Source organism: Choloepus didactylus, chromosome 1, assembly GCF_015220235.1.
Source record: "Choloepus didactylus isolate mChoDid1 chromosome 1, mChoDid1.pri, whole genome shotgun sequence".
NCBI classification, from domain to species: Eukaryota; Metazoa; Chordata; class Mammalia; order Pilosa; family Megalonychidae; genus Choloepus; species Choloepus didactylus.
The window spans coordinates 92,641,269-92,760,612 of record NC_051307.1 but is presented as its reverse complement, the minus strand read 5'-3'; the positions used below and the strand labels follow the sequence as shown (position 1 = coordinate 92,760,612).

Genomic DNA, 119,344 nt, shown 5'->3' with positions numbered 1-119,344 from the left:
TTGAGTGTAATTGCTCAAAATAGCTAAGTATTTGGGCAGAAAAATCAGTTTCTGTCCTTGAAAAATTGATGAACAGACTGACAGGAGTCGCCTCAAGGTAGCACAATCCTGTACACCAGTCAGCTTGTCCCCTAGGGTTACCATGGTAAATGTTTGCCAAGGAAACAGTGTGGCAACCCATGGCCTGAGCAAAACAGGCCTGCAGATCTTTGGTGCACAGCAGTCTGCATGACCTAGGCAGCTAAATATTTAACCTATTGTCTCTCCAAGCCAGTAAAGAGAAAAAGGGTAAATTGACCTTAAAATGTAACTTTATGCAAGCAGGCAGGAAGTGAGAGACTCTTAGTCTCACAAACAGAGCAAAATGTTATTGTTCAAGTGTTATTCTAGTCCTTCCTGCACCACCCCCCAGGTCAGAATGACCTATTCCTGCATCTATGCTCCCCCCACCCTTAGGAAGGCCTGTCTTAAACCCTTATAAAAGGCTTTCTGTCGTTTTCGCATGGCTTGGTTGTCTTTCTTGTGAATGTGATGCCTGCTTGGCCTGAGAGAGCCATCATGATCTCTCCAAGACTTCTTACCCTGTAAGTAAGCCCTGAATAAAGGTTCATGTATTAGAAAATGCTTATTGTCTTCTTTGGCCTTTGGACTGGCATGGCCCTCTTGGGCTGAGATAAACAGGTTCTGAAAATTCAACAAGTTACAGTTTGCAGAAAAATAATCAGAGATCTTCAGGGCTTCCTGAAACACTACACTAGCATTCAAGCCCTGCTTCAGCTTTAAATGCTTCACTTCCCTCAAAAACTTGGAAGTATTATCTTTTGCTCAAAGTTGTCAACCTGCTGAAAGTTAATAATTTATGCCTCTCAGACCTTTCTGGGAGAAATGGAACAAGTAATGGCAGACATGCCAAAGTCCGAGAGGGAAATGGTCAGCCAGGGCTTTCAATTACTTTTGATTTTCAAATGATTCCAAACTTGCCAACACCTACTTCTGGTCTTGTACCTTTCCTTGCCCTTCTGTCTTCCTCTCCCTCCACCAGGTCTCCCAGATTTCTGGGTCTCCTGGTTTGGTTCCTGACCAGTTCATTTGCAGGTCCTCCTTCCTCCCTTGGCCCCCGGCCCCCAGCCTGGAGCCCTGCTGGACTCAGCAGCCCGGAGCGGGGCGGGACCGGACCGCGCCGGCTGACTGCAGGCGGAGGGGCGGCGCAGGCGCACTGGGTCCGCGGCGGCGTACTGTAGCTATGGAGCAGGCAGCTTCTGATCCCGAGCGGCAGCTGCAGCCGGCGCCCTTGGAGCCGCTGGGCTTCTCCGACCCTGGGCTGGAGGCTGCGGTCGGTGAGGAAGCGGAGCGATCCCGGGAAGAAGGCACCGGGGACGGCATGGTGAGGGGAAGAGGCGGCAGAGGCCGCGGGGCCTGCTTCGGGGCCTAGCGGGCTGGGCAGGGCAGCGGCTGGTCTGGGCTGGCGTGGGCAGGTGTGCTCCGCCAGGGCGGTCCCGGGACCAGGGGGAAGCGGAATGGAAAGACGAGCCACAGGCGCAAAGGGGGAGTTCAGTGGGAGAATGGGGTCCCGGGTCGGGGGCGACGGCCAGGCCCTGGGGAGACCGAGGGAAGGGCCATCAGGACGGCGGCGAGGGCAGCGGAGGGGATTGATGGGTGCGGTTCCGCGGTCGCGGAGGTCTGAGCCGCAGCAGAGGCGAAGCTGAATGAGGTGCGGGTTTTCAGTGGTCGCGTGAACCGGACATTTGGACCTGAAGGGGAATGCTGATGTTTCAGGGAGTCTGGTGAGGCGTTGTGTAGGGGCGAGGATTATATGGGGGTTCCTTGGGGAAGTGGACAAGCAGCATGAGATGATTTATATGGGGGATTTGAGTGAAGGAGGTTGGAAGAAAGTGTTAGTTTCAAGGAAAGGTACAAATGCAAAAAATATTTTTTTACTACATGTATCTCTAAACAATACGTTGTTTAGTTTTGTTCGATTTTGAAATTTATATAAATGGAATAATTTTTCTGTGACTTGCTTTCTTTGCTCAACACTAAGCTTTGGGAATTCATCCAAAATATGGCTTAGTTCTTTCATTTTCATGGCTGTGTAGTATACCATTTTATGAAAATTCTGGAGTTGGTTTGTCTTCTTTTCTATTTCTTAACATCACTACTACCAAGAACTTTCTTCTACATATTGCTTGGTGCAAATGTCCAAGAGTCTAGTATAAACTTAGTGAAATTGCTGGATTGTGGGGTAGTAGCAAGTTCAATTCTAGTAGGAAGTTCCAAACTGTTTTCCAAAGTGATTATATCAGTTTATACTTCATCAGCAGTGCCTTATGCTCTGCATCTTTACAAACACTTAATATTTTCTGATTTTAACATATTTGCCAATCTTGTTAATATGCCTCTCTTTTTGTCTTAAGCTGTTTGTTTTAGATTATTTCAGAGGGTAGGAGTTATATCTTTTGTTGGCTGCATCATGAGTTTAATTTAATTATAATAAAATTTTGGTAATTATTTTGTGAGAGCCTTAGATATTTAATTAACTGCTATGAAATTGCAATCAGAGTATAAAAACCATTTATATTAATTTAAAAGTGATTATAAATGTTTCTTACAAATTAAAAAAAAACCTGTGTATTCGATTTGCCACTGTATATTCGATTTGCCACTTGGAAACCTAGAGGTACCATCATAGAAGTTGTAGTTAAATAGTGTTAAATCGTGTTTCCTAGTGTTTTAGGAAAATGTTTGTAAATACATATTACAAGAAGCTATCTGTTAGTGATCAAACTTACGGAGTTCCCTGAAACAACTCCCAATTTTGTAATTCATAAAGAGGAACAAGCCGTTTCAGAATCAACAGGAGTTTAAAAAAAGCACCCAAAGCCTTAGAGGGTAATCTGCTCCCTTTTCCCTCTTTCCTGTCCCCTCTCCAGCCCATCCACAGTTGAGAATTACTACAGTAGCCTTATTGCTACTCTTACTGTTGGGAATGTGGTCTGGGCAGAAAGGTAAGTTAGATTTGTTTGTGTGTGCTATGCACGGTGGAGCTCTACTTTTCGTTTAATTCTCAAACTTACCCCAAGATATAGGTCGTGGTGTTGTCATTTTATTATTTTTTTCTTCATTTTATTGAGATATATTCACATACCACGCAGTCATACAAAACAAATCGTACTTTCGATTGTTTACAGTACCATTACATAGTTGTACATTCATCACCTAAATCAATCCCTGACACCTTCATTAGCACACACACAAAAATAACAAGAATAATAATTAGAGTGAAAAAGAGCAATTGAAGTAAAAAAGAACACTGGGTACCTTTGTCTGTTTGTTTCCTTCCCCTATTTTTCTACTCATCCATCCATAAACTAGACAAAGTGGAGTGTGGTCCTTATGGCTTTCCCAATCCCATTGACACCCCTCATAAGCTACATTTTTATACAACTGTCTTCGAGATTCATGGGTTCTGGGTTGCAGTTTGATAGTTTCAGGTATCCACCACCAGCTACCCCAATTCTTTAGAACGTAAAAAGGGTTGTCTAAAGTGTGCGTAAGAATGCCCACCAGAGTGACCTCTCGGCTCGTTTTGGAATCTCTCTGCCACTGAAGCTTATTTCATTTCCTTTCACATCCCCCTTTTGGTCAAGAAGATGTTCTCCGTCCCACGATGCCGGGTCTACATTCCTCCCCGGGAGTCATATTCCACGTTGCCAGGGAGATTCACTCCCCTGGGTGTCTGATCCCACGTAGGGGGGAGGGCAGTGATTTCACCTTTCAAGTTGGTTTAGCCAGAGAGAGAGGGCCACATCTGAGCAACAAAGAGGCATTCGGGAGGAGGCTCTTAGGCACAACCATAGGGAGGCCTAGCGTCTCCTTTGCAGCAACCGTCTTCCCAAGGGTAAAACTTATGGTAGAGGGCTCAACCCATCAAACCACCAGTCCCCTATGTCTGTGGTCATGTTAGCAACCATGGAGGTGGGGTAGGCCAATACCCCTGTATTCTCCACAGGCTCCTCAAGGGGGCACTACATCTTTTTTTTCCTTGTTTTTCTTTCTTTTTTTTTAACTTTCCCTTTTTTTTTTTTTGTTAGCATATGTTTCCTTGAATAATGAACTTTGGTCCAGTAATACCAGAAGGAGAAAAGAAAATGTAAATACATTCAATTGGATTGTTCTTTTGTGCCTTGTGACTCTTATTTTGTAATGTAGTTTCTTTTGGAAAAATTATTTTTCTTGCGTTAGAGTTTCCTTAAGAGAAATGATTATGAGGATTCCATTCTTTCACTTATTTCTAGAACTCTTTCTTTGGTCTCCCTTAATAAATCTCAAAGATATGTTTTGACAGCTCTTTGCTGCTGTGTTCACACATGTTAACCAATGCTTTAGATATGAGTTTTTAAGTGAAAAAAGGTCAGATTTAGACCATTTGAATATTAGAGCTGGAAAGGATCTTTGTGATCATCATGTTCATGTCTTTATTTAATAGGCACAAAAACTAGATTTAGAGGAATGTAAGTTTGCATGACTTCTTTGGTAAAACTGGAAATAGAACTTGGGTTTCTTAGTTGTAGCTTTTTCTACTTTTGGAAGATGATTCTCAGGTCCAAATGGGTAGGTCAGAGAGGAATGATAGATAAGGATGGTTGACTATGGAGGAGATTGTTCAGGTTTTCTTCTTCAAATTACTGTCCAACTGGAATTACGCAGGCAGCAGAGTTTTCAAAAGAGGTAGCCACGTGGAACCAAATCAGCAAAGGGATTGCTTGGAGACCTGACTTGTCCTTCCTTTCTCCCGTCTCCATCATTCTCCCCTTAATTCTTTTTTTTTTTTTTTAAACAATCGCATAAGGAAGCATTTATTTGAGGTTTAACGTGAAATTATACAAATAAAATTTGTATAAACACAAATCCACACCAAGGCATAACACAGATAGCAAAGGACAAAGTAAAAACAAAACTAACTGGCAGCTTTATACAGTTGGACAGTTGTGTCTTATACACTAGAAAGTCTTACAAAATAATCATCATAGATCAACAGAAGACCAGTCTTCAACATCGTCCTGCAAGATGGGTTACTTTAGCATTTTCTCCTTTCTCCAAGGTCCTCTTTTTAGTATGGCTGTAATTGTTTTGGTGATTGCCACCCCCTTGAGATGCCTTGCCATACGTGCTCTTTTGGCCACTGTAGTCTGCATATCCCTGTCCATATCCATAGTTCCCATAGTTATACCAAGTATAATCATATCCGCCATAGCCAATATAGTTCTGATCACCACCATAGGCACTATTGTAATTTCTGTATCCTTGATCATAAAAGTTATTAAATCCTTGGTTCTAGTTTTGGCTCTGACCTCGTCCTCGACCCCTTGTACCACCTCGTCCAGCAGCTGCAGCTCCTCTTCCTCTTTTCTGTTGTTGCTGTGGCTGCCTATATACCTCTTTGGGTTGTGCAACTTTGATTTCACACTTCCCAGAACCAATTTGATGGTATCTGCTTTCTAATAATTTCTTCACTGGCTCTTCATCTGTCTATGTGATAAAACAAAATCCTCTTCTTTCATTTTTTTTTTAATCATCATTTTATTGAGATATATTCACATACCACGCAGTCATACAAAACAAATTGTACTTTCGATTGTTTACAGTACCATTACATAGTTGTACATTCATCACCTAAATCAATCCCTGACACCTTCATTAGCACACACACAAAAATAACAAGAATAATAATTAGAGTGAAAAAGAGCAATTGAAGTAAAAAAGAACACTGGGTACCTTTGTCTGTTTGTTTCCTTCCCCTACTTTTCTACACATCCATCCATAAACTAGACAAAGTGGAGTTTGGTCCTTATGGCTTTCCCAATCCCATTGTCACCCCTCATAAGCTACATTTTTATACAACTGTCTTCGAGATTCATGGGTTCTGGGTTGTAGTTTAATAGTTTCAGGTATCCACCACCAGCTACCCCAATTCTTTAGAACCTAAAAAGGTTGTATAAAGTGTGCGTAAGAGTGCCCACCAGAGTGATCTCTCGGCTCGTTTTGGAATCTCTCTGCCACTGAAGCTTATTTCATTTCCTTTCACATCCCCCTTTTGGTCAAGAAGATGTTCTCCATCCCACGATGCCGGGTCTACATTCCTCCCCGGGAGTCATATTCCACGTTGCCAGGGAGATTCACTTCCCTGGGTGTCTGATCCCACGTAGGGGGGAGGGCAGTGATTTCACCTTTCAAGTTGGCTTAGCCAGAGAGAGAGGGCCACATCTGAGCAACAAAGAGGCATTCAGGAGGAGACTCTTAGGCACAAATACAGGGAGGCCTAGCCTCTCCTTTGCAGCAACCGTCTTCCCAAGGGTAAAACTTATGGTAGAGGGCTCAACCCATCAAACCACCAGTCCCCTATGTCTGTGGTCATGTTAGCAACCATGGAGGTGGGGTAGGCCAATACCCCTGTATTCTCCACAGGCTCCTCAAGGGGGCACTACATCTTTTTTTTCCTTGTTTTTCTTTCTTTTTTTTTAACTTTCCCTTCTTTTTTAAATGGTGTTGTCATTTTAAAGATGAAGAAGCAGAGGTTCAGCAATAATTTAGCCAAGCTAAATTGAGCTAATCAGTGTTGTGGCTGGGATTGGAGCCATGGTTCTTTACATCAAGCCATGTTGCTACAATCAAAAAAAAAAAAAAAAAAAAGGAGGAAAAGAAAAAGTTGAAAACAGTCTTGCTCCAATACTGTATTTTGAAGTTTTTAGTGTAGTTAGGATTAGTTGTAATTTAAGAAAATAATCTATTTTTAGTTGCAAAATATGCATAACATAAAAATCTTTTTAAGTGCACAATTCTTTGCCATTAAATATGTTGTATAATGTTCAGCACTATTTCCATACTATTTTCATCACCCCAAAACAAACAAACTTGTTTAGCAATAACTTCCCAGTCCCTCCTGCCCCCATCCCTGGTATTTTGTTTTTGTCTCTGAATTTGCTTATTCTAAATATTTCACATAAGAGGAATCATACACTATTTGTCCTTTTGTGTCTGACTTATTTCACTCAGCGTGGTGTCTCTGAGGTCCATTCATGTTGTGGCATATACCTGCACTTTTTATGGCTGAATAATATTCCACTCTATGGAATATTTTGCTTAACCATTCATCTGTCAAATGTTGGGTTGCTTCTACCTTTTGGCTGTTGTGAATAATGCACTGATGAAAATTGATGTACAGATACCTGTACGAGTTCTGCTTTTAGTTCTTTTTGGTGTATGCCCAGGAGTAGAGTTTCCGGATCATGTGATAACTCTGTGTCTAACTTTCTGAGGAACCACCAAACAGTTTTTTTACAATGGCTGCTGCATTTTACATTGCTACCAACAACGTGTGAAGGTTCTCATTTCTCCACATCCAAGCCAATACTAGTTATTTTCTGTTTTTGAATAATAGCCATCCTAGTGGGTGTAAAGTGGTATCTAACTGTAGTTTTAAATAGCATTTCTCTAATGGCTGAGGATGCTGAACATCTTTTCATATATTTCCCAGCCATTTGAATATCTTCTTTGGGGAAATGTTTATTCAAATCCTTGGCCTAGTTTTTAATTGGGTTGTTTGTCTTTTTGTTTTTGAGTTGTAGGAGTTCTTATATTCTGGATATTAAATCTTTATCAGATCCATGGCTTTCAAAATTTTTCTCCCATTCTGTAGGTTGTTGTTTCACTTGCCTGATAATGTCCTTGTCTTATCAGCCTTATTTTTTTTCTTTTTTTAATGCATTTTTTTATTGTGAACTTTAACGTATACGTAACAGTGATAACTTTCAAAGTACGATTTAACAAGTAGTTAGCAAATTTCAAAGAATATCATGGGTCACAGTTCCACAACTTCAGCTGTTTCCGTTATTGTAAAATATAACATGCATATAGAAAGGTGTTAACTTTTGATGTACAGCTAACAAGCAGTTATATAGGTAATTGCAAAAATTGTTGTGGGTTGCAGTTCCACAGTTTCAGTTCTTTCCTTATTATGCAATATAGGGTATATGCAGAAAGGTGAAGACTTTCAAAGCACAATTCAACAAATATCTATAGAGCAAATTTCAAAGGATGTTATAGGTTACAGTTCCACCATGTCATTTATCTCCTTTCAGCTATTCCAACACCCCAGCATCTAAAAGTATATAATTATATGAAGTTTCAGTATTTGTAGACCTTTGTTAGATCTTATTTTGTTTGTTGCTACCCCTTCCTCTCAATCTGCTTCTCCATCTTCAGGAGTGTTTAGACAGTGAGCATATTGTGCTTGTTCATATTGAAAGGAAGTGTCAACAACATTGTGGGGAAGGGGGCTACATCTGATTGTTGTTCTTAAAGAGGATGTTGCCTCTTGGTTTTAGGACTTGTCTGGCATAGGAACACTCTGGTGGATTTAATTAAAGTTTCTGAGAGAGAAAATTTAGCGAGTGAATATTTTATAGAGTCTCAGGTAGGGACCTAGGTATTTGGGGATTACTTTTGATAAGGGCATGGTATACTGTGGCCATTTGGGATGTCTAGCTGGAGCTTGCATAAGAGAAACCTCAAGGATAGCATCTCGACTCTATTTGGGATCTCTCAGCCACTGTGACCTCAGCTTGTTACCTTTCTTCCCCATCCCCCCCATCACCCCATTTTGGTCAAGTAGGCATTTTCAATCCCTTGTTGCCAGGGCCTAGCTGATTCCTGGATCAGCCTTGTTTTTGACTTTTGCAGATTTGGGATGGTATTGACGGGGTGCAGGTAGTATAATTTATACCACTTCCCACAGGGGCAGTGGAAATAAGTACTGCCTAGGAGTCACAAGAACCGCAGTTTTAAACATTGCTAATCAGGAGGCATCTTAACCTTTAAACTATTTTGTAAGGGCTTAACATTCTGTAGTCTCTTGTTTTCCTTTTGATAGTTTTTGATCTTCCTTTTCCTTTCCATTGTCTAATTAGAATAGTCTCCTTTCTATTCCTTTTGTACATTTTCCCTGGGATGAAGAGTGCATTTTTTAAAAAAGAAATTCTAGTTAGTTCTATTTAAAGTAGTTCAGAAAATAGAAAAATGGGATGAGAATCCAATCTCCAAGAAAGTAGTAATTACTCCTGAAAGAAGGGAAGGAAATAGTAAGAGAATGGAGAAAAGAATATTTCTTTTTTAGCTGGAAGATTTTGTCAGTTTGAGTTGGCAGTTAACAGGCAGGTCTAGGGCTTACATTATCTGTCAGGGAGAAAGCATTGCTTGGGGAATTCGGAAGTGGTTTTTTAGAGAGAGTGCCCAGGCCCTGGGAGTTTTTAGAGTGCTTGAGCAACTGCAGCTTGTGGATTCCTATGCATAATTAGCACCTTCACTGATTGGCAGCAGAGAACTGTGGAGTAGGCCAGAAGTTTGAGTAATGTTTGACATCGTGCAGGTGGGGATAACATTAAAAAAAAAATGTGTTGGCATAGTTACAGCATTGGGTTAGCAGCAGATAATTAAATCATGCTAAATGTTTTTATCATTTTTTTCCTCAGTGGTGCTCAGATTTTTTTGAAGGTCCAAAAATTACATTTTAAAACATAATCAGTTTCAGTACAAAATACATTTTTAAAACATAGTCAGCGTATATATACTTACAAATGCAGGTGTTGTTTCAGGAAACAATACTTAACCATTCCTTCTGATATTTTTCTGTTCTTTTCTTTTTTATGAGCCATGAATATGTTGTGACTCAGTTTGGAAAACTCTGTTCAAACTTATATACTGCTTTGTTTCAAATAAAAATTCGTGTTTACTGAATAGATGTGCTGTTGTTTTTAACATGTACGTTTTTTAAAAGCACAGAACAGGTCATGTATTATAACCCTATTTTTCTTTTTCTTTTTTTTTTTTTTTTTATGTGCATTAATCTTGTATCCCGCTACTTTGCTAAATTTGTTTATTAGCTCTAGTAGGTGTATCGTTGATTTCTCAGGGTTTTCTAGATATAAGATCATATCATCTGCAAACAATGACAGTTTTACTTCTTCTTTTCCAATTTGGATGCCTTTTATTTCTTTGTCTTGCCGGATTGCCCTGGCTAGCACTTCCAGCACAATGTTGAATAACAGTGGTGACAGCGGGCATCCTTGTCTTGTTCCTGATCTTAGAGGGAAGGCTCTCAGTCTCTCACCATTGAGTACTATGCTGGCTGTGGGTTTTTCATATATGCTCTTTATCATGTTGAGGAAGTTTCCTTCAATTCCTACCTTTTGAAGTGTTTTTATCAAAAAGGGATGTTGGATTTTGTCAAATGCTTTTTCAGCATCTATTGAGATGATCAATTGATTTTTCCCTTTCGAGTTTTTAATGTGTTGTAATACATTGATTGTTTTTCTTATGTTGAACCATCCTTGCATGCCTGGAATGAACCCCACTTGGTCATGGTGTATGATTTTTTTAATGTGTCTTTGGATTCGATTTGCAAGTATTTTGTTGAGGATTTTTGCATCTATATTCATTAGGGAGATTGGCCGGTAGTTTTCCTTTTTTGTAGCATGTTTGCCTGGTTTTGGTATTAGATTGATGTTAGCTTCATAAAATGAGTTAGGTAGTGTTCCATTTTTTTCAATGTTTTGAAAGAGTTTGAGTAAGATTGGTGTCAGTTCTTTCTGGAAAGTTTGGTAGAATTCCCCTGTGAAGCCATCTGGCCCTGGGCATTTATTTGTGGGAAGATTTTTGATGACTGATTGGATCTCTTTGCTTGTGATGGGTTGGTTGAGGTCTTCTATTTCTTCTCTGGTCAGTCTAGGTTGTTCATATGTTTCCAGGAAATTGTCCATTTCTTCTACATTATCCAGTTTGTTGCCATACAGTTGTTCATAATATCCTCTTATAATTTTTTTAATTTCTTCAGGATCTGCAGTTATGTCACCTTTTTCATTCATTATTTTGTTTATATGGGTCTTCTCTCTTTTTGATTTTGTCAGTCTAGCTAGGGGCTTGTCAATCTTGTTGATCTTCTCAAAGAACCAACTTTTGGTGATATTTATCCTTTCTATTGTTTTTTTGTTCTCTATGTCATTTATTTCTGCTTTAATCCTTGTTATTTCTTTTCTTGTACTTGGTTTAGGATTGGTTTGCTGTTCATTTTCTAGCTTCTTCAGTTGATCCATTAGTTCTTTGATTTTGGCTCTTTCTTCCTTTTTAATAAATGCGTTTAGTGCTATAAATTTCCCCCTTAGCACTGCTTTTGCTGCATCCCATAGGTTTTGGTATGTTGTGTTCTCATTTTCATTCGTCTCTATATATTTAGCAATTTCTCTTGCTATTTCTTCTTTAACCCACTGATTGTTTAGGAGTGTGTTGTTTAACCTCCAGGTATTTGTGAATTTTCTAAGTCTCTGATGGTTATTGACTTCTAATTGTATTCCATTGTGGTCAGAGAATGTGCTTTGAATAATTTCAATCTTTTTAAATTTATTGAGGCTTGTTTTATGTCCCAGCATATGATCTATTCTGGAGAAAGTTCCGTGAGCACTAGAAAAGTATGTGTATCCTGGTGATTTGGGATGTAATGTCCTGTATATGTCTGTTAAATCTAATTCATTTATCAGATTGTTTAGGTTTTCAATTTCCTTATTGGTCTTCTGTCTGGTTGATCTATCTATAGGAGAGAGTGATGTGTTGAAGTCTCCCACAATTATTGTGGAAACATCAATTGCTTCCTTTAGTTTTGCCAGTGTTTCTTTCATGTATTTTGTGGCACCTTGATTGGGTGCATAGACATTTACGATTGTTATTTCTTCTTGCTGAATTGCCCCTTTTATTAGTATGTAGTGGCCTTCTTTGTCTCTCAAAACATCCCTGCATTTGAAGTCTATTTTATCTGAGATTAATATTGCTACACCTGCTTTCTTTTGGCTGTAGCTTGCATGAAATATTTTTTTCCATCCTTTCACTTTCAGTTTCTTTGTGTCCCTGTGTCTAAGATGAGTCTCTTGTATGCAACATATTGATGGTTCATTCTTTTTGATCCATTCTGCGAATCTATATCTTTTAATTGGGGAGTTTAATCCATTTACATTCAACGTTAAAACCGTGAAGGCATTTCTTGAATCGGCCATCTTATCCTTTGGATTATGTTTGCCATATTTTTCCCTCTCTCTATTAATATCCTTTATTGTACCCATACCGAATCTCTTTAGTACTGAACCTTTCTCCAAGTCTCTCTGTCCTGTCTTTGTTTCTCTGTCTGTAGGGCTCCCTTGAGTATCTCCAGTAGGGCAGGTCTCTTGTTAGCAAATTCTCTCAGCATTTCTTTGTCTGTGAAAAATTTAAGCTCTCCCTCAAATTTGAAGGAGAGCTTTGCTGGATAAAGTATTCTTGGCTGGAAATTTTTCTCACTCAGAATTTTAAATATATCGTGCCACTGCCTTCTTGCCTCCATGGTGGCTGCTGAGTAGTCACTACTTAGTCTTATGCTGTTTCCTTTGTATGTGGTGAATTGCTTTTCTCTTGCTGCTTTCAGAACTTGCTCCTTCTCTTCTATGTTTGACAGTGTGATCAGTATATGTCTCGGAGTGGGTTTTTTTGGATTTATTCTATTTGGAGTTCGCTGAGCATTTATGATTTGTGTATTTATGTTGTTTAGAAGATTTGGGAAGTTTTCCCCAACAATTTCTTTGAATACTCTTCCTAGACCTTTACCCTTTTCTTCCCCTTCTGGGACACCAATGAGTCTTATATTTGGACGTTTCATATTATCTATCATATCCCTGAGGTCCATTTCGATTTTTTCAATTTTTTTCCCCATTCTTTCTTTTATGCTTTCATTTTCCATTCTGTCATCTTCCAGGTCACTGATTCGTTGTTCAACTTCCTCTAGTCTTGTACTATGAGTGTCCAGAATCTTTTTAATTTGGTCAACAGTTTCTTTAATTTCCATAAGATCATCCATTTTTTTATTTAGTCTTACAATGTCTTCTTTATGCTCTTCTAGGGTCTTCTTGATTTCCTTCATATCCCGTACTATGGTCTCATTGTTCATCTTTAGTTCTTTGAGTAGCTGCTCTAGATGCTGTGTCTCTTCTGGTCTTTTGATTTGGGTGCTTGGGCTTGGGTTATCCATATCGTCTGGTTTTTTCATATGCTTTATAATTTTCTGTTGTTTTTGGCCTCGTGGCATTTGCTGAACTTGATAGGGTTCTTTTAGGGTTTGTAGACCAGTTGAAGTCCTTATCTCTAATTTATCAGATCTAGAGCTTCGTGGAGTACACTTTCTCTAACTAACCAGCAGGTGGCGTCCACGAGCCACCTGTTCTCCAGAAGCCAGATCTCCCCTGCTTAGCCTTTTTGGTGAGTGGGGGAGTGAGTCTTGTGGGGCCCAATTGGTGTACCAAGCTTGCGTGTGTAGTTGGTGTTGCCTGCCCTGTATGTGGGGCGTGTTTCTGGGCAGTCGGGGAGGGGGGGTGGCCCTAACAATCAAATCTCCCTGATGATCCTAGAGTTTTAAAGCTGCTGCAATAGTCTAATCCTTCAGTTCAGTCCTGCCACAGTTTGTCTCTGCCACTGACCCACAAGTCTTTGGTATTGGCGTATGGCTCCTGAGACTTGCAAGTGGGCCCCTCTTCCAGGCCGTGCACCCCGGGTCCTCTGTTGAGGGATGACTGTGCTATGTCACAGGTGAGTGCCGTCCCCCCAGGGCAGTTCTGGGCTTTTGGGCTGTGTAGGGAGGCTCCCAGTCTGCTCAAATGATGGCTGAATGGGGCTTTGTTAATTCACACTGCTCCACCTTCCCAGCTCTGGGACATTCAGCTGAGGTTGCAGGGAAGGCTAATGTCCACGCCCAGTTTTGTGGTGTGTGCCTGTTATTTGAAGCACTTCCGTCACACTGGGTTGTCTGGGGCAGCTCTGGGCTATGGGGCTGGCGATGGGTAGGAGTGTTTCCTGTCCACCAGGATGGTGGCTGTGAGCGGACACCCCCCTTTTCTTGGGAAGTTGTGTTGTTTAGTGAATTTTCTCAGCCACTGGATTATTGCCTTTTGTCTCAGAGCTCTCTTAGTTCTGCTCTTGACTTGCCGTGCCCAAATTGCAATTCTTTGAAGCTTTCTGTATTGAGCTTCTTAGAGTAATTGTTTTAGAAAAAGCAAAAAGGATTTAAAAAAAAAAAAAAAAAAATGGCCCTCCTCAGAGATCTAATGGGTTATTGAAATGCTAATAGACAAAGCAACCAGGGCCATTAAGGAAAGGTGCACAGGGCAGAGAGATCAGCTTTGCTTCGGGATTTGCATATGCGCCTCAAGGCCTGAGCTCCGCCCTTCCCCCCTCTGCGTTCACCAGAACTCCAAAAATCCTCCGCTTTTATTTTGGAGTTTTTCGTGTTGTTTTTTTTCTATGCCTGTCTCCTCTCTGCTGGGCTGGCTGCTCTCAGAGTCTCTGGTGTCTGGTCTCAGTCTATCTATGGTTGGAGTTTGAATCAGTAGAATGAGTTTCCGATAAGAGCAGCCACTGCAATTCTCCCTTCTCCTTCCCGGAGCTGACAGCCCCTCCTCCCCCGGGACTGAGCCTGGCAGGGAGGGGCGCGGGTCCCCTGGCCGCAAAAACTTACAGATTTCGCTGATCTCAGCAGTTCCAGGTTTTCATGAGTGTTGTATGAAGTATGCCCAAAGTCAGATTGCTCTGTGGTGTCCAGTCCACGCAGTTCCTGGTTTTTTACCTACTTTCCTGGAGGAGTAGCTAAAACTTACAGCTCACCAGTCTGCCATCTTGCCCCGCCTCCCGGATTGGCTTTTATAAAAAGGGGGTTTATTTGGCTATACAGTTACAGTCTTAAGGCCATAAAGTGTCCAAGGTAACACATCAATAATCGGGTACCTTCACTGGAGGATGGCAAATAGCGTCCGGAAAACCTCTGTTAGCTGGGAAGGCACATGGCTGGCGTCTGCTCCAAAGTTCTGGTTTCAAAATGGCTTCTCCCAGGACATTCCTCTCTAGCAAGCTTGCTCCTCTTCAAATAACATCACTCACACCTGCACTGCGTCAACCCTATTTTTCTTAATCTATAGTAAACCTAAGCTTCACTATTAGGCCTAAGTAAATACATCATTTTCACCTAGTGCCAGCTACCTCTGACCTACAGAGAGAGACATAGCCTCTAAGGGAAGTAAATTTAGTGAATAGTTCTTAACCTTCAACCTCTTGACCTTTTTCAGAAACATAGAGCATCATACCTAGAAAAACATTATAAGAAAGTACATCAGTATATCAACAGTGGTTATCTCTGGATTGTGGGATACAGTTGATTGTTATCTAATTTAATTTTTTTCTATACATTTCAGTTGTGAATTAAGCATGTATTAATTTTCATAATCAAAAAAACCTAAAGTTATAAATAATAGAGATAGGTAATACTTGAGCTCTTGTGTACCAGATACTTTTTAAACTCTTTACATGCATTACCTCATTGTGTTCACAACATTCTGAGTTAGGTACTGTTGTCTCCATTTTACAGATGAGGAAACTGAGGCACAGAGTGGTTAAATAACTTGTCCAGAGTTGCACAGCTAATCTATGACAGAGATGGGATATTGACCTAGAGTATTGGTGTGGTACATTTGTTACTGTTGATGAAAGACAATTAAAATATTACTGTTAATTATAGCCCATAGTTGCAATAGGTACATTTTCCCCATATACCCTCTATTATTATTTGTAATAGTGTTGTACATCTGTTCTAGTTCATGAAAGAACTTTTTAATATTTGTACAGTTAATCTCGGGCATTGTCCACCACAAGATTCATTGTATTATACATTCCTATGTTTTACCCTCCAACTTTCCTTCTGGTGACATACATGACTAAACTTTCCACCACATTCACACACCTTTCAGTACTGTTAATTATTCTCACAACAATGTGCTATCGTCACCTCTGTCCATTTCCAAACGTTTAAGTTCAACCTAGTTAAACATTCTGCACAAATTAAGCAACCACTCCCCATTCTTAAGCCTCATTCTATATCCTGGTAGCCTATATTCTATATTTTATTTCCATGAGTTTACATATTATAATTAGTTTATATCAATGAGGTCATACAATATTTGTCCTTTTGTGCCTGCCTATTTCACTCCACATAATGTCCTCAAGGTTCATCCATGTTGTTACATGCTTCAGATCTTCATTCCTTCTTACTCTGAATAATATTCCATTGTATGTATATACCACATTTTGTTTATCCATTCATCTATTGATGGACACGGGTTGTTTCCATCTTTTGGCAATTGTGAACAATGCTGCTGTGAACATCCATGTGAAAACGTCTGCTCTTGTTCCTGCTTTCAGGTCTTCTGGGTATATACTGAGTAGTGGGATTGCCAGGTCATAAGGCAACTCTCTGCTTAGCTTCCAAGGAACTGCCAAACCATCCTCCACAGTGGCTGTACCATTTTACATTCCTACCAGCAGTGAATAAGTGCTCCCTTTTCTCCACATCCTCTCCTACACTTGTATTTTCCTGTTTTTTTTTAATAGCAGCCATTTTAGTAGTTGTTCTAGTTTGCTAATGCTGCCGGAATGCGAAACACCAGAGATGGATTGGCTTTTATAAAAGGGGGTTGGGGAGGTGGGGCAAGATGGCAGACTGGTGAGCTGTATGTTTTAGTTACTCTCCAGGAAAGTAGGTAGAAAGCCAAGAACTGCGTGGACTGGACACCACAGAGCAATCTGACTTTGGGCATACTTCATACAACACTGATGAAAACGTGGAACTGCTGAGATCAGCAAAATCTGTAAGTTTTTGCGGCCAGGGGACCCGCGCCCCTCCCTGCCAGGCTCAGTCCTGGGGGAGGAGGGGCTGTCAGCTCCGGGAAGGAGAAGGGAGAACTGCAGTGGCAGCCCTTATCGGAAACTCATTCTACTGATTCAAACTCCAACCATAGATAGACTGAGACCAGACACCAGAGAATCTGAGAGCAGCCAGCCCAGCAGAGAGGAGACAGGCATAGAAAAAAAACAACACGAAAAACTCCAAAATAAAAGCGGAGGATTTTTGGAGTTCTGGTGAACATAGAAAGGGGAAGGGCCCTGAGGCGCATATGCAAATCCTGAAGAAAAGCTGATCTCTCTGCCCTGTGGACCTTTCCTTAATGGCCCTGGTTGCTTTGTCTCTTAGCATTTCAATAACCCATTAGATCTCTGAGGAGGGCCCATTTTGTTTTTTTTTTTTTGTTTTTTTTTTAATCCTTTTTTCTTTTTCTAAAACAATTACTCTAAGAAGCCCAATACAAAAAGCTTCAAAGACTTGCAATTTGGGCAGGTCAAGTCAAGAGCAGAACTAGGAGAGCTCTGAGACAAAACGCAATAATCCAGTGGCTGAGAAAATTCACTAAACACCACAGCTTCCCAAGAAAAGGGGGGTGTCCGCTCACAGCAATCATCCTGGTGGACAGGAAACACTACTGCCCATTGCCAGCCCCATAGCCCAGAACTGCCCCAGACAACCCAGTGTGATGGAAGTGCTTCAGATAACAGGCACACACCATAAAACTGGGCATGGACATTAGCATTCCCTGCAACCTCAGCTGATTGTCCCAGAGTTGGGAAGGTAGAGCAGTGTGAATTAACAAAGCCCCATTCAGCCATCATTTCAGCAGACTGGGAGCCTCCCTACACAGCCCAGCAGCCAGGAACTGCCCTGGGGGGACGGCACTCACCTGTGACATAGCACAGTCATCCCTCAACAGAGGACCCGGGGTGCACAGCCTGGAAGAGGGGCCCACTTGCAAGTCTCAGGAGCCATACGCCAATACCAAGGACTTGTGGGTCAGTGGCAGAGACAAACTGTGGCAGGACTGAACTGAAGGATTAGACTATTGCAGCAGCTTTAAAACTCTAGGATCACCATGGAGATTTGGTTGTTAGAGCCACCCCCCCCTCCCTGACTGCCCAGAAACACGCCCCATATACAGGACAGGCAACACCAACTACACACGCAAGCTTGGTACACCAATTGGACCCCACAAGACTCACTCCCCCACTCACCAAAAAGGCTAAGCAGGGGAGAACTGGCTTGTGGAGAACAGGTGGCTCGTGGACGCCACCTGCTGGTTAGTTAGAGAAAGTGTACTCCACGAAGCTGTAGATCTGATAAATTAGAGATAAGGACTTCAATTGGTCTACAAATCCTAAAAGAACCCTATCAAGTTCAGCAAATGCCACGAGGCCAAAAACAACAGAAAATTATAAAGCATATGAAAAAAACAGACGATATGGATAACCCAAGCCCAAGCACCAAATCAAAAGACCAGAAGAGACACAGCACCTAGAGCAGCTACTCAAAGAACTAAAGATGAACAATGAGACCATAGTACGGGATATGAAGGAAATCAAGAAGACCCTAGAAGAGCATAAAGAAGACATTGCAAGACTAAATAAAAAAATGGATGATCTTATGGAAATTAAAGAAACTGTTGACCAAATTAAAAAGATTCTGGACACTCATAGTACAAGACTAGAGAAAGTTGAACAATGAATCAGTGACCTCGAAGATGACAGAATGGAAAATGAAAGCATAAAAGAAAGAATGGGGAAAAAAATTGAAAAAATCGAAATGGACCTCAGGGATATGATAGATAATATGAAACGTCCAAATATAAGACTCATTGGTGTCCCAGAAGGGGAAGAAAAGGGTAAAGGTCTAGGAAGAGTATTCAAAGAAATTGTTGGGGAAAACTTCCCAAATCTTCTAAACAACATAAATACACAAATCATAAATGCTCAGCGAACTCCAAATAGAATAAATCCAAATAAACCCACTCCGAGACATATACTGATCACACTATCAAACACAGAAGAGAAGGAACAAGTTCTGAAAGCAGCAAGAGAAAAGCAATTCACCACATACAAAGGAAACAGCATAAGACTAAGTAGTGACTACTCAGCAGCCACCATGGAGGCGAGAAGGCAGTGGCACGATATATTTAAAATTCTGAGTGAGAAAAATTTCCAGCCAAGAATACTTTATCCAGCAAAGCTTTCCTTCAAATTTGAGGGAGAGCTTAAATTTTTCTCAGACAAACAAATGCTGTGAGAATTTGCTAACAAGAGACCTGCCCTACTGGAGATACTCAAGGGAGCCCTACAGACAGAGAAACAAAGAAAGGACAGAGAAACTTGGAGAAAGGTTCAGTACTAAAGAGACTCGGTATGGGTACAATAAAGCATATTAATAGACAGAGGGGAAAAATATGACAAACATAAACCAAAGGATAAGATGGCTGATTCAAGAAATGCCTTCACGGTTATAACGTTGAATGTAAATGGATTAAACTCCCCAATTAAAAGATATAGATTCGCAGAATGGATCAAAAAAAATGAACCATCAATATGTTGCATACAAGAGACTCATCTTAGACACAGGGACACAAAGAAACTGAAAGTGAAAGGATGGAAAAAAATATTTCATGCAAGCTAGAGCCAAAAGAAAGCAGGTGTAGCAATATTAATCTCAGATAAAATAGACTTCAAATGCAGGGATGTTTTGAGAGACAAAGAAGGCCACTACGTACTAATAAAAGGGGCAATTCAGCAAGAAGAAATAACAATCGTAAATGTCTATGCACCCAACCAAGGTGCCACAAAATACATGAGAGAAACACTGGCAAAACTAAAGGAAGCAATTGATGTTTCCACAATAATTGTGGGAGACTTCAACACATCACTCTCTCCTATAGATAGATCAACCAGACAGAAGACCAATAAGGAAATTGAAAACCTAAACAATCTGATAAATGAATTAGATTTAACAGACATATACAGGACATTACATCCCAAATCACCAGGATACACATACTTTTCTAGTGCTCACGGAACTTTCTCCAGAATAGATCATATGCTGGGACATAAAACAAGCCTCAATAAATTTAAAAAGATTGAAATTATTCAAAGCACATTCTCTGACCACAATGGAATACAATTAGAAGTCAATAACCAGCAGAGACTTAGAAAATTCACAAATACCTGGAGGTTAAACAACACACTCCTAAACAATCAGTGGGTTAAAGAAGAAATAGCAAGAGAAATTGCTAAATATATAGAGACGAATGAAAATGAGAACACAACATACCAAAACCTATGGGATGCAGCAAAAGCAGTGCTAAGGGGGAAATTTATAGCACTAAACGCATTTATTAAAAAGGAAGAAAGAGCCAAAATCAAAGAACTAATGGATCAACTGAAGAAGCTAGAAAATGAACAGCAAACCAATCCTAAACCAAGTAGAAGAAAAGAAATAACAAGGATTAAAGCAGAAATAAATGCCATAGAGAACAAAAAAACAATAGAGAGGATAAATATCACCAAAAGTTGGTTCTTTGAGAAGATCAACAAGGTTGACAAGCCCCTAGCTAGACTGACAAAATCAAAAAGAGAGAAGACCCATATAAACAAAATAATGAATGAAAAAGGTGACATAACTGCAGATCCTGAAGAAATTAAAAAAATTATAAGAGGATACTATGAACAACTGTATGGCAACAAACTGGATAATGTAGAAGAAATGGGCAATTTCCTGGAAATATATGAACAACCTAGACTGACCAGAGAAGAAATAGAAGACCTCAACCAACCCATCACAAGCAAAGAGATCCAATCAGTCATCAAAAATCTTCCCACAAATAAATGCCCAGGGCCAGATGGCTTCACAGGGGAATTCTACCAAACTTTCCAGAAAGAACTGACACCAGTCTTACTCAAACTCTTTCAAAACATTGAAGAAAATGGAACACTACCTAACTCATTTTATGAAGCTAACATCAATCTAATACCAAAACCAGGCAAAGATGTTACAAAAAAGGAAAACTACCGGCCAATCTCCCTAATGAATATAGATGCAAAAATCCTCAACAAAATACTTGCAAACCGAATCCAAAGACACATTAAGAAAATCATACACCATGACCAAGTGGGGTTTATTCCAGGCATGCAAGGATGGTTCAACGTAAGAAAATCAATCAATGTATTACAACACATTAACAAGTCAAAAGGGAAAAATCAATTGATCATCTCAATAGATGCTGAAAAAGCATTTGACAAAATCCAACATCCCTTTTTGATAAAAACACTTCAAAAGGTAGGAATTGAAGGAAACTTCCTCAACATGATAAAGAGCATATATGAAAAACCCACAGCCAGCATAGTACTCAATGGTGAGAGACTGAAAGCCTTCCCTCTAAGATCAGGAACAAGACAAGGATGCCCGCTGTCACCACTGTTATTCAACATTGTGCTGGAAGTGCTAGCCAGGGCAATCCGGCAAGACAAAGAAATAAAAGGCATCCAAATTGGAAAAGAAGAAGTAAAACTGTCATTGTTTGCAGATGATATGATCTTATATCTAGAAAACCCTGAGAAATCGACGATACAGCTACTAGAGCTAATAAACAAATATAGCAAAGTAGCGGGATACAAGGTTAATGCACATAAGTCAGTAATGTTTCTATATGCTAGAAATGAACAAACTGAAGAGACACTCAAGAAAAAGATACCATTTTCAATAGCAACTAAAAAAATCAAGTACCTAGGAATAAACTTAACCAAAGATGTAAAAGACCTATACAAAGAAAACTACATAACTCTACTAAAAGAAATAGAAGGGGACCTTAAAAGATGGAAAAATATTCGGTGTTCATGGATAGGAAGACTAAATGTCATTAAGATGTCAATTCTACCCAAACTCATCTACAGATTCAATGCAATCGCAATCAAAATTCCAACAACCTACTTTGCAGACTTGGAAAAGCTAGTTATCAAATTTATTTGGAAAGGGAAGATGCCTCGAATTGCTAAAGACACTCTAAAAAAGAAAAACGAAGTGGGAGGACTTACACTCCCTGACTTTGAAGCTTATTATAAAGCCACAGTTGCCAAAACAGCATGGTACTGGCACAAAGATAGACATATAGATCAATGGAATCGAATTGATTATTCGGAGACAGACCCTCAAATCTATGGCCGACTAATCTTTGATAAGGCCCCCAAAGTCACTGAACTGAGTCATAATGGTCTTTTCAACAAATGGGGCTGGGAGAGTTGGATATCCATATCCAAAAGAATGAAAGAGGACCCCTACCTCACCCCCTACACAAAAATTAACTCAAAATGGACCAAAGATCTCAATATAAAAGAAAGTACCATAAAACTCCTAGAAGATAATGTAGGAAAACATTTTCAAGACCTTGTATTAGGCAGCCACTTCCTAGACTTTACACCCAAAGCACAAGCAACAAAAGAGAAAATAGATAAATGGGAACTCCTCAAGCTTAGAAGTTTCTGCATCTCAAAGGAATTTCTCAAAAAGGTAAAGAGGCAGCCAACTCAATGGGAAAAAATTTTTGGAAACCATGTATCTGACAAAAGACTGATATCTTGTATATATAAAGAAATCCTACAACTCAATGACAATAGTACAGTCGGCCCAATTATAAAATGGGCAAAAGATATGAAAAGACGGTTCTCTGAAGAGGAAATACAAATGGCCAAGAAACACATGAAAAAATGTTCAGCTTCACTAGCTATTAGAGAGATGCAAATTAAGACCACAATGTGATACCATCTAACACCGATTAGAATGGCTGCCATTAAACAAACAGGAAACTATAAATGCTGGAGGGGATGTGGAGAAATTGGAACTCTTATTCACTGTTGGTGGGACTGTATAATGGTTCAGCCACTCTGGAAGTCAGTCTGGAAGTTCCTTAGAAAACTAGATATAGAGTTACCATTCGATCCAGCGATTGCACTTCTCGGTATATACCCGGAAGATCGGAAAGCAGTGACACGAACAGATATCTGCACGCCAATGTTCATAGCAGCATTATTCACAATTGCCAAAAGATGGAAACAACCCAAATGTCCTTCAACAGATGAGTGGATAAATAAAATGTGGTATATACACACAATGGAATACTACGCGGCAGTAAGAAGGAACGATCTCGTGAAACATATGACAACATGGATGAACCTTGAGGACATAATGCTAAGCGAAATAAGCCAGGCACAAAAAGAGAAATATTATATGCTATCACTAATGTGAACTTTGAAAAATGTAAAACAAATGGCTTATAATGTAGAATGTAGGGGAACTAGCAATAGAGAGCAGTTAAGGAAGGGGGAACAATAATCCAAGAAGAACAGATAAGCTATTTAACGTTCTGGGGATGCCCAGGAATGACTATGGTCTGTTAATTTCTGATGGATATAGTAGGAGCAAGTTCACAGAAATGTTGCTATATTAGGTAACTTTCTTGGGGTAAAGTAGGAACATGTTGGAAGTTAAGCAGTTATCTTAGGTTAGTTGTCTTTTTCTTACTCCCTTGTTATGGTCTCTTTGAAATGTTCTTTTATTGTATGTTTGTTTTCTTTTTAACTTTTTTTTCATACAGTTGATTTAAAAAAGAAGGGAAAGTTAAAAAAAAAAAACAAAAAAAAGCAAACAAGGAAAAAAAAAAGATGTAGTGCCCCCTTGAGGAGCCTGTGGAGAATGCAGGGGTATTCGCCTACCCCACCTCGATGGTTGCTAACATGACCACAGACATAGGGGACTGGTGGTTTGATGGGTTGGGCCCTCTACCACAGGTTTTACCCTTGGGAAGACGGTTGCTGCAAAGGAGAGGCTAGGCCTCCCTTTGGTTGTGCCTAAGAGCCTCCTCCCGAATGCCTCTTTGTTGCTCAGATGTGGCCCTGTCTGTCTAGCTAAGCCAACTTGAAAGGTGAAATCACTGCCCTCCCCCCTACGTGGGATCAGACACCCAGGGGAGTGAATCTCCCTGGCAACGTGGAATATGACTCCCGGGGAGGAATGTAGACCTGGCATCGTGGGACGGAGAACATCTTCTTGACCAAAAGGGGGATGTGAAAGGAAATGAAATAAGCTTCAGTGGCAGAGAGAATCCAAAAGGAGCCGAGAGGTCACTCTGGTGGGCACTCTTACGCACACTTTAGACAACCCTTTTTAGGTTCTAAAGAATTGGGGTAGCTGGTGGTGGATACCTGAAACTATCAAACTACAACCCAGAACCCATGAATCTCGAAGACAGTTGTATAAAAATGTAGTTTATGAGGGGTGACAAGGGGATTGGGAAAGCCATAAGGACCACACTCCACTTCGTCTAGTTTATGGATGGATGAGTAGAAAAATAGGGGAAGGAACAAACAGACAAAGGTACCCAGTGTTCTTTTTTACTCCAATTGCTCTTTTTCACTCTAATTATTATTCTTGTTATTCTTGTGTGTGTGCTAATGAAGGTGTCAGGGATTGATTTGGGTGATGAATGTACAACTATGTAATGGTACTGTGAACAATCGAAAGTACGATTTGTTTTGTATGACTGCGTGGTATATGAATATATCTCAATAAAAAAAGGGGGGGGGGTTATTTGGTTACACAGTTACAGTCTTAAGGCCATAAAGTGTCCAAGGTAACACATCAGCAATCAGGTACCTTCACTGGAGGATGGCCAATGGTGTCCGGAAAACCTCTGTTAGCTGGGAAGGCATGTGGCTGGCGTCTGCTCTAAAGTTCTGGTTTCAAAATATCCTTCTCCCAGGATGTTCCTCTCTAGGCTGCAGTTCCTCAGAAATGTCATTCTTAGTTGCACTTGGGATATTTGTCCTCTCTAAGCTTCTCCAGAGCAAGAGTTGGCTTTCAACGGCTGTTTTCAAACTGTCTCTCATATGCAGCTCCTGTGCTTTCTTCCAAGTGTCCCTCTTGGCTGTAGCTCCTCTTCAAAATGTCACTCTCGGCTGCACTGAGTTCCCTCAGCTCATTTATATGGCTCCACTGATCAAGGCCCACCCTGAATGGGTGGGGCCACGCCTCCATGGAAATTATCTCATCAGTGTTATCACCTACAGTCAGGTGGGGCGCATTTCCATGCAAATCTAATCAGCACCAAAATGTCTGCCCCACAAGACTGCATCAAAGAATATGACTTTTTCTGGGGGACATAACACATTCAAACCAGCACAGTAGGTGCTTGGTAAAATTTGCCTGTGAAGCCAGATCTGGTCCTGGGCTTTTCTTTGTTGGTAGATTTTTGATGATTGATTCAATCTCTTTATTGAGATTGGTTTGTTGAGGTCTTCTATTTCTTCTTGAGTCAGGGTAGGTTGTTCGTGTGTTTCCAGGAAGTTGTCCATTTCATTCTAAGTTGTCTAGTTTGTTGGCATACAGTTATTCATAGTAACCTCTTACGATCTTTTTTTAATTTCTTCAGGATCCATGGTAATATCCATCCCTCCTACCACCCACCCATCCCCACAATTCCTGATTTTATTTATTTGCATCTTGTCTCTTTTTTCTTTGTCTAGCTAAGGGTTTGTCAGTTTTATTGATCTTCTCAAAGATATTCTTGGTTTTGTTAATGCTCTCTTTTTTTTTTTGTTTTCAATTTCATTTATTTCTGCTCTAGTTATTGTTATTTCTTTCCTTCTTGCTTTCAGGTCAGTTTGCTGTTCTTTTTCTAGTTTCTTCAGGTGTGCAGTTAGGTCTTTGATTTTACCTCTTCTTTTTTAAGGTAGGTATTTATGGGTATAAATTTCCCTGTCAGTACTGCCTTTGCTGCATCCCAAATGTTTTGAAATGTTATGTTCTTATTTTCATTCATCTCAAGACATTTACTGATTTATCTTGCAATTTCTTCTTTGGCACACTGATTGTTTAAGAGCATTTTGTTTAACCTCCATTTATTTGTGAATTTTCCAGTTCTCTGCCTGATACTGATTTCCAGCTTCATTCCATTATGATCAGAGAAAGTGCTCTATATAATTGCAGTCTTTTAAAATTTATTTAGACTCGTTTTGTGACACAACATGTGGTCTATCCTGGAGAATGATCCATGAGCACTTGAGAAGAATGTATATCCTGCTGTTTGGGGTTGCAGTGTTCTGTATATGTCTGTTAGGTCTAGTTCATTATCATTTTATTTAAGTTCTCTGTTTCCTTATTGATCCTCTGTTTAGATGTTCTGTCTGTTGATGAGAGTGGTGTATTGACGTCCCCAACTATTATTGTAGAGACATCTACTTTTCCCTTCAGTTTTGCCAGTGTTTGCCTCATGTATTTTGGGGCACTGTGATTAGGTGCATACATATTTATGATTGCTGTGTTTCCTTGATGGATTACCCCTTTTATTAATATATAGTGTCCTTTTTTGTCTCTCACAACAGTTTTGCGTTTCAAGTCTTTTTTATTCGATGTTAGTATAGCCTCTGTTTTGGTTACTGTTTGCATGGGGAATATCTTTTTCCAAACTTTTACTTCCAACCTGTTTGTGTCCATGGGTCTAAGGTGAGTCTTTTTGTAGACAGCATATAGGTGAATCATACTTTTTTGTGCATTCTGCCAGTCTGTGTCTTTTGATTGGGGAATTAATCCATTAACATTCAGTGTTATTACTATAAAGGCTGTATTTACTTTGGGTATTTTATCTTTTGGTTTTTATATGTCATATCTTATTTTTGTCTCCTTTTTTACTCTTTTGGTTACCCTTACTGAGAATCTTCATTTTTACAGTCTCCTCCCCTATCTCTGTTGTCTTTTCCCTTCAGCCTGCAGAACTCCCTTGAGTATTTCTTGTAGGACAGGTCTCGTTGATGAACTCTCTGTTTCTGTTTTATCTGTGAATATTTTAAGCTCTCCCTTAATTTTGAATTACAGTTTTGTCAGATAAAGAATTCTTTTTTCTTTCAATACCTTAAATATATCAGACCACTGCTTTCTCATCTCCATGGTTTCTGATGAGAAATCGACCCTTAATTTTATTACAACTCCCTTGTATGTGATGAATCACTTTTCTCTTGCCTCCTTCAGAATTTTCTCTTTATCTTTGGCATTTGGCATTCTGATTAGTGTGTGTCTTGCAGTATGTCTTTTGGATTTATTCTGTTGGGAGTATGTTGTGCTTTCTGAACCTGTATATTTAGATCTTTCATAAGAGTTGCGATATATTCAGCCATTATTTCCTTAGATATTCTTTCAGCCCCTTTTCCTTTCTCTTCCCCCTCTGGGACACCCATGACATGCATATTTGTGTGCTTCATGCTGTCATTCAATTCCCTGAGACACTGCTCAGTTTTTTCCGTTGTTTTCTCTATCTGTTCTTTCATATGTGAGATTTTTTTTTTTTAATTTTATTCGGATTGTTCACATACCATACAATTATCCAAAGATCCAAAGTACACAATCAGTTGCCCATGGTACCATCATACAGCTGTGCATCCATCACCACAATTAATTTTTTTTCCAATTTTTAGAATATTTTCATTACTCCAGAAAAGAAAAAAAGGCAAAAAAGAAAACTCATTTCCTCCCCTACCCCTAACCAACCCCCCTCCATAATTGACTCATAGTATTGGTATAGTACTTTTGTTACTGTTGATGAAAGAATGTTAAAATACTGCTAACTGTAGTGCATAGTTTGCAATATGTACATTTTCCCCCTGTATACCCCTTTAATATTAGCTTCTAGTTATAGTGTCATACATTTGTTCTAGTTCATGAAAGAGATTTCTAATATTTGTACAGTTAATCACGGACACTGTCTACCATAAGATTCACTATTTTATACATTCCTGTCTTCTAACCTCCAACTTTACTTCTGGTGACATGCATGACTCTAAGCTTCCTCTTTCTACCACATTCACACCTCATTCAGCACTGTTAGTTATTCTCACCTCTGTCGACTCACCTCTGTCCATTTCCAAACACTTGGGTTCAACATCATTGAACATTCTGCTCCTAATAAGCAGCTGTTCCCCATTCTTTAGCCTCATTATATATCCTGTTAACTTATATTTCATGTCTATTAGTTTACATATTATAATTAGTTTATATCAGTGAGACCCTACAATATTTGTCCTTATGTGTCTGACTTATTTCACTCAGTGTAGTGCCCTCAAGGTTTCTTCATCAACCTGTTTTTTTTTTTAAGACGGTTTTGTTCACCCACCATACTTTCCATCCTAAGGAAACAATCAATGGTTCACTGTATAGTTAAATATTTTTGTATTCACCACAATACAAAATTTGTTTCTTCCACAAAGGAGGAAGAGTCAAGGAAGGTAGAGAGAAGAAAGAAAAAGAAAGAAAGAAAAAAAGAACAAAAAAAAATGACAGCTAAAAAACAATGAAAGGAAAGATGGAGTTAAGCTAAAGTAGAATAAAAGAGTCAGACAACGTCACCAATGCCAAGAGTCCCATACCCCTCCCTTATGTCCCCCTCTTAAAGGCATTTAGCTTTGGTATATTGCCTTCATTCCATCAAAGGAAACATAGTACAAAGTTTCTGTTAACTATAGTCTCTAGTTTGCATTGATTGTACTTTATTCCCCAATACCACCCTATTTTTAACACCTTGTAAGGTTGGCATTCACTTGTTCTCCCTCATGTAAAAATGTGTTTGTACATTTTATCACAGTTGTTGAGCACTCTAGGTTTCATTGAGTTATACAGTCCCCAGTCTTTATCTTTCTTCTTTCCTTCTGGTGTCCCACATGCTCCTAACCTTCCTCTTTCAACCATACTCACAGTCATCTTTGTTCAGTGTACTTACGTTGCTGTGCTACCATCACCCAAAACTGTGTTCCAAACCTCTCTCTCCTGTCTTTTCCTGTCTGTCTGTAGTGCTCCCTTTAGTATTACCTGTAGCACAGGTATCTTGTTCACAAACTCTGTCATTGTCTGTAAGAGAATATTTTAAACTCTCCCTCAAATTTAAAGGACAGTTTTGCCAGATACAGGATTCTTGGTTGGCATTTTTTTCTTTCAATATCTTACATATATCACCCCACTTCCTTCTTGCCCCCATGGTTTCCACTGAGAAATCCACATATAGTCTTATTAAGCTTCCTCTGTATGTGATGGATCACTTTTCTCGCTGCTTTCAGGATTCTCTCTTTGTCTTTGACATTTGATAATCTTGTTATTAAGTGTCTTGTTGTAGGTCTATTCAGATCTATTCTGCTAGGGATATGCTGCACTTCTCGGATCTATAATTTTAGGTCTTTTATAAGAGATGGGAAATTTTCATTGATTATTTCCTCTAATGTTGCCTCTGTCCCTTTTCTCTTCTCTTCTCCTGGCATTCCCATGACATGTATATTCATGCATTTCATGTCATTCAGTTCCCTGAGATGTTGCTCATATTTTTCCATTCTTTTCCCTATCTGTTCTTCTGTGTGAAGGATTTCAGGTGTCTTGTTCTCCAGTTCCTGAGTGTTTTCTTCTTTCTCTTGAGATCTGCTGTTGTATGTCTCCATTGTGTCTCTCATCTCTCGTGTTGTGCCTTTTATTTCCATAGATTCTGCCAGTTTTTTCGAACTTTCGATTTCTACATATGTTCGCCTAGTGTTTTCTTTATAGCCTTCATCTCTTTTATATCTTCCCTGAACGTGTTGATTTGGTTTAGTGCATTTCTTTGAATATCTTTAATAGATTGTTTCATTAAAGTGAAGTAATATCTCAATTGTATCTTGATTGAGGTGTAAATTTGTTCCTTTGGGCCAATTCTTTGTTTTTCTTAGTGTAGGTTGTAGTTTTCTGTTGTTCAGGCATCTGGTTTCCTTGGTTACTCCAGTCACATTTTCCCAGACCAGAACGGGTTCCAGTCTCGGAATGGGGTTATATTCAGGGTGTATCTTAGAGGAATGACAGACTTTCCTGTGAAGTTTCCAGTCACTGCTTTTCCTAACCTGCCCAGCAGGTGGCGCCTGTCATTCTTTCGCTCCCGACTGGTGTAAGGAGGTGTGGTGCCTTCAGTTTCTGTATTGGCAGTTTTCCCCCAGGCTCTGGGATCTGCTTCTGAAGGGAAAGCTGGTCCCCAACTCTTTACCCTTAGGGAAGATACACCTCCTAGAGATTTGTCATCTGCATTTGAATACTCTCTGTCTCTGTTATCTCCACCCCTGTCTGGGTCAGAGTGCTGGGAACTGAAAATGGCTGAGGCTCTCTCTACTGAAAACGGCTGTGACTCTCTCCTCTGAGCCCCTCAGGTTGAGAGAGAGAGTGAGGGACAGAAAGCCCCCTTTTGGAGCCAGTACACAGCCCCGAAGTTTCACTCGTCAGCCAGAGGTAACACCTGGTCTCTGGGCTCCCCCTCCCGGTACAGATGAGTCTTTTGGTTCTTTAAGGTCAGTGGACACTAAAAGCCTCTGTCTGCTTGATGGGGGTTTGTAGCTTGTATTCAGCAGTCTACATTTGTTAATTAAAATCCCAGTTGGAGCTCAGCTGAGCTATATTCGCTTGCTGGGCTCTGGGAGAGTGCTGCTAGTTTCTAGCACAGTGAGGCTTTGCAGCAAATCCTGCCATGGGGGGAGGAGGCTCTTGGCATGGGTCCACAGCTTTTACTTACAGATTCTATGCTGTGGTCTCAGGCATTCCTCCCCATCCAGGTTGGTGTATGAGGTGTGGACAGTCAACATTGTCGCCCAGCAGTTATTCCAGAATATTTATTAGTTGTTCCTGGTTGTAGAGTAGTTGTTCCAGGGGAATGACTAAATTCCACTCTTCTCTATACAGCCATCTTGCCCCTCCTCCCATATGTGAGATTTTGATTGTCTCTCTTCTAGTTTCATGATTGTTTCTTCTTCCTGTTCATATTTGCTATTGTATGCCTTTTGTGTATTTTTAATTTCTTCTATTATGCCTTTCCTTCCTGTAAGTTCTGTTATGTTTCTTTTCATACTTTCAAATTATTCTTTATGCTCACCCAGTATCTTCTTAATATCCTTTAGCTCTTTAGCCATATTTTCCTTCATCTCCTTGAATTGACTTAGGATATTTGTTTGAACAGCTTTGATTAAGTGTTCCAAATTCTGTGTCTCTTCTGAAGTTTTAATTTGTTCTTTTGACTGGGCAGTATCATCCTTTTTCTTAGTATGTCTTGTACTTTTTGGAGATGTCTAGGTATCTGATTATCTTGATGAGTTTACCCTGAAGGTCAGTTTCTCTCTCTTGCTTGGGGTTTTATTGTTGATTGGCTTTCTGTTAAGACTCTTCTTTGACATTTGGTTCAACTTTTTGTAGATCTTTAGAATTGCCTGTATTTAACTGACAAGAATTTTTCAGCTCTTCTTTATCTGATTCTTGCCCTGGTTATGCTGTATGATTTTTATGGTTGTACAATTTGTATAATTGTTTACTCCTCAAGGGAAAGCTTCCTTTCTTCTGTTCCTTCTCTGGGAATCTTCAGCTGTTCTGTTTGTTTTTGTTTCACTGGTTTATATATATGTTTTTACTCTCCTATCATTGCTTCTAGCTGCATTTGTCTGGAGAGCAAATTCTGGGAGAAGGGTCACCTCACAGTCATTTCCCAAGTCCTTATTTCAAGCCAAAACAAAGCCAGGGACCCTGGAAGGGGATACAGACCAACTCAAAAGAGCCCGGAGGAGAGGTTCGGGAAAAGGCACTGAAAAGTGTTTTTGATGGCTCTCCAGTGCGGCACTTTACTGGCCTGCCCAGCTGGTGGCACTCTTCAGTGAACTCTTCCCTGCAGCCCTAAAAGCCCTGCTTCTTTGAATCTCCACTGCCTTTGCCCCTTTTGGGTCACAAGGGTTCCTGTCCAAGGTGGGCCAAAATTGTGGTTCAGAGACAGAACTGAGCATTCCCAGTTTGCCAATCAAAATCATGATCAGTGCTTGTCCGTGCTCCACCCTGTTTTGGGGGAAGAGGGCTTCCACATCCCTTTCCATCTGAGGCAGCCAGCCAGGAACTGACCAAAGGTGGGTAGTCTCAAGAGTCAGGGATGGGCACTAGCAGTCGCTGCTGAGCCATTTACTCAGTTTTTACCACAGTCTCTTTGTCCTGCTCTTCCCTGGATGCTCCTCTTGTCCCCAGAGCCCCACAACAGTTGTTCCAGACAGTTTCTGCCCATTCACTAGCTGTTTTGAGAGGAGGAATGAGCACTGAAGTGCCGTACTCCTCCACCTTCCCCAGAAATTATCCTAGGGTGATGAGAACTTTTAATAAATTTTGAAGTCCTTCAACTTGTTCTGTTTTTAAATTGTTTTGACTGTTTTGGCTGTATGTCCATTACACTTCCACATAAGTTGTAGGAATGGCTTATCAAAAAAATCTTACCTACACAAAAATCCTGCTGGGTATTTTTTTTCCTTCATCTTATTTTTTGGAAATAATTTTTAATTTACAGAAAAAGTTGGAAAAACAGTATAGAAACAACACATTATCTGTCTTCTAGATGTTTGAGAGTAGTTTGCATACATAATGCTCCTCTAATTAATACTTCCATGTACATTTCCTGAGATTAAGTGTTTTTGAGGGAAATATTTTGGTATGTTTTATAATATTTTAAATAAGTCCTATGCATGATGTTCCTTTGTCATTTGGGATTTGTTGTGAAGTCTTAGGCAAATTTGATCTTTATTCTTTTGTAGTCTTATTATTTTCTGCCTGAATCTTACTAGAATTTTTTTTGCTTTATGCTTAAAAGGTTCAGTTTTTCCACCTCTTTACATATAGGCCATGTGCCTTTCAATTTGAAGCCTTTAGAATGCTGTTTTTCTATCCAGCAGTTTTTTGTTTTTCTTTTTTTGTTTTGTTTTGTATTTGTTTGCTCTTTATTGTGATAACATATATGTCTCCGTCTCTCTATATATACACACATACACGTATAAAACAATTTCTCACTATAACCATTTTTAAGCGTTTCATTCAGTAGTATTAATTGCATTCATAATACTGTGCTACCATCACTACCATCCTTTACCAAACCTTCATCTCTCAGAGCTGGAACCCTGCACCCATTAAGCAATAACTGCCCATTTCTACCTCCCCTCCATCCCTGGTAGCCTCCAGTCTTCTTTCTGTCTCTGCTTATTCTAGATATTTCATATAAGTGGAATCATTCACTATTTGTTCTTTTGTGTCTGGCCTATTTTGTATATTTTTTAATTATGCTGATGATTATTGCTTCTGTTGTTTTTTCTGATTTCAAGAACTTCTCTTATTTAAAGGTTGGTTCTTAGTTCTCTGTTGTCCTTTTTTATCTAGTTGTTCTCACTGTTTTTTTGTTTTGTTTTTTTTTAATCTTTTTCTTCAGCATTCTGGGAGAGCTTCCCAAGTAAGTCATCTTCGTACTGATTTTATTTCTTGAAATGTCAGTTTACTGCCTAGCATGTATTTCACTTCTGCTATTTCATGTTTTGTTTCTTTGCAATCTTTCTTTTCTCAATCTCTGTTTTATCTTTTCCGTATAATTTTCAACATAACAATAAATGATATTTTCTTTAATATATAATTTAAATATTGTAAAATTACCTAAATATATTAAATACTATAAGTAAACATTCTAGCTGTTTTTATCTACAATCCTAAAATTTGACATACTCGGGTTAGCATCCATTTTGTTTTTAATCTTCTGAAAGAGTGCCATAGATAGACAGTAGTGTGCTGCCAGGGTTGAGAACTGCTCACGTAAAAAGCACATTGCCTCACTTATCTTTCTGTTCCTAAAGATTGGCATTGCAGAACTCAATACATAGTTACTGAATTTGTAGTTGCTTATTGTTTGTTGTATCACGATTATCTTGCTTCATTCTTATATTCACTGCCTTCACTGTTTTGCAACAATTTTTTTTACATAATTAATTTTTATCAAGTTATTCTATAAGTTTAAGTCTTAGATATAGGAGTTGCAAAGATCTAAGCATTTTGACAAGTCCAAACCCAATTGTAGAAACTTGAGTCCAAGTTGTTTTACAAATGAGGAAAACGATCACACAGCTAGATGGTAGCCAAGAAGAGGGGAACCTAAACCAAGTGTCTTTTCCTTTATGGTGTTTGCAACATTTTAAAACTTAAAACATATCTTATTAATTTTCATTCATTGAATTGAAAATTAATATTTCATCAGCCTTTTAAATATGGCTATCTTCAACATTTATTTAGTCTTAGAATGAAAGCAGTGATTTATGGCAAGTCACTTAATTTCTGTAAGCTGCAGTTCCCTCATCTATTCAAAATGAAAATAACAAATAAAAAAAGAATCTGAAAGTATTTTGTAAAACTTAAATGCTATATGATTATAAAATAATATTTTCCCTGGAGGTGTGAAGCATGATTTCAAACTAAGGGCCATACTAATACCTCAAATTGTATATAGAAAGAAAGTTTTACACTATTGCATCAAGCATCTACATTTGGGATATTATTCCTTCAAATATGAGGTTGTGTCTCTCTTTTTAAAATATATTCCTGATCTCATCTTTTAATTGTCAAGCCAGTCTATCTCTAAATGTATTATTGATAGGTGTCTTTCTAACAAGTAAGCTGGTATTATTGTTGTGTGCCTATTTTCATTCTTTAGTTTTTAAGATAGCTGATTTTATGCTCTGTTTTTAATATCTGCATAATTGGATGGCATGTCAGGGTAAATCTGTGACTTGTGCATTATCTTCTTTACTGAGCATATAATTTGCTTAGAATTCAGGAGGTTTTTCACTAGATTAGATGATGATAAATCTTAGTGCTTGGCTGTGGACTAAAATTGTATTTTATTTGTATATCTCAACCAATGATGACTTTGTAATGCTGATACATAGTGGTTTGTGCTTGTATAATTTCTTGAGCTTTCTTTTGGTTGAATGATTTCCTACCATTATCTCTTAATACATAAACATTCAACAGCTTGTTCTTTTAAAAAATGTCTTTTGGACCACTGAGTGATTTTTGTTTTTGTTGACTAATAATTCTGTTCCATTGACTTGGCTCTTAGGTCTCTGACCTTTTTCTTTATCTTCTTTTAGCGTTTTTACCTTCTTTGACATTTTTCCTCAGCATTTTAGGAGATCTTCCTGAGTTTGACATGTTTATTCATTACTTTATTTTTTTGCACTGTCACTTAGCTCTTTCTGGCCTTATAGCTCATAAGTTTGATTTTCCACATGAAGGTACCACAACCTTTTTTTTTTGTTTGTTTGTTTGTTTTAAATTTTATTTTGAAATAAATTCAAACTTACAGGAACAGTTGCAAAAACAATACAAAACCCATACACAGAACTCCAGCATGCCCTGACCCCCCTCCCCTGATACCCTGATCCACCAACTTTAAAATCCTGTCACACCACCATTTCTGTCTTTCCCTCCCTCCCTCCTTCCCTATCTATCATCCATCATCTATTGCTCTGTCCTCTGAACATGAGAGCAAGCTGCACACATCCTTGAACAAACAATTTAATTCACATATACAATTCCCATGGACAAGAACATTCTTTTATGCAATCCCATTAAGTGCAGCTAAGAAGTTCAAGAAATTCAGCATTGATACAAAGCTTACATTGTATATTTCCTTTTTCTTTTTTCCTTATGTCCCAACTGTGTCCCTTTGAGTCTCCTCTCCTCCATCCTCAGATCCCATCCAGGATCATCCTTGCAATTTAATTGTCATTATCTATTTAGACTGTCTTTTTCTTTTTTTTTTTTTCAATTGTGGAAACATATATGCAGCCTAAATCTTCCCATTCCACCCCCTCCCTGGCATTCCATTAGTGGAATTAATCACATTCACAATGTTGCAATGCTATCACCTTCCCACCATCCATTACTAGAAATTTCCCTTCACCCCAAACAGAAATCCTACACTCATTTCTTAACTCCCCATTGCCCCTTTCCCCACTTCTCATAACCCATACTCTACTTTTCATCACTGTGGTCATATTCTCTGATACCTTCTTTGTATTTACCATGGGGCTTAAATTTAACCTCTTAAATCTATAACAATCTTGTTTTTCTTTGATACCAACTTAACTTCAATAGGACACATAAACTATGTTCCTATACTCTTCCATTCCCCCACCTTTATGTAGTTCTTGTCAAAAATTGCGTATTTTACATTGAGTCCAAAACCACTGATTTATCATTATAGTTTATGTATTTTAGATCCTGTAGGAAGTAAATATTGGAATTACAAATCAAAAATACAGTAATATTGGTATTTATATTTACCATGTGATCTTTACCAAAAATCTTTATTTCTTCATGTGGTTTCAGTCAGTTGTTTAGTGTCCCTTCCTTTCAGCCTGCTCAATTCCCTTTAGCATTTCTCGTAGGACTGATCTGCTGGTGATGAAGTCCCTCAGCTTTTGATTATCTGGGAATGTTTTCATCTCCCCCTCATTTTTACCCTCCAGTTGTTTGTGAATTTTCTAAGTCTCTGATGGTTATTGACTTCTATTTGTATTCCATTGTGGTCAGAGAATGTGCTTTGAATAAATTCAATTTTTTTTTTTTAATTTATTGAGGCTTGTTTTATGTCCCACCCTATGGTCTATTCTGGAGAAAGTTCCATGATCACTAGAGAAGAATGTGTGTCCTGGCGATTTGGGATGTAATGTTCTGTATATGTCTGTTAAATTTCTCTATATCTCTCTCTCCTTTCTTTCTTTCTCTGTGTGTAGGGCTCTCTGTAGTATCTGAAGTAGGGCAGGTCTTTTATTAGCAAAATCTCTCAGGATTTGTTTGTCTGTGAAAAATTTAAGCTCTTCCTCAAATCTGAAGGAGAGTTCTGCTGGATAAAGTATTCTTGGTTGGAAATTTTTCTCTCAGAATTTTAAATATGTCATGCTACTGCCTTCTCACCTCCATGGTGGCCACTGAGTAGTCACAACTTAGTCTTATGTTGTTTCCTTTGTATGTGGTGAATTGCTTTTCTCTTGCTGCTTTCAGAACTTGCTCCTTCTCTTCAGTATTTGAGAGTCTGATCAGAATATGTCTTAGAGTGGGTTTATTTGGATTTATTCTATTTGGAGTTCGCCGGGCATTTATGCTTTGTGTATTTATATTGTGTAGAAGATTGGGGAAGTTTTCCCCAACAATTTCTTTGAATACTCTTTCTAGACCTTTACCTTTCTCTTCCCCTTCTGGGACACTAATGAGTCTTAAATTTGGACATTTTATTTTATCTATTGTATCCCTGAGATCCATTTCAATTTTTTCAATTTTTTTCGCCATTCTTTCTTTTGTTCTTTCATTTTCTGTTCTGTGGTCCTCGAGGAGGCTGAGTCGCTGTTCAACTTCCTCTAATCTTGTATTATGAGTATCCAGAGTGTTTTTAATTTGGCCAACAGTTTCTTTTATTTCCATAAGATCTTCTATTTTTTTATTTACTATTGCAATTTCTTCTTTATGCTCTTCTAGGGTCTTCTTTATGTCATTTATATCCTGTGCCATGCTCTTCTTCATGTCCTTTGTATCCTGTGTCATGCTCTTGTTGTTTGTCTGTAGTTCTTTGCTTAATTGCGCCAAGTACTGTGTCTCTTCTGATCTTTTGATTTGGGTGTCTGGGTTTGCGTTCTCCATATCATCTGGTTTTATCATATGCTTTAAGATTTTCTGTTGTTTTTGGCCTCTTGGCATTTGCTTTACTTGATAGGGTTCTTCCGGATATAAAAAATACCGATCTCTAATTTGTCAGATCTACAGCTTGGTGGCATACACTTTCTTTAACTAACCAGCAGATGGCGTCCACAAGTCACCTATTCACCTCAAGTCATTTCTCCCCAACTTTGTCTTTGTGGTGTTTGTGGTCTTGTTCTTGTGGGGTCCAATTGGTGCACCAAGTTTGGGTGTATTGTTGGTGCTGTCTGCCCTGAATGTGGGGCATGTGTCTGGGTGGTTATGGAGGCAGAGCAGCTTTAATAGTCAAACCTCCCACATGTTCCCAGAGATTTAAGGCTGTTTCAAGTGTCTAAGCTTTCATTTCAATCTTGCCACAGATTGTCTCTGCCACTGACCCACAAGTCCTTGGTATTGGCTTAGGGTCCCTGGGATTTCCGAGTGGGCCCCTCTTCTCAGCCGTGCTCTTCCAGGACCTCTGCTGAGGGAAGGATGTGCCACGTCACAAGTGTGCACCTGCCCTCCATGGAAGCCCTGGGCCACCAGGCTGTGCATGGGCGTTCCCAGCCTGCTTTAAAGATGGTTGAATGGGGCGTGTTAATTTCCCCCTTTTTGCACAGCTCCACCTTCCCAGCTCTGGGACAATTAGCTGTGGGTGCACTAAAGGCCACTGTCCATGGCTGATATTGTGGTGTGTGCACCGTGGTGCGGAAATTACTCCCTGTCACACTGGGACCCTTGGCCCGGCTCTGGGCTATATCTCCAGCCTGGGCAGGAGCGTCTCCAGCCCGCTGGGGGGATGGCTGCAAAGGGGCACAGTTTCTTTCTCCTTTTAGCTCCCCTCTGGCCCCAGGACAATCAGCGGCAGGCTATCCTCCACGCCAGACCCTGAGACATTGGCCCAGCCTGCTCCTGCCATGCTTCACTGTGTGGTTCTCACCGTCGTAACCACAGCCGCTCCCAGTTTTTTGTTTTTTTTTTTCTTTAAAAAGAACTAGTCCGTCTCCAAACGCCAACCCACAGTTTCCCCACACCGCAGTGCGACCGTGGGACTTTCAGCCAGCTCACTCACTCGTTTCAGAATGCAGACTCCCGGTTTCACCAAATGCACGGTCACTGTAGATTTAGCAGACCTTGTCCGTCTGGTGCATAGTTGGAACTGGTGTTCTGGGTCACTTTCTGGCTTTTATGTAGTATTTTTCATGGAGGTGTTTTTTTGCCCTGTCTCACCTACTGCCATCTTAGGTTCTCCCACACAATGGGTTTTACTATAGGTTTTCCTCATACCTTTTAGTGCACCCACCTTTCTACCTATAGCTTTCCTTGACAAACTGTCCTCAATTGTAATACAGTACAGCATTCTTAATTAAAGCCCACCCATAAACTTTGAAAGTGAGCAAGGGGCAAAAAAAAAAAAAAAAATACAGCAGTTACTACATGGCCTCACGTTGTCTTCCTAATTTAGACCCCTATAAAGTGAAGCACTTCCCACACATGTACAGTCGATTACCACCAGTGGTATCTTTATTGTTCTTCTTGGTCTTTTGTTATGATCTGGGGATGAGATTCTAACGGGAAAACAAAGGAGTTTGTTCTTCTTCAATCCTGCTGCTGCCCCAAGGGTAAAGCCTATTAATCATTGCCAGAAAGTTTGGGCAAATTTGAAATTGAATATGACTCCTGACTTTTTATTTTTAACTTTCTACCTACCTATTGAAATAAATTCTTGCTTTTTGACATATGTATAGTGTTTTATTTTTGAGGAGAGGGTATTTGATTTTGGCTACACAGTTACTATTGAGAGGATCATTCATCTTTATATAATGTATTAAAATTTTTTCTTGCATATTTCTCTTTAGATTTATTCTTAGTCAGTTATATGGAATGTATACATTTTAATAATTAAATCTGTTGTGCTTGTTAAAATAACTTCTGTAACATTTTAATGTGTTATTGTGTGCTGATAAAAGAGAGGCATATCATTCACTGGGGTCATTTAGCAACTCCTAGCAACTCAGGAAATTCAGGAACCTAGCCTGAAAAATGTTTCAGTAATGTATACAATATATTATATAATATATATAATAGCCAGGATTTTTTCAGTACATTTCTCAAGATTTTTTTGTTGTTCCATTTGTTTTTGTCAGATGACAGAAAATAATTTTTGGTTGAAGAAGATAGAAATCAGTGTTTCAGAAGCAGAAAAGCGAACTGGAAGAAATGCCATGAACATGCAAGAAACATACACTGCTTACCTCATTGAAACAAGGTGAGAATTAGATGTCAAGAGTCAACTTTGGTAGCTACTGATGCAAATTCTGTTGTATAACAGAAATGTCTGCAGCTTATTGTCTTATTAGTGATAAGTTTCTTTACTTTTTAACAGGTAAAGTAAACAGTTGTCTCTTTTGCTGTGTTGTTCTTGGTACCTATTTCTAATGTATTCGTTTTTGGGGGAAAAGAAAGGTTAGTGGAATCCTTTTTTTTTTTTTTTTTTAATGTCAATGATTTTTCTTTCGGCATTATTTTTTGGCTACTTTCATTGTATGCAGTGAACATGTGTCAACATATATTTTGATAAAATCCATTTCCGTTTTAAAACATGAATGCACTTTAGTTTTAAAAAACTGTTGTGGATAAATGCATGTCATTCACTGGGCATGCCTCTACCCTAGCTGCCCTTTCACCCTTCAATGGAAGGTCATCATTATCTGGTGCCAGAAAGTGCCTTCTCAGGTATGAAGCTCTCAGTTTCCACTTCAGAGGAATAAGATGTCTTATTTTTCTTCCCATACCTCAATCCCCATAGTTTTTATCCTAAGCCCAACTAATATAACATACAGCATTAGCCACTGAGCAGTTATCAATGTGAGGGTGAAAGGATTTCACCCTGAAAGGAAATCAGGTCTGCGAAGCTCGAGTTGACGTTTCTTTTAGTTTACACACCTAAGGGATGCAGTGGTGTAGAAAGTAGGGTTGGGAGGACCAGTAACCGATAAACTGAATATTTTACCCTGTTTCAGAAATAAACATTTTAGACTCCATTGAAGCTATTGATGAAAACTACTGGAATACTTTTGATATCTGGAGTGTTACCTGACACCTGTATTGGTGGAGTTCTTGGTCTTAGATGCAATCCCTGTGCAATTTTGGGAAAGGATACCAGGTTTTCAGGGGGGCATATGAAGTGGACTTAGGTAGGTAGAGATGGTGAACAAAGGAGTCTGGACATACATAGTAAGACCTAAGTATTCTTAGAAGAATTGGTGGTTACAGAGAAATTAACAGGGGAAGAAGTTGAGACTGGAGCTTTGAGTCTGGGGGTAAAAGAGAAAAGACAGAATCATGGAGTAAGAAATCAGAACTCAGTAGAAAAATTTTTTAACTTTTTTAAGGAAAAAGTTAAAGGAATTAGGATTGTTTTGCTTAGAGAAAGGCAAGGGAAGACTCGATCTACTGTTACCAGTTATAGACCGTTTATATAAAGAATATACTGACTAATTCTTTTCTCTCTGCAGAGACTAAGCAGATATGTTTTCAATTAAAACAAATAAATATGACCACGCTATTTTTGTTTTTGTTTTTGTTTCTTCAGTTTTATTGGTCCATATATCTGAATTCATTATACACATCTTTCAAAATAGCTAGATACTATAAGAATAGCTTATAGTTCAGCTCTGATTGCACAAATACATGACACAGGAAACCATTTTTACAAATACATGCTTTCTTATGAGAATAATTTAATAAAGAAAATAAGTCTTTATACACCTTACAGCAAATTTTATGCAATTTCTTTATCCCATTCAGTTAACCATCATTTCAGGTTTCTATTACAGTGTGTGCATCATATCCAATAAGCCAGATTACAATCTGTTGCTTCTAATATTCGACTGCTGTTGAGATTTACACTGTTAGAGAGTTGTTAAGCCTCTTTTTCTAATTTTACTGGTCTGAAAGAATTCATGTAATCAGTCTAGGAGAGATCATTTAAACAACATTCCTTTTGAAATATAACTTGTATCAGGTTAATCATTGTGCCTGATGAATGAAATTACAAAAATAAAATGCTAGAAAACAAGAGTTAAATAGAAATATTAAGAAAGCCAGAACATTTGCTATTGATTAGAATAGGGAACACTTTTAAATTCAAAGTCTGTCCCAAGTTGAAGAGATAAAGTATAAGGATGTGGCAGTAGTTTTATAAAACATTGAAAAACCAAAAAACATTAATTACTTAGGTCAGTGGTATGTCATTTTCAAAATGCCAGAGGATCCACGATCTTGAACTCAGTGACCAACTGAACTCAACACTTGACATTCTTATGTTGTGACTTTGAAACAGCCCTATAAATATCCACTTGCCCAGAGCAAGTAATCCTTTAGGCCAGCGACCTTCCAGAATACTGAGCACATTTACCTGAAGAGAGGTAACAAGGAGGCATTTGACTTTCACTCCATTCCTTCTGTTTGTGAAAAATGTGTCCACTTGGCAGAGTTTCTGGTCTTACTTTTCAGGTAGCATGAATTAAAACCAAGAGACTAGCAGTATTTTACAGACAAATTCAAGTTCCTGAGAACTCAGCTCCATTTATCCAATATTCCTAAAAGGATTCTTTAATCAGAACCTTGTCCAGTTAAGAGGTTTAGCAGTATGCATTGCCTTCTATTTCTCTTGATTTCTGTTTCTCACCCAGTGTAACATGTTGCTACAGGTTTTTACCAGAATACTGCAGCAATAAATTATTCTTCATTACTAAAAGTGTTCACATTATATCAGGTCACATTTGCATACAACTATGAGGAAAACAAATAGCATCTACTGCAGTGATTTTGCAAATTCAGCATAGTCAATGTGTCCATCATTGTCCTTATCATCATCTCTCAAAAAACCTTCTGTTAAGTTAATCAGATCTTCTTTCATTGGTAGTGTCTGTTCACTCCCTTCCTCCTCATGGACACGAGTGATGGCTGTGGAGAGTTCTAAGCCGTCAAGTAAATTACTAGCATCATAATCGTGCATTTTGAAATAATGGAGCTGCAGTTCTTGTGGAGGCATCTCTGCCTCTGGTTTATTGATGACACCTTCTAGATGTTCCATGATATGCTCTTGGTCGTGCACTGTGTTCTTATCCAGGCCTTTGCTGCCAGGATGTGAGAAGCTGGCCCCAGGCTCCTCAGCTCTGGCACCTGAGGCACAAAAGGTCCAGAGCAGGCTACACAGGAAAGGGGTTCTGAACAACCAGAGATGTCATGGTCATGGGCACCATCACTGTCCTCATTGCCAAATCGCTTTTCCAGACGCAGTTTTCCAAGATGAGCCTTGCCAGGCCCCATCCTCAAATGCTCTTTCTCTCTGCCCCACCCCCAAACCCCCGTCAACATGCTCCCCCATCCTGCTGACCAAGCTTTTTGATAGCCGCTGGAATAAAATAATGTACCTAATAAATAAAGTTGATAAGGTCTTACAATCATGTTTTAATGTGAATATTTTTTAAGAAAAAAAATGTTTAAATCCACCATTTTCATAGATTTTACCAAAAGTTACATATCTTGCCTTAATGCTAAGCCCCGTGACTTTTCAAAGCTCCTTCTATGTCTAAGGTTCTATTCCAAATGGAAATTAAGATCTTGGTGAGGGTGGTTTAATCTGCATACAGTTCTGTAAACCCTCTTTGTAAATATAGTTTTTCTTCTTCCATTAAAAAACAACAGAAACAGCAAAGAAAAAAACAAAAAAACTTTTAAAACAGAGAATTTATATATTATAGGAATTTTAGGAAAAGAGAGCAGTGAGGTGGTTTTTTTAAAAATTGGGTCATGATGTCTTTGTGTGTATAAATGTAAATATGTATATAGATCACAGATTTGTAAGGTGTTTTTTAAAATTTTAGTCCCATGAGAGAGTTTTTGTTTTTTTAAGTCAAATTAGCCACTTTAAAAAAACCATAGTTTAGAAATGAGTGTAAGCTCCATCTTTCTAAGTAAACTCTTGAGTTTAAAATTTAAAAGGATATTAATTAGTTTGTGCCTATTTTCATCAACTGCTTGGGCAATGAAATTAGGTGTTGATTACTTTTACTGCTGGAAGAGAACCTTGATTTGAATAATCAGGAGTAATTTATAATTATTTACTTTAAACTTTGAAATGAAAATTGTTTTTCTTTTTCCTTAGCTCAGTCTTTATTTGAAACTGGGAATAAGAAATAACCATACTTGAGTAATATATTTATCCTTTGAAGCAGTGTTTATCAAACTTTAAAATGCAAAGGAATCACCTGGAGAATTTATGAAACTGAAGGTTTTTGTGATGGGGTCCAGGAATTTCCTTTTTTTTTTTTTTTTTTTTTAAACCAAAGCTCCAGGTGTTTTTGATGCAAATGGACCGTGGACTATAATGTGAGAAATATTTGTCTTTTGGCCTTATGTTATCTTTTAAAGTACAAGTGTTTTAACTTTTAAGATAGTCAATTTATCTGTCTTTGTGGTTTGTTTTGTGCTTTTCCTATCTTGAGAAATTCTTGTCTTCCTTGTATCATACAGGTAATCACTTTGAGAACTACTGTTTTTGAATAGATTATTTTGTAAGTACAGTATCCCTAAGGTTAACTAACAGCCTTCAAGCAATCAGTACCCTCAAATATCTTAATTTAATCATGTAGAATTATTTCTGTAATTCATCAGTATGCAGACTATCTTGGGCAATCTGAATATTATTGAACCTTAATATTAACTAAAAGTTGAACTTCTATAAAAAGTAGGTAGGTAAGCTGTATGATAAAAGTAGAGGCCTATTTAGTAATTGCCTATATTGAGATAGCTTAGTTGGCTATGATTGAATAAGGCCAAAGTCACTGATTTTAATTTCCCCAAAGATTTTGTGTATTCTTGTTCATAAAATACAAACCTTTAAAAAATAGGTAATAATATGCTTCTCTTAGACCTCTCTTACACGAGGTAAATATGCCTCAATGACTTGGAGGCAGGATGAGGTAATTCCTTAATTCTTCTAATTTGTAAAACAGGGTTAATGATACTATTTTATTGTGAGGATTAATTAAATGTTATATAAAACCAATTTTGTGCTCTTGTCACCTCTCAAGTGGGCTCATGTTCTGATGTGTACAGAAGTCAATGCTGTGACTCCAGAATTTAGAGAAAAGAGTTTATTACAAGGCAGCCCAGCAAGGAGACAACAGGCAAGCCTCAGATCTTTCTCCCCAAGCTGAAAAGGTTTGAGGCATTTATGCAGTTTTGGGTAGGTGGGTCCAAGGGAGTGGTTCAGGATAAGGCAAGGTGACGGGTTAACGGATAGGCTTAAGTGGAGCGTGCACAGTTCCAGATCATGCTACTTCATGTATCACATGTTCAAAAATGGTGGCTTAGCATGATTAGTGGGTGGATTTTTACTATCATAATTAGGCAAAGGTCAGAGCTTCTCCTGACTCTGCATTTCCTTGTGGCTAAAACCAATCAAAAGGAGAGGAATACAGGAAACTGTCTTGCAGTAAAGCAAGCTTCTTATGAATAAACATGAGGTGAGACTCAAAAAAAAGGAAATGGAAACTTATGCAAACCAGTAAGGGAGGGGCTACTGTAGAGCAAAAGTGGTTTAGTAGGAGACAGTTTCACTCTTAAACATTTGTCAAACAATTGGATAAATAGGGTAGCTTTGGGATCCATGATTGTTTTTTCTGTACTATTAGTTATAGTCTAGAAAGTTTCTAATGACTAGATCCTGGCTTAAGTGGCATTTCTCTAATAGTTTTTTTAAACATACTGCTTATAGGCTTTGTGTACTTATTAGCAATATGTGGGTTCTGTGGTAATGATTTTAAATAATTTGATACTCAGTATTAATCCAGATGTTTTTATCAGCTGAAGTTGAGACTCTGAATTGGAATAATGCTAGTCATAGCTAACATTTTATCAAATCTTTAAGTTATAATTTAATCCTATATTTTTGCCAGGGGAGCCGTTTGTGCATCATATTTTGTTTCCTTTTTATTCATATGTATGAATAATTTTGGTAGCATATTCAATATATAAATAATAAAAACATCAAGCGTGTATTTTGTGCTCACCATAGCATGATGTATATACTTTCTCATGACTTGGGTTTATTCCAAGACTGATTTAGCTTCCGTGCCTTTCTGTCCTACTTTACAAAATGCACATTCAGTATGGAGAGCTTTAGAATCAGATGGATCTGAGTGGTCTGCCCACAGATCTTTGTGATTATGGGCAGAGCATGTGCTACACTGCTGCTTCCTCATCTGTAAAATGGGGATAATAACCCCTGCTTCACAGGGTTGTTTAAGGATTAAATAAGATAATACATGAAAAGTGATTTACTTGATGCATGGTTCATAAGTTCTCAGTAAATGGAGTTTTATAAATTTTAAAAGAGGTGTATATGTGTATGTATTTGTATTTTTTTTTTAAAAATAAAATAAATGTTCTATTCCTTTTCAGGTCAGTTGAACATATTGATGGTCAGAGTGTCCTAACAGACTCACTATGGAGGCGGTATAGTGAATTTGAATTGTTGAGAAGCTACCTTTTAGTTTACTATCCACATATTGTTGTGCCACCTCTACCAGAAAAAAGGGTAAGAAGTGAAATGGCAGTGATTTAGAAGTATTTAACATTGATAGACTATGCTTAATGATTGTTTTATTTACCTAGGCAGAATTTGTTTGGCATAAACTCTCTGCTGACAACATGGATCCAGATTTTGTGGAAAGACGACGGATTGGTTTAGAAAACTTTCTCTTGAGAGTTGCTTCACATCCCATCCTTTGTAAAGATAAAATCTTCTATTTGTTTTTAACACAGGTACTTTCCTTTTATGTATTCTTTTTAAAAAAATTCATTTCAGATTTTTTTTCCCATGACTATAGAATGCTTATTCTTTAAAGGCCTTTTGGAAGTATTTTTGTTTAATTTATATGTATTTCATTGCTTTGATTTTCAAAATTACTGGACTACATCATTTTGGCTACGGAAGATACTTTTGAATCTTTTTGAATGACATCAGAATTAGTTTGGAGTTCTTTGAAGCCCAAATCTGTAAAATCTTGGATCTACCTTTTGATAATCTTTTAGAATCTTGTTTGAATGTTTGATTTTGAAATGAAAAGAATTCTCTTTTCAACCTCTCTCTCCCATCTCCCCTGAAATAAGAACAGAACGATATGTATTTAATTAATTTCATTGGAATATTCCTTATGCAGTTTTGTTTTGCAATAATGATTTCTAAAATTTAATTTTAGGAAGGTAACTGGAAGGAGACTGTGAATGAAACTGGATTTCAGCTAAAGGTAAGAATATTTGTGTGAAAAAATTTGCCATGTTCCTTTACTGATCCCAGCACAGTGCCATGCATTTAGTGGATTCTTGGTATTTATATTAAATGAGTGAATATTGAAAATAGGCTTTGCACCTAATATTATTGGTAAGGTTTTCAAAGAAACGCTGCAATCCACTTTTGACTTGTGAAATTTTAAATACTATTGAGACTATAATGGGCAAATGTATTAATTCTACTGGGAAAGAACATTTAGAAACATTAATTTAGATACAAGCTATAGATCTTTCCCATAGTGTACTCATATTGTTCTTTGCATCTTTTTTTTTCCTTCCCTTTGTCCCCACCATTGCCACCCCATTTATGCCTTCCACACTTGCTAATCTTTATCAGATGTGAAAGATACTTCTGAAGAATCCAGTTTGAGTTTTCCAAACTTAGTACGCCAAAAAATGAATTGCCAGCCATGCTTCCTCTGTCTACTGGGGCATGGTACCCAGTTTTAAATAGGAATAGGAGTCATTTTGAAGTAGCATCTGTTAGTGATACAGGCTTATTAATTTTTGTATGGCTTTTAAATTTTAGTTGTTTGAATTAGTGTTTGGTAATGAGATTGGGGAAAGAGAATAACTGATACATAACTTACAGAAGATGGATTGTATTATCGCAAAATTGAAGAGCAGATTTAAGTTAAGTGTTAAGTTAGGATGGCCACCTTAACTCCACTCTGCCCTCCATATCTTCCCTAAAAGTAATATAACAAAGGTCACTGCAAAATTATGATAATTTTCATCTTTTTGTCCTGGGAAGATTTCTTTAGTAGTTAGGATTATTTTAACTTCCCCAGGTAGATCTAATCTCATTCTGGATATCTTCTAAGAATAAAGGGTTTCTGTATTTTGAATAGCAAAATACAACAGTAAGTGATACAATGTATAATGTAATATAAATTGATAAATTAGTCTGAAGATAATATAGTTTCAGTACATTCAGGCAACAAGAACTAAAATGTGTTTTCAGTAATTTGAAGACACCTCTTAGAAATTTATGCATTGGTATATAGCTATTTGAAATTTGGCACAAAATAAACTAGAAAGAGAAAAATCTTTCCTGCTCTGAAAATTTGAGTATTGAATTCTGTCATAAAATTCTGATACATTACAAATATTTTGTTGACAGATAAGCATGAAAAAATTAGAATTTTTTTGGCTGTAAGGCATCACTTTTATGGCCCTCAGAGGGAATGCTGGTATTTTATTTCAGAGGTGGCTTTCAAAGAATTTGAAACTTTAAAAATAGGATTGTATTTTTATTGCCTTGATAGGATTTTCTAAAAAATATTCCAAGATATGTTAGGAATATATAAGAAAATACAAGAAAAAGATAAGACTAAAATACAATGTTTTTTAAAATTTTTTCTTTATACAATAGAAAATAAAATTTTTTAATCATTGATTTAATCATTAGTTTAGTCACTAGTTATTGTTTGTCCTTGAATCTAGTTTTTGGGGTTAAGTTTCGTGATCTTGAGAAAACCCTGAGTTTCTTCATGGAGAATACAGTAGGACCTCATTTAATGGGACCAATATGTTCCAAGATTCTTCCTGTAAGTTGAAAAGTGTGCGTAATAGTGAACCCCCTTATTTAATAAGTATTTCTTATATGAACATACCTATCACATTTTTTATAAATAAGGCAAACATTCTAGTAACAGTAAGTAAACAAAATCGTAGAAATAATTTTTAGAAATTTTAATTCTCTCTTGAGCACCCCAGCAGCCTGTACCACCTCCTTCCCCAGAGGAAAAATATTGACAGCTGCCAGTGGGGGGCTGGGAAGGTGCCGACGTTGGGGAGCTGGTGGGTGGTGTTACCTGGAGACCCCAGCTGTGTCGGTGTTCTGTCCCCTTCCCCATTTGCCCAGCTTGTATAGAGTGAGCATAATAGCGAACCCCATTATTTAACAAGTATTTCTTAAATGAACAAACGTATCACACAGTTTTTTTTAATAAATAAGGCACAAAAACACTCTAGTAACAATAAGTAAACAAAATTAGTCATAGAAATAATTTTTTAAAATCTGAATTTTCTCTCTCACTGCCTTTATTTTGTTCGATTGCCAGCTACCTGAATCCACGTGTATACCGTTTACAGAGAGCTTTGAGTCTTGTGAGGTGTTTTATAAATGTTTAGATAACTATGTTCCATACTTGGATAACCTTATGCTAAAAACTTGGGGTATACTTTTTTGAAGTCTTTGAATGTTAATACTTAATATACAGTATTAATACTTTGAAAAGACAGACTTTTAATGAAGTAGACCGGAAATAAAATGTTTGAAGAGACATGGGAAATCCACATGTCATGCTGCATTTTTTATTTTGTTGTAGTTGTTTGTTGTCCTTACTTGCATCAAGGAAATGTGACCTTTTTGGATAACATCACATACATATGTATGTGACATACATATATATGCGACATACATATAGTCAAATTTCACTTATCTGGAGGTCATGTACTCAGCAGTCACAACTAACTTCATCACAGTTGAAAGCCGGTATTTAAGCAAAACTGACTTCTGATATGTTGAAATGGATGTAGTAACAAGGCTTACCACTACTTACAGAAATTCTTCAGTCCTCCAGATAGAACCCACTTAATTTTATCGTACTTATCATTCAGACAAACTTGCCTGTCTAGTTTCTAGCCTATAACATATTAAAAACAGAAAATTTAGAAGATCTAAAAGTGAATACCACTGGAGGCCAGCACCCTGTGACAGTGGTGAAAATGGACAGCTGAGCCTGAGAGCAAAGGAAGAGATAGCTATGAGAGTCAGACTGCGGTATGGGGGCATTTGGCCTGGGGCCAAGATCCCAGCATACCTGTGCAGTTCCTAGGACTTCACAGCATTATAGATGGGTTCAGTATCAGTGTTGTTCATGGTGATTATCTCAAGGCCTCAAGAAAAGTTTGGATTACGCTTGCTTTGTACTTACTAAATCAGTGTTTCCTGAAGTGTCATCAGGATGCTATGTGCATCTCAGTTGTCAGGACTGTTTGTTAGAAATACTAATTCCTTAGGGAATCATTATGCTTGGTTGATCTAAGGTGATAGAGAAGAATATTTTTAGAAGGATTGTCAAAAATGGATTAAAAAATGTTTTTTAAGAATGCAGTGCAGTTTCTTGGAATAACATCATAATCACCATCATCTTCATCATCATTTATTCTTATTATCATATGATTACTATCTGCTAAGTCCTATAATTATACTGTTTTTTTAGTGTATATTATCTCACTTAATGCTGAGTATTCCTTAATACTTCTAGTCAGTTCCTGTTTTGTAGATGAAGAATTCTAGAAAGTAACTATCCAAGGTTACAAAGTTACAAGTGATAGAGGCTGAATCCAAGTCTAAGTATGTCTAACCTAGAGCCTTCTTAATTATTGTTCTTGTTTGCTAATGCTGCCATTGCAAAACACCAGAGATGGACTGGCTTTTATAAAGGGGGTTTATTTGGTTACACAGTTAAGTCTTAAGGCCACAGAGTGCCCAAGGTAAGGCATAAGCAATAGGGTACCTTCACTCAAAAAAGGCCATTGGCATCCAGAAAACCTGTTAGCTGGGAAGGCACGTGGCTGGCGTCTGCTTGCTCCCAGGTTGCGTTTCAAAATGGCATTCTGCAAATTGTCAGTGTTAGCTTTCAACAGCCATCTTCAAAATGTCTCTCAGCTGCAGCTCGCTATGAGCTCCTTCTGTCTGAGCTTTTGTGGGACTTCAGTGAACTAATCAAGGCCCATGCCGAATGGGTAGAGCCACACCTCCATGGAAATTATTTAATCAGAGCTATCACCTACAGTTGGGTGGGTCACATCTCCATGGAAACAACCTAACCCAAAGGTTCCAGCTTAATCAACACTAATACATCTGCCTCCACATGATTGTATTCAAGACTAGGGCTTTTTCTGGGGGATAGTATATATGCAAACTGGTATACTTACCATCCCATATTACCTCTCTTTTTCCCTTATGTAATTAATGTATGTAAAGATGTTTGGTTAAGGAAGGGTTGTTACAAGCTATATTTCCATGAAAATGAGATTCTCAGTCACACCAAATATTTATATTTTATAAGAAATTTGGATATGCCATCCTCAAAATTTAAAATGGTAGCACAACATTGGGAATGTAACTAGCACCACTGAATTTATACTTGTAAGTAGTTAAAATGGGAAGTTTTTGGTTGTATATATATTACCAGAATGAAAAATTTAAAAGAACTATACAAGAGAAAGAGTGAACCCTAATGTAAACCCTTGGCTATAGTTAATAGTATAATGTAATGACCTTGTTTCATCACTTGTAGCAAACGTACCACACTAATGCAAAATGTTAATAGGGAAAATTGTGGGGAAGGAAGGGGTGTTGTATTTTAGTCTTCTAACTGCTAAAACAAACAACATACAGTGGGTTGGCTTAACAGGAATTTGTGGCCTCGCGGTTTCAAGGGCTAGACGGTTTGTTTCCTCCTGGGTTGGTATCTTCTGTCTGACCAGCAATCTTTGGGGTTCCTTGGCTTTTCCGTCACATGGCCATGCACATGGCAGCATCTTCTTTCTCTTCTGGGTTCCCTTAACTTCCAGCTTCTGGTTGTTCCCCATGGCTTCTTTCTCTGTTACTTTCTTTATAAAGCCTCGAATAATAGGATTAAGGCCCATCCTTATTTATTTGGGCCACACCTTAATTGAAGTAATGTCATCATAAGGTCCTATTTACAGTGGGTTCATAATCACAGGAATGGATTAAGATTAACCATGTTTTTTCTGGGATATATAAACGACCTACCACAGGGGGGATATGGGAACTCTGAACTTTCTGCATGATTTTTCTGTAAACCTACAACTTCTCTACAATTAATATATTTATCATATATATAATGTACAAAAAATTCCAGGTAAGAGAAAGAAAATTTTTAGTGTCAGTTTACTTTCATTTTCCTTTTTTTAGACGTGTTTAATTTTATCTATAGCTTTAGCTTAGAGTTAATTTACTTCCTTAAATATTTTTAGAATAGAATAATTACAATTATTTATCCCTTCCACATCGTGACTTTCCCCATCACTTTCAATATATTACATGTCGGCATAAGAAATTAAATAGGAATTTGGGGGAAGTTTCGCAGAAGCCGCAGATAACACGCAAAGGCCAACAGGTAACACAGAAAAGTTTAGAAATTCAGAAAGATAGTGGGATACCATTATTTGGTGTAGTTTGGCCTTTCCTGATTCTGTGTGAAGCCTCTCTTAGATGGACCTTCCCTCAGAACACTAGCTGATTTAAGACTAAAGTAATGTTGTATAAATAGTTAACTCAGTCATGAAAGTAAGCATCATTTCACATGCCCAACCTTAAATGAATTTAGACTAACTCTGAAGAATCTGGAACCCTGTCTGTTGCTTGGAACAGAGGCAGCCAGAGCCAAGGTCTGGGCCCTTAGCGTCCCTGCTAATGTAGATGTTGCATAAGAACTCCAAGAGAGCAAACTTGGAGAATCCATAGCTGGGTGCCTACAGAGTATCAGGAACTTTTCTCGGTGCTATGGAGAGAGTGGTGAGTGAGCTAGAAACAATGTCTCTTCTTATGGAGCTTAAATTTTAATGACTGGGGACATTAAATTAGTCCAGTTTATCAGTGTTACCTTTTGTTGCTCATGTTTTTGTGAAAGTCTAACAATCCATTGGCTAATACAAAATCCTGAAGATATTTCTCTGTTTTCTTCTAAGATTTTTATAGTTACACTTCTTATATTTAAGTTGCTGATCTACTTTGAGTTTTTTTTTTAAGATAATTTAGTTTTTTATAACTTTTTTTATTGTGGATTATAACATATAGACATAGAAGTGGTATCTTTCCAAGCGCAATTCAACACGTAATTAGAGAGCAAATTTCAAAGAATGTTATGGGTTACAGTTCCACAGTTTCAGTTGTTTCCTTATTGTGAAGTATAACATATATGCAAAAAAATAACAACTTTCAAAGTACAATTTAACAAGTAGTTCAAATATAAGACTCACTAGTGTTCCAGAAGGGGAAGAAAAGGGTAAAGGTCTAGGAAGAGTATTCAAAGAAATTGTTGGGGAAAACTTCCCAAATCTTCTAAACAACATAAATACACAAATCATAAATGCTCAGCGAACTTCAAATAGAATAAATCCAAATAAACCCACTCTGAGACATATTCTGATCACACTGTCAAACACAGAAGAGGAGGAGCAAGTTCTGAAAGCAGCAAGAGAAAAGCAATTCACCACATACAAAGGAAACAGCATAAGACTAAGTAGTGACTACTCAGCAGCCACCATGGAGGCGAGAAGGCAGTGGCACAATATATTTAAAATTCTGAGTGAGAAAAATTTCCAACCAAGAATACTTTACCCAGCAAAGCTCTCCTTCAAATTTGAGGGAGAGCTTAAATTTTTCACAGACAAACAGATGCTGAGAGAATTTGCTAACAAGAGACCTGCCCTACTGGAGATACTAAAGGGAGCCCTACAGACAGAGAAACAAAGAAAGGACAGAGAGACTTGGAGAAAGGTTCAGTACTGAAGAGATTCGGTATGGGTACAATAAAAGATATTAATAGAGAGAGGGGAAAAATATATATGACAGACGTAAACCAAAGGATAAGATGGCTGATTCAAGAAATGCCTTCACGGTTATAACGTTGAATGTAAATGGATTAAACTCCCCAATTAAAAGATATAGATTCGCAGAATGGATCAAAAAAAATGAACCATCAATATGTAGCATACAAGAGACTCATCTTAGACACAGGGACACAAAGAAACTGAAAGTGAAAGGATGGAAAAAAATATTTCATGCAAGCTACAGCCAAAAGAAAGCAGGTATAGCAATATTAATCTCAGATAAAATAGACTTCAAATGCAGGGATGTTTTGAGAGACAAAGAAGGCCACTACATACTAATAAAAGGGCAATTCAACAAGAAGAAATAACAATCGTAAATGTCTATGCACCCAATCAAGGTGCCACAAAATACATGAGAGAAACACTGGCAAAACTAAAGGAAGTAATTGATGTTTCCACAATAATTGTGAGAGACTTCAACACATCACTCTCTCCTATAGATAGATCAACCAGACAGAAGACCAATAAGGAAATTGAAAACCTAAACAATCTGATAAATGAATTAGATTTAACAGACATATACAGAACATTACATCCCAAATCACCAGGATACACATACTTTTCTAGTGCTCACGGAACTTTCTCCAGAATAGATCATATGCTGGGGCATAAAACAAGCCTCAATAAATTTAAAAAGATTGAAATTATTCAAAGCACATTCTCTGACCACAATGGAATACAATTAGAAGTCAATAACCATCAGAGACTTAGAAAATTCACAAATACCTGGAGGTTAAACAACACATTCCTAAACAATCAGTGGGTTAAAGAAGAAATAGCAAGAGAAATTGCTAAATATATAGAGACGAATGAAAATGAGAACACAACATACCAAAACCTATGGGATGCAGCAAAAGCAGTACTCAGGGGGAAATTTATAGCACTAAACACATATATTAAAAAGGAAGAAAGAGCCAAAATCAAAGAACTAATGGATCAACTGAAGAAGCTAGAAAATGAACAGCAAACCAATCCTAAACCAAGTACAAGAAAAGAAATAACAAGGATTAAAGCAGAAATAAATGACATAGAGAACAAAAAAACAATAGAGAGGATAAATATCACCAAAAGTTGGTTCTTTGAGAAGATCAACAAGATTGACAAGCCCCTAGCTAGACTGACAAAATCAAAACGAGAGAAGACCCATATAAACAAAATAATGAATGAAAAAGGTGACATAACTGCAGATCCTGAAGAAATTAAAAAAATTATAAGAGGATACTATGAACAACTGTATGGCAACAAACTGGAGAATGTAGAGGAAATGGACAATTTCCTGGAAACATATGAACAACCTAGACTGACCAGAGAAGAAATAGAAGACCTCAACCAACCCATCACAAGCAAAGAGATCCAATCAGTCATCAAAAATCTTCCCACAAATAAATGCCCAGGGCCAGATGGCTTCACAGGGGAATTCTACCAAACTTTCCAGAAAGAACTGACACCAATCTGACTCAAACTCTTTCAAAACATTGAAGAAAATGGAACACTACCTAACTCATTTTATGAAGCTAACATCAATCTAATACCAAAACCAGGCAAAGATGTTACAAAAAAGGAAAACTACCGGCCAATCTCCCTAATGAATATAGATGCAAAAATCCTCAACAAAATACTTGCAAATCGAATCCAAAGACACATTAAGAAAATCATACACCATGACCAAGTGGGGTTTATTCCAGGCATGCAAGGATGGTTCAACATAAGAAAAACAATCAATGTATTACAACACATTAAAAACTCAAAAGGGAAAAATCAATTGATCATCTCAATAGATGCTGAAAAAGCATTTGACAAAATCCAAGATCCCTTTTTGATAAAAACACTTCAAAAGATAGGAATTGAAGGAAACATCCTCAGTATGATAAAGAGCATATATGGAAAACCCACAGCCAGCATAGTACTCAATGGTGAGAGACTGAAAGCCTTCCCTCTAAGATCAGGAACAAGACAAGGATGCCCGCTGTCACCACTGTTATTCAACATTGTGCTGGAAGTGCTAGCCAGGGCAATCTGGCAAGACAAAGAAATAAAAGGCATCCAAATTGGAAAAGAAGAAGTAAAACTGTCATTGTTTGCAGATGATATGATCTTATACCTGGAAAACCCTGAGAAATCGATGATACAGCTACTAGAGCTAATAAACAAATTTAGCAAAGTAGCAGGATACAAGATTAATGCACATAAGTCAGTAATGTTTCTATATGCTAGAAATGAACAAACTGAAGAGACACTCAAGAAAAAGATACCCTTTTCAAAAGCAACTAAAAAAATCAAGTACCTAGGAATAAACTTAACCAAAGATGTAAAAGACCTATACAAAGAAAACTACATAACTCTACTAAAAGAAATAGAAGGGGACCTTAAAAGATGGAAAAATATTCCATGTTCATGGATAGGAAGGCTAAATGTCATTAAAATGTCAATTCTACCCAAACTCATCTACAGATTCAATGCAATCGCAATCAAAATTCCAACAACCTACTTTGCAGACTTGAAAAAGCTAGTTATCAAATTTATTTGGAAAGGGAAGATGCCTCGAATTGCTAAAGACACTCTAAAAAAGAAAAACGAAGTGGGAGGACTTACACTCCCTGACTTTGAAGCTTATTATAAAGCCACAGTTGTCAAAACAGCATGGTACTGGCACAAAGATAGACATATAGATCAATGGAATCGAATTGAGAATTCGGAGATAGACCCTCAGATCTATGGCCGACTGATCTTTGATAAGGCCCCCAAAGTCACTGAACTGAGTCATAATGGTCTTTTCAACAAATGGGGCTGGGAGAGTTGGATATCCATATCCAAAAGAATGAAAGATCACCCCTACCTCACACCCTACACAAAAATTAACTCAAAATGGACAAAAGAGCTCAATATAAAAGAAAGTACCATAAACCTCCTAGAAGATAATGTAGGAAAACATCTTCAAGACCTTGTATTAGGCGGCCACTTCCTAGACTTTACACCCAAAGCACAAGCAACAAAAGAGAAAATAGATAAATGGGAACTCCTCAAGCTTAGAAGTTTCTACACCTCAAAGGAATTTCTCAAAAAGGTAAAGAGGCAGCCAACTCAATGGGAAAAAATTTTTGGAAACCATGTATCTGACAAAAGACTGATATCTTGCATATATAAAGAAATCCTGCAACTCAATGACAGTAGTACAGACAGCCCAATTATAAAATGGGCAAAAGATACGAAAAGACAGTTCTCGGAAGAGTAAATACAAATGGCCAAGAAACACATGAAAAAATGTTCAGCTTCACTAGCTATTAGAGAGATGCAAATTAAGACCACAATGAGATACCATCTCACACCGATTAGAATGGCTGCCATTAAACAAACAGGAAACTACAAATGCTGGAGGGGATGTGGAGAAATTGGAAGTCTTATTCATTGTTGGTGGGACTGTATAATGGTTCAGCCACTCTGGAAGTCAGTCTGGCAGTTCCTTAGAAAACTAGATATAGAGTGACCGTTCGATCCAGCGATTGCACTTCTTGGTATATACCCGGAAGATGGGAAAGCAGTGACATGAACAGATATCTGCACAGCAGTGTTCATAGCAGCATTATTCACAATTGCCAAGAGATGGAAACAACCCAAATGTCCTTCAACAGATGAGTGGATAAATGAAATGTGGTATATACACACGATGGAATACTACACAGTAGTAAGAAGGAACGATCTCGTGAAACATATGACAGCATGGATGAACCTTGAAGACATAATGCTGAGCAAAATAAGCCAGGCACAAAGAGAAAAATATTATATGCTACCACTAATGTGAACTTTGAAAAATGTAAAACAAATGGTTTATAATGTAGAATGTAGGGGAACTAGGAATAGAGAGCAATTAAGGAAAGGGGAACAATAATCCAAGAAGAACAGGTAAGCTATTTAACGTTCTGGAGGATGCCCAGGAAAGACTATGGTCTGTTAATTTCTGATGGATATAGTAGGAACAAGTTCACAGAAATGTTGCTATATTAGGTAACTTTCTTGGGATAATGTAGGAACATGTTGGAAGTAAAGCAGTTATCTTAGGTTAGTTGTCTTTTTCTTACTCCCTTGTTATGGTCTCTTTGAAATGTTCTTTTATTGTATGTTTTTTAAAATTTTTATTTTTGCATACAGTTGATTTAAAAAAAAAGCAAGGAAAAAAATATGTAGAGCCCCCTTGAGGAGCTGGTGGAGAATGCAGGGGTATTGGCCTACCGCACCTCTATGGTTGTTAACATGACCACAGACATAGGGGACTGGTGGTTTGATGGGTTGAGCCCTCTACCATAGGTTTTACCCTTGGGAAGACGGTTGCTACAAAGGAGAGGCTAGGCCTCCCTATAATTGTGCCTAAGAGCTTCTTCCCGAATGCCTCTTTGTTGCCCAGATGTGGCCCTCTCTCTCTAGCTAAGCCAACTTGAAAGGTGAAATCACTGCCCTCTCCCCTACATGGGATCAGACACCCAGGGGAGTGAATCTCCTTGGCAACGTGGAATATGACTCCCAGGGAGGAATGTAGACCTGGCATCGTGGGACGGAGAACATCTTCTTGACCAAAAGGGGGATGTGAAAGGAAATGAAATAAGCTTCAGTGGCAGAGAGATTCCAAAAGGAGCCGAGAGGTCACTCTGGTGGGCACTCTTACGCACAATTTAGACAACCCTTTTTAGGTTCTAAAGAATTGGAGTAGTTGGTGGTGGATACCTGAAATTATCAAACTACAACCCAGAACCCATGAATCTCGAAGACAATTGTATAAAAATGTAGCTTATGAGGGGTGACAATGGGATTGGGAAAGCCATAAGGACCACACTCCACTTTGTCTAGTTTATGGATGGATGAGTAGAAAAATAGGGGAAGGAAACAAACAAACAAACAGACAAAGGTACCCAGTGTTCTTTTTTACTTCAATTGCTCTTTTTCACTTTAGTTATTATTGTTATTTTTGTGTGTGTGCTAATGAAGGTGTCAGGGATTGATTTAGGTGATGAATGTACAACTATGTAATGGTACTATGAACAATCGAATGTACGATTTGTTTTGTATGACTGCGTGGTATGTGAATATATCTGAATAAAATGAAGATAAAAAAATGAAAAAAAAAAAAAAAACCTTATCAGATATGTGGTTTCCAGATATTTTCTCCCATTGAGTATGTTGTCTTTTCACTTTCATGATAAAGTCCTTTGGCACAAAAGCTGTTTATTTTGAAAAACAAAACAAAACAAGTAGTTATATAGGAAATTTCCAGAAATGTTATGAGTTACAGTACCATGGTTTCAGTTATTTCCTTATTGTGAGATATAACATACATACAAAAAGGTGGTAATATTCAAATTACAATTTAACAAATAGCTATATAGCAAATTTCAAAGAATGCTATGTGTTACAGTTCCACCATTTCAATTCTTTCCTTCTAGCTATTCTAGTACCCAAGCAATTAAGAAAAAGAAAATTATATAGGGAGTCAGTATTCATAATCCTTTGTTAAATTCCGTCTTGTCTGTTACTATCCCTTCTTCTAGTTTAATCACTTTCCTGATCTTCAGGGATGTCTAGGGAGTGATCACCCTAACTTGTTCATGTTGAAAAGTGGTGTCAACATTATGGTAAAAAGGGACACATCTGGTCAATGTTCTTGAAGAGGCTGTTGCCTCTGGGTTTGGGGACTGAGCTGGCATAGGAGCTCTCTGAAGAATTTAAGTTTGTGAAGAATAAACTGAGTGAGTGAAACTTTTATAGGGTCTCAGATAGGGATCCAAGCATTCTTTAGGGTTTTTGGAAATGCTTTTGATTTGGGCTTATCATACTGTGGCCATTTGGCATATCTAGGTGAAGCTTGCATAGGAGTACCCTCCGGGACAGCCTCTTGACTCTATTTGAATTCTCTTAGCCACTGACAGCTTATGTTGTTGTTGTTCTTTTTCCCCTTTTGGTCAAAAAGGCATTCTTAACCCCTCAATGCCAGGCTCAGGCTCATTCCTGGAATCCGTGTCCCATGTAGCCAGGGAGACTCATTCACCTGGGGGGTCCTTTCCTACTTCAGGGGAAGGGTGATGAATTTATTTGCAGAGTTAGGCTTAGAGAGAGAAAGTCCACATTTGAGCAACAAAAGAGGTTCTTTGAAGGTGACTCTTAGGCATAATTATAGGTGGACTTAGCCTCCCCTTTAGAACAATAAGTTTCATAGGAGCAAGCCTCAAGATTGAGGGCTTGATTTATAAGTTCACATAGCATATGGTCTGTCCACGATAATCCATCCCTATCTCACGTTATCATCACTTAGTTTCACAATCCTCATCACTCTCCATTTTAAACAATTCTCATGACCCGAAACACGCCATAGCTCTTTTCAGCCCTCAATTATTTGTCCCTAGATTTGTGTGGTACTAGTAAGGTCTTCCTATTAATTATAGTCCCTAGTATGCAATAGGTAGATTTTTCCCATATACCCTTCTGTTGTCAACTCTCTGTACCAGTGTCATACCTTAGAAGTATATCGTGCAAGCACCTATCTATATTTGTATTGCTGATCTGTGGGATATATGCCTTTAAACAACCCCTGTCAATTCTTTTTGCCTTCAATGCAGCTCTGATACTTATAATCCCATTAACAAACAGTCATCACCCCTATCCATTTCCATACCTTTGAATTTACCCTCATTAACGTATCTGAACCTATTAGATTATCAGTCCCCCTTCACTAGCCTCTTTCTATGACTAGGTCCCCAATATTCTACATTATAAGACATTGATTTTACATTGTTCAGGGAGTGCATAGTAGTGGTGACATACAATATCTCTCCTTGTGTTATATTACATTAATTGATTTTCTTATGTTGAACCACCCTTGCATACCTGGGATAAATCCCACAGGATCACGGTGTGTAATTATTTAAATGTGCTGTTGGGTTCAGTTTGCTAATATTTTGTTGAGGATTTTGCATTTATATTCATAAGGGATATTGATCTGCAATTTTATTTTCTTGTGGTATTTTTCTCTCTTTGGTAATAGAGTAATGTTGGCTTTGTAGAATGAATTAGGAAGTGTTCCCTCCTCTTCAGTTTTTTGGAAGAGTTTGAGCAGAGTTGGTGTTAATTCTTTTAGGAATGTTTGGTAAAATTCACCAGTGAAGCCATCGTCCTGGACTTTTCTTTATTGGGAGATATTGGTTACTGATTCAGTCTCTTTACTTGTTGGTCTGTTGAGATCTTCCATTTCTTCTTGAGTTCATATAGGTAGTTTGTACATTTCTAGGAATTTGTCCATTTCTTTTAGGTAATCTAATTTGTTGGTGTACAGTTGTTCACAGTATCCTATAATCCTTTTTAGTTCTGTGGGGTTGTTAGTTATGTCCCTTATTTTCTGATTGTAGTCATTTGCATCCTCTTTCTTTTTCTTTGTCATTTGAGCTACAGGTTTGTCAATTTTTTCAATCTTTCCAAAAAACCAACTTTGGCTTTGTTGATTCTCTATTGTGTTTTTAATTCTCTATTTCATTTATCTCCCCTCTAAAATGTTTGTTACATCCCTCCTCCTGCTCTCTTTGGGTTTAGTTTGCTCTTTTTTTTAGATCCTCTAGCCTGAGAGGTTAGGTCTCTGATTTGAGATCTTTTTAACATAAGCCTTGAGAGTTATAAATTTCCCTCTTCAGCACTGCCTTTGCTGCATCCTATAGATTTTAGTATGTTGTGTTTTCATTTTCATATGTCTCAAAATATTTCCTGATTTCCCTTGTAATTTCTCCTTTGACCTATTGGTTGTTCAGGAGTGTATTGTTTAATTTTTCACATATTTTTGCATTTTCAAATTCTCCCTCTATTATTGATATCCATTTTCATTTCATTGTGGTCTGAGAAGATACTTTGTATGATTTCAATCTTTAAAAATTTATTGTGACTTTGTGACATACACATTGTGTTCTTTTTATGGTACTTACATTCTAGTGGAAGGAGATAGGCAAGAAACAAGTAAAGAAATAAGATGATTTCAGATAGTGCTGTTTCAAAGGAAATAAAATGGGGTTGTTTTGGTTTCCTGGCTGCCAAAACAAAGACCATACAGTGGGTTGGTTTACACAGTAGGAATTTATTGGGTCATGGTTTTGAGGCTAGAAGTCGTCCAAGATCAAGGCATAATAAAAGTGATGCTTTTTCCCAGAAGATTGTGTCATTCTGGGAATGACTGCCAGTGATCCTTGAGTCCTTGGCTTTTCTCTCACATAGCAATGCACATGGTGGCATCTCCTGGCTTCTTTCTCTTCCAGCTTCCATTGACTTCAGCTTCTTTGTATGGCTTTCTCTCTATGTGTCTGAATTTCATTCTGCTTTTAAAGGACTCCAGTATTAGGATTCAGACCCATCCTGATTCATTTAGCTCTCATCTTAACCTCTTCAAGAGGTCCTATTTTCAAGGATTATTACCCTTAGGAATGGATTCAGTTCAAAAACATGTTTTTCTGGGGTACATAGCTCTAAGCCACCAGAGATGGTGTGAAACAGTAATGGGTAAGTGTGCTTCTTTAGATATTTTGGGGAATCTGATAAGGTGGATGGTAACCTGTTAGAACTGGAATGGTCCAGATAGTTATTCAGAGATCTAGCTTTGGGGAGAAGTTTCTAATTTAAGGCAACTTCCCTTTTTATGGAGTCTTTTAAAATGATGAGCAAGTTGAGTTGAACAGTGTGTTGAGTGGGGCATGGTGATGGCTTTGACTTGACAGAATGTTTGGTAAACAAAGATTAGGATGGTGACATATTTCTCTTCTAAATGGATAAATTGGTGATATTAAAAATTAAAAAGAAAATAGTGTGAAAAATCGTGTGGTTCATAAAATTACAAACTAAATTTTTTGTTCTTTATTTATGGTTTTTATGTAATTTCATCCTCATTTAAAGAATCAAATTTTTGTGTGGCTACAAAGTCATTAACATTTGTGAGATCCTTTGGTGTTAAGTGATTTTAATTTACTTAAAGAACATAAGGTAATAGTTTGTGCCTTAAATCCATGAGTGCTTTTATTCATAAGCACTTTCATGTATATTAGCTCCTTTGTTGTTTGAAATGTAGGAAACATCAAGAATTGGTGAAATATCAGTTTTAGGAATAAGATAACCCCTGAAATCAGTGAGAAATTAAGCACTGATAGCTATTTGAGTCTCTCTTGGGTGTGGAGTTCTGCAAGGCTGAGTTTGTGGAGTAGCATATTTGTTGTATTCAGTTTTCTTTTCTCAGCTCACTAATCTGGAAAGCCCTAATAATGTTTTTGTTTTGTTTGTTTGTTTTATTGATAGTATTTCTATGGTGGGTTGAAATTTGGAATAATGTAAAATTTTCAAGCTGATAAGAATTTTCAAAATCAAACCACATTTTGAAATTGGTTCTTTATTGACCTAGCTTTTAAGAACTCTTTAGTTCCTTTGTGTTGGTCAGAAAAGCTGCTTGTTTTCATGAGAACTTCAGGTAGAATTTGAACATGTTAAGTATAGATTTCATGCAATGAAATTATTATTATTTAGGTCAATCCTTCTGTGCCTCCTTTGAGAGCCATTTGTTAGAAAGTAATTTGATGTCATTTGGTTTATTTTACTTTAGTGAAGTATTACTTTAGTACATGCATTTCCACATGTTTGTTTTTTTTCCTTACATACTGATCATGAAAATGAGAAAACATAATGTGTATTTGGTTTGGATTCCATTTGAGAACTGCCCTCAGTAATGCATAGGCTACAAAGCAGTAGTTTTGTTTAGTTTGTGTATACAGAACATTATGTTTCTGTGGCTTACGGAAAAAATAAACTACTTTTTTCACTTGACCTATTGAATTATAATAATGCAGAGCTATTTACTTCTGTGTATTGGTGTTTACAGTTGTTTTACTTTGGTATCTTTGAATGCCATTGATCAGTTTAATATATAACATGTTTTGTAGTGTTTTCAAAAATAAACTGTTCAGATTTTAAGGTATGTTTAATGTGTTTGACACAAAATGATATGAAGAAAACTGTACTTGAGCATCTTAATTCTAAAGGGAAAGTAAAATTGTTTAAATTTTATACCCTGAAATGTAATTGTATTAAGCTAACAAATTATTTTTTCCAGGCAGACTCCAGGTTAAAAGCGCTTAATGCAACATTCAGAGTGAAAAACCCAGACAAGTAAGGTTTTACTTTAATAACGGTTAAAATGTTGTTTTGAATGATGCCTTATCAATCTATTTAATTTTTCATTTCTGAATGTGTGCACTTTATTTGCTAAATATTTTAAATAGTAATTCACATTTAGTGAGATCCTTTCAAAAGTCTAAAACTGATTTTCAAATTTGGGTAATTTATTTGGGTTTAAGGTTATAAGTAACTAATTGAAGTTTTAGAAAATTAAACCATCACTTTTTTCTAAAAGGATTTATTGAATGTTGTTGATGGTATCAGAAAAATGAGAAGACTAATTTCCTAAAAAATAGTTTTCCTTCCATGACCTTGCTTGTCAAGTATGTATGAAAATCAAGATTATATATTGTGTATATTTTCATTAAATGGTCTGCTTTGTATTCCAGTAAACTTGATTGATAACTACATACTAGCATAATACTTTTCTGGAATTGTATTTATATGAGAATACTTGACTCTATTAATGTCAGTTTAGTGTTTGTGAGAGTATTAGGGAGGCCAGTATACTCAAGAATGACTTTCCTTAGGCTGAAAGATAGTTATTTCGTAGGTTCTGGTTTTGCTGATTCTCTAAATTTGGTGGATAATTCAGGCTTTTCATTATATGGACCCTTACCAACTAAAAGAGTTAGGTTAGAAATAAGCTAAAGTAGATGAGGCTTTCTGTCTCACGGGACCAAGGCTATTTTGTCTGTTGGAATTTCTCTAGTCAATCCTTCAGCATTACTTTCTCCATAATAAAAAGTTTTACTAGACAAAGGCCAAGTTTGCATTATCTGATAACCTATCACATCTGACTTTTAAAACCATAACATAGTAACAGCAGTGCCTCTGATTTTTAATGCAAATTTTCAATGTAAAATATAAATGAATACTTTAAAGTTTTAGTAATTAGGAAATTATGATTGAGGTTTTTATAAGTGTTGTAACAACGTGCATGGTATCACAGAAGAGGGATTCTTTAGATTAAGAACGAAAATTATAAGTCACCCGCAGAAAAAAGCTTTGGAAAACCTAATAATATGTTTACGATTTTGAAAGCTATATGTTAATCAGAGAAAGATATAGATTAGATTATCAGAACCCATCCTAATGTTTTGTCATTTGACTATTTTTCTTTTCTGTCTTAAATAGGTTTTGTAAATTGCTACATTTTATTTAATATCCATATGTAGAATCTAAAATGTAATCAACCTATGACAGATTTTTTGCCCTTATGTTCTTATTAAAGGATGTAATTAGTGTGTAGTTAAATAATTTGTTTCCCTTACATTCTAGATAAGAGAATTGTATATATTTATCAGTCATTGTTATAATAGATTCTTAACATACAGAATTTCTATTCTAGATCTAGCTAGTGCAGTAGCTTAATTATTGTTCATATTGTTACTAAAATACTACATTACTAAAATAGCTTTATTCTGTCCTTTGCTAAAATCTAGAAAACTGGAAAGATTTTATATTCCAGAGGGATATACCAAAATGATTTTTTAAAATACTTGTTTCATGCATGGTTATCATTCTCCAAATTAGACTAAGGGCATTGAGGAAGAGGACTTTGAGTCTTCCCCTTATGTGGCCTCAGGTGATTTGTAAATGCTTTTTCATTGCATTAGTTGTGTATATTTCTTAAAAGAGATACGTCTAAGGTTTACCTTAATCCACTAAGCTCTTCATGTTGTTGTTGCAAATAAGCTAAACAGACCAGATTATGTAAGTAACATGCTATTTACGTTATTTTAAAAACTATTTCTAATAGAAATAAATAAGAACAACCACACATATTCTGGGTTACCATGCCCAGTAGAAGTTTTACCTGCTGTGGTTTCAGTTACCAAATTAAATCATGTATAAAATCATGGTTTTCTTCTTTTAAAAGAAAGCCAGGTTATACAGTCAGTTAATCAGTTATGATTTGCTCAGGTTATTCCTTGAGTTTTCCAGCTATCAAGTTAAATCTCCTTTCCTATGCTGAATTTAGGGCAGGAAGTACAAATAGGGAAAAGAAATTTATGCAGTGAGTTTTCTTCAAAGAGCCCATGGTACCATATTAAGAACTCCCACAAGTAGGCAGGGAGGCAGGAACTGGAAGGTTAGAAACTGGAAGAAGAGGAAGGTAGAAAGTGAACTGATGTATTTGTCCTAACAGTCACTCATACTGCTAGAGTTCATTGGGTTCATTTTCTTTTAGGGCTTTATCCTAGGTAATAGTTGGTTGTGCACATTACAAAGAAGTATAAGAGAACCTTTACGGCTTGAGTGTATTTGATAGAGAAATCTAAAGCCATGTGAAAATATGAAAGCTGCATGAAATAGAAAACAGACCCCAAATTGTGTTTGTGCCATTGAACTTTGAGATAAGAGAGCTGCATTCAGATAAAGCCTTGATGGAGGTTAATTTCAAGATAGTTCTTGAATAATAGATGAGATTTGATTAGGAAAGGTACTTGTCCAGGTGTAGAAGGGGAGATGGCTACCAAGTAAGTAACGGTAGAGTATGAAGAATAAAGAGAAGCATAAGGAGCTTACAATGATAATGGATATGTTTTAAGGAGAGTAGAAAATAAGGTTGGTTGAGACCATAAGATACATTAGGTATGGGAGAACCTCAAACTTACAGTCTTATCAGAATCTACATTTACATCTTGCTTTTGCCCTACAGCCAGGGATCATAGGTATGTAGTATTTTAGGGAGGAAAGTTTTTTTTTAATCAACATCTCCCTAATCTAGACTGTGTTTTAATTCCTTGCTTTCAAGTGAAACTAACAGCATTCTGACTTTGATGATATATAATTTTTAGTCTTTAATCTGTCTTTAAGAATACCTAATTTAGGGTAGGATTCCTCATTTTAATATTCAGCCATTGTTAGGTTTCAACTTGGGTGAAGAACTTAAACTCTTGTTTTCATAAAATTCACTTTTATTTCTTAAATACACATTGTTATCAAAGGTGTTGGGGTCTTCTCTAAACTCCAGAAACCTCTGGTTCACCTAATATAAGTGTTCTGAGACTTACTGTTTATATTCTTAGAAATTTTCTCATGACCAAATATGACAACCAAGAATTTTATAGTCATGCCAGCCCTAGAGTTGGGAAACTGATAAGAGAGCTCCTTAAATCTGGCTCCTGGGCCCCGGCACAAGAAGATCTGATCAAGGATAGTGTTTAACAAATATTTGCCTCTTGATATTCAAATTGAAATATTAACTCGTGAAAGGAAAATTATATCAGCTAAATTTTAATTGCTTCTACATAAAGAAAGCAGTTCACAGTTACCTGAGATAATACATTTTCTTTTTCAAATTTAATTTTATATAAACCTTTAAAAATTTTTTGTGTAGGTAATAAATACATTCTCATGGTTAACCAAATATATGTAGATAGATAGACAGACAGACATAGAAAGGTATACAATGAAAAGTCTCAGTCCCATCCCCATCTGTGATTCTCCCTCCTCCTCTTCAAAGGGTAACACTTCATTAATTTATAGGTTTATATCCCTTCAGTGTTTTATCCTACAAATGCAAGCAAAATTGAATAGTACATTTTCTTCCTTTCTGTCTAGGATGTCACAAGGGAGATTAGACATGGATTTGTACTCCACTTAATGGCTAGCCAATCTTTCCAGCCCTTTTATCCCTAAAATTTTGTCTTGGCTGAAAAATACAGCTTTGAGAGGAGTAGGAGTGATAGAGGTTAAGTATTTTATCTAATGATTTGATACCCACAGTCCTTGCCAGCCACCTCTTTATATATACCTTTGAACAGGATGCTGAGAAATTAGATAAACATAGTAACTACATACATCCAGTCTTTGGATAATGATAAAAGATAAAGTAGCATTGTCTTTGGCCAAGGGTAGCTTTTATTTTACACACCAGTTTTCCCTTGTGACCCTTCTGCATTTTGGGGAAATGGAAATTTTCCAAAATGAATTTATTTGATAACAGGTTGCAACAGTTTTGCATTCCCCTCTTTATGTGTGGCGCAATTAATTCACTATTAATTATATAGCTACTGAGTTCTTGTTTTATTTCAGGCCCTGGGGTGAAAAAGGTAGAAAGTCCTCCCATAAAATTTATAGTCTTGGTGGACAGGGACAGAGACAGACAGATATTTACAATACAAGAGACTAGTTAGGAGACTGCTATAGTTATTCCAGTTGAGAAATGAAGATGCTAATCTGAATCTAGGGTATTGGCAGAGGGGCTAGAGAAAAATGGATGCAGTGGGGCAATATTTAGGGGGTAGAATCAAAAGACTGGATGATTAGTAGAATGTATAGAGTGAAGGAGAGGGAAAGGAAATGCAAATGACATCCAGATCTCATTTTTTAGAGTGCTAGGGAACATGGGAGAGTGAGATTGGGGTGGCGGTGGCAGTGGGGGTTGGGAAAGTTAAGTTGAACTGTGCATATGTAAGCAAGAACATATGTCTGCTAGTCAGATTTATAGGTCTGAAGCTTAGGAGAGAGATTTAGGCTGGGGATAGAAATTTGTAATTCAGCAGCATATAGATAGTAATTGTGAAACTTTATGAATGATGAATCAGAGTATGTAGATTGAGTGGAAGGTGGCTGAGGACCTAGAACTGAGGAATATGCCAAACTAAAGGCCATTTTCCAAAAAGGTCATCTGGGTATTACCAACATCTGAATCCTGTGGGTGAGTTTGTTTTTAATTCAGATTCCTGGGTCCCCCCAGGGCCTCTGTACACAGTCATGGTGGTTATTCAGAACTGACTCTGAGAGACCCAGGATTCTGCACTTTTTAACAGACATCTCAGGTGCACACTAAAGTTGAAGATACAGGAGATGGTGAAAAAAGTGAATACTGCAGCAGAGAAGACTTGAGGAGTGGCCAGATAGCAAAAGGAAAGCTGTGAGAAAATGATACAAATGTCAGGGGAACACAAATTTTTGAGAAGGGTAAGGTCAGTAGTTGATGTTGTTGGGAGGATCAAGTAAGATAGGGACTGAAATGTATTATCTAATTTTAGAAACATGAAAATAGTTGGTGACTTTGGCAGGAATATTTCTCCACTGTAGTCCTGGAGGCAGAGCTAGACTGTAGTGGGCTAAGCAGTGAATGGTAGGGGAACAGTGGTTATTGCCAGGAAGATAATGTCTTATGAAAGTGTGGCTATGAAGAGGTGATTGTTGAGAGGCTGATGATAGTTTGGAAATGCATTGTCAAGGGAGTGTGTGTTTGTGTGTGTGTGTATGTGGGTTTAATCTAGGAGAGACCTAAATTAATTGATATGCTAATGATAGAGAGAGGAAGTTAGAAAATAGGGATATAGGGTGTACCATTTAGAGCCTTGGATGGAATTTAGAACCTTGGATGGAAAGAAGGATTTTAGAGGGAAGGAAGAGATGAGAAATACAGATGTGGGGAAGTTTGTAGGTTTAGTGGTAGAAAGTAGAGACAGTGTTACTATCTGATGGCCTCTGTTTCAGCTGTGAAGAAGGAAGCTAGGTTTTTTGGAGGTGGTGCTGTCAGAAGTTTGAGTTTTTTATGGAAATGACAATTCATAGATAAGGGTAACATAGATTACTGGACAGCATTAAAACCGTGATTAGAGACCATGAGTTGATGGTAGCTCTGTAAGATTTTTTTTAGCACTGTAAATTTTTCCCTTTTTTTTCCAATGTAATTTTCCATACCAACAAATTTTGTCTCTATCTCAGTCCCCAGTGTAAATTATGAAGCATAACAAACGTCTTTCCATGCCTTTCAGAATATCAAAAGAAAGTATGGTTGTTTTGTTGTAGGACTTTTTGAATTTGTATTGGTATATAAAGATTCAAGGCCAGCATATGGTTAAGTGGAATGAGTTTCATTCTCAGGAACTACTGTTTCATCTTTCAGTTTTTGACTACTTAATTTTATGAGCAAAATGATGTTTTATTCATTTCCGGTTTAGGAGATTTACTGAACTAAAACACTACAGTGATGAACTACAGTCTGTCATCTCACATCTTCTTCGAGTCAGAGCTGTAAGTAGTCCCCAGAAGCATTTTGACACATATTTATAATTATTATGCTTTTAAGTAATGGGTGATATTTATGTTGAATAACTAATTTTTACATTCAAATTTGTTGTGTTCATTATCCAAACTGCATTTTATTAAAAATGTGAAATATTTTCTGGCATAAGCAACTCGAATTTTTAGCCTGTTGTTTTCTGCATGGTTTGTCATAGTACGGTTGTTTTGGTATCTTGCAAAAGGCCTGCCATTTCAGTGTTGGAATGTAATTAAATACATGTAGGATTTTAGATTTACCTATAATAATACCCTTATTCTTTCAGTTATTTTTTTTTTAAGATCTGTGAAATAGATTGTGTGTGTTAGGCCATCTGTGCTTTTTAATTCTACTAAGTAAACTTATTTGGAGTAATGGTCTGCCATGACAAAAGAAACTAGAAATCGAGGAACAATAATTGTACTTAACCATATAGTTTGGCTGTAATAGAAATGGAGAAAAATGCTTCCAGGTAAATTAAATTAATCTACCTGAAAAATGTTGTACAATCCATTCTGGCCTTTTGGGGTAGCCTAGAGGAAACCTTAGAACCTGCGTGTGCTAAAGCTTTTAAAGAGAACAGTACAGCAAGTGTAGAAGCATGTCTTATGCTGATTGACATCCTCCTGAAATGAGATATATTTTCTGGGATTTTCTTTACAGTAATCCACCAGTGAGGGGTACAGAATGAGGACAGCTTTAGATGAAATGATTGGTCATATTTTAATAATTATTGAAGCTAGGTGATGGGAAATGTTCTCTACTCTTTCTGTGTTTAAAAATTTCCGTTTTAAAAAATACGAAAAAGGGAAAAAATCCTTCTGAAGAGCTCTGTATTGTCTGAATCTCATCTTAAACCGTTCAGAGAACCACTGGACTCTTTAAATAAACTGTAAAATACTTTCTAGGGAAAGAAAAGGTACCTGTGTATTTTATCAATCAGGAAATGGGTATTAGAAAGAACTGGATTAATGAGGTAAAATTTCTAGGCCTTTCGTTGCCCTAAAATTACCGAAATAATAATTCAGTTAACAGTTCTTGTGGAAGGTGGCAGTGGGAATACGGAGACACCCAGAAAACTGGAAGAGGAATTCACACTGCTTTGTCTTATGTGTCAGAAGACTTGGAAAATCCACTTAACTTAGGTGTCTGGCTGATTATGGCGGTTATAGCCCTCCTTAAAGGCCTTCAACCAAACTGAAGGGGACACTGTCAAAAGCTTTGTTTGAAAACTCATGAAGCATAGGGAATTAGGCTGAGATCTAAAGGAGGGAGAAATAATTGTCATTTTTGTGAGGCTGTACTATAGACCATCTAGCCTGAAAGTATGAATGATTGCTTTCATAAAACATGAGGCAAGATATGATAGTGATTATACTGGTTTTCTACTGAAAGTATATTTTAAAAGGTGATTAATATTTAATAACTTTTAAAAGATTATAACAAAAATTAACCATGATGTTGAAGAAAAGTTTTTAAAGATTCTCCTACATAATTATTTTTATACTCACTTTACTCTTTGCACACTCCACTTTAGCCCTATTATCCTCCTATTTCTTGACCTCATCAAACTTATTTCTGCTCTAGGGCTTTTATTTGCTCTTTTCCTTGTCTGTACCATTCTCTCCCCACCCAACCCCCACTCCCAAGATCCTCTCTTGAATATGCTGACAATTTTTGTTTAAAAAGATCAGAAAAAGCAATAACATAAGTTGCTTCTTGAATTTAAAGAAAGAAATTCTTTCCTTTAAAGAAAGTGACCTTTTCATCAAAGAGTTTGTAATAAGTAAGTAAGAGGATTCTGGGTATAGATATTTATCCTAAACTTTATGAAAACAGGTTTCTGAAGCTTTATTGACTTGAAAGGTAGATAACTTGAGATGTTCGAAGGAAAGGCAGCACCTGATCTGAATTAAATTGAAATTCTGGCTATATAAATGAGAGAAATGCCAATGAAAAATACAGGATTCTTTCTGATTAGCTTAGGTTTTAAAAGTCTGTGATCCAATACTGTTTGATGGTAACTCAATATTATAAGTGTAATTAACAAAACTGAGTGTAAGTATGGCTGAAAGAGGAAGATTAGGGTTGGGTATGTCACCAGAAAGAAAGCTAGAGTATAAAAGCTGAGACTGTATGTCTTAGTGAAACATAGAGTGGATGATGATGGTGGTTAATTGTACAAATATAAGAAAGTTTTTATATGAGCTAGAACAAAAGGTGTTAATGGGGTGGTATATGGGAAAAAATACAATTAATGTAAACTAAGGTCTATAGTTACAGTAACATTGTAGTATTCTTTCATTAATTGTAACAAAGGCACTATACCAAAGCTAAATGTCAATAATAGAGGGATATAAGGGAGGAGGGGGGATGCGGAGTATGGGATTCTTTTTTTTCCCCCCAAAGAAATGGGAATGTTCTCATACTGATTGTGGTGGTGAATGCATAATTGTGTGATTATACCAGGAGCCATTGTTTGTACATTTAGGATTGATTGTATGGTATGTGAAAAAAACTGTCTTAAAAAAAAAGTCTGTGTTCTAAAATTGGGAGAAAGGCCCTTTAGTCATGAACTGTAATAGAAAAGTGATGTGAAATAAAAATGAAGTGTTAAAGCCAACACTGATGAAGAAAGCATCAGAGGAAGAACTTTTTCATAATGCTCAGAATGACGAGTAGAAGGAGGCTTAGATACTGTTTGAGACTGATGATGTACTGTTAATTGACAAAGAATTATTTGACTGTCTTTTCTGTCAAAGATAATTCTTTTGTAACTAGAAAAAGCAGAAAATAAATTACATGTGGATTAAAGAGTTAAATATTTAAGACACAAAATGTAGAACAATTAGAAAGGGCAGGTGGCTTTAGACTCAGAAGAGCTGGATTTGGAACTTGTCTCTGCCATTCAGCAACATGAGTAACCCTTCAGAGTTTGTTTTCCTTGCTGGAAAATGGGAATAGTATTTGCTTGGCACACAGTAGGAAAAGAATAAATATTTGTTATAGGAATGGGATGCTTTCCTCATAGAGTTATGAGACTCAGATGAGATGACGTGATTTGTGTCTTACAAACTAAACAAAAGGAAAATAGTACCGATATCTAACATTTATTTTCCACTGTATATTAGCCACAGTGCTTAAGCATATTATAATTTTCTTACTTAATTCCCACAATAGCCCTTTGAAGGTAGATATACTGTTACTCTCCCCATTTTACGCATGAGGAAATGGAGGCAAATGGATTAAATAACTTGTCTAAGAGCACACAATATTGTAGTAGGAAATAAAGGCTTTGGGTAGCAAAGGTGAGTTTACATTTCAACTCCTGCTTACCTTAGGGTTTGACATTGGAGAATTTATTCCAAATTCCACATAGATGCATGGTGCGAGAATTTAAATATTTGTCTATCTGACTCCGGAGTCCATGCTCTTAACCACCTACAAATAAATATGTTGAAAAAGGTCATGAATTTTAGTAGAGTGAAGGAGAAGAAAATGTACATTCATTGAGCCACCCTAGTTGCCAGGAACCTTACAAACCTTATTTATTCTCGGCAAAATCGTATGATAAAGGTCATTTCCACGTATCCAAAAAAAAGATGTAATATTAAGGGTCAAAGTGAATTAATAAGTTCTCCAAAGTCAAACACTCAAAATGCAATTTATGATTATTGAAATACTATTTAACATTTAATTTGTAGTCATTTATAAAGATGATTATATTTAGTGTTTATGAAATTACTTACATATTGATGGTGGCAGTATAAAGTATTACATATGACTCCTTTGGAAAAAATTTTGGCAAACAATATCAAGAGGTTTAAATCTCATAATCTTTCACTCCTTAGGAGACAATTCAAAAGAGGGAAAAAAGCTGTGTGTGTCCAGATTTTTAAATATCGAAACATAATAGTATGCCGTAGAACTTTGTCCTTTTCAACATTTAATCACCTACTACTTCAGTGAGGACAGAGAGGCTTTCCTACTATAGCTCCAAGTGTATCAGAGCTGGGAGGATGATAAGATGAGGCTGACAGATTTTTTTTCTGTCATCAAAGTTTGCTAAGTGTTACTCCTTCCCTTATCACTTGTCTTCAGCAAGAAAGACTTGTCAACAGAAACGAAATTGAAAAGCCACCTGGACTAAATCATTGGACACAGCCCCTTTTCCCTAGTCCAATATTCCTGATTACCAACAACAATTGCATCAATCTGGTTTCAGGTTTTATTTCTTTGCCATTTTTGCCTTTCCTTGTCTCTAGTTTATATTTTTCTTAGCTGTATTTTCTTTCTTTCTGCCTAATGATCTATATACAAGTCAGTTCATGTTTTAGTTGGCTTGAGCAATCTGTTTCCGTCTTTGGAAAGTTCATACCAGTAATATTGTTGGTTCCAATAATAACTGCTGAGTGTTTCTTTCTTTTTTTAAAAAAAATTTATTATAGTAACATATATATATTTCTAACCATTTTTAACTGTACAATTCAGTGGGATTACCATCACAAGGTTTTGCCACTATCACCACCATTCATTACCAAAACTTTTCCGTTACCTGGCAGACCAAAAGTTTTCTGTCACCCCAAACAGAAGCTTTGTACTCATTAAGCAATACCTCCCAACTCACCCTCCTCTAACCCTGGGTCACCTCTAGTCTACTTTGTGTCTTTTTTAATTTATTATGTATGTGTCATACAAGTGAATTCATGCAATATTTCTCTTTTTGTGACAAGCTACTGATCTATTAACCTGTGATCTGGTGGGTATGTGTTCTATCACAGCAGGCCAAGGATATATGGGAATCATTTTATGATCCTTTTACACTTGCTCCAAATATTTGGAATTGTGGTTTCTTTCACTTTTGGCTAAAGTATTGGGCAGGTTGAAATTTGTTGTATGGTTGGTAATAATCCCTCAAATTACTCATATTTGAGTAAGGAATTAATGAGCTAATTTATCCTCAGGACTTACATTTAGAAACTGAATATCAGGAATTTTGTTTTTTAGAGTTTTATGTGTAATTAACTTTTAATCTTCCAGTTAATGTCTGTAACCCTTTGGGGGAAAGTAAAGCAAATTAATTACAATATTTTTTGTTTGTTTTGCTTTGTCTTTTGTACAGTTTGTGTCAATGGCTAGTGCACATTTCATGTCAGTAATCAAAATTCCGATAGTATTGTTATTAACATGTCTAAGTGTTTTGTTCATTAGAGAAGTTATCTTTTGACAAAGTAGAATTAAAGTATATTGCCTTTGTTGAGCATTTATGTATGAAACTATATATCAATAGAATTGAAAATTTTTATATCCTTTCCGATAAATTCCATTTTGGGGACTTTATCATAAGGAAACAATCAGAAATTTGAAAGAAGTGTTATCCCGATGATGCTTGTTACGACATTACTTACAATACTGAAAATCAGGAATAACTATCTAACAATAGGAGAATGTTTATTTTATATACTGTTTGGAGGAATTTTATGCAGCTATTTAAAGTATTTACTAAAGGCAGTTTTAACCTGATGGATAAAAATATTAGCACTTTGCTAATAGGAAGTTTAAAAACAAGAATTAAAATCTATGCATAGAAAGAAGTAGGAAAATAGGTACATAAATATTATGAGACAACAATAGTTTCTTTTAGTGGTAGGACTTTGGGATTTACATTTTTCCTTTTTCATATTTTCTACCTTTATGTATTTTTTTAATGATTATGAATTTTTTTAATAAACACTATATATGTTTGACCAGTTAGTAACTTCTGTTAAATATTTATTTCAGAGAGTAGCAGATCGACTCTATGGTGTATATAAAGTACATGGTAATTATGGGCGAGTTTTCAGGTAAGCATTATATAAACTTTTAAAATAATCAGTAATTAGTTTTGATTAGCTTTTTGCTAATCAATATTATTGAAAACATCTGAGTCTGGGAAGTAGAAGATTATTTTTTTATACTTTAATAGTGGTTTTCAGACTTTTGCTTTATAAACCTTAGAACTCTTTCTTTCAATAAAAAATTGTAAAAAAGTCCAGTATATTGAGGAGATAAAAGTGAAACTCCTACGATTGAAGCAGAGTAGTGGGCCTGTACCTTGAATTTCTTCAAAGAATGCCTAAGGAGGTTCTATTGGAAATAACTTATATAGAATTAGTGATTTTCTTTTTGACTTTCCTTGTTTTTTTTTGTTTTGTTCTGTTTTGTTGTTTGTCATTTATAATTTCTGAAGTCTTTTGCAAGATAGGTTTTTAGTTTTGGGGTAATTTTAAAGTAAAATAGAATATTTGTGTATCTAACTCACATAATTTGGTTATTTTGAACTATTTTCTTTTGTGATTGTGTGTTATTTTAGTTCTGACATTTTAAAAGTTATTATTCAGATCTTTTTATAAGAAAAATGTCCTTGCTAATGTTACACTGTAAGTCCTTTTGATTCACGTAATTTAAAAACATGACTCATTTTATGTTTTTCTGAGGGTAATACATTCATGTAGCACAAAATTCAAAAGTAACAAAAATTTATACGATGAAAAATCTCCTCACACCTGCCTGCCAACTACCTAGGTCTCCTCCTCTGGACAACTAATATCACCTTCTTAGTTTCTTGTGTATCTTTCCAAGTGAAACATACAAACATTCAAACAAATACATTTTTCCTTTTTTTTTAATACAAAAAGGGAGCATGATCAGAACTCTCTTAATTTATTTAACCATTCTTCTCATGATAATTATTTTTAGTCTTTTGCATTCATTACTGCAATTAGATACACTTGTTATGTTTTATTTCACAAATATATGAGTATATATGTAAGGTAAAATTCAAGAAGTAGAATTATTGGTTCTAAGGATAGTTGCATTTGTAGTTTTGATAGACATTGCCAAATTGACCTACGTAAAGGTTATTGATCTCCCACCGTAAAATATTAGTGCTTGTTTCCTCATACCCTCTCCCATTGTGTTAGCAAACTTTTATCTGTAAATCTGATGGTGAAAAAAAGCTTCTCATTGTAGTTATAATTTGCATTTTGCTAATCATGAATGAAGTCAAACATCTATTCCTATGATTAACAGCCATTTTGTCTCCTATTCCAGAGCTGTCTGTACTTTTCTTTTGCCCTTTTTCTCTATTGAGCTGACAGTCTTATTCCTTATTGATATGCAGGAGTTCTTTAAATTTTAGGAAAATTATTATGCCTTTGTGAAATGAATTGCAAATTTTTTTCCAGATTACCATGTATCTTTTGACTCTTCTTATGATGATTTTTGATGTACAAAGATACTCTGTTTATTAAATTAGCTACATATGAATGATTAGTTTTTCTCCTTTATAAAGAAATGGCCACTGATTTTTGTATATCTCTCAATAAGGTCTTCCCCACTCTGGATTACTATTTTAAAAAAATTCTTATGTCTTGTATATTTTTGTGGAATTAATTTGAATGTAAGTGATGGGGTATGGATCCAAATTTATTTGAGATTTATCAGAGTAACAGATTATCCATGTCTTTGTCAATAAATTAAATGTATGTTGGGGCAGTATCAGGATTATATAATACTTTTTTATGAAGAGTATTCTTGAAATTGTAAAAATATAAACTCTTCTTGATTAGGACAGGAATATATGAACATACTCTATGGATAAAATAGCTCAAGTGCCTGCATACTGCAATACAAAGCCACCATGACCCAGGTTAATGAGCAGAAAGATAAAAGAATTATAAAAAGCAAAAATAGCCCAAGAGACCTCTGTGATACCATCAAGCTTATCAATATGTGCATTTTGAGCCTCCCAGAAGAAGAAGAAAAAAAGGGACAAAGGAATATTCAAAGAAATAATGACAGAAAACTTCCCAAACTTAACAAAAGGTGTGACTGTTCACATCCAAGGAGCGCAGAGAACACAAAACAGGATAAACTTGAAGAAAAATAGGCCTGTCACATAATGATCAAACTGTTGAATTCAAAGGACAAGGAGAGAGTTCTGAAAGCTGTAAGAGAAAAGAGACATGTTATATTCAAGGAAGTAACAAATAGATTAGGTGCTGGTTTCTCATCAGAAACCATGGAGGCATGGCAGCAGTGGGTGGAAATACTTAAAAGCTGAAGAAACAAATGCCAACCAAAGTATTATATCCTGTGAGACTTTCTTTCAAAAATGAGGAAGAGGTTAAGACATTCCCAGATAAACCAAAGCTGAGGGAATTCATCACCACTAGACTTGCCCTATGAGCAGTGCTAAAGGGAGTTGTTCAGACAGAAAGGAAACAACACTAGACAGTGGTTCAAAGTGGCAAAAAGAAATAAAGACCTCCCTTAAAAGGTAACCATTTGTGTAACTGTAAATGCCAGGATCATTGTATTGTATTTTTTGGTATATAACTCCACTTCTTACTTCCTACAGGTGCTAAAATGCAAATGCGTAAAAATTAATGATAAATCTATGCTTTGGGGCACACGGATATAAAAACAGGATGGGGGACAGTGGGGTATAGGAACAGTGTATGTGTATGCCATTGAAGTTAAATTGGCATCAAATCAAATATGATTGTTATATACTTAGGATATTAAATTTTAACCCATGATAACCACAAGGTAAATATATGAAAAATACATCTGGATAGAAATGAGAAGGGATACAATATGATACAATACAAAAAAATCAAATAAGTGTGAAAGTAGGCATTAATGGAAGAATTAAGTTATTTAAAAAAAGCTGTAAGACTTCCGGAGACTAAATAGCAAAAGTCCTGTATTACCAGTAATGACTTTTAAATGTAGGTGGATTAAAGTGACCAGTCAAAAGGCAGAGAGAGGCAGAATGGATAAAAAAGCATGACCCAACTATATGGTGTCTGTAAGAGCATCACCTTAAATTCAAAGACATAAGTAGATTGTAAGTGAAGAGTAGACAGAGATACACCATGCAAATAGTAACCACAAGAGAGCTGGGGTAGCTATTCTAATATCAGATGAAATAGATTTTAAGTCGAAAACAGTTATGAGGGACAAAGGCAGTCATTATGTACTGATACAGGAGACAATTCAACAGAAGATGTAACGATGATAAATATATAAACACTTAACATCAGAGCCCCAAAATGTATGAAGCAATTCAATTCCATTGATTGATATGTCTGTTCTTGTGCCAGTACCATGCTGTTTAGACCATTGTGGCTTTACAAAATGCTTTAAAGTCAGGAAGCATGATACCTCCATCTTCATTCTTCTTTTTCAAGATGTTTTTGGCTATCTGAGACCCCTAACCCTTCCAAATAAAATTGATAATTAGCTTTTCCATTTGTGCAAAGTAGTCTGTTGGAATTTTGATCAGTATTGCATATTTGGATTTAATTGACAATGACATTTAGCCTTCCAATTCATGAACATGGAATGTCTTTCCATCTATTCAGGTCTTTGATTTCTTTCAGCAATGTTTTGTAGTTTTCTTTGTATAAGTCCATTACATCCTTGGTTAGGTTTATTCCTAGATATTTGCTTCTTTTAGTTGCTATTGTAAATGGATTTTTTTTTTTCTTAATTACCTCCTTGGATAGCTCATTACTAATATATAGAAACATCATTGATATTTTAAATGCAATTTTATTGAGAAATATTCATTCAGCATAGAAACCATCCAAACTATGCAATCATTGGTTCACAATATCATCACATATTTGTGCGTACTGCCCCATGATCAAATTTAGAACATTTTCATTACTCCAGAAAAGAAATAAAAAGAAAAAAGAAAACCCTAATCCTCCCATACTCTTTATCCCCCCATACTCTTTATCCCCCCCATATTATTGACCCATAGTACTGGTGTGATACATTTGTTACTGCTGATGAATGAGTATTAAAATATTACTGTTAATTATAGTCCATAGTTTGCAATAGGTACATTTTTCCCCATATATCCCTCTATTATTAACTCGTTGTACATCTGCTATAGTTCATGAAAGAACATTTTTATATTTGTACGATTAATCATGGACATTGTCCACCCCAAGACTCACTGTGTTATACATTCCAATGCTTTAACCTCCAGTTTTCCTTCTGGTGACATACATGACTCGAAAATACCCCTTTCTACCACATTTACACACCTTTCAGTACTGTTGATTGTTCTTATAATAACGCACTACTGTCATCTCCGACCATTTCCAGATGTTTAAGTTCAACCTAGTTAAACAGTTCTGCACATATTAAGCAACCAGTCCCCATTCTTTAGCCTCATTCTGTACCCTGGTAACCTATATTCTATGTTACCATAGAATATAGTATATACCATAGAATATAGTAAATTCTGTGAGTTTGCATATTATAATTAGTTTATATCAGTGAGATTGTGTAAATTTGTCCCTTTGTGTCTGGCTTATTTCACTTAACATAATGTCCTCAAGGTTTCATCCATGTTGTCATGTGATTCAGGACTTTATTCCTTCTTACTGCTGAATAATATTCCATCTTATGTATATAGCACATTTTGTTTATCCATTCTTCTGTTGATGGACACTTGGGTTGTTTCCGTGTTTTGGCAGTTGTGAATAATGCCAATATGATATGTCTGTTCACATCCCTGCTTTCAGATCTTCTGGGTATATCCTGAGTAGTGGGATTGCCGGGTCATAAGGCAACTCTATACTTATCTTCCTGAGGAACTGCCAAACTATCCTCCCCAGCGGCTGTACCAGTTTACATTCCCACCAAAGTGAATATGTGTTCAATTTCTCCACATCCTCTCCAACACTTGTAGTTTACTTTTTGTTTAATAGCAGCTATTCTGGTAGTTGTGAGATACCTCATTGTGGTTTTGATTTGCATTTCCCTGATAGCTAGTGAAGCTGAACATCTTTTCATGAGCCTGTTAGCTGTCCGTATTTCCTCTTTGGAGAAATGTCCATTATGTCCTTTTCCCATTTTTAAATTGGGTTGTTTGTCTTTTTTATTGTTGAGGTGTAGGGTTTCTTTATATATACTGGGTATCAAAGCCTTATCAGACATGTGGTTTCCAAATATTTTCTCCCACTGAGTTGACTGCTGTTTCACCCTTTTGACCAATTACTTTGAAGCACTGTAGTATTCGATTTTGAGGACTTCCCATTTATCTGTTTTTTCTTTTGCTGCTTGTGCTGTGGTTTTAAAGTCTAAGAAACACCTCCTATTTCCAGCTTTTGAAGATGTTTCCCTACATTTTCTTTTAGGAGTTTTATGATACTGGCTCTTATATTTAGGTCTTTGATCCACGTTCTAATTTGCTAATGCTGCCAGAATGCAAAACACCAGAAATGGATTAGCTTTTATAAAAGGGGGTTTATTTGGTTACACAGTTACAGTCTTAAGGCCATAAAGTGTCCAAGGTAATGCATCAACAATCGGGTACCTTCTCTGGAAGATGGCCAATGGTGTCCGGAAAACCTGTTAGCTGGGAAGGCATGTGACCAGCATCTGCTCTAAGTTCTGGTTTCAAAATGGCTTTCTCCCAGAATGTTCCTCTCTAGGCTTCAGCGCCTCAAAAATGTCACTCTTAGTTGCTCTTGGAGTGTTTGTCCTCTCTTAGCTTCTCTGGAGCAAAAGTCTGCTCTCAAAGGCTGTCTCCAAAATGTCTCTCTAAGCTGAAGCTCCTCTCTCAGTTCCAGTGCGTTCTTCAAAGTGTCCCTTTTGGCTGTAGCTCCTCTTCAAAATTCACTCTCAGCTGCACTGAGTTCCTTCTGTTTGTCAGCTCATTTATATGGCTCCAGTGATTTAATTTAGACCCACCCTGAATGGGTGGGGTGACATCTCCATGGAAGTTATCCAGTCAGAGTCATCACCCACAGTTGGGTGGGGCGCATCTCCACAGAAACACCCTAATCCAAACGTTTGAACTTAATCCCCACTAATATGTTTGCCCCTACAAGATTGCATCAAAGAACATGGCTTTTTCTGGAGGACAAAATATATACAAACTTGGACAATCCATTTTGAGTTAATTTTTGAATACAGTGTGAGATAGAGGTCCTCTTTCATGCTTTTGGTTAATGGATATCCAGTTCTCCCAATGCCATTTATTGAAGAAACTGTTCTGTCCTGTTTGAATGGACTTGGGAGCCTTGTCAAAAATCCGTTGACCATAATTGGGTTTATTCCTGAGCTCTCAATTCGATTCCATCTACTGGTATGTCTGTCTGTATGCCAGTACCATGCTGTTTTGACCACTGTGGCTTTATAATACGCTTTCAAGTCAGGAAGCATGATTCCACCCACTTTGTTCTTCATTTTCGAAATGTTTTTGACTATTCGAGGCCCCTTACCCTTCCAAATTGATAATTAGCTTTTCCATTTCTGCAGAGTAGTCTTTTGGAATTTTGGCTGATACTGCATTGAATATGTAGATCAACCTGAGTAGAATTGACATCTTAACAACATTTAGCCTTCCATTCCATGAAAACGAAATGTTTTCCATTTATTCAGGTCTTCTTTTATTTCTTTTAGTAATGTTTTGTAGTTTTCTTTGTACTAGTACTTTACATCTGTGATTAGGTTTATTCCTAGATATTTTTTAGTTGCTATTGTAAATGGAATTTTTGTTTTCTTTATTACCTCCTTGGATAGCTCATAACTAGTGTGTAGAAACACCATTGATTTTTGCATGTTGATCTTTTATCCTGGCACTTTGCTGAACTCGCTTATTAGCTCAAGTATCTTTTCTGTCATTTTTTTCTGGATTTTCTAAATATAGGATCATGTCTTCTGGAAACACTATTGATTTCTGCATGTTGATCTTGTATCCTGCCACTTGGCTGAACTTATTTATTAGCTCAGGTAGCTTTGTTGTCATTTCTTCAGGATTTTCTAAATATAGGATCATGTCATCTTCAAGTAGTTACAGTGGTCAAAAAAGCGTGGTACTGGTATAAAGACAGACGTGTCAATCAACAGAATTGAATCAAGAGTTCAGAAATAGACCCTCAGATCAATGGTCAATTGATTTTTGACAAAGCTGCCAAACCCATTCAACTGCAACAGAATGGTCTCTTTAGTAAATGGTGTTGGGAAAACTGGATATCCATAATCAAAAGAATGAAGAAGGACCCCTATCTCTTACCCTGTACAAAAATTTACTCAAAATGGATCAAAGACCTAAATATAAGAACCAATACTGTAAAACTCCTAGAAGAAAATATATGGAAACATCTTCAAGATCTAGTGATAGGAAATAGTTTCCTAGACTTTATACCCAAAGCACAAGCACTAAAAGAATTAATAGATAAATGGAACTTCATGAATATTAAAAACTTTTGTGCTTCATAGGGCTTTATCATGAAAGTAAAACAAAAGCCTACACTATGGGAGATAACATTTGGAAACCATATATCTGATAAGTATTTATTTAATGTCTAGAAAATATAAAGAAAACTTTCAGCTCAGCAAGAAAAAAACAACCCAATTAAAAAATGAGCAAAAGTCTTGAAAAGACATTTATCTAAAGAAGATACAGAAATGGCCATAAAACACATGAAACATTGCTCCACATCATTTGCCATAGGGAAATGCAAATCAAAACCACAATGAGATAACGTTTCACACCCACAAAAATGGCTACTATTTGAAAAATGAGAGACTACCAATTTTGGAGAGAATGTGGAAAAGTAGGAATACTCATTCATTGCTTCTGGGAATGCAAAATAGTACATCCACTGTTCCAAGACAGTTCAGCAGTTTTTCAGAAAGTTAAGTATAGAATTACCATATGATCCAGCAATCCCACTTCTAGGTATATATACAAAATAATTGAAAGCAGAGACTCGAACAGATATTTGCACATGATATTCATAGCAGCATTATTCACAATTGCCAAAAGATGGAAGCAACCCAAGTGTCCATTAACTGATGAATGGATAAAGTGTGGTACATATGTACAGTGGAATATTATTCAGTTATACTGTAAAAGGGAATGAAGTTCTGATACATGTGACAACATGGATGAACCTTGAAGACATCATTTTGAGTGAAATAAACCAGACACAAAAGGACAAATATTGTTTGATCTCATTGATATGAAATAATTAGAATATAAGTAAACTCATAGATTCATAATCTAGATTATAGGTTACCAGGGTCTAGGCTTGGGGTAGTCGATAGGGAGTTAAGGCTTAAAATGTACAGAGCTTCTATTTGGGACAATGGAAGAGTAATATATGGTTGTGATCATAGCCCAACATTGTGAACATAATTAACAGCACTGTATTATATATTTGAATGTGTGTAGAAAGGGAAATTTACAGTTGTGTATATATTACTAGAATAAAAATCATTTTAAAAAACCAAAGATAGGACTGTACAACAGAAACAGTAAACCCTATTGTATACAATGAACTGTAGTTAATAGTTCAATTATAAAAATGTGCTTTGATGAATTGTTAACAAATGTTCCACACTAATGCAAGGTATTAAATATATGGTGGTATATAGGAACTCTGTATTTTGTGCATGATTTTTTTCTGTAAACCTACAACTTCTCTAATTAAAGAAAAAGTATGGCTATTTGCTAAACTGGAGATTAAGGTGAGAAAATTAACTAAGAAAAAGAAACTAAGCCTATGAGTGGCAAAAGACTGTCAAAAGTGGAAAAGACAGATGAAGAGACATAAACTTACATTAAGTAAGAAACAAGCAGGAATTAGACTCACCAGGAAAAACAGGGAAGCTTAATAGATTTTGTGGTATGTTCACATCACATGTTGCTGTTAATGTTTTTCTTTTTTCCATTCTTGAGTACTGAAATTGATTTTGTACTCTTCTAGATTCTTAGGTGTTTTGCAGCCCCTATCCCCACCCTACCTCTCCATTACAGCACCTGGCCTGATTTAGGGCAGGCCAAAGGGCTATTTCATAGGGCTTATAGGATTTGTTGTCTGTTTACACCAGTTTCAGACTCAGCTGGGAACTGAACAGACGAAATACATAAGCGGGGTTTACTCTACCATAGACTTATAAAAAAGGGGCAAGAGTTTTAAGTGCCAGTAACGATTCATTGTAGCTATTGAAAGCTCTCTGGTGCCAGTAGCCTAAAATATTATATTCTGTTAATTGAATATTTTTGAATTCTCATCTTAATTCACGTTAAATTGTGAATTCATGTGGAAGCTACCAAGAAATAAGTTCTCTCCCAGATTCATTGAGATACATTTCCTTTCAAGGGATTCCAGGAAAACACACAAGCAAATTTCTTTCAAAAAGCTGTATGCTTAGTCACGTGATCAGGGACACACAAAACTCAGTTTGGCAGACGTGACTTGTAACATCACTGCTCAAAGACACAGAATTGATTTTGTTTAATGATACTGTACCTTTTTTGTTATTTTTTGTTGTTGTTGGAGGTTTTTGTTTTTATTTTTATTTTTATTGTGGAAATGTTCAAACATATTCCAAGAGTAAAACAACTTAATGAACTTGATGTACTGACCACTAAGCTTCAATAATTCTCAACATATGGCTGATCTAGTTTCATCTATACCCACCTTTTCCCACCCCTCTCTGGTCCCCATCCCAGCATGTATCTCTAAAAAACAAAAGCTCTCTTTTAAAAACATGGCCACCATCCCTTTATCACACACACACGCAGTTTCTTCTGGTGGGGGTGTTTGTGGCTTGATAATCATCCAATATCCAGTCCACAGGAACTCAGGTTTACAAGTTGATGGCTCTGCATTCAAGGAGCCACAGCATTGTACATGGGGGAGGTATGTTCTATCCACGTTGTACATGTGACTCTGTCCATTTTGCACCAAGTTCAAGGGGACCCCTCCCAAGTCCCCTCTGACATTCCCACTCATAGATGTGGTGGTATTCATGTTGGACCTGATCAGGAAGACAACCCACTAGTCTTATTTTTTTAATTTTTAAAACAAAGATGACTGTGTTAAGATGGAATAAGATGCTGTATTTTTGTCTTTAAAGCATAAGAACTTTACAAACCTGTGTGGTGTATCTATCAGGGGAGGGATATAAGTTGGACTCAGAATCTTCCTCTGACTCTGAGAAAAGCACCTTCTGCTTTGTTAAGATGGCATGATTTGGGCATACGAGTGGTCTTTGCTGTAGTGAGGCAGGAGCCCAGGCAGCTGGGGGCAGGGGTAGGGGCTGAAACCCTTCCCTGGAGTGTCTTAGAAATGCTTGGAACTGGAATGGTGGTGGATATCATCCCCCTTTTTCTGCCTCTCTCCTTTATTTCTCTATATCACCCAAACAATGCCTTGTTCCAGGATAGGTGTTAGGCTACAGGCTTGTTTGATTGTTCTTGTATCTCTTTACTCATTCAGTCTCCAAGCATTTATCAAACTTCTGCTTGGTGCCACGCACTGTGCTGGGTGCTGGGAGCACGAAGATGAAAAAATAACTTTGCCTGCCTACCAGTATTTGTGACCACCAGTTTTAGACAATGAATCATAATCTTTCTGAAGAAATATTTCAGGCCTCTTCCTGAAAAACTGGGCATCTTAGATGTTTAGACAGACGTCAGAGCAAGCCATAGAAATTTGCTCAGATCTTTGCTAACAACTGACATCTTGTTGTTCTTGGTTACAGTGATTCATTCTCATTAAGCCTCCAGAATTGCAGTTTGTCAGTTAGTGTGAAAAACGTGTGTGTCTTTTTATCTGTAGACAGTATGTATCATGTAAACCTCCGATAAGTTCAATCCTGCCCCCTCATGTCAAGCAGAGTTGCAATGTATCATTCAGGATCTTAACACACACACTCTAACCAACGGTTCCTAAGGAGGAGAATTACCTGGCATGTGGGCATGTAGAACTGACTCATTCAGCATCTGAAGAAGCTTCCTAACAACTACCTGGAGACTCTCTTACACTGCTGCTGGGAGCAGAGCATAAATTGATTTAACTTCTTTTGAAAACTGGCATCATCTACCAAAGTTAAACAAATGCTACCCTGTGCCCAGCAATAACTACTCCTAGGTGTACACCTAAGAGAAATGAGTGCATATAGCCACCAACAGACATATTTGGCTTTATTCTTAATAGCTAGAGTAGAAATAACTCAAAGTCCCATCAGCCAGAAGAATGGATAAATAAATTATGATACACCATGTGGTATGACGTATGGTATACGTCATGCTACAAGGTAATAAAAAGAACAGACTACTGACATACACAGTAATATGGACGAATCCCACAATATCATCTTGAGTAAAAAAAAGCTGAACACTCAAAAGTACTTACTGTACATATTGTATGTAGATACAAGTTCAAGAACGGGGGAAATCTGTCTGTGGTGGGAAAGGCCAAATAGTGCTTACCTTTCTGGTACAGGTTAGGGTGGTTATTGGTTGAGAAGGAACATTAGAGAACCTTCTGAAGTGATGGAAACCTGTAGCTGAATCTAATATATCTAATATATTAATATATCTAAAACTGTATTAAGCATAAACATAAGATTTATCCACTTAACTGTGTATAAAATATCACTCAAAAAATGGGGGTTAGAGGGTTTTCTGTGAAAGGCAGTCTTGAAAGAAAAGAGGTCTGATATGCAGGAGGCATCAGGACAGCACTTAGCAGCTATCTTGCTTGGCTCAGGCAGAGCGATACCAGCTAATGACTTAACACCAGTTTGCCTAGGTGAGAGGTGGACTGAAAGGGAACTGCACAGAAGGCAAAACTCACAGCAAGCTTTAACAAAACCAGTGGTGTGATGGCAGTCAGAAAGTAGCGGTGGGGGCTGACGTGGACCACCAGAGTAGGAGTAAGTGCACTTAGGCCCAGCATACGGTGTCCATCTTCTTGTCCCCACTTGAAGGTACAGGAAATAAATAGCTCTGGGGTGATTGCCAGGCTGGAGGACAAGATCTAAAGTTGACACAGCCAAAAGAGGCAGGGAGTTCAGAGAAGCTTGTTCAGAGGCTTTGGAGGCTTCCTGGGCCCTGGAGGAACTGAGGGAAGAACAAACTGAAGGCGAGAGCAGGCACAGTCTTTCATGGCCACTGTAGCGAGCAGCAGCTGGTCATTGTCATTCAGGCTTGGGGGTTGCTCTGACAACTCTTGGGCCCATTTGAGTCTCTTTTTATGGACCAAGACAGGGAGACTGCCCTTATACTTCGGCCATCTGAAATATTCTTGGGTGTCTCTGCAGTTGGTGGTCCATTATCCATTTTCCATTCAAGGCTGAGATTTGTAGAGGTGTGTGAGAGAGCCTCCGATCTTGAGAGAGGTCATCCTGAGCACCCTGGGCTCTGCATCCACTGGGCACCAAGACTTCTGTGATGCTGTGCAGGTTGTTCTACAGTCAATCACAGTCACAATGTCAGAGGCTCTCCAGTATGTCCTCCTTGGGTAGGGTACAAAGAGCACAAAAGGAGACCTGTCTCCAAGTCTGCAGCAAAGCTAACACTTAGAACATCCCCTGCAGCCTAAGTGTGTGTGGGAACAGCAGTCTCACGTCTGTCTTAACTTTCCTCTAGCTGCCCTAATAAAGTATCACAAATGTGGTTTAAAACAAGAGAAATCTGTCATCTCGTAATTCTGGAGGCTAGAAATCGGTAATCAAAGTATCGCCTCTAGGGGAGAGTCCTTCCTTGCCTCTTACAGCTGCTGATGTTTTCTGGCAATCCTTGGCTTATAGATGCATCTGTTTCCTTCTTCACATGGCCTTTTCCCCTGTGTCTGTCTTTCTGGGTCCTGTTCTTCCCTTCATGTAAGGACACGCCAATCCATTTTGGCCTCATCTTAATTAATCACATCTTCAAAGATTCTCTTTCCAATTAGGGCCACATTCGACAGGACTAGAGATTAGGACATAAAACATATCTTTCAGGGAACACAATTCTACCCATACCAGTTATCACCTGGTCACTTACTAGAAATGCAGAATCTCATGCCACCCCCACTCCAAGACCTACTGAATCACAATCTGTATTTTGACAAGATCCCCAAGTAATTGTTATGCATACTAAGGTTTAAGAAGCAGTGGTCTATAGCACGTTGATTTTTTTCTCTCCCTACTCTAGAGCCTACTAATTTTTCCCCAGTAGGGAAGAGGAAAATGTGAAGAAGAATAACGTGATTAGTCTTCCCCCAGCCAGGAATCCTTTTAATTAATTTTGCTTCCATGAGATGCATACTTCTCCTTTTTCTGATAATTATTTCCCCATTTTAAAATTTTAATCAAAAATAAACATCACCCTGTTAGAATTTCTGTTTAACACAGGATACCAGGGTTTCTCCATTGAGTTGATAAAATTCCAGCAAAAAGCAGAGGCATACTGTTTGGTTGTGGGGCTTTATCAGGCTAAGTGCAGTATGTCCACTTAGGCTTTTTATTTGTATATAAAAATATAAAACATTTATTAATCCCATTTCTTTCATTCAGCCCCTAAAGCAATCATTTTCTTGGGAATGTCAGAGGTGCACGAATCTCTATGATCCTGCGAGGGTTATTTAAACTTTCAATGCCTGATTTTTTTTTTCTGTAGTCTTTTGTTCAATTTTTTTAAGTTTTATTCATACACCATACAATCCACCCTAAGTATACAATCAGCAGCTCCTGATATAATCACATGGTTATGCCTTCACCACTTCATTGTATATGAGAACATTCTCATTTCTTCTGAAAAGAAAGAAGGGGGGAAAATCCCGTATCTCTCCCTTATATGTCCATCTTATTTACATTTAGCTTTGATATATTGCCTTTCTTACAATTGATGAAAAATAATCCAGTGTTATATTGTTAAGTATAGACCTTATTTTGCATTAATTGTGTTTTTCCCATATACCATCCCATTTTTAACACCTTGTAATAGTGACATACATTTGTTCTCATTTTTGTAAAAGTTTTCTTATATTTGTACAATTAGTGTGATGGTTGGGTTCATGTGTCAACTTGGCTAGGTGGCCTAGCTGTCTGTTCAAGCGGGCACTGGCCTGACGATTCCTGTGAGGCTATTTGAGGCTGGTTGGTTTGTTGGATCATCAGTCAATTGACTGCAGCTGACTGATGACTCATCAAGGGGCATGCTTCCACAGTGAGAGAATGCAATTGGCTGGATTTGGTCCGGGTGATCAGTTGGAGGCTTATAAGCCGGACGGTTAGAGAACCTTCTTCTTCAGCTGCTCAGTGAAGCTTTTCCTGGGGAGCTCGTCGAAGTTGCCAGTTCGTTTCCTGAGGAGTTCGTCAAAGTTGTCGGTTCGTTTCCTGAGGAGTTCTTCAAAGTTGCCGGTTCATTTCCTGAGGAGTTCGTCAAAGTTGTCGGTTCGTTTCCCGAGGAGTTCATCGGACGTCTTCCTTGGAGTTGACAGCTTGTTGATGGCTCTGCAGAATTTGGACTCGTGCGCTCCCGCAGTTGCGTGAGTCACTTTTACAATTTGATAATAAGAGACATCTCTCATTGATTCTGTTTCCAAGGAGAACCCTAACTAATACAATTAGCTACCCTCATTGTCCTCTCTAGGTTTTGCTAAGTTATACAGTCCCAGTTTTTAGCCTCTAGCTTTCCTTCTGGTGACATACATGACTCTAGCCTTCCTTTTTTCAACCATATTCACACTCAGCTTTGTTAATTACACTTATAGTACTGTGCTACCATCATACATATTGTGATATCCATTTGCGAACCTTTACAGCTAACCTTATTGAATATTCTGTTCTTCTTAAGCATCGATTGCCCAATCTCTGCCTTCTTTCTATCTCCTGATAACTGGTGCACTTTAATTTAACTCTCAGAGTTTGCTCATTATAGTTGGTTCATATTAGTGAGACTATACAGCATCTGTCCTTTTGTTTCTGGCTTATTTTGCTCAGGATAGTGTCCTCAAGATTCATCCACATTTTGCATGCATCATGACTTTATTCTGTCTTACAACTGCATAATATTCCATCATATGTATATGCCACAATTTGCTTATCTCCTCATCAGTTGATGAACAGTTGGGCTGTTTGCGTCTATTGGCGGTCATAAATAATGCCACTATAAACATCGGTGTGCAAATGTCTGTTCATGTCCCTGTTTTCAGTTTTTTTGAGTATATACCTAGTAATGGGATTGCTGGATCATATGGCAAATTTTATGCTCAGCTTCCTGAGGAACCGCCAAACTGCCTTCCAGAATGCGTGCACTATTCTACATTCCCACCAACAGTGAATAAGTGTACCTATTTCTCCGTATCCTTCCAGTACTTGTAGGTTTCTGGTTTTGTTTTTTTTTATATAAGTAAATCAAATTATATAGTATGTTAGGTGATAAGTGTTGTGGAAAAATATAAAGCAGGGTAAGGGGGATAGGGAGTGTTTTTCAGATAATGGCCATTCCGATAGGTGTGAGATGGTATCTCGTGTTTTGATTTGCAGTTCCCTGATAGCTAGTGAAATTGAGCATCTTTTCATATACTTTTGAATCATTTGTATTTCCTCTATAGAAAAGTGTCTATCCATGTCTTTTGTCCATTTTTTAAATTGGGTTGTTTATCTTTTTGTTGTTGAGCTGTAAGATCTCTTTATATATTCTGGATATTAAACCTTTATCAGAAGAGGCTAGGCCTGCCTATAATTGTTCCTAAGAGCCTCCTCCCGAATGCCTCTTTGTTGCTCCGATGTGGCCCTTTCTCTCTCGCTAAGCCAACTTGGCAGGTGAAATCACTGCCCTCCCTCCTATGTGGGATCTGACACCCAGGGAAGGGAATCTCCCTGGTAATGTGGAATATGACTCCCAGGGAGGAATCTGGACCTGGTATCGTGGGATGGAGAACATCTTCTTGACCAAAAGGGGGATGTGAATGGAAATGAAATAAGTTTCAGTGGCTGAGAGATTCCAAAAGGAACCGAGAGGTCACTCTGGTGGGCACTCTTACACACAATATAGACAACCCTTTTTAGGTTCTAATGAATTGGAATAACTAGCAGTAAATACCTGAAACTATCAAACTACAACCCAGAACCCATGAATCTTGAAGACAATTGTATATAAATGTAGCTTATGAGGGGTGACAGTGTGATTGGGAAAGCCATATGGACCACACTCCCCTTTGTCTAGTGTATGGACAAATGAATAGAAAAATGGGGGCAAAAAAAAAAATAAGGCACCCAGTATTCTTTTTTACTTTAATTGTTCTTTTTCACTTTTATTCTCATTATTTTTGTGTGTGTGGTAATGAAAATGTTCAAAACTTAATTTGGGTGATGAATGCACAACTATATAATGGTACTGTGAACAATTCAATGTATGCTTTGTATGATTGCATGGTATGTGAATACATCTCAATAAAAATGAATTAAAAAAAAAACACCTTGTCCGATATGTAGTATTTAGTTTCTGAATATTGTTTCCCATTGAGTAGGCTACCTTTTTACTTTCTTGACAAGTCCTTTGAGGCACAAAATTATTACATTTTGAGGAGCTCCCATTTATCTATTTCTTTCATTGCTTGTGCTTTGGGTGTAAGAAACCACCTCCTATCACAAGATCTTTAAGCTACTTCCTTACATTTTCTTCTTAGAGTTTTATGGTCTTAGCACTAATGTTTAGGTCTTTGATACATTTTGAGTTAATTTTTTTTATAAGGTGTGAGACAGGTTTCATTCTCAAAAGAATGAAAAGATAGGGATATCCAGTTCTCCAGGCACCATTTGTTGAAGAGGCTCTTCTGTCCCAGTTGAATGGACTTGGCCGCCTTGTCAAAAATCAGTTGTCCGTAGATGAGAGGATCTGTTTCTGAACTCTCAATTCTGTTTTTATACCAGTACCATGCTGTTTTGACCACCATAGTTTTGTAATATGCTTTAAAGTCAGGTAGTGTGAGACCTCCAACTTCATTTTTCTTTCTCAAGATAACTTTTAGCTATTCAGGGCACTCTCCCTTTCCAAATAAATTTGGTTAATGGTTTTTCTATTTCTGCAAAGTAAGTTGTTGAGAGTTTGATTGGTATTGCATGGAATCTAGAAAGCATTTTGGGTATACTTGACATCTTAACTATATTTAGTCCTCCAATCCATGAACACAGTATGTCTTTTCATTTATTTAGGTCTTCCTTGATTTCTTTTAGCAATGTTTTGTAGTTTTCTGTGTATAGGTCCTTTATGTCCTTGGTTAAATTTATTCCTAGGAATTTGATTCTTTTGGTTACTATTGTAAATAGAATTTTTTTCTTGATTTTCTCCTCAGATTGCTCATTACTAGTTTATAGAAACACTACTGATTTTTGTGTGTTTATTTTGTATCCTGCCACTTTGATGAACTTGTTTATTAGCTCTAATAGCTCTGTTGTAGATATTTCAGGACTTTCTACATATAGGATCATGTCATCTGCAAACAATGAAAGTTTTACTTCTTCATTACCAATTTGAATGCTTTTATTTCTTTTTCTTGCCTTCTTGCTCTAGCTAGAACTTCCATCACAATGTTGAATAACAGTGGTAACATTAGGCATGCTTTGTCTTGTTCCAGATCTTAGAAGGAAAGCTTTCAGTCTTTTACCACTGAATATGATGTTAGCTGTGGGTTTTTCATGTATGCACTTTATTGTGATGAGGAAGTTTCCTTCTATTCCTGTCTGTCAAAGTGTTTTTATCAAGAAAGGATGCTGATCCCAATGTAATTTGGGCAGATAATAAAAATATATATGCAGGACCCACGTGAGCAACTGGGAGAAAATGCAGAAACGTTGGACTTTCTCACCTGGATTGTTGCTGATGTTCTCACAAGCATTGAGGACTGATGGTTTGGTATGCTGAGCCCTCTATCTTGGGGCTTGCCCTTATGAAGCTCGTTGCTGCAAGGAGAGGCTAAACCTGCTTATAATTGTTCCTGAGAGTCTGCCTGAGTACCTCTTTGTTGCTCAGATGTGGCCCTCTCTGTCTAGCTAAGCCAACTCAGCAGGTGAACTCACTGTTCTCCCACCTCCCCATATGTGAGACCTGACTCCCAGGGTGTAAATCTCCCTGGTGATGTGGGATATGTCACCTGGGGAAGAATCTGGACCCAGCATCATGGGACTGAGAACATCTTCTTGACCAAAAGGGGGATGCGAAAGGAAATGAAATAAAGTTTCACTGGCTGAGAGATTTCAAATGGAGTCGAGAGGTCACTCTGATGGACGTTCTTACGCACTATATAGATAACCCTTTTTAGGTCTTAATGTATTGGAATAGCTAGAAGTAAATACCTGAAACTTATCAAACTCTAATCCAGTAGCCCTGACTCTTGAAGACGATTGTATAACAATGTGGCTTACAGTGGGTGACAGTGTGATTGTGAAAACCTTATGGATCATACTCCCTTTATTCAGTGTATGGATGGATGAGTAGAAAAATGGAGACAAAAACTAAATGAAAAATAGGGTGGGATGGGGGGATGATTTGGGTATTCTGTTTTACTTTTGTTTTTTATTCTTATTCTTTCTGGTGTAAGGAAAATGTTCAAAAATAGTTTGAGGTGATGAATGCACAACTATATGGTGGTACTGTGAACAGTTGATGTACACCACAGATGATTGTATGGTATGTGAATATATCTCAATGAAACCGAATTTAATTATTAAAAAAAATAGATTGGAATGATGTGTGCACAACTACATGATGGTACTATGGACAGTAGATTGTACACCATGGATGATTGTATGGTATGTGAATATATCTCAATAAAGCTGAATTAAAAAAAAAAAAAGAGGATGCTGGATTTTGTCACATGCCTTTTCCACATCAATCAAGATGATCATGTGGTTTTTCCCCTTCAATTTGTTGATATGGTGTATTACATTAATTTATTTTCTTGTGTTGAAACACCCTTGCATACTGGAATAAAACCCACTTGGTCATGTTATATACTTCTTTTAATGTGTTACTGGATTTGATTTGCAGCTATTTTGTTGAGGATTTTTTCTTTGGTATTAGGGTGATGTTGACTTCATAGAATGACTTAGGTAGTTTTTTGTCCTCTTCAGTTTTTTTGAAGATTTGAGCAGATTTGGTACTAATTCTTCCTAGAATGCTTGGTAGAGTTCCCCAGCGAAGCCATCTGGTCCTGGACTTTTCTTTCTTGAGAGGTTTTTAATGACTGATTCCTTCTCTTTTCTTGTGATTAATTTGTTGAGGCCAGTACTTTATTTTTTATTTGGTCATGTGCATGGTGTGGGGAGGAAAGTGTCATTTACTTAGGGCCTGGGATTATTAACTACAGCATTCTCCTGGGAGTTAATTCTAGTTTTAGCTCTTCATCAGCTGCCTGACTTTGAATAAGGCATGCTAAATCTCTGAGCTTTGATTTTATACGTCTATTCAGTTATGGGGTTAAATAAGGACAGTGAATTCTTAGCATGGACCTTTTCGTTTAAACGAAATCTTGCACAGAATTATAAACAAATGAAACCTGTTACCACAGAGCTGCTTAGGTCTGTAGAGTTTACCTCTCATGCCTCTATCCCTAATGAGCACCAGATTAAGTGACCACATTTTTTGTTGTAATTTATATTTTTTTTCATTCCTATCCTAAATCTGCATTCTTTGTGTCTTTCCTTTCTATCACGGAATTATAAAATAACAGCAGGAAGGATCTTGGTATTTTTGTAATAGTTCAGGTATCTTAATCCAAGAGTCCCTGAAATTGTATGTATGTTTGTAATTTTTCCCTTAGTGAAAAGTCCATTGCTTTCATCAGATGCTGCGAGAGGTCATGGTCCTTACTGAGCTGGTTCATCTAGCCATCTAACACTATCCTTTAAGTACTTGAAGACAGCAATTATGGTTTTTCTAAAGTTGATTCTAATCCCCTCTTCCCTTTAATAGTTCTCTGTGTATAAATAATTACCCCTTTCCCAACTAAACTGACTAAAATATTTTTAATTTCCTACCCTAGACTAATCCATGGATCCCAGGTCAGAACCTTTTTTCTAGATAGTGCTTCTTAAAATGTAACAGGCATACAGGTCACTTGGGGATCTTGTTAAAAATGCAGATTCTGATTCAGTGGGTCTAAGATGAGTCTTAAGAATGCATTTCTAATACATTTTCAGGTGATACTGTGCTAGACCACAGTTTGAGTAAACTGAGGACTGAACTATATGTATCTTGAGGGAAGAGAGCCTTTTTAATCTTTGTGTCCAGCACCTAACAGTGACTGATACATAGAACTCAGTGTTTTTATCCTCACATTTTATGAATTTATTTGTTGGTTCATTCTTTATATTTAGCCCATAAACTTTGCATGCCAGGTATTTGGCAGACGCTAAACTACTTATTGGGAATACAAAAATGACTAAGTCTTGCTTTTCTAGTTTATAGTCTTTGTTAGGAGACAAAGGAATTACATTTGATTTTGTTAACCTTGAGATGCTAGCACTTAATAAGATGCTCAAAGATTAGGTGAATGAAGTCCTGTGGGACATCCAATAGATAGTTGAAGTAGACTCTTTTAATTACATTAACATGACATACAGCTACATTAACTTTGATCACTACATTACACTTTTGGCTATAACTTGAAATCTTGCAGAGATTCAAGATTTTCTTTTCATGTGAATAACTGGACTTTAGATATGTTGAATTTGAAGTGATAGAGGTTCATAAAAGCAGAATTGTCTTGTAGACATAGAAATGTGGCTTTGGAGCTTAGATGATAGAGTTAAAGATGTTTAAAGCCATTTTGTAAACAGCGAATTAAAAAACTTGCCCATTGTTGCCATTACTATTTTGAGAGCAAATGTATAAGGAAAGAAAATTATCAGATGGAGTCTTACCTAAATTGTCTTTTAGTCCTAACCATGTTGTTACATAGGTATGTGTTTGTTTTGCTTCCTTGAAAATTTTAAAACCATGTTTTTTTTCCTAGTACTGTAAGCATATAAGCTATTTCAAGAACAGCTTATAAAACATACAGATTAACACAATAATATTATTTAATTTTTTTCTTTTATGATTTGTTGCCGTTGAAAATGACATTTATTATACATTCTTTAAATAACAAAAAGAAAAGGAAAAATGGTTAAAGAGAATTATGAGTTGCCATTTGAACCAATGTTTAGAAAGAATTATTTTAATAACAGGAAAATTCTGTTAAGGGAAAAGAGTATGATATAAAATTGCAAATATCATGTGATCTCAGCCGCATTAAAATGAGCAAGTAAAAAAGACTAGAAGAACAGCATTATTCACAATAGCCAAAAGGTGGACATAATGCAAGTGTATATTGACAGGTGAATGGATAAACAAAATGTGGTATGTCCATACAATGAACTATTATTCAGCCATAAAAAGGAATGAAGTTCTGATACATGATAAAACATGAATGAACCTTGAAAACTTTATACAAAGTGAAATAAGCTAAAGGACAAATATGCATGATACCACTCATATAATATCTAGAATAAGCATATTCGTAGAGACAGAAGATAGATTACAGGTTACTAGAGCCTGGGGGAAAGGGGAGGATAGGAAGTTATTGTTTAAGGAGTACAGAGTTTCTGTTTGGGTGATGAAAGAAAGAGTCCTTGTAATCAATGGTGGTGATGGTTTCACAACATTGTAAATGTAATTAATGCCGATGAATTGTACACTGGAAGCTGGTTAAAATGGCAAGTTTTATGGCAAACATATGTTACACCAATAATATATATATTTTTTAATTTTAAGACTAGAAGGAAATACATCAAATTGTGTCATCTCTGGGTGTTTAAGATTATAGATTTTTTTTTCCCAGTTTAATAAGCATATATAAATATTTCCATAAAGAGGATTTTTTTAAAATAAGATGCATTTTACCGAAATAGCAACAAAATGGTCTCTGGTTCTAGTAGACTTTCTCATGGAACAGTGAAAATTATTGTAGTTTTACTGCTCATCTAATGCTTCTATACAATCCTGTTTTTCTTTTAGCTGTTAGAACAGTGGCACATAATCAGTTTTATTTACCGGAATCATCCATGGAGCTTTTAAAAATATCCATGCCTCAGCCCTATCCCCAGAGATTCTGATGAAAGATTAGGGCCAACATCCAAATCTTTTAAAAAAGCTCACAGTTGGTTTAAATATGTGCCCTAGCTCAAAATTATTGTTTATAACAGAAGCTGTTTTGTATATTACTTATACTTGACAGGAGCAGGTATTAACTTTTATTTGTTACTCTATTGAAGAAGTTGTAGGTTTACAGAAAAATCATGCAGAAAATACAAAGTTCCTGTATACCCCTTGTTCGCTAAAGCTGCCGAAATGCAGTATACCAGAAATGGGTTGGCCTTTTTGATGGTGATTTATTAGTTTGCAAATTTACAGTTTGGAGGCCATGAAAATACCCCAATTAAGGCATCAAGAGGAAGATACCTTCTTGAAGGAAAGGTAGCTGGCATCAGGGTTCCTCTGTCACATGGGAAGGCACATGGTGACATCTGCTGGTCCTTCTCTCCTGCCTTCTGGTTTCAGAATGGCTCTCTCAGCTCCTGTGGGTCCTTCTTGCTTCTCCCCAGGGCATTTTCTTTCTTAGCTTCTCTAAACTCACTTGGCTCTGACCTCTCTCCAAAATTTCTCTCCCTTAAAGTATTCAGCAAGCGGATTAAGAACCACCTTGGATGGGCGGGGTCACGTCTCTGTGGAAACAACCTAATCAGTAGGTTCCACCCAACAATAGGTCTGCCCCCAAAAGATTGGATTTAAAGATCATGGCTTACCTTGGCAGGTGAACTCACTGCTCTTCCCCCATACGTGGGACCTGACTCTCAGGGTGTAAATTTCCCTGGCAATGCAGGATATGACTCCCGGGGATGAATCTGGACCCAGCATCGTGGGACTGAGAACATCTTCTTGACCAAAAGGGGGATGCGAAATGAAACAAAATAAAGCTTCACTGGCTGAGAGATTTCAAATGGAGTCGAGAGGTCACTGTGGTGGACATTCTTACACACTATATAGATAACCCTTTTTGGTTTTAATGTACTGGAATAGCTAGAAGTAAATACCTGAAACTATCAAACTCTAATCCAGTAGCCCTGACTCTTGAAGACGATTGTATAACAATGTGGTTTACTATGGGTGACAGTGTGACTGTGAAAACCTTGTGGATCACTCTCCCTTTATCCAGTGAATGGATGGATGAGTAGAAAAATGGGGACAAAAGCTAAATGAAAAATAGGGTGGGATGGGGGGGTGATTTCTGTGATCTTTTTTTTTAGTTTTAATTTTTATGCTGCTTCTTTCTGATGTAAGGAAAATATTCAAAAATAGATTGGGGTGATGAATGCACAACTATATGATGGTATTATGAACAGTTCATTGTACACCATGGATGATTGTATGGTATGTGAATATCTCTCAATAAAACTGAATTTAGTTGAAAAAATTTTAAAAAAAAGAACGTAGGCTTTTCTGGGGTACATAACAGACTCAAACCAACACACCCTCCTATTATTAATACATTGCACTAGTGTGGTCCTTTTGTTATAATTTATGAAAGAATATTATTATAATTTTATTAACTATAGTCCATAGTTTACATTAGGGTTCATTGTTTGTGTTGTGCAGTCCTATGATTTTCTTAATATTTTTTATTCTAGAAACATACAGAACCTAAAATTTCCCCTTTTAATCCCATTCAGATATATAATTCAGTGGTGTTAATTACATTTACAATTTTGTGCTACTATCACCACCATCCATTTTCAAAACTTTCCCATCACCCCAACTGGAAATTCTGTACCAATTTTGCATTAACTCCTCATTCCCACCCCCTACCACAGCCCCTGATAACCTGTACTCAAGTTGCTGACTCTGTGAATTTGCATATTCTGCTTATTTCATATCTGTGAGATCAATATTCATTCTTTTGTGTCTGGCTTATTTCACGCAGCATGATGACTTCAAGATAGGACTTCTTTTTTGCCAGAGTATCAACTTTTGAATTAACATTTTAAAGCCTCCACTTGTATTTTGTTGTTAAACTTAAAAAGAAAGCAGCGTATTTGTGTCATAGGAAATAAATCTAAATATAGGGTCTATATATTGTTTCAAAGCCAGCTAGGAAAACAATTGCATAAATAATTAGTATTTTATACCCTAATTGATGTTGTTTTTGGTTTGTCTTCTTTTTCTTAGTGAATGGAGTGCTATAGAAAAGGAAATGGGTGATGGACTGCAGAGTGCTGGACATCATATGGATGTGTAAGTACCTAGGGAATTTATGTAAAGTCTAAGGTGAAGTTTAGCGGTGAAATGTTGGTGACTCTCTATTCTGTTTTTATCAAGTTTGCTGACATTTAGATGCTCTGTGTGTACAGATGTGACTTAATGAAGTTTATCTCAGAAATTCAAGACTAGTTTAACATTTGAAAATTAGTCTGATTCACATATTAAAAGAATAAAGAAGAAAAAACACATTTTAATAAACATAGAAAATCAATTTGGCAAATTCCAACAAAAAATTTTTTTTCATCAAACTAGGAGTAAAAGAGTTTCCTCAGACTAAAACCTACAGCTGATATTGTACTTAATAATGAATTACTGACACTTTCTCTTTAAATACCAGAAACAAGACAAAGTTGTCTGCTCTTACCACTTTTATTAAACATTGTACTAGAGGTCGAAGTCAATGCAATGAGGCAAAAAAAATTAAATTAAATTAAAGGCACAATTATTAGAAAAAAAGTAGTAAGATGTCTTTATATGCAGTTGACAGAATTGTTTACATAGAATATCATAAGAAATCAACCAGAAATATTATAGAAGAATTGAATTTAATAAGTTTGCAGGATATAAGATTAATATAGAAAAGTCAGTTGTTTTTATATACTAGCAATCATGGTTGGAAAATAAAATTTTAAAAAGTACTATTTGGAGAACCTAAGATGGCGGCTAGGTGAGACAGGGCAAAAAAGCCTCTCTGTGAAAAATACTAGATAAAAGCCAGAAAGTGACCCAGAACACCAGTTCCCACGATGCACCAGCCAGACAAAGTCTGCTAAATCCACAGGGACCATGCATTTGGTGAAACTGGGATCCTGCGTTCTGAAATGAGTGAGTGAGCTGGCTGAAAGTCTGGTGGCCACGCTGTGGTGTGGGGAAACCGTGCGTTGGTGTTTGTAGACAGACTAGTTCTTTTAAAAAAAAAAAAAAAAAACAAAACAAACCCGGGAGTGGCTGCGGTTACAACAGTGAGAACCATGCAGTGAAGCACGGCGGGAGCATGCTATGCAAATGTCTTGGTGTCTAGGGTGGAGGATAGCCTGCTGCTGATTGTCTTGGGGCCAGGGGACAGAGGGGAGCCAAAAGGAGAAAGAAACTGTGCCCCTTGCAGCCATCTCCCTGGCGGGCTGGGAACGCTCCTGCCCAGGGCTGGAGCTATAGTCCAGAGCCACGCCAAGGGTCCCAGTGTGGTCGGGAGTACTTTCCGTAGCACTGCGCACACACCACAATATTGGCCGTGGACAGTGGCCTTTAGTGCAACCACAGCTAATTGTCCGAGAGCTGGGAAGGTGGGGCTGTGCGAAAAGGGGGAAATTAACACGCCGCATTCAACCATCTTTACAGCAGGCTAGGAACACCCCTGCATGGCCCAGCAGCCCAGGGCTTCCCTGGAGGGCCAGTGCACACTTGTGATGTGGCACAGTCTTCCCTCAGCAGAGGTCCTGGAAGAGTACAGCTGGGAAGGGGGACCCACTTGGAAATCCCAGGGACCCATGCCAATACCAAGGACTTGTGGGTCAGCGGCAGAGACAGTCTGTGGCAAGACTGAAATGAAGGCTTAGACTCTTGCAACAGCCTTAAATCTCCAGCCGGGAACACCTGGGAGGTTTGATTATTAAAGCTGCCCTGCCTCACTAACCACCCAGACACATGCCCCACATTAAGGGCGGACAGCACCAACAGCACACCCAAACTTAGTGCACCATTTGAACCCCACAAGAACCAGATCCCCACACACCACCAAGACAAAGTTGGGGAGAACTGACTTGAGGAGAATAGGTGACTCACAGACGCCAACTGCTGGCTAGTTAGAGAAAGTGTACGCCACCAAGCTGTAGCTCTGACAAATTAGAGATTGGTACTTTTTATATCCAGAAAGAACCCTATCAATTAAAGCAAATGCCAAGAGGCCAAAAACAACAGAAAATCTTAAAGCATATGATAAAACCAGACAATATGGAGAACCCAAACCCAAACACCCAAACCAAAAGATCAGAAGAGACACAGTACTTGGCGCAATTAATCAAAGAACTAAAGTCAAACAACAAGAGCATGGCACAGGATATAAAGGACATGAAGAAGAGCATGGCACAGGATACAAAGGACATAAAGAAGACCCTAGAAGAGAATAAAGAAGAAATTGTAAGAGTAAATAAATAGAAGATCTTATGGAAATAAACTGTTGGCCAAATTAAAAAGACTCTGGATACTCATAATAGAAGATTAGAGGAAGTTGAACAATGACTCAGTGTCCTCGAGGACCACAGAATGGAAGATGAAAGAACAAAAGAAAGAATGGGGGAAAAAATTGAAAAAATAGAAATGGATCTCAGGGATATGATAGATAAAATAAAACGTCCAAATTTAAGACTCATTGGTGTCCCAGAAGGGGAAGAGAAGGGTAAAGGTCTAGAAAGAGTATTCAAAGAAATTGTTGGGGAAAACTTCCCCAACCTTCTACACAATATAAATACACAAAGCATAAATGCCCGGCGAACTCCAAATAGAATAAATCCAATTAAACCCACTCCAAGACATATTCTGATCAGACTCTCAAATACTGAAGAGAAGGAGCAAGTTCTGAAAGCAGCAAGAGAAAAGCAATTCACCACATACAAAGGAAACAACATAAGACTAAGCAGTGACTACTCAGTGGCCACCATGGAGGCGAGAAGGCAAAGGCATGACATATTGAAAATTCTGAGAGAGAAAAGTTTCCAACCAAGAATACTTTATCCAGCAAAACTTTCTTTCAGATTTGAGGGAGAGCTTAAATTTTTCACAGACAAACAAATGCTGAGAGATTTGGCTAATAAAAGACCTGCCCTACTTCAGATACTAAAGGGAGCCCTACTGACAGAGAAACGAAAGGAGAGAGAGAGGTAGGGAAATTTAACAGAAATATATAGAACATTACATCCCAAATTACCAGGACACACATTCTTCTATAATGATCACGGATCTTTCTCCAGAATAGACCATATGCTGGGACTTAAAACAAGGCTCAATAAATTTTTTAAAAAAATTGAATTTATTCAAAGCACATTCTCTGACCACAGTGGAATACAAATAGAAGTCAGTAACCATCAGAGACTTAGAAAATTCACAAACGACTGGAGGGTAAAAATGAGGCGGAAATGAAAACATTCCTGGATAATCAAAAGCTGAGGGACTTCATCGCCAGTAGATCAGTCCTATAAGAAATGCTAAAGGGAATTGAGCAGGTTGAAAGGAAGGGACACTAAACAATTGACTGAAACGACAAGAAGAAATAAAGATTTCCAGTAAAGATCACACGGTAAATATAAATACCAATACTACTATATTTTTGATTTGTAACTCCACTATTTATTTCCTACAGGATCTAAAATACATAAACTGTAATGATATATCAGTGGTTTGGGACTCAATGTAAAATGTGTAATTTTTGACAAGAACTACATAAAGGTGGGGGAATGGAGGAGTATAAGAACATAGTTTACGTGTCCTATTGAAGTTAAGTTGGTATCAAAGAAAAACAAGATTGTTACAGATTTAAGAGGTTAAATTTAAGCCCCACGGTAAACACGAAGAAAGTATCAGAGAATATGACCATAGAGATGAAAAGTAGAATATGGGTTACGAGAAGTGGGGGAAGGGGCAATGGGGAGTTAAAAAATGAGTGTAGGGTTTCTGTTCAGGGTGAAGGGAAACTTCTAGAAATCGATGGTGGGAAGGAGATAGCATTGCAACATTGTGAATGTGATGAATCCCACTAATGGGATGCTAGGGAGGGGTTGGAATGGGAAGATTTAGGCTTGTATATATGTTTCCACAATTGGGAAAAAAAAAAAAAAAGAGTCTAAATAGATAATGACAATTAAATGCCAAGGTGATCCTGGATGGGATCTGAGGATGGAGGAGAGGAGGCTCAAAGGGACACAGTTGCGACAAAAGAAAAAAAAAAAAGGAAATACAGAACGTAAGCTTTGTATCAATGTTGAATTTCTTGGACTTCTTAGCTGCGCTTAATGGGATTGCATAAAAGAATGTTCTTTTTCATGGGAAATGTATATGTGAATTATATTGTTTGTTCAAGGATGTGTGCGATTTGCTCTCATATGTTCAGAAGACAGAGCAATAGATGATGGATCATAGGGAGGGAGGGAAAGAAATGGTTGTGTGACAGAATGTTAAAGTTGGTGGATCGGGGTATCGGGGGAGGGGGCTCGGGGTATGTTGGAGTTCTGTATATGAGGTTTTTATTGTTTTTGCAACTGTTCCTGTAAGTTTGAATTTATTTCAAAATAAAGTTTAAAAAAAAAAAGTACTATTTACCGATAGCGTCAAAAACTTAATACTAAGGGATTAATTTAATGAAAGATGTGAAAAACCTTTACACTGAAAATTATATAAAGCATTGCTGAGAGAAATTAAAGGCCTAAATTTCTTTAATAAATGGAGAGATAAACCATGTTCATGGAGTGGAAGACTCAATATTGTCCGTTCTCCTCAAATTGACTCTATAGAGTCAATGTAGTCCCAATTAAAATTCCAGTTGGTTTTTTAAATAGAAGTTTATAAGCTGATTCTAAAATGTATATGTAAATACAAACAACCCAGAATAGATAAAACAATGTTGAAAAAGAACAAAGCTTTAGTATATCACCTAATTTCAAGACTCTCCGTAAAGCTTCAGTGATAAAAAAGTGAAGTATTGGCATAAAGATAAACAGATCAGTGCAACAGAATAGAATCCATAAATAGACCCATACCTATTCAGTCCGTTTCAATAAATGGTGCTGGAATAACTGGATATATATATAGAAGAAAATGAATTTTGACCCATATCTCACACCTTATACAAAAACTAATTCAACTTGAGTTGTATATCTAATTGTGAAAGCTGGAGTTACAGCTTTTAGTAAAACACTTAGGAAAATGTTTTTGCAGTCTTGGAGTCAGGAAAGATTTGTTGAAAAGACATAAAAGATAAAATATATAAGAAAAAAATGGTAAATTGCTCTTAGTCAAAATGAAGCATCTCTTTGCTCATTAAAAGATACTATTAAGAAAATGAAGAGGAAAGCCACAAACTGGGAGCAGACGTTTCTGACATAAATATCTGACAGAGTTTGTATCCATAATATATATAAAGAACTCCTATAACTCAATAATAGAGAAAAAAATCCAATTAAAAAATAAAAAGTTGGCAAAAGACTTAACAGCCACTCAGAAAAGAAGATATATGATTGGCCAATAAGCGCATGAAAAAGTACGTAACATTAGTCATCAAGGAACTGCCAATTGAAACCACAGTGATATATCATTTCACAGATACTAGAATGGCTAAAATGAAAAGGCTTGACAATAGCCCCACCAATATTGTTCGGGATATGGAGCAACTGAAATGCTCAACATTGCTGGTGGAAGTGTAAATGTGTTAACCACTTTCAAAAACTATTTGGCAGTTTCTTCTAAAATAAACAGATACCGGCATTCCATACCCTGGTATTTACCCAAGAGAAATTAAATTACATGCCCAAGAAAAAACTTATGTAATACTGTTTATAGCACCATTATTCATAATAGCCCCAAACTGAAAACCAAAATGTCTGTCAGTAGGAGAATGTATAAAACTAATTGTGGTACGTTCATATAATAGAATATTTCTCAGCAATTAAAAAGGATTTATTACTGATAGGACATACAGGATGAGTCTTAAAAACATGTTTAGCAAAAGAAGCTAGACACAAAAGCCTATATATTGTATATATCTATTTATATAAATTCCAAGAACAGACAAAACTAATCTGTGGTGGTAGAAATCGGAAGAGAGGTTACCTATGGGAGTGGGGAGTGACTGGAAGGGGGCAGAAGGGAAGTTTATGGGAGTTGATTATGTTCTTTATCTCTACTGGGTTGGGTGGTACACAAAACTCATCTTTATACTAAAGATTTGTGCATGTTGCTATATATTTTACCTCAATAAAAGTTTTAGAATTAAAAGAAGTCAGCACGGCTTGTGTGCTGAGCCCTCTGTCTTGGGGCTGGCCCCTGTGAAGCTTGTTGCTTCAAGGAGAGGCTAAACCTGCTTATAATTGTGCCTAACAGTCTCCCTCTTAGTGCCTCTTTGTTGCTCAGATGTGGCCCTCTCTCTCTAACTAAGCCACCTTGGTGGGTGATCCCACTGCCCTCCCCCCTATGTGGGACCTGACTCTCAGGGGTGTAAATCTCCCTGGCAACGCAGTATATGACTCCTGGGGATGAATCTGGACCCAACATCATGGGATTGAGAACATCTTCTTGAACAAAAGGGGGATGTGAAATGAAACTAAATAAAGCTTTAGTGGCTGAGAGATTTCACATCTTGCGCACTATATAGGTAACACTTTTTAGGTTTTAATATATTGGAATAGCTAGAAGTAAATACCTGAAACTACCAAACTCCAACCCAGTAGTCATGACTCTTGAAGACAATTGTATAACAATGTAGCTTACAAGGGGTGACAGTGTGATTGTGAAAACCCTGTGGATCGCACTCCCTTTATCCAGTGTATGGATGGATGAGTAGAAAAATGGGGACAAAACCTAAATGAAAACTAGGGTGGGATGGGGTAGGGGGGGTGATTTGGGTATTCTATTTTTATTTTTATTTTTATTTTTTATTCTTATTCTGATTCTTTCTGGTGTAAGAAAAATGTTCAAGGGTGGATTGGGGTAATGAATGCACAGTTATAAGATGGTGCTGAGAGCAGCTGATTGTGCACCATGGATGATTGTATGGTATGTGAATATATCTCAATAAAACTGAATTAAAAAAAAAAGTCAGCATTAAAGTATCCCTATTGAAAAAATATCATGAACAAAGGGATCTTCAAGGGTGCTTGGTCCAATCCCTCTGTCTGTTGTAGGAATCCCCTCTACAACATCCATGCCCAGCAATTGTCCAGCCTATCATTAAGAGAGAAGAACCTTACACTGGAAATCAAATCTGAGAAAAAAAAAAAAAATTGATCCAAAGTCACATAGTTAGTAACATTAAAGCCAAGGAACACGTCTTATGTAATTCCTTCTGCAGTGTTGTTGTTGTTTCCCATTAAGAAATGCAAACCTGTGAACACATCCCAGGGAAGATATTTAGGGCTACATTTGAGAGCTACAGATTGAGTTAGGAAGATCCAAACTATTCAAATCAGGGAAGAAAGCTGGGATAAGATTCAACAGTGATCGATACAACAAAACAGTTACTATTTTGTTTAAAAATTAGTGAGCAAGTTACCAAGATAGGGTATGGCGAACATGTAAAGTTAATAGAAATATATACGCTTTCAGCTTTCCTTTCTTTATTCCAATATCATTTTCCTAGACATCCTCTACTCTCGTCCTTTACTTCAGATGGGTGATCGGAATTATATAGAATTTCAGCATGACACTGTGATTTTGTACAAAAGTAAGAACAGTTACTATTTTGTTTAAAAAATACTCTTTCTGACAGTGTTTAGAATCGTGTCAGCTGTTTTGGTCCTAGCAATGTTCTGGACCGTTTATAATGGTTCTTGTGTACCGTTGTTAACTTCCAGTTTTCAGCCTAGAAGGCATCCAGCAAGCATGATTTTATCTTTTAGTGGGTCATATGCAAGCTAACTAGCTATTTTTTCAGCTAATTTGTTAAACCTTGAGAAGGCTTTCTGTATTTTATTACTTTAGCATTTCAATATCTGTAAGTATTTAGGATAATCCCTTCTAGTTGATATATTAAAATAAATAAAATTATTCTCAATACTGATATCTGAAAATCTTAACATTTATACATTTACACATTTACCTGTCTTCAGCCAAGTATGTGCCAGTTTATCCATATACTTTGTTTGCTATCTTTAGACCACCATTCTGTGGTTTCTCTTTTTTTGTTTTCTTAACATTAACTCTTCGAGGATCATAGATTTATGAGCTAAAGACAGTTTTTCCTACTCTTAACAGTGATTCTCAAGACTTTTTTCAGTAATTAACCTAAGACAGAAGAAATTCCACACTCTAACAGATTATGTTTGTGATTACAATGTAATTGTAAAAGCAGTACTTTGCCTGCCTTTTTTTTTTAATGCAGTTTTATTGTGATATAGTCACACACCATACAAACCATATGAAATATACCATCACTGACTCACAGTATCATCACATAGGTCTGTGTAAACTCCATGATCAATTTTAGAACATTTTCATTATTCCAGAAAAGAAATAAAAGGAAAAAAGAAAACCCAAATCCTCCCATATACCTTATCCCCCCATATTATTGACCTATAGTGTTGGTGTAGTATGTTTGTTACTGTTGATGAAAGAGTATTAAAATATTCTGTTAACTATAGTCCATAGTTTGCAATTGGGTACATTTTTTCCCCATAAACATCCTCTATTATTAACTCTTTGTAATAGTGTCATACATTTGTTCCAGTTCATGAAAGAACTTTTTTATATTTGTACAGTTAATCATGGGCATTGTCCACCTCAAGATGCACTGTGTTAAACATTCCCATGTTTTAACCTCCCACTTTCCTTTGGTGACAGTCATGACTGTAAACCTTTCCACCACATTCATACACCATTCAACACTGTTAATTACTAACACGCTACCATAACCTCTGTCCATTTCCAAATGTTTAAGTTCAACCTAGTTAAACATTCTGCACATGCTAAGCAACCGCTCCCCATTCTTTAGCCTCATTCTATATCTTGGTAACCTGTATTCTATATTTTATGTCTGTGTGTTTACATATTATAATTAGTTTATATCAGTGAGATAATACAATATTTGTCCTTTCATATCTGACTTATTTCACTCTACATAGTGTACTCAAGTTCATCAGTGTCACGTGCTTCTGGGACTTCTTTCCTTCTTACCACTGAATAATGCTCCAGTGTATGTATACACCACATTTTGTTTATCCATTCATCTGTTGATGGACACATGGGTTGTTTCCATCTTTTGGCAATTGTGAATTATGCCACTGTGAACATCGGTGTGCAGGTGTCTGTGCCCCTGCTTTCAGATCTTCTGAGTATGTCACAAGTAGTGGGATTGCTGTGTTGTAAGGCAGCTCTGTACTAAGCTTCCTGAGGAACCGCCAAACCTTCTTCCATAGGGACTGTACCCTTTTACGTTCCCACCAGCAATGAATAAGTGTTCCAGTTTTTTCAATATCCTCTCCAGCCCTTGTAGTCGGCATGAGATGATAGCTCATTATGGTTTTGCTTTGCATTTTCCTAAAAGGTAGTGATGTTGAAAAATGTTTAGCCTTCTGTATTTCTTCTTGGGAAAAATATCTATTGAGGTCTTTTTGCCCATTTTTTAATGTTTTTTTTTATTGTTCAGTTGTAGTATTTCTTTATATATTCTGGATATCAAACCTTTATCAGATATGTGTTTTCCAAATATTTTCTCACATTGAGTCGGTTGTCCTTTCACCCTTTGTCAAAGCCCTTTGTTAAGTATTTGTTTGCCTCCTTTTTATAAATCCTGCAGTCACATAGTTTTTCAAATGGACCTTAACCTAGGTTTATTTGTTTATTTTTACATCATCAGTAAACTTCATTTACTTGCCTACATGAAGCAGGCCTGGAGACATAAAGCTTATATTTTTCTTTCATTCCCATGTTAAAGAATCAGAATAATTTTGTAAGAGGGATGAATGTCATGCCATGCCGAAATGTACGTAGTGCATAATGTAGCCCATATGCTTATGGAATTTTCAGTGTAATCAGAGAAATAAAACCAACACATGAGACATGTAAGTTCTAAATTGTTGATAAAGGGTCAGAAGTAGAGTGATGACTAAGGATTAAATTAGTTTGGGAAACTTTTATAGAGGTGTTGAGATATGTGCTGGTTGGATTTGGAGAAGCAATGTGGAACACAATCACATTTCCTTAAAAAAGACCCTGGCACAGGAATGACTATGCATCACAATGACGGAGTTGTCCTGACCAAACCAAGGGTTGCTGTTGAGAATTATTATAAAATAAGGCTTCTGAAATCTATATTTGTCCTACTTTTCCTTTTGTAGCTTTTTGGCATTACTATAAATAGTTGCTACTAGGAACATCTATGCACCAATGGTACAAAACTCTTATTCTTTCTACATATTTTATAGGCGTTATATAGTATCTTTGAACAAAAGATAGTACATTCTTACAGTGCTTTTAAAACTACTTGAGAGGAGGACAGGTTTTTTTTTTAATTTCCAATCCATTGCTGACCAAAAATTTTGGGCAAATTCAGTAAAATTGTTATGTAATTCACAACTGCTGTGAATGTTTCTAAATGCTTATTCTCACTTTCTGTACTTAGTTTGTCACTGATAGGTAGCATATAGTCTGTGGACCTCACTTGCAATTGCACTTCATAAGAGCTTTAATATTTTGTGTCCCAGTGAAAGTTACTCTGTGTAATGTTTTTTTGAACAGGTATGCATCTTCTATTGATGATATTTTGGAAGATGAAGAACATTATGCTGATCAGTTAAAGGAATATCTTTTTTATGCAGAAGCACTGCGGTATGTGTAATAAAATGTCAGATCCAGCCCTGTGGCTGATCACCACTCTCTTTATATGCTACTGTAAAATACAGATAGTAAGGTTTTTTAAAATAAATTCATTCTTTCAGATATTTAATGAGTTTATTATATTCCTCTGAGTGTTGCAGTGTGCTAGGCATAGAAATTTAAGATGAACCTGACCAACACTACTTTTTTCCATCCGAATAAGTTGTTCAATGAAAAATATGATATTTCTCTTAAGTAAGAAGGCAGACTGACCAAGACTCCTTTTTTTAATCAAGCTGCTGGCCTTATTCCTCATACCACCCTACTTGCTCACTCCCCCTGCTCAAGCCTGATTTCCTTGAAACTAATCTTGCACCTGTGATACAGAGATAAACAACTCATACTACAAATAAAGAAAAGGCAGCGGGGGGAGGGGGAACAAAAAAGAACTTCAGATATTAGCTGTTGCAGATAACAAACTGGTCTCTGACCTTCCCTACCCCTCTTTTTCCAGACGTCCTGCTCATACTTTTTGACTGTCCTTGCCCTCAGTATAAAACTTAACCCAACCTCCTGCCTTTCTCAAAGTTGAGATCAGACCCATTCTGAGTTCTCTTTCCCCTCCTGCAGTAGTCTAAATAAAGTTAGTCTTACCTGTTTAACTTGTCCAGTGCAATGTTTCTTTGACAAACTGTACCCTTGAAACATTGTATTGATAAGATCTACCAATCTCAGGCATTAGGTATATCTTTATATTTTTTTCTGCTCTTTTAAAGTTTGAATATTGGAAGCAAAATATAGGTTGAGTGTGCATGTAGCACAGTCTGTCTCTGGGTTGTATATTAACATTTTTATTGTATAATTTTTTCACCTCTTACCTCCTCAGTAAGGTTGTAAACAAGTTTACATTTAAGACTTTCTCTTTTTGTTTTTTTATTATCACCTACAGAGCCAAATGTAATTCTCTGGTAGATGGTCCTATTTGATGAAGAAAAGTTACATTTTTTTTTCTGTCCAATGTAGAAAAAAGAATTATTTTCCTGGAATAAGTGGCTTTTGGTCCTAACCACTTCTGGTCAGTTTTCCTGTCACTTTTAAAAGCAGTAAAAGAATCTGTTAGTAAAACAGAGAAAGAGCAGTATTCCTTTAGTCTGTTCAGTAAATGGTGCGAAAATACCTGTGCACATTGTTAGACTTCCTCCTTTAGAGCTTTGAGTAGCAGGGAATTTCAAGCTATTTTCAAGCCACCAAGCAAAAAAAGAGTTGCTACATACAGTGAAATTCTGTGTTGCTCTTAAAAATTATGAAAAGGATTGATGTGTGTTGACATGGAAAGATACCCATGATATATAGGTAAATGAGAAAAGATGTAGAAACATTTGTGGACTGTCTGTGTTTGTACATGCCTAGCTAAAATATGGAGAGTAGGATGGGGAAAAGAAAGGGTTCTTGAAACTTTCCCTCTTTATTTTGTTCAATCACCTATTATAATCTTTTTTTTTTACAGCAAGCATGAATTACTTCTATAGTAAAAGCTGCTATAATAAAAACTAGTAGACATTTCTAAATAAAGAAGAAGAAAGCTTTGAGACATTATCCTTTCAAAGAATACTAAGTTGCTATTTTGAGATTACAGCATTAGTTCCTATGTTACGCAAAAAATTATTTTATATATATGATAATGGTGTATTTATTGAAAAAATATTGCAAGTATCTATAAAACAACCTTTTTATTTTAAGATTTTAAGTATAAAGTTTTATGCTCAGGTTCTGGGAGATTTATTTTGTAATGTTGGGCTACTATATTTTAAACTGGAAAATTCTCGGTATATAGGTTTTGACCTTAGTAAGACATTGTGAACCACCATCCCCCTTAAAATATTTCTTAACATGTTAAAAGAGAAGCCAGAAAATTTAAATGTTGGTTGGCGGTGCCGCAGATTGGGCAGTTGTGGTGGCTGTGGCAGTGCAGCTCAGGGGATGCGGCAGTTGATGCCATGCCCCAGGGTGCAGGCACCACACTCCCCCGGGGTTGGGTAGAGATGCCGCAATTAAGGCGAGAGATCTGGGAAGCCCAGTATGCAAATTCTCCTTAATGTACCCTTCCCATCCTCCATGGAGGCGGAGATTGCCTGCTGATTCCTGGTCCCAGATGCTGAACCTCACCAAGGGGCCATTCAGAAGGAGCTCCCAGGGGCCGGCAGCCTCCTGGCTGCCCAGTAGACTGCTGAAAACCCTCACCTCTTCTGAATTTCTGCCATGATCTGCCTCAGCCAGCTTTCCCTGGTGGTGTGGACCAGCCAGCACTTTGAACCCCGTTAGCCACTAAGAGTGGGTGGGGAAAAGGGGGGTGGGGCTGAGGTCTCCTAGGCAGGGCAGCATTCCCTAGGACATTGATTTCTAGTAGTTGTTACTTTTTATGGGGACCTAATTTTTGCCTGTACTGGGCCTTGGGGGCCCACTTGTTTTATTTGGTGCTTAAATGTTTTTACTGCAGAAAATAAAACCAGGCTACTAAAAAAACAAAAATAAATGGCAGCACCTTTTTTCATCCCTAGGGCTGTGTGCAGGAAACATGAACTTATGCAGTATGATTTGGAGATGGCTGCTCAGGACTTAGCATCCAAGAAGCAGCAATGTGAGGAACTAGCAACTGGGGTGAGTGTTTTTCCATTTAGCCCTTCAGGTCTCTGCTACTATTGTAGCAAAACTTACATGGAATAAGCTGCAGTAATAATATGCACGATGCCCGTAGCTTTCACAGGGAAATAATGTATGAGTGTCTTTATAATTCTTTCAGATTTGACCTTGGTGTAAAAAGATATTAGCAGTAAAACTTCATCCTATATAGTACTGTAAGAAATTTTGCCGACGTTCTCTAATAAGTTCATCTAATTTCTGATTAAGTCCAAGTGAAGAAAAACATTCTTTGAGATTGAAATAGTGACCTTTGTCAGATTTAGTTTTGCAAAGTATTTTAGAAAAAATTTAGTCTATTTTGAAAAGTCCTGCCCAGTTAGAATCAGTGCATCCCTCTTAACAAGGAACTTTGGGAGTTCTTCATTCTTTAATGCTTACAGTGAATACTTGTAAGATAAGGAAATTCTATATCTTATTCTACTAGACTTAGATCTTTTTTATAATCAGCTTTGTACTGTCTGGTTACTCCCTTGGAATAAATTAGCTGTCACAGTGAGAGCACACATTATGGAAGTAGTGAAGCAGTGATAGTACCACTGTATATTTATCAATCATATCATAGTTAAAAAGTGCTGTAGTTTATGAAGTGCTTTTCACATAGGTTACCCACTTGCTACATCTGTGAAAAGTCATAGCTGTGTCTGGGAAAAGACCTGTGACCATGAAACATGTACACAGTGGCCTTTGATTTATTTTTAAAACTCAAGCAAAATTCCCAGAGAGCTTGATTCTCTATTCTCCTATGTGTGAAGGGGTAAATATTCCCCTCAGTAAACACCAGAGAGCAAAGCAATGTCTGAGGTTGCCTTGCACTGCCAGGGTCTAGACATCCTATTTTATTAATAAATGCCCAACAGTATGAGATAAAAATTTTTAATACACTTCTTTAGTTTTGTTTTTTCCATAGTTTAATTTTATCTATTTTCTATGTTCTAGAGTAATTTTTAAAATATGACCACCAATATAAAGTAAGAAATACCTTGCCCAATACTAACCTGGGAGTTTTCCATTCAATTAAGAAGTATGGTTAACATGTTTTTCTGTTTTTAACTATTCCATATTATTTCAATGTTAGAAATCATATTAGAAGTCCCTTGGTGTAAGGCTTTTAGTGCTTCTGTGTGAGCTAGGGGGAAAATGACAAATGTTTTCTACTTACTTTTAGACCGTGAGAACATTCTCTTTGAAAGGAATGACAACCAAGCTCTTTGGTCAAGAAACTCCAGAGCAGAGAGAAGCCAGAATAAAGGTGCTAGAAGAACAGATAAATGAAGGAGAACAACAGCTAAAGTCAAAAAATCTGGAAGGCAGGTAAAAATGCAGAAATGTTTAACAAAGCTAAACTTCAGACAATTCGGTAGATTGTTTTATTAATAATTACTATCCCTAGATAGGGCCTGCTCTTCTAAAATGCAGTGGTTGTTTTCTTAAGAAACCTTAGGTTGTTAAAAATCATATTGTAGAAGCAGTTGTTTTAGTATGGGAAAGAGGAAGAAGAGAGCATTTCGCCTCTGTAATTACATTATTTTCCTGCAGTTTTCATTATTTATTTCCTTCGCCCTTTCTTCTCCTCCATTTAACAAAAGCCTGATCGTAATTCAGGGTCAGGCTCAACTGTTGCTTCCTTCATGAAGCCTTCTGTTATCCTCTTGGGCTGTTGTGGCATTTGGTTCATGCCACTGTAGTATGGCAGTTTCTCATTGAGTGGTTAGTTGTTCTTTGTGACTCTATCTTGGACTAAATTATGAGTTCTTCAAAATGAATGACTGTCTTTTTTGTCTTTCTGTTCCAAAACCTTGCATAGATCTTAGTATGTAATTATTCAGTAAATATTTGTAGAAATTCAGTTCTCAAAAATCTGATATCACTGTTTGGTGCATTTTTCTTATTGTTGTTTTCATGTGATAGTCACTGAGTAGGCCAAGGCAGACCAAAAGTGTGTCATTGTTATTTGTGGTGGTTTGGCGATTTTTAGAACCGCTGGTGCCCAACATTTCAGTTTTCATGAATAGAGTCAAAAATGACAAGTGCTTCTCAGAATTTTCTTAAACACTATTTGTCATTTAAAACAAGTACATGATAAATATAATTTATTATGTGTCTTGTAAAAAAGAGTGCATTTTTCCTATGATCCCAGGAAGGCACTTCATGTGTTATCTGTTAGACTTGTGAGCTGCTTCAAGGAGCCATCTCTGTCTGTTTTATAGAAATAATTTGGAACTAGAATCTTTGTGGCAAAATAAATATTACTAAAATGTAGAAGAATGTATAACTCTCTTGCTTCTTTTTCCACTATAATTTTTAGGAAGAGAAAAAAATACAACTGTCTTATACAAACAATAGCTTTTTTCTATGTATAGGCAATTGAAAACCAACTTAAAAATTGGTATTTAAATTTGTAATATGCAGTTTACTTAAGTTAAATAAGAATAATAATGATTATACCTTTTATTTCAGAGAATTTGTGAAAAATGCTTGGGCTGATATTGAGCGCTTCAAAGAACAAAAGAACCATGATTTAAAAGAGGCCCTCATAAGCTACGCAGTCATGCAGATCAGTATGTGCAAAAAGGTAGGTTTTGGTTTCAGTGAAGATACAACTATATTCAGAAGTACTTACAAATTTCTTTAAAATTAAATTCTCTCATTTGGACCAAGTAATTCATCATTTTCATTTTTAAGGCCCATTCTTCACTCTCTTCTCCCCTTCCAGAGTGTTTCCCAGTTTTTCTACTTAATTTTGAAAGAAGTGTTACAATCAAAATGTCAGTTGTTGGGTCTCCACTGTTTTGAAGTTCCAAGTTTATATGCCCCATTATGATTTGTATTTGAAAATATATACCATCAACATTACATTGCTGTAATAATGTTCTTGGACAGGGCAGTAAAATGTTCCTAATGGTGAGGGGTATACTTTGGAAAATAGCTTAATCATTATTTTGGGAAAATTTGGTTATGATGTGGTTTGTTGTTAGAGTAGATCCTTTATGTAGCTGATATCTGTTGTGAAAGATGTAAAAATTGAAGCTTATTCTGGTTAAAATAAGTGTTTTGACAATGGTAGAAATCTGTCCAAAATGTTGCTATAAGAAGAAATAAAATATTCCTTAACCTCTTGTTCATAACCCAAGATCTACAAATGTGACTCCTGATACCAGTGCTTTTCAAGTATGTAGCATTTCACAACTTATCAAGTGATTTAACCATATGCATAATCTCAATAAAACATAAAGTAAAAATAATCCCCATAAAAACTCACTCATCTTAACACCTGTACACCCGTTACACTTTAATTAGTCCCAAGTTTTCTTTTCTGGCTAAGAACCGTTACTTTTCTAGACATTTTCATTTGTATCACAAACACTAGCAATAGAGAATAAAGATATTTTCAGTTATAAATATACCAGGCTCACTAGCTAAGATGGCTTCTCTTGGTGTAAACAAATTCATATCTGTGCCTCAGCAAAATTATAAATTATTTCATGTTATGGATCTTTGGAGTCACTTAAGTGAAATTAAAATCATTAGTGTTAAATCTGCAAATACCAAAGGTTTAAGTTTGGTAGTGTGTTTAGATTTTCTAAGGCTTCCAGAATGCAGAATACCAGAAGTTGATTGGCTTTTATAAGAGGGGTTTATTAGGTTACATATTTATAGTTTTAAGGCCATAAAAGTGTCTAAACAAGTGCCTCAACAAGAGGATACCTTCACTGAGGAAAGGCCGATGGCATCTGGAGCACCACTGTCAGCTGGGAAGGCATGTGGCTGGCGCCTGCTGGCCCTTTGCTCCCAGGTTCTGGTTTCAAAATGGCTTTTTCCAAAATGTCTCTGAGTGTTTTCTAAGTGTCTCTGCCATTTATCTTCTCATAGAGGATGCCAGTAAACTAATTAAGACCCACCTTGAATGGGTGGGGTCACATCTCCATGGAAATAATCTAATCAAAAGATCCCACCCACAATAAGTCTGTACCCACAAGTCTGGATTAAAAGAACATGGCTTTTCTAGTACATAATAAATTCAAACCAGCAGATAGCATTTCTGCTGTCATCCTGTCAACTTCCACTTCTCACTTGCTGCTGGGGTGCTTAACATTCGCAGTCTTCTTTCTAATGTGCCTTTTTAAATCTTTAGATGTCTGAGAGATCAGATAAAGATTTTTGGAATTTTTTTTTAATTTTCTCCTTTAAAAAACTTATTTAATAAGCTCTTTGTGATCGCCCATTCACTTGTATTACAGAGTAAAATACAGAATCTTTTATATAATGATTCAGAGGCCTTTTCCCCCCCTTTTTAGGGTGGAGTGGTTGATGGGGCTAGAAATTTAATCTCTAAGTAAATATTTAAAGATATTATCATAGGTGTATTTGGACATACTGTTGGATATCTTGGTGTCATGGACATCTTATTATGACAGTGCATAAGATCTGTCTTATCTTTTCTAACAACTGAGTAAGAGTAATAGTCCAGTATATGTTGCCTTATTTGGCCAATCTGAAGCATCGTAGAAGACTTGCTTTGTTTTGTTTTAAATTTTTTTGTTTTTTGTATTCTAGCAGAGAGAAAGGAAACTAAAAAGATTCTTAAGGCCTTGATAAATATTGACACACTTTGATGCTTAAGTATTAACTCATTAATTTAAATTTAATTTAATTGTTAGACTAACAAGTTGTTTTGTTTCTTTATGTAGTACATAGAGAAACTATCTGAAAACTTGTTTGGTTTATAACTAGAAATGATATGGGAATGTGATATGAGTCAATGAGTCTATGATACGTACTTTGAAAAGTCATTTTCAAATAGAAAATTCTCCATTTTGAAGATAGGCTCATACAAGAGATTCTCTTCCTTTTTTTCAGAAGCATTAGACATTAGCGTATTTTGACAATTGTTAGAAATATTGTCATATTTGCTGGATTTATTATTACAAAAAGCAAAACAGCATACCAGTAAGCCAAGTACTTAGGTTTTGGAATCCTTCTAGAATCACATTTTAAAGTTCCTTTTGTTTTTAGGGTATTCAAGTTTGGACCAATGCTAAGGAGTGCTTTAGCAAGATGTAATCCTGTGAAATGAATTTCTCTTCAATCAAAGTACCCCAAAACAGAAGCACAAGTAAATAAAGGAAATTTAAGTTGCTACCCAGTATACACAAAAATGTATTAAGTTGAGTAAATTCAACTTTCTTTAACCTGATTGTAGTTGTGTTAATACAGCACAAAAATGATATATTTTAGTGAAGATTACATATACTAATTGAGGTTTTGGGGACTGGTGCTGATTCCAAAAAGTTAATTTGATAATATTTACCCTCATATTGTCAGGCTTCTGAACCAATGACTAAATGTCAGGGTGTTAGGTAATTTCTAGATGCTCCTTTCAACACCAACTGTTTCAGATCTGTAATGCAGGGAGTTTTTTCCTAAGACTGAATTCCTGTCTTTACCTGGTAAGACCCACTAATCTGTTATAGAGGGTTATTTTTTCTTGCCTTATAGTTAAGCCGTTTGGTTTGACAACGCTCAGCAGATACTTAGTGTGAAATCTAAGATTTTCTCCCACATTCATTGATACCCTCTATAACATTTACATACACTAGAAAATGCCTTCAATTTGTGTTTTGCCGGAATTTTGATACTGGTCAAAAATTTTATACTGCCAACAAAGAAGACTCAACTCAGATATGTAGTGGAATACATTGTTATGATCTAGGAATTGCTATATAGAAAATTTTGATTATGTTACATATAAGAATTAAAATTCCTCTAAAATAATTCTTAACCTCAGTGACGAGCCTGAATTTACTCTGCTTGGCTCTTTACACATGGCATTTCAGGGTACGAGATGTAGCATTTCAATGTATAAGATATATGTAGTAAACAGTATGTATTAGCATATTCATTATTAACCTTTTCTATTGCTTGGCTGTAATTTTGTAAAGATAAATTGTATTGTTTTTTGTGTGTGTTTTCATGGTATATGTTCAGAAGTCAAGCAGTCTTATTTTGCTAGCTTTGCAGAAATCTTAAGTGTGTACTCATTGTTTCTAATTGTGTAAAAAAAAAAAATTACTGTTTAGCATTTGAATTTTTTACATGTTTAAAATGTCGCTGGATTTTTGTGCCGTTTGCCAAACTTATACAATAAATAAATGAAGTATTGTGCTGATTTTCATATAATTTTTGTTATTTTAGTAAGATGATACATATTAGTATCTGATGCCCTGTGAGAAATTATACATGCCATGTTACGTTTTTTGTTTGTTTAATTAAATAAATGTGTCTTATATCAGAATAAGATCCTGAAATAAGATAAGATTTTTTAAAATTTTACTGAGGTTTTATTAAAAATAAAACTGGTAGAAGCAAAAGT

General features: G+C 36.9%; 1 protein-coding gene and 1 pseudogene across 1 annotated transcript; one reads left to right on the top strand and one right to left on the bottom strand.

Moving 5' to 3' along the window:
• The first annotated feature begins 1,230 nt into the window (after positions 1–1,230).
• On the top strand, positions 1,231–119,140 carry SNX4 (sorting nexin 4). The gene is made up of 14 exons (XM_037837360.1): positions 1,231–1,384; positions 39,523–39,644; positions 45,851–45,986; positions 46,064–46,213; positions 46,651–46,698; positions 63,510–63,565; positions 69,505–69,577; positions 75,387–75,448; positions 99,667–99,732; positions 110,197–110,286; positions 112,833–112,932; positions 114,140–114,285; positions 115,432–115,546; positions 117,988–119,140. Exons 1-14 carry the CDS (start codon positions 1,244–1,246, stop codon positions 118,033–118,035), a joined length of 1,353 nt encoding a protein of 450 aa, XP_037693288.1. The 5' UTR covers positions 1,231–1,243; the 3' UTR covers positions 118,036–119,140.
• LOC119534793 lies at positions 42,195–42,645 on the bottom strand (annotated as a pseudogene).
• Positions 119,141–119,344: the final 204 nt, after the last annotated feature.

Coding starts and splice junctions, on each gene's coding strand:
- SNX4 (XM_037837360.1), top strand. CDS start 1,244: ATGGAGCAGGCAGCTTCTGATCCCGAGCGGCAGCTGCAGCCGGCGCCC. Junction 1,385..39,522: donor AAGGCACCGGGGACGGCATG/GTGAGGGGAAGA, acceptor TGTTTTTGTCAG/ATGACAGAAAATAATTTTTG. Junction 112,933..114,139: donor GTGAGGAACTAGCAACTGGG/GTGAGTGTTTTT, acceptor ACTTACTTTTAG/ACCGTGAGAACATTCTCTTT.